General features: G+C 43.1%; 4 protein-coding genes and 1 long non-coding RNA gene across 14 annotated transcripts; 1 reads left to right on the top strand and 4 right to left on the bottom strand.

Annotated features, from left to right (window-relative positions):
* Nucleotides 1-17,999: 17,999 nt before the first annotated feature.
* On the bottom strand, nucleotides 18,000-27,383 carry LOC115198547 (uncharacterized). Its single transcript, XR_003879249.1, has 2 exons — nucleotides 26,885-27,383; nucleotides 18,000-18,197 (listed from the first exon to the last, which is right to left on the bottom strand). It is a non-coding gene; the product is annotated as an uncharacterized LOC115198547 (long non-coding RNA).
* LOC115198545 (dynactin subunit 1) lies at nucleotides 24,174-57,666 on the top strand. Of its 6 annotated transcripts, none has more exons than XM_029760549.1 (32): nucleotides 24,174-24,339; nucleotides 28,355-28,609; nucleotides 30,452-30,536; nucleotides 30,864-30,895; nucleotides 31,077-31,094; nucleotides 31,771-31,794; nucleotides 32,229-32,282; nucleotides 32,974-33,144; nucleotides 33,458-33,481; nucleotides 33,887-34,084; nucleotides 34,312-34,516; nucleotides 37,461-37,539; nucleotides 37,677-37,836; nucleotides 42,344-42,448; nucleotides 42,790-42,981; nucleotides 43,229-43,345; nucleotides 43,551-43,703; nucleotides 43,804-43,970; nucleotides 45,149-45,317; nucleotides 45,652-45,720; nucleotides 45,913-46,034; nucleotides 46,114-46,204; nucleotides 46,401-46,562; nucleotides 47,262-47,393; nucleotides 47,577-47,702; nucleotides 47,858-48,000; nucleotides 48,369-48,535; nucleotides 55,309-55,439; nucleotides 55,772-55,973; nucleotides 56,134-56,207; nucleotides 56,330-56,419; nucleotides 56,539-57,666. In XM_029760549.1, the coding sequence occupies exons 2-32, from the start codon at nucleotides 28,382-28,384 to the stop codon at nucleotides 56,674-56,676; spliced, it is 3,828 nt and encodes a 1,275-aa protein (XP_029616409.1). In that variant the 5' UTR covers nucleotides 24,174-24,339; nucleotides 28,355-28,381; the 3' UTR covers nucleotides 56,677-57,666. The 6 variants fall into 6 exon arrangements, with proteins under 6 accessions (XP_029616409.1, XP_029616406.1, XP_029616407.1 ...); XM_029760546.1 differs by lacking the exon at nucleotides 24,174-24,339 and adding an exon at nucleotides 26,517-26,624 and having other exon boundaries at nucleotides 55,772-55,970; XM_029760547.1 differs by lacking the exons at nucleotides 24,174-24,339; nucleotides 31,771-31,794; nucleotides 32,229-32,282 and adding an exon at nucleotides 26,517-26,624.
* A 71-nt stretch (nucleotides 57,667-57,737) lies between these two features.
* On the bottom strand, nucleotides 57,738-75,455 carry fam113 (family with sequence similarity 113). Of its 4 annotated transcripts, none has more exons than XM_029760552.1 (13): nucleotides 74,825-75,455; nucleotides 74,322-74,403; nucleotides 73,883-73,962; nucleotides 73,225-73,305; nucleotides 72,912-73,063; nucleotides 61,341-61,491; nucleotides 60,871-61,117; nucleotides 60,563-60,628; nucleotides 59,990-60,088; nucleotides 59,570-59,647; nucleotides 59,207-59,322; nucleotides 58,636-58,861; nucleotides 57,738-58,346 (listed from the first exon to the last, which is right to left on the bottom strand). In XM_029760552.1, the coding sequence occupies exons 1-13, from the start codon at nucleotides 74,825-74,827 to the stop codon at nucleotides 58,207-58,209; spliced, it is 1,521 nt and encodes a 506-aa protein (XP_029616412.1). In that variant the 5' UTR covers nucleotides 74,828-75,455; the 3' UTR covers nucleotides 57,738-58,206. The 4 variants fall into 4 exon arrangements, with proteins under 4 accessions (XP_029616412.1, XP_029616414.1, XP_029616415.1 ...); XM_029760554.1 differs by having other exon boundaries at nucleotides 60,002-60,088; XM_029760555.1 differs by having other exon boundaries at nucleotides 59,990-60,064.
* A 385-nt stretch (nucleotides 75,456-75,840) lies between these two features.
* Nucleotides 75,841-88,430, bottom strand: rpgrip1 (RPGR interacting protein 1). The gene is made up of 28 exons (XM_029760541.1): nucleotides 87,614-88,430; nucleotides 87,089-87,321; nucleotides 86,803-86,856; nucleotides 86,338-86,455; nucleotides 85,996-86,207; nucleotides 85,395-85,497; nucleotides 84,741-84,887; nucleotides 84,410-84,515; nucleotides 84,265-84,288; nucleotides 84,023-84,169; nucleotides 83,841-83,914; nucleotides 83,459-83,679; nucleotides 83,046-83,152; nucleotides 82,845-82,895; nucleotides 82,548-82,727; nucleotides 82,167-82,284; nucleotides 80,734-81,246; nucleotides 80,200-80,471; nucleotides 79,592-79,943; nucleotides 78,611-78,807; nucleotides 78,446-78,505; nucleotides 77,980-78,321; nucleotides 77,584-77,653; nucleotides 77,365-77,462; nucleotides 77,042-77,231; nucleotides 76,820-76,904; nucleotides 76,422-76,555; nucleotides 75,841-76,240 (listed from the first exon to the last, which is right to left on the bottom strand). The coding sequence occupies exons 2-28, from the start codon at nucleotides 87,174-87,176 to the stop codon at nucleotides 75,990-75,992; spliced, it is 4,314 nt and encodes a 1,437-aa protein (XP_029616401.1). The 5' UTR covers nucleotides 87,177-87,321; nucleotides 87,614-88,430; the 3' UTR covers nucleotides 75,841-75,989.
* A 3,781-nt stretch (nucleotides 88,431-92,211) lies between these two features.
* LOC115198543 (E3 ubiquitin-protein ligase TRIM39) lies at nucleotides 92,212-96,603 on the bottom strand. Of its 2 annotated transcripts, none has more exons than XM_029760544.1 (8): nucleotides 96,531-96,603; nucleotides 95,343-95,920; nucleotides 95,090-95,185; nucleotides 94,633-94,866; nucleotides 94,294-94,441; nucleotides 94,172-94,198; nucleotides 93,720-93,901; nucleotides 92,212-93,179 (listed from the first exon to the last, which is right to left on the bottom strand). In XM_029760544.1, the coding sequence occupies exons 2-8, from the start codon at nucleotides 95,916-95,918 to the stop codon at nucleotides 92,781-92,783; spliced, it is 1,662 nt and encodes a 553-aa protein (XP_029616404.1). In that variant the 5' UTR covers nucleotides 95,919-95,920; nucleotides 96,531-96,603; the 3' UTR covers nucleotides 92,212-92,780. The 2 variants fall into 2 exon arrangements, with proteins under 2 accessions (XP_029616404.1, XP_029616402.1); XM_029760542.1 differs by having other exon boundaries at nucleotides 95,343-95,990; nucleotides 96,531-96,585.
* Between the last annotated feature and the right edge of the window lie 24,388 nt (nucleotides 96,604-120,991).

Here is a 120,991-nt window from a genome sequence, read left to right as displayed (position 1 = left end):
ATACCTAGTAGCCGTAGGCTACCTAGTATTCTTGTTAGTTTACTAGCGCCCGCATGAGGGCGAAGCTAGCGTGGACCTCCCTAAAAATATGCCACTTCAATACAGCTACAACTGGAAGTGACTTTTCATAGCAGGTTAGGAGAGCATTTTCACTAACCTTAACTCTAACCCTTTTCCTAACCTTAACCTAATTCTCCTAACCTGCTACGTTAATTATCCTAACCTGCTACCTTAATTTACCTAACCTGCTCCGTAAATGACTCTAACCTGCCACGAAAAAGACACTTCTGGTCATAGCTGTATTCAAGTGGCGTTTTTTGGGGGGGAATCTCAAGCTAGCGTAGAGGCGAAGCGAGAGGGTCGAAAATAAGTGTTAACAAGTTGTAACTGACAGTTAATCTGTAAGTCTATGTCGTTGTTTTTTTGTTTGAATTGTTTACGTGTTCGCTATGCGGAGGAAATTATAAGTTAGGTGGAACTACGTGGCTAATAACTGTTGTAACGGGGATCATTATCGTAGCAACACATCTTTGGGGGTGAAGGCATTCCCGCGCGGTGTTAGCTAAGTTTTCATGTTACCGGGTGTAGTTCGTAAAGGTTGATATGTGTATGTTAGGATGAAGCGTGAATTCATGCCAGGAATAATAAGTGTGAAGATTGATTTCCTCCCTTCTGTAATAAGCAGCCAATGAGGTGTTTTTTCCTTTATTCGTGTGTTCAATCTGATAGTGTTATAGCTCCGGCTAAACTGTTTATGTATGTAATTACTTCAGAGTTATACCAAGCTAATAAGTCACTCATAAGACAAGAAGGTGTAAGAGTGTGCTTAAACTGTATTTTCATTTACTTTATAGTTCTCACGGAAGGTGATAATTCTGACTAAACTACAGAATAAAGCCGCCAGTTAAAATCAAGGAACGGTTGTGCTCGTGGTTACTGGAGGGAGTTACAGTGAGAACTCAATGCTCTTCACGAGCAAGAGAGAAAGAAGAATCTCATCGAGCTGTAAACGTCTACAAGATACCCATATCCTGGTAGGCCCTGTCATCTGCCAGATAAGAGTTTTGCACCTACCTGCAACCTAAGAAGAAAATCTCCACATAAGGAAGCATCGTGAGGCAACATAAGGTCATGGCTACAGGAAAGTCAGACACGTATGTACAAGTCAAGGTGTTTGAAGGTGTCCCTAAGCCTTGTGAACTGCTAATAAGAGACTTTAAGATTACAATTCGTGAGGACTGGAGATAGTTGTGTATTTCATCAAGACGCTGGTATTATGCATTTGCTCTTTCTATCTTAATGTATCGCTGTTATGTGTATTACTGGAAAAAATATTATTTGATACTTACTAAAACAATATATATATTGCGACAAAACATTAAGGGTCAGCGTACACCTATTCATTATATTTTCACCTGTAAGTTAATAGTGTAATTGTTTGGTAAGGTGTTTGTTCAAGCCTTTGTTACAAGCATTATACATGTTTATACCTCGTACTAAGGTTTAAATTACCTACTCACTTATCCAAACCTTACCTAGAATTGATTTGATTTGATTTAGAATGTCAGTAAAGGGTAGTTTCACTAAAGGTGATAGAGATGGGGTGGGTCAAGTTGAGCAGCTGCAGCAACACCTCACAAACTTCAATCCTTCATCAGAACAAACAGAGCAGCAGGAAGAGACCCAGACTGGTGTGGAGTCACGGCTGCCAGCGAATGATGATACAGAAGCTGCTAATGAGACATCACAACAAGAGCCACGAAAAGGTGAGAGGGTCCGCAGGTTAACTGAAAAGGGCAGAGAACTGCATGACGAAAGGTGGAGACAGCTCGAACATCGTTTCAGGGTCAGCTATGAGAAGTGGAAGGCTCTGGTAAAGGAAGCAAAACTGTCACTGACAGGCTGTTGCTCTGAAGACCTACTAGAAGACCTCTTAAACAACAGCCATACCTCTACAGAGCTAAACCTTGTTTATGTAAATTTGCGTCAAATTGGCATTCCCGACAACGATATACGCCGCAGAGTTGATACGTGTGAAGCAGTTACAATGTCTATTATCAAGACTGTAAGGTGTCATCTAAAGGCCAGGGTAGAAGGTCAAAGTAACCAGATAGAGCTGCACTGGAAGGACAGCAATTCCTTGTGCATGTCTGAACTCTCACATAAGTCAAGTCTCAACTATCAGCCCTCAAGCATTTCCTCCCAGTCTCAAAGCAACTCAAAGGTCAACTCCAGACACTCAAGCGTGTCATCTGTCAAGAGACAAGAGGGTGCGGCGGAAGTTGCTGCTAACCAAGCAGCTTTAGAAGTAATGGTTGAGCAAGAACGCCAACTAGAAGAGCTTCAGAGACTCGAAGATGAAGATAAGAAGAGGACAGCGGAGCAAGAAGCTGAGGCTGTGATACGCAGCTTAGAAGAAGCTAGGCTGCGAGTCAAGTTAGAGGTAGAAAATGCTGCCAGACGAAGGACGCTAGAAGACAAGCGTAGAGAGTTAGAGCGCCTAGAAGTGCTCAAGAAACTAAATTCTGCCAAGGCGAGGATGCAAGTGTATGAGCAAGATGAAAACTCAGAGAGTAGTTCTCTCTTCTCGTTCTCTAACTGCAAATCTGTGAAAGAAGTCATGCACAGAAGTGGCTCATCTCACAGTCTCTCACCACAACATGTTGTGATAAGCACACAACATGAAGATAGCACCAAGACCATGTTCAGGTTACTAGCGGAATCAATCAGTGAAAGCCGCCTCCCCATACCAGAACCAGTAGCATTCAATGGAGAACCACTCTCGTTCACTGACTGGAAGGTCTCTTTTCAGACTCTGATAGACAGGAAGAACATACCAGCAACTGAGAAGATATATTATTTAAGAAAATATGTCGGTGGGCCTGCCAAGAAAGCCATCGAAAGTTACTTTATGTTAGGAACAGAGCCAGCCTACCATGCTGCGTGGACCATTCTTGAAGAAAGGTACGGAAACAAATTCCTCATCGCCAAGTCCTTCAGAGATAAGCTCAATGCATGGCCTAAGATAGGATCCAAGGACAGTCTTGAACTTAGAGACCTTGTAGATTTTCTTCGCAGCTGTGAGGCTGCTATGTCTCAGAATAAGGGCCTGGAGGTGCTTAATGACTGTAATGAAAACCAAAAGATCCTCGCTAAACTTCCAGATTGGCTAACTTCAAGATGGAATAGAAAGGTCATAGACATCTTAGAAGAAACTGAGACCTTTCCCAGCTTCAGTCAGTTTGTGAAGTTTCTCACGAGAGAAGCCAAGATCGCTTGCAATCCTGTAACATCCCTTCACGCTTTGAAACCAAGCGACGATGGAAAACCTAAGACGCCAAAGATTCAAAGCCCTGGAGCAAGGGTATTAGCAACTAACTCTGATGAGAAAGATACTGTCACTAGTTGTGTCTTCTGTGAGAAGTCAGGTCATAGTCTCCACAAATGTTGTAAGTTCATGGATAAGCCCACCGCAGAGCGACAGAAGTTTGTTCAAGAGAATAAATTGTGCTTCGGCTGTTTAAGGCCTGGGCATCGTTCGAAAGATTGTGATAACAGGAACACCTGTGACACGTGTCAGAGGAGGCATCCATCCTGCCTGCACGAAGATCGTACTAAAGAAAGGTCAAGGGATAGGAAGACAGAGCCCCCACAAGATAAGGGGACAAGTGCGTCAAGTGAGGCCATATCTAACAGAGTCGCAAGGGACATTAACAACACTCACACCTCCACAATCATTCCAGTACGGGTGTCAACCACAAGCGAGCCCGATCGTGAAGTTCTCGTGTATGCACTTCTTGACACCCAGAGCGACACCACCTTTATCCTTGAAGAGACAACAAAAGCTCTCAATACAAGGAAGGAGCCAGTACATCTGAAACTCTCTACAATGGCTTCAAGGAATACCATCGTGCCCAGCCAGAAGCTGTCTGGTTTGCAGGTTAGAGGGTTTTACTTGGAGAAGAAAATCCCTCTGCCAACGACCTACTCGAGAGAGTTTATTCCTGCAAACAGAGATCATATTCCTACTCCAGAAACGGAAAGAGCATGGTCTCATCTTGAACACATTGCAGAGGAGATTGCTCCTCAACAGAGATGTGATGTCGGTCTCTTAATTGGCTACAACTGCTCCCAGGCTCTCCTTCCAAGAGAAATTGTGTCTGGTAAGGGAAATCAGCCTTTTGCTCAGAGAACAGACCTTGGCTGGAGCAAAGTCGGCTATGGAAACCCATGTATCGACTATGGCGACGCTATTGGAGTGAGTCATCAGGTGATCGTTAGACAGGTGATGCCAAGTCTTCAATCTTCTTCCAACCTCACAAATCAAGTACACTATGTTTGTAGAACACGCGTAAGAGAGGTAATCACAGCACAGACCTCATATCTCAAGAGGATATCCGGTTCCTGACAAAAATGAAAGCGGGCATCAAACGCAAGGACAATGGACATTACGAGATGCCGCTGCCGTTTAAGGAAGAAAGACCCAACCTGCCGAACAATAAAACATGTGCAGTTCACCGCCTCAAGTGCCTGGAAAGGAGGCTAAGGAGAGACAAGCAGTACTACAAGGACTACACAGCATTTATGGAAGAGACCATAGCTTGTGGAGATGCTGAGAAGGTCTCCAAGGAAGAAATTAACAAACATCCAGCATGGTACATACCACATCATGGGGTTTATCACCCACAAAAGCCTGGGAAGATACAAGTCGTCTTTGACTGCTCAGCTAAGTTTCGAGAGACGTCCTTGAATGACCATCTCCTCACCGGTCCAGAGTTGACAAACACATTGCTGGGTATCCTTTGTTGTTTTCGTAAGGGTCCAGTTGCAATCATGTGTGATGTAGAGCGCATGTTCCACCAGTTTCATGTGAAAGCAGAAGACCAAGATTATCTGCGGTTCCTTTGGTGGGAGAACGGAGATCTAGAGTCTCAACCCTCAGTGTATCGTATGAAGGTCCACTTGTTCGGCGCAGCTTTATCTCCTGGTTGCGCCAAATATGGTCTCAAACATCTCGCTGCCGAAGGACGAGGAAGCTTCAGCGAGAAGTCTATCCAGTTCATAGAAAGGAACTTTTATGTTGATGATGGGTTGACGAGCGTATCGTCTGAAGCTGAAGCGGCCCAGCTGGTGAAAGAAGCAAGAGAGCTTTGCAGCATCGGCAAACTTCGGTTGCACAAGTTTATCTCTAACAGCAAGGAAGTTATAGCCACAATTCCCAAGGAAGAATGTGCTGAGGGTGCCAAAGACCTGGATATGGCTCTGGGTGAACCACACATAGAGAGGGCGCTTGGTGTACTGTGGTGTGTCGCATCAGACGAGTTCCAGTTTAGGGTAGTTGTCAAGGAATGCCCACTCACAAGAAGAGGAGTGTTGTCTACAGTAGCCTCTGTATATAATCCGCTTGGGTTTGTGGCACCCTTTGTCCTGGCAGGGAAGCAGATCTTGCAGCAGATGTGTCGTGACAAGATCGACTGGGATGACCCCATTCCAGATGACCTACGTTTCCAGTGGGAATTCTGGCTCCAAGGTCTACAAAACTTTTCGGAAGTAAGGATCCAATGAGGCTACTTGCCATCAAGTTTCAAGGAAGTGCAGAGTTATGAGCTCCATCACTTCTCTGACGCTAGTACCTCAGGTTATGGAGAGTGCTCATATCGCAGAACAATCAGCACAGCAGGAGAAGTTCATTGCTCCCTAGTTATGGGAAAGTCGAGAGTCGCCCCTTCCAAGATTACGACCATACCACGACTGGAACTTTCAGCAGCGGTGGTAGCTGTTCGAACAAGTGACATGCTCAAAAGGAAGCTAGAGATACAAGGTCTACAGGAATACTTCTGGACAGACTCGAAGGTAGTTCTTGGCTACATCAACAATGAAGCCAGAAGATTCCATGTCTTTGTAGCTAACCGTATCCAACGCATTAAGCAAAGCACAGATCCCGAACAATGGAGATATATGACCTCTGAAGAGAATCCTGCGGATCATGCTTCCAGAGGTCTCACATCAGAACAGCTCATGGCTTCCAACTGGTTCACAGGTCCAGACTTTCTTTGGCAAGAAGAACTTCCCAAAGGACAAGTCAAGGGGGGAGAGTTCTCACACAATGACCCAGAGCTGGGTCATTGTACCCAGGCAAAGGAAGAAAGATCGTTACTAGATCACCTTCACAAGTTCTCAGACTGGGCAAGAGTGATAAAAGCTATTGCCAGGCTCAAACGACGTGTCAAGGAAGCCATAGGCTTAAAATTGAGGTCCAGTGAAGCTACAAGCATAGAAGAAAGGAGAGAGGCAGAGCTCACCATTATAAGGATGGTTCAAGAAGCAGCCTTCTCCCATGAGATACACAACCTTAGGCACCAGAAAGAAATCAAGACCAAAGATAAAGCAAGCAAGTTGCATAAATTGAGTCCATTCCTGGATGAGAGAGGTAAACGCATCACCAAACCCACCTATCTGGAGAGGCCCACCCATAAGACAGTCACCCTCCTGGAAGCCGATCAAAAAACCCTGCAGACCCCTTTCACAGAAATCACAGGTGATTGGTGGGAGTGTAACTGACAGTTAATCTGTAAGTCTATGTCGTAGTTTTTTTGTTTGAATTGTTTACGTGTTCGCTATGCGGAGGAAATGATAAGACAGGTGGAACTACGTGGCTAATAACTGTTGTAACGGGGATCATTATCGTAGCAACACATCTTTGGGGGTGAAGGCATTCCCACGCGGTGTTAGCCAAGTTTTCATGTTACCGGGTGTAGTTCGTAAAGGTTGATATGTGTATGTTAGGATGAAGTGTGAATTCATGCCAGGAATAATAAGTGTGAAGATTGATTTCCTCCCTTCTGTAATAAGCAGCCAATGAGGTGTTTTTTCCTTTATTCGTGTGTTCAATCTGATAGTGTTATAGCTCCGGCTAAACTGTTTATGTATGTAATTACTTCAGAGTTATACCAAGCTAATAAGTCACTCATAAGACAAGAAGGTGTAAGAGTGTGCTTAAACTGTATTTTCATTTACTTTATAGTTCTCACGGAAGGTGATAATTCTGACTAAACTACAGAATAAAGCCGCCAGTTAAAATCAAGGAATGGTTGTGCTCGTGGTTACTGGAGGGAGTTACACAAGTGAGGAGTTTTTGTATGGGGGGCAATGAGAGAGTTTAGAATTTGCTCAAGATAAAAGTGAATTGCTATGTTGATAGGTGAGGCTTATTTGATCTAGAAGTTTCATAATGCTTAGGTTATGAGTGTACTGATATGAAACTTTGAGAAAAAATATTTTATATCGGAGTTGTGCCTGTTGTTCACACACGTCCTCTCATTGGCTAAAATATTCCCACCTGATCGCCTCCTCCTGTGTGCCTTTTGCGGACATGTATTTCCATTGTTAGAGCGGTCAGTCAACCATCTTGTCAATATAATAGATCATCTTTGTTATTGTCCATTTTACACTGAAGAAAAATATAAACGCAACATGCCACAATTTCATAGATTTTATTGAGTTACTGTTCATATAAAGAAATCAGTCAATTGAAATGAATTCATTAGGCCCTAATCCATGGATTTCACATGACTGGGAATACAGATATGCATCTGTTTGTCACAGATCCCTTAAAAAAAGGAAGGGGTGTGGATAAAAAAAACCAGACACTATCTCATGTGACCACCATTTGCCTCATATAGTGCGACACATCTCCATCTCATAGAGTTGATCAGGCTGTCGATTGTGGCCTGTGAAATGTTGTCTCACTCCTCTTAAATGGCTGTGAAAAGTTGCTGGATATCAGTGGGAACTGGAACGTGCTGTCGTACACGTCGATCCAGAGCATCCCTAACATGCTCAATGGGTGCCATGTGAGTATGCAGGCCATTGAAGAACTGGGACATTTTCAGCTTCCAGGAATTGTGTTCAGATCTTCAACGACATAGTGCCGTGCATTATCATGCTGAAACATGAGGTGATGGCGGCGGATGAATGGCACAACAATGGGCCTCAGGATCTCGTCACTGTATCTCTGTGCTTTCAAATTGCTACCAATAAAATGCTATTGTGTTCATTGTCTATAGCTTATGCCTGGCCATACCATAACCATACACACTGTCTGCCATCTGCCCGGTACAGTTGAAACTTGGATTCAACCATGAAGAGCACACTTCTCCAGTGTGCCAGTGGCCACCGAAGGTGAGAATTTTCCCACTGAAGTTGGTTACGACGCTGAACTGCAGTCAGGTCAAAACCCTGGTGAGGATGACGGGCAAGCACATGAGCTTCCATGAGATGGTTTCTGACAGTTTGTGCAGAAATTCTTTGGTTGTGCAAACCCACAGTTTCAACAGCTGTCCAAGTGACTGGTCTCAGGTGATTCTGCTGATGAAGAAGCCACATGTGGAGGTCCTGGGCTAGAGTGGTTACATGTGGTCTGGAGTTGTGAGGCAGGTAGTACGTACTGCCAAATTCTCTAAAACAACTTATTGTAGAGAAATGAACAGTACATTCTCTGAGAACAGCTCTGGTGGACATTCCTGCAGTCAGCATGCCAATTGCACGCTCCCTTAAAACTTGTTGTGTAACAAAACTGCACATTTTAGAGTGTCGTTTTATTGTCCTCTGCACAAGGTGCACTTGTGTAATGATCATGCATCAGCTTTTTGATATGCCACACCTGTCAGGTGGATGGATTATCTTGGCAAAGGAGAAATACTCACTAGCAAGGATTTAAACAAATTTGCGCACAACATCTGAGAGAAATAAAGCTTTTTGTGGGTATGGAAAATGTCTGGGATCTTTTATTTCAGCTCATGAAACATGGGACCGACACTTTACATGTTACATTTATATTTTTGTTCACGTTAACATGCGGATAATATTCAGGATATCAGTACAGATAGATAGCAATAAAAACTGTAACATAGAGGCACAGAATAAGTTAGAGGAAAAACAAAAACAAATGGAAGAACTTATTCAAGGAAGATCAAGTGTAATATATTATTAAAAATTAAGCGAACTGGATGGGATATGAGTAAAAATGCACCAAATTATTGTTTTATCTTCAACATAGAAATGCTACTAAACAATATTTTGAAAAAGGAGGCAAAGTATTTTAAGCATATGTTTTAATTTCAGTCTTCTACATTTTACATTTACGTCATTTAGCAGACTCTGTTGTCCAGAGCGACTTACAAATTGGTGCATTCACCTTAAGATATCCAGTGGAACAACCACTTTACAATAGTACATCTATATCTTTTTTTGGAGGGGGGGCGGGGGGGTTAGAAGGATTACTATATCCTATCCCAGGTATTCCTTAAAGAGGTGGGGTTTCAGGTGTCTACGGAAGGTGGTGATTGACTCCGCTGTCCTGGCGTCGTGAGGGAGCTTGTTCCACCATTGGGGTGCCAGAGCAGCGAACAGTTTTGACTGGGCTGAGCGGGAACTGTGCTTCCGCAGAGGTAGGGGGGCCAGCAGGCCAGAGGTGGATGAACGCAGTGCCCTTGTTTGGGTGTTGGGCCTGATCAGAGCCTGAAGGTACGGAGGTGCCGCTCCCCTCACAGCTCCGTAGGCAAGCACCATGGTCTTGTAGCAGATGCGAGCTTCAACTGGAAGCCAGTGGAGTGTGCGGAGGAAGTTAATTGTAAGGATTTTATTTATTAATAGTGTAAAATTAACAGCTGTACAGAAAGACATACAGAGGAGGAACTTCTAGATGCAATTAAAGCCTTCAAGTCCGGAAAAACGCCAGGGCTTAATGGCATATCAGTTGAGGTATATCAAATATTGTTTGATGTACTCAAAGGACCATTATTAGCATGTTTTAACCACTTCTATAAAAATGGTAGAATATCATATACTCAGCAAGAAGGTCCGTTTTCACTATTGCTGAAACAGGACAAAGGTGGGAAATATAAAGATCCAGTCCACCTAAAAAATTGGACGCCACTTACACTTCAGTGTTGTGATGCCAAAATTCTAGCAAATTGCATAGTGAATAGAATTAAAAAGGTAATGTCAGATATTATTCATCCTAATCATGTCACATGGAATGATGCTGAAGAGACTAAGCAGATACGGGGAGTAAAACATTTCATAAATAACGGACATGGAACGAGGCAGGAACAGCATCAGCAAACAGCTAACACAAACAAAAGACAATCATTGCAGAAGCAGGGAACAGAGCTGGGGAACTGACAAATATAGGGGAGGTAATTATAAGTAATGAGTGAGTCCAGGTGAGTCCAATATTGCTGATGCGCGTGATGAGGGAAGGCAGGTGTGCGTAATGGATGGAAGGAGTACGTGATGCAGGGCAGCCTGGCAGCCTCAAGCGCCGGGGGGGGAGAGCGGGAGCAGACGTGACAGTACCCCCCCCCTCTTGGGGCACCACCCGGCGTCCCACCTGGGCGAACCGGCCGAGACATGGGCACTGGGCAAGCCGGTTGGGGTGTGAGAGCCCAATGAACCGGCAGGAAAGTGAGAGCCTGGCGAGCCGGCTGAGGCATGGAAGCCAGACGATCCGGCTGAGGCAAGACACCTGTCGATCCCGCTGCAGAGAGGGAGACGAAGATCCAGTGGAGTGTGACGTGGGATGGGAAGCCGCCGAGCCAACGAGGCAAGGAAACCTCTTGAGCCAGCCAGGGCGTGAAAGCCCGATGGGCTAGCTTAGGCACCCCCAGTTCCATCGGCGGCGGAATCCACCTCGACGTCATGAAACAAAACAAGAAATAAAAAAAAAAAATCCTGGACTGTATTATTATTATTATGTATTATTTTATAATTTTGATGTCTTCACTATTATTCTAAAATGTAGAAAATAGCAAAATTAAAGAAAACCCTTGAATGAGTAGGTGTGTCCAAACTTTTGACTGGTACTGTATACATGAGGGATACAACCATCCCATCTCTGCAGATTTTGCTGCGAACATACAGAATCAATAGATAACTTGTTTTGCTACAGCCTACAGTATATGTAGCTTGTTTTTGTTCACAGGTTCAGGAATGGCTGAAGAATTGAAATATTTACTTGAAGCTAACTCTGCAAATTGCACTTCTGGGTGATTTGAAATTCATAGTCAATCGATCAATAATATAATAATACTCTTAGCAAAAATGTTTAATTTACAATCTGTAGAATCTAAGACAATAGAAAATATAACTAATGTAAAATATACTGTGTCCGTTAAATGTATATAGTATGTATAAACTGAAAGTAGAAGCCTAAGTATTGTTGTCCATGAATTTACTCCAATTACTGGAGGGGTGGTAGGGTTAGGGGAAAATAATATAGAAGGAATATATACAGTATATACCCCAAAAAATATGGGGGATTGGAAAGGATGCAAACAATTACATTGATAAAAGCCACAATCTATCAGCAATATTAAAATAATATGGAATATTCCTAATTTGATTTTATATTAAAAACTATTTAAATAGGGTAAAAAATGAAAAACATTTTTTTAAATTATATTTTTCTGCATATAATTACCAACATTTGGTAGGAAATTTGTTAGTCAATTTGTTTATAATTAGATACATGCAGCTTTTCTTCTGTCATTCCTTGATGCTCTAGAAAACTAAATATAGCCTTGGTCACCAGAATAATGTAATAAATTGAAAGAATGAATGCATCATCAACAATATAGTTGACATCAATACATTTTGGGACCAGGGAGATTTTCCGTGCCAAATGTTCATATGACATCAGTTTGTTGACCAGTTTTAAGGAAATGAAAAGCTGTGAAAACTATCCAACATGTTTCTGATAGTTTTTTTATTTAGTTTTTTTTGGGGGGGGGAGAAATTTGTATGAAATGCTACGAATTCAATCCGAATTAGACTTTCTTGTGCTTAAGATCCTGGACTGCATCTTTAATTTTATAATAGGCTTCAGTTACTATTCCAACTATCAGGGATAAGCAACATAAGTGGTTGCTTAGGGCCCCCGGCCGCTAGGGGCCCCCCAACCTAGACATTTGTTTTTACTGTTGAGAGTTAGAATAGAATAGAAGAATACAGGTGCAAGTTTGACATCTGGTTGTGCATCAGCAGTTTTTCTCTTTGTTTTGTCAGTCACTGACTACATTTTTAGATTGGTAAGTTAGGCTAGCCAGTTATCTAGAATTGCAGGAAATTAGCTTTAAAACTGCTAAAATGTCTCTCCACCCCATTGCAAAATAGGTAGAATTGCATGAAATTAGCTTTAAAATGGCAAAAATGGCTCTCTGCCACATGGTAAAATTAGTATAATTGTATGAAATGTGTTATACAATTGCTAGATTCTCTCTCCACCCATGGCAAAATGTATAGAATTGCAGGAAATTAACTTTAAAACATACATTTATCTCTCTGTCACCAAGAGGGGGGCCCTCAACCAAATCTTGCTTAGGGCCCCCAAAAGTCTGCCAGTTTTTACTGTTCCCATCTGAACTTTAAAGGTAATAGCCTTATTATGCAAAACTGAGCCTGCAAAGTCTTCGCGAAAAAACAACAGTAAATGGGATAAGATGTTGACATGCCACAGTATCCAGTCTAAGGCGTCTTATTCGGGTTTCTCAAAACTGGGATAGGAGCTTATTCGGGTTATTGTAAACGGGATATGATGATTATGCATCAACTTAAAAACCGAATACTTGAGTATCCCACATAATAACAGGATATCGGTGTGCATGTAAATGTGGTGAAGGATTTATTATAGGTGATTTATTCCATGTAGGTCTACTTTGGTTTTCTTCATCGGTACGCCTATGCTACAATTGTTTTTGAGTGAGAAAAAAAAACACTAGGCAAAACATTACTCTCTGTCACTGTGTGCGACATTGTAGGCTATTTCTCGCAGTTTCTGTCTCTCTCTATTTCTTATAGAGAGCTGAGAGCTCAACATTGAATATCTTCAGTGGAATGTTTCAGTTGGTACTTCAGATGGAAGGATTGGGCTACACTGCATACGGTCCAGTTGCACTACAGCTGAGCTACAGACACTCAGTCTTTCTCTTTTTTCTCCCTCACATTTCTCACATAGTTCTGTGCTGCTGCGCTCTGCTCCTTCCTGACTGGAATCTCTCCAGAACCAGATGGTTAGATAATTATTGGACTGGAATGCATGTTAAAGTTAAAGTCTTCTCATGCCAAGTGGGTTGGGAGGTTATAAGAGAGCTCAAATTAAATTTCTATTTGTCATTTTGATTTTATTCACTAAATGTTATCTAATATTATCTCCAGAGTGTTATCCTGAGGTTGAAGCCCTATGAAAGTGTAATAACATACTGGATGCCATTTAAATAGGCTAGTCACCTCTAACTCCAAAGAGCTTGTCAGACCTTTACAAATTACAGTCACGCTAACATTCAAGGTTCATCATAGAGGGCCTTTTAACAGCCAACAGTCAATTGCAACCCATCAATCAAATGTATTTATAAAGCCCTTTTTACATCAGCAGTTGTCACAAAGTTCTTATACAGAAACCCAGCTTAAAACCCCAAAGAGCAAGCAATGCAGATGTAGAAGCATGGTGGCTAGGAAAAACCCCCTTAGAAAGTCAGGAACCTAGGAAGAAACCTAGAGAGGAAACAGGGTCTGAGGAGTGGCCGTCTGTGCCGGGTCTATGCCGGGTGTCAATCTGAGATAGCCTACCAATTCATTTAATAAAATGCTCTGAATATCTTTTGCATCTGAGTAATTAATGGTGACCCACACAACTACCTGTTAGCCAACATATGCAATTTAATCAAAATGGGCAAAAGTCAATCGCATTTTTTTATAGACATTTACCTTATCTATTATAATGTATTGATCATCTGTGTGGCAAACCACTACAAATATTTGAATCAGTTTTGTTTCTGAAATTAGGTTTTAATTATTAATGACCACCTTCTGAAGTAGACAAACTTGTTTTGAAAGAAATGTATAAAAAGTTAGGCTATTATTTTGTTGTGCTCTGTGCTATGTGCTCTGTGCCCATGAGCACAAGTTGAGTGTGTCACGTTAGCTACTCTCCCCTTATTTCACGCCAAAAACAGTTTGAAAATGTTTGCTGATGTTTGTTTATGTTGCTAGCAATTTCAGGCACATTTTTCTCACATTTGTATATACAATATCACACGCGAGAAGAACGTTTAACAACATTTATTTATACTTTCTATTGCCAACCTGTGTACTCACCAAAAATGTTGGAAAATGTCCCCTGCCATCTTACCATTGAAAAAAAGGAACATAAGTGTCTGTCCTATATGTAGGCGATATAAGAAAGCTCAGGAAATATTAGAGTTTTTTCTGACACATATATAACCCCTTATTTTTGTTGGCACAAAACTACCTCCATACTTCCATTCGTTTTGTATGGATTAAGCTCAAACGAGTACCTTGACACTTGAGGGGGTCCTAGAGCAAAATGGAGAACGCTAGGGGGGCATTAATCAGAGAGGCAACAAAGATACCAAAGATAACCCTGAAGGAGCTGCAAAGCTCCACAGTGGAGATTGGAGTATCTGCGCTATGTCTGGCGCAAACCCAACACCTCTCATCACCCCGAGAAAACCCAATGATTTTTTTCATCCGCAGGTACTGGGAAACTGGTCAGAATCGAAGGAATGATGGATGGCGCTAGATAGAGGGAAATTCTTGAGGGAAACCTGTTTCAGTCTTCCAGAGAGACTGGGATGGAAGTTCACCTTCCAGCAGGACAATGACCCTAAGCATACTGCTAAAGCAACACTCAAGTGGTTTAAGGGGAAACATTTAAATGTCTTGGAATGGCCTAGTCAAAGCCCAGACCTCAATCCAATTGAGAATCTGTGGTATGACTAAAAGATTGCTGTACACCCTCAGAAGCCATCCAACTTGAAGGAGCTGGAGCAGTTTTGCCTTGAAGAATGAGCAAAAATCCCAGTGGCTAAATGTGCCAAGCTTATAAAGACATACCCCAAGAGACTTGCAGCTGTAATTGCTGCAAAAGGTGGCTCTACAAAGTATTGACTTTGGGGGGGGTGAATAGTTATGCACGCTCAAGTTTTCAGTTTTGTCTTATTTCTTGTTTGTTTCACAATAAAAAATATTTTGCATCTTCAAAGTGGTAGGCATGTTGTGTAAATAAAATGATTACAACCCCCCCCCAAAAAAATCAATATTAATTCCAGGTTGTAAGGCAACAAAATAGGAAAAATGCCAAGGGGGTGAATACTTTCGCAAGCCACTGTATCAAGAGAACGCCGCTGGTCATCCCTACTGCCTCTGATCTGGCGGACTCACTAAACACATGCTTCATTTGTAAATGATGTCTGAGTGTTGAAGCGTGCCCCTGGCTATCCGTAATATTTAAATGGTGCCGTCTGGTTTGCTTAATAGAAGGAATTTAAAATGATTTATACTTTTATTTTTGATACTTAAGTATATTTAAAACCACATACTTTTAGACTTTTACTCAAGTAGTATTTTACTGGGTGACTTTCACTTTTACTTGAGTAATTTTCTATTAAGTTATCTTTACTTTTACTCAAGTATGAAAATTGGGTACTTTTCCACCACTGCATAGGCGGATGTGGTGGATTGAGATGCAGCCCATACAAAAAACCTGATGCTCAAAGGGATATTCAATGTCTGCTTTTTTATTGTTACCCATCTACCTATTGGTTCCCTTCTTTGTGAGGCATTGGAAAACCTCCCTGGTCTTTGTGGTTGAATCTGTGTTTGAAATTCACTGCTCGACTGAGGGACCTTACAGATAAGTGTATGTGTGGGGTACAGAGTCAATAAAAAATTGTGTTAAACCCTATTATTGTACAGAGTGAGTCCATGCAACTTATCATATGACTTGTTAAGCACATTTTTACTCCTGAACTTATTTAGGCTTTCCATAATAAAGGGATTGAATACTAATTGACTCAAGACATTTCAGCTTTTCATTTTTTATTAATTTGTAAAGAAAATTATAAAAAATAATTCCACTTTGACATTATGGGGTATTGTATGTAGGTCAGTGACAAGTCAAGAGGTGGGAATACTTTCTGAAGGCGCTGCATATGGTCCTTTGTACCTCTGTTGGTAGATCATGGCACTTGTATTATACTCTGTATATGAACCAGAAAAAAGGAGCGAGTGAGATGTCTCACTTCCTCTTCTGTCTCTGGTACTCCACTGTGGATTTGTCACGTGCAGAATGTAGGTCTACTTGTTTTTTATGTTTACATTATGTGATATCATGTCCATAGTGGTATTCTACAAAGCAAGCTAGATCTACTCAGGCTTTTATAAAGCAAGCTAGCTTCACATTGCAGGCATCTTGGGTACTACAATGGTGGAAATTGCACGTGCATGTCGCATATGGCTAGTTGAACGCTGAATTCTTCATTGAGACAATGTTGAAACATCAATCCATGTGCGAGTCAGTGCCACATTTTAATTTGTGCCGAAATCAAAATGAAAGAAAGGCTGTCTTGCAAATTCAGCAGGCTGGTGTGAAATAGGCTTTTAGAAGTGCCATCTTTATTTTAATTTGTCTGGGGTGTCATTCACCCCAAATGTTTGAGGGGGCACAAAGTACGTGAGGATGGCTGGGGGGTTGGATAATTTTGCACTGGTTGTTCTTTTTTTAAAGAAACTAAATATGCTTCTCTGCATTGCTGCTAAAAACAGTGTAAAAGATTGAAAGGAATGTGAGTCTTATCCAGTGCATTTAGTTATTGCTTGCTTTTCTAGTCTACCAACCTTGCCACAGGCATGCCAGCTAAAATAGTTTGACAATCTAGCTACTCTGACTTGATTGATAGCCTGAAATGGCTAACTTCATTAAATGTCTAGGTGGCTAGTAGTATTACAGAGAAACATCAACCAAAAATATGATTACTATTTATTAAATATTTTTAACAGGATCAATCTGAGGGGGCACGTGCCCCTGTGCCCCCAATGGGGATGACGCCTCTGCAATTGTTAATGCAGTCTTTGATGTGCTTTGGTGTGCTTATCAAATCATGACCACTTTTTCCCACTCCTTTCACTCTTTCTTGTTGCGTTGTGGCTATATACATAGAATCCGTAGAAAGGGTTTGGAACCTCTAACCCTGGCAATTTGACTGAAGAATGGCTACCAGTCTTGACTTGATTGCAAACTGCAATCTATGGATTAGGCCCATATGTCTATGGTTGGTTGCGGCTGTCAGTTTGCCTTTTGCAAATTTCAAAATACAATCACGTGAAAAATGTACAGTTTGGAAAGCAAATGCTGTCATTACTAAATTTGTAATGTGATAGATATTTTAAAGGGATACTTCAGGATTTTGGCAATGAAGCCCTTTATGTACTTCCCCAGAGTCAGATGAACTTGTGAATACCATTTTTATGTCTCTGCGCAATGTCATTAGTGCAATGACTGGAAGTCTATGGTAACTGCTAGCATGCTAGTTGATACCATAGACTTCCAGTCATTGTGCTATAACTTTCTTCATACTGGATGCAGAGACATAAAAATGGTATCCATGAGTTCATCTGACTCTCGGGAAGTAGATAAAGGATTTTAGCATGGTTTGGTGTTAAAGTTAGAACATTCCCTTAATGTCTAACAGAACTTATCTAGAACCTGTTTACAATGTTCTCAGAATATAGAACGTTAATGTTCTAGACGCATTTAATGGGACCTTGCAAGAACATTAATGTGTCCAATTTTCTGAGGGTTAGGAGAATATTCCATCAATGTCCCACCAAACATACACACAACATGGTTACCATGTTCTCAGAATAAAATATATGAATGTGCTAGACGCGTATCATGGGACGTTGCAAGAACATTCGTGTCCGGTTTTCTGAGGGTCCCACCAAACATACACAGAATATGGTTGCCATGTTCTCAGAATATACAATATTAATGTTCTAAACACGTTCCATGAGAACGTTGAAATAACATTCCTGTGTCCAGTTTTCTGAGGGTTAGGAGAATATTCCATCAACGTCCCACCAAACATACAGTACATAGTTCAATCGAGTACAGGCTTAACTGAATGACAACAGAGACAGAATGCAACATGGAATTTTATTGAATAGTTTGGGGTAGGCCTCGTCTCAGAGGAATGCTCCTCAGAGCCAGATGCTGATGACATGTTGCACTCTGCTGGGCAGCTGGAATCAAAACCCTCCCCCGCTGGGAGAACGGGGATCTGAAGATGGTCCTTTAGTTGGTGGTGGTGGGGAGGTGGAAGATCATTCGAAGACTGTTGCTGCAAAACAGCAAGTGAGAGACAGAAGGGGTGAGTTGGCATATAAATACTCCCTTAGACAGGGCTGTAAAGTACTTCATTAAAAATACTTGAAAGTACTACTTAAGTAGTTTTTTTTCAGTATCTGCACTTTACTGTTTTTTGACAACTTTTACTTTTTACTCCATAACTTTTCCCTGACACCCAAAAGTACTCGTTACATTTTGTATGCTTAGCAGGACAAGAAAATGGCCAAATTCACACACCTATCAAGAGAACATCCCTGGTCATCCCTACTGCCTGATCTGATGGACTCACTAAACACATGCTTTGTTAGTAAATTATGTCTGAGTGTTGGAGCGCGCACCTGGCTATCCATAAAAGAGGTGACACTCTTACGAACATGTACATGTTGGTTGTTTTGCTCTAGGCCTCACACAGGCCTTACGAGATTCGTCTGAAGGTCCCCGATATCAGTTGAAAAAATAAATGGTAGTACACTATCTATTGAGACTGTTTAGTGCCAAAAACAAGGGGTTAAATACATGTAAAAATATATAGATATATTTTCTGATCTTTCTTATAGCTCTCAGATATAGGACAGACACTTTAGAACAAACTTCCTTTAGATTTTTGAGACTATTTTTCCATGTAGTGAATCTGTTATATATTCAATATGTTTTTCAATATGGGCTAAATAGCAGTAAGGGCTAGATACTAGGCAGTAAGGCCTAGTAAGGGAAGACCCCCAGCCTTCCCTGTAGCTCAGTTGGTAAGAGCATGGTGTTTGCAACACCAGGGTTGTGGGTTTGATTCCCACGGGGGGCCAGCACAGAAAGAAAAAAAAACATGTATGAAATTGTATGAAATGTATGCATTCACTACTGTAAGTCGCTCTGGATAAGAGCGTCTGCTAAATGACTAAAATGTAAAAAAAAAAAATGTAAATGGACACAAATGAATGGCAACTTATTGGCATTGGTCGAACCATATACACAATCGCAAATACCACTCAAATGGGCGGCAGTTCATCAAAACCATATTGCAACCAGAACATTACAAATGCCAAGTGTAACAGCGCGCTCCACCGTAGATTTTCAAATTGTAAATGGTCACAGAGTCGGGTCCCAAGGGGGAATTTTTGGACAATGTTTTGCCGATTATACATATGTAGTAACTGTATGGACATACATTTGTCTTATTTTATTGAGTTTGTCCATAAGGCCTATGTTTTGTCCATTTGCCATATATGATCATAGGCAGTCAGCTTCCGGACCCAAATGTCCTGTGAACCATGTCCAAATGGCATAAGAAATGTCCAAATGGCATATATAAGTATTGAAAGTAGCAGATCAGGATGTTATGTCCATCTGCCATATATGATCATAGGAAGTCGGCCTCCAAACCCAAATGTCAGTGAACCATGTCCAAATGGCATAAGAAATGTCCAAATGGCATATATACTGACCAAATTATATATATTAATATGTTAAGCCCTGAATCAACCTAGAATGTCTATTTGTCATGTTTGATCATAGGAAGTCATAGGAAGTAAGAATTTCTCATTGATGTTGATTCAGCATGTCCATTTCGTGATGGGGAGTCCTTATGGATATACATTGGCAATGGAAACTGTCAATTTGGAGAAGAGCATATTCACACTGACAATATAGCATATGTGTGATGGACACTGTCCAATCGTTCGTTGGTGTTGATTTCAGCCTGTCCATTTGGTGATGGAAAATCCCTCATTAAATACATTGGAAATGTACAATTGTACACTGTCCATTTGCAATGTCTTACAATGGGAATTTACCATCCTGAATTGGACATACTCTAATATACTGCAGAAATGCCCAATTGACTGGCTCGTTGAACTCAGGATGGACGAGCAGTGATAGTGGTTCCTCTCCATCGCTCGGTGGTGCAATGAAAGAAATTGAAAAACGTCCAAAATGACCAGGAATGCCCCCCATTGGCAGGACCCGGGTAGGGGTGCGCCCTACCCGGCCATGGACCCCCTAGTACCCCCCTGAAGCCATTTAGAGCCATATTAAAAATCGCTCTTGGTAACCCATTCAATTACCAGGTGCACGGCTGTCCATTTGCAATGTATTACAATGGGCATTTAATTTCACAAATTGGACATGCTCTAACATACTGCAGAAATGCCCAATTGACTGGCTCGTTGAATTCGGGATGGCCAAGCAGTGATTGTGGTTCCTCTCCATCGCTCGTTGGTGTTGATTTCAGCCTGTCCATTTGGTGATGGAAAATCCCTCATTAAATACACTGGAAATGGATAAATGTAAACTGTCCATTTGCAATGTCTTACAATGGGCATTTACCATCACAAATTGAACATGGTCTAATATAGTGCAGAAATGCCCAATTGACTGGCTCGCTGAACTCGGGATGGACGAGCAGTTAATGTGGTTCCTCTCCATCGCTCGTTGTTGCAATGAGATGCAATGTCCCGTTGGTGCAATGTCCTGCTCGTTGGTGTTGATTTCAGCCTGTCCATTTGGTGATGGCAAATCCCTCATTAAATACATTGGAAATGTACACTGTCCAAATGTACACTGTCCAAATGTACAGTCATTGCAGGCAATGTCAAGGCTGTGCATTACAGGGAAGACATCCTCCTCCCTCATGTGGTACCCTTCCCCCAGGCTCATCCTGACATGACCCTCCAGCATGACAATGCCACCAGCCATACTGCTCGTTCTGTGCGTGATTTCCTGCAAGACAGGAATGTCAGTGTTCTGCCATGGCCAGCGAAGAGCCCGGATGTCAATCCCATTGAGCACGTCTGGGATCTGTTGGATCGGAGGGTGAGGGCTAAGGCCATTCCCCCCAGAAATGTTTGGGAACTTGCAGGTGCCTTGGTGGAAGAGTGGGGTAACATCTCACAGCAAGAACTGGCAAATCTGGTGCAGTCCATGAGGAGGAGATGCACTGCAGTACTTAATGCAGCTGGTGGCCACACCAGATACTGACTGTTACTTTTGTTCAGGGACACATTATTCAATTTCTGTTAGTCACATGTCTGTGGAACTTGTTCAGTTTATGTCTCAGTTGTTGAATCTTGTTATGTTCATACAAATATTTACATGTTAAGTTTGCTGAAAATAAATGCAGTTGACAGTGAGAGGACATTTCTTTTTTTGATGAGTTTACATACTGACACCAAACCCACTTTGTCCAACTCGTTAGAAGCCAATTATCACATATTTCAGAGCCGGCCCAAAATTCACAGCGCCTTCTGTTAAAACCATTAAAAAAACGCAAAACACGTAGTTACGTTCTATCTGCAGGCCCAGTTCTGACATTATGTCTAGGCCTAGCTGAGGTGACCCTGAATCCCAAGTTTTGGCTTGATAGGTCATTCGGTGACCAAGCAGCGACCTTAATGAGTGATGAAAATGCACCTTTTTCCGGGCGGGTCCCTGGAAGAGCTATCAGACAGGAACTTTAGGGTCCGTCTCTATGGCCCGAGGCGGTTTCAATGCACCTAGTCTTGTGATTCTGGGACTTTTTGAATTGTCGCCATTTCCGCAACATATAAAATGAATTGAAGTTATTGCAAATGGACGAGGCTGTTTCTCGGCCTGAGAACCTTCTAGAGTGACATAACACACAGTGTACTACCGATTTAAGCTCTAGAACAGGTTTATAAAGTTTCAGAACTCTAAGTCTGACGGTTCTTTGATGGTTCGAATGCAGGAAACTATTGCAGGCTCTGTGCGTCTGTAAGCCCTCACAGAAAATCACAGAAATCACATAAAGCTCTGAAACCCGCCTTAACGGATTCGCCATAACACGCCACAACTGGATCTATAACTTTTGGGGGGAAAAAAACATTTGTTTTACCATCACAAATGGACGTTGTACAATTTCTCGTAAATTACGATAGATAAATGGCTGGTTCTATTTTTCCTTACACCGTAGATTTATGTACTTTGACGCAAAGTGGTCAAATTAGCGCTGTATTACCGATTTCAACCTTTAATCCCAGAAAATGGGCATTAACTCAAAGAGCGTTGAGGCCTCGATGCCATCTTGTTTCTGGGCTCAAAGTACATTTGGCCAAACCTGTGCTCACTGAGTTTCATCTTCAAAGTCTTTTCCATTTACGAGAAACGGCCATGTCCATTTGGTGATGTTTTGTCCATTTGCCATAAGCAGCCAGTCGCAATCTGGTGGAATATTCTGGTAAAAATGTCAAAAAATGTACCATTTTATAACGCAGAAACCAAATGTCCGAGAGACTTTATTTGATGACTTCCCGGAAGACCGGGCCCTGGGGGACGACCCGAGGTCGTTGGCCTATTTTAATAACACTTGCTGACGTCTAGTAAGGAACCGTACATTTCCAACATGGAGATCCTCATCGATCATACGGGAAATGCTGAAGAGTGCCCTTAAACTTCTTCGGGATCGGTGTCCCTTCAACGGGACGGTTGAGCTAACGTAGGCTAATGCGATTAGCATGAGGTTGTAAGTAACAAGAACATTTCCCAGGACATAGACATATCTGATATTGGCAGAAAGCTTAGATTAACAAGAATTTAACTGCACTGTCTGATTTACAGTAGCTATTACACTGAAAGAACACCATGCTATTGTTTGAGGAGAGTGCACAATGAACATGACAAGTTATTAATAAACAAATTAGGCACATTTGGGCAGTCTTGATACACATTTTCAACAGCAATACAATGGTTCATTGGATCAGTCTTAAACTTTGCACACACCTTGATGCCATCTAGTGGCCGAAATCTAAATTACACCTGGGCTGGAATAATACTTTATGGCCTTTCTCTTGCATTTCAAAGATGGTACAAACAAATACAAAATAACAGTTGTTTTTTTCTTTGAATTATCTTTTACCAGATCTATTGTGTTATATTCTACTACATTCCTTTCACATTTCCATAAACTTCTAAGTGTTTCCTTTCACATGGTACAAATAATATGCATATCCTTGCTTCAGGGCCTGAGCTACAGGCAGTTAGATTTGGTTATGTCATTTTAGGCGAAAATGGAAAAAAAGGGGCTAATCCTTAAGAGGTTTTAATGTTCTAGACATGTTAAATGAGAACTTTGCAAGAACATTCATGTCCATTTTTCTGTGGGTTAGGAGAATAGTCCATCAACGTCCCACCAAACATATACAAAACATGGATGCCTTGTTCTCAGAACATAAGATATTAATGTTCTAGACGCATTTTACAGGAATGTTTCAAAAAACATTTGTGTCCCAGAAAAAAATAAGCTATATGGAATTGTTTTAAGAAGGTCTTATCGAGGATCCTTTTGCTATTTGATTATGAATTTTAAGACCCCTTAGAGCTTCAAAAAATGTATTTACATTTTTGTACAATCTGGGCCTTACATACCTTAAAATCTTATATTCTGAGAACATGACAACCACATTCTGGGTAAGTTCTTTATTTTTTATACGTTTTTTATTTTACCTTAATTTGACTAGGCAAGTCAGTTAAGAACAAATTCTTATTTTTAATGATGGCCTAGGAACAGTGGGTTAACTGCCTTGTTCAGGGGCAGAACGACAAGCTTTCGGTTACTAGTCCAATGCTCTAACCACTAGGCTACCCGCCGCCCCAAAAGTTGTGGGAACATTTGTTGTTAGCTGGGTTGTGGCTCAGACACTTAATTCAGGATAAATGGAGTTAGTCCTGAGTTAACCTGCCCCAGAGCAGGTTAGTTCTGAACGATTCATTGCCATAGAAATGTATCTAGCTAAAAGGTGAGCCACTTTCGTGGTAAAGGTTAACCCGAGTTGAACTCATTTGACCTTGCTGACTTAAACCTGATTCGTAGTATAGGGCTCAGATGTTTTGAAATGTGTTATGTATTGGGCCTTGTTATTGAAACTACTGTAATGAAATTCCAATGAACACATTTCAAATGTCACTTTTGTCAGACTTTTATACTGAATTCCAAAGAAGCGGAAGTAGACGACTTTTATTCTGACAAAAATGTGCAACGAACACTGTAAATTGGTGTAACGTTAGCTAGGTGGACATTGCATTTTGCTAACTAACCCTACCTGTAGATCTTTTTCTAGTGTTATACCAACAAGTTCGTTGGGAATTCTGTTTACTTTTTCAACGAACATAACTTTGTCTATTTGCAAGTAAGTGGCTTAGCTAGCTATCTTCTCAAGATGACTGACGTTTAGACTACCATTTAACGTTAGCATTTAGCTAACGTTCACTAGATAGCTAACGAAATTGCATTTATTGTTGATTTAGCAACTGTAGCTAGCAGCAAATGAATTTAGTTGATAACGCACTAACGTTAGTGCTACTTTTTGTTGGAAAACTGAAGCTATTTAGAGATATTTAGTAGAGTAGTCAGGGTAGCTAACAGTACTGACAGACTAACTAGCTAACGTTAGCTGATGTGTTTGCTCGAGCTAACGTTACAATCATATTTTCACTGACTAACGTTAACTAGCTGGTTAGCAAACGTTACCATAATCTTTGGTGTAACGTTAACTCCCTAGTCCTCCGCGAAACACACCCTAACTATCTAGCTAATCGCGCATGCGCCGGTTATGTTCATCTAACTGACGTTCCCTTAACTTGAACCACTGAACCTAGCTGGCTAACTAGCTATCTTAGCTTGCCAACTGTCATAATGTTTGTGCTTGATGACGCTTTAACCTAGCTTGGTCCCGCAACTAGCAATTACATCTCGATTGTTACTTTTAATGTGACAATAGTATCATGTATCTGTAACATTAAAAGTGTTTTTTTTTTAAATTGAAATGACAAAGATACTTTCACCTGACCTTACAGGGCAGGATGAACTAACAACCTCTGAAATAGATACTACTGAGGATGAGCATTTCCATTGGTGACAATGACAGTGCTGGCGTGAGCATAATCAGGAACGCATTCTTTCACACTGACTGAGTGATGTTATTTTTTTAGTAGCTACAGAGATCCTTATCAGTCTACTACAGGGAGACTACAATGTTATTGTTTACTTACTGGGATTGGGCAGAAGTACACCGGCTCACTTCAAAGAATTGTGACGTTTGTTGAATGATGAAGCATCAATAATAGTGGTGAGGAGGAGCTTTGCAGACTCTTTGTGTCCGGAAGTAATTTAGGAATTCATTGTACTCCTTTGCGCTCTGTAGAGTTGCTATTTTCTCTAGTTTTGTCGGGTGTCAATTAGCTTGTGACATTCTTGGATTACTCATTATATTAATAAAGTCTGATTTAATCAAGAAATACGATAGTCAGTTTAAAAAACGTTAAAGGTACCAGACTGTGTTCTGTCTGTGTTGAAAAAAATCACTACATGTCCCATTGAGCCAAGCAGGGAGAGGCTGCCAGTTGTCACAGTTCCAAGACCAGTCAGAAACGTCCAGCTAACCTTAAGCCTTGGGGGCTCCCGGGTGGTGCAGCGGTCTAAGGCACTGCATCTCAGTGCTTGATGCATCACTACAGACCCTGGTTCGATTCCAGGCTGCATCACAACTGGCCGTGATTGGGAGTCCCATAGGGCGGTGCAGAATTGGCCCACCGTCGTCCGGGTTAGGGTTTGGCCGGGGTAGGCCGTCATTGTAAATAAGATTTTGTTTTTAACTGACTTGCCTAGTTAAATAAAGCCAATGACTCCGGGGATCTCAAAATTGAACATGGATCTGCGTTAAGTAGCAATGATATCCTTCGCCAGTGTTGTCTTACAGATGGTTTGAACCAGTCATGACTATTCTACAAACAATAAATACTTAAAGTTTCTTTCCAGCGGATTTCTTAGTGACATGATTGTATAACTAGCAAAGGAGTTTTGAAGTTGAGGGTCCAGTATTTATGAAGTTGGGCAATGATGATGGAAACTGGAATAGTTTAGCAAGGGAAAACTGGGAAAAACAAGCTTGGGACAGGATTTAGCTGGGCGCACATTCACACTAGTCTAATTCAGGAGACAGATTGTTGTTTTTTTAGGCCCTAATATCAGGAGCTGGCAGCGAAAGTTCGATGAAACAATTCAGAGACTGAAACAATAGGCTACATCAGATGACAAATATTTAAAGAGAGCGAATTGATTTACAGTCCCAAAATCAGTTTTAACTGTTAATGCTAAAGGAAAGATTTAAATAATGTTTGAGTGAACCCTGAATCCAGAAAATTAATGGTGAAGTCTCTTCTGGACACAGTCGACGACTCCTCCTCACCACTCTATAGCATCCGGTTAGGCCCTCCTCTTTTGCACTCCTCTCCTGTCTCCTCTTGCAAGGACATATATAGAGAAGTTAAGAGGAGAGAGAGAGAGAAGCTTTCACTCTTTGTTTTATACAATTGTTTTTGGTGATAAATAAGACAAGTCAAAATGGCTGGAATGCGCAGGCGGCATTCTGTGGCCGTCCCGGCGATGGGCCTGGGTATTGGCCGGGGCAGCTTGGTGAGTCCTATCTGATATTCTGCCTAAGACTAGGCTAGTGCTTGTCTTTAGGCTATAGCTACATTTATTTGATTGAACAAACAGCAACAGTCAGCTATTTTGCCTATGACTAGTAATTGGCTATTTACATTTGATTTGATTTACATTTCAAATTTTTTGTTGTTATTGTGCCACCTTTTGAAAACAGAACTGTATCAAGAGGAGTTTTCCTGTTGATACTGCTGGCAAAGAAATTAAGAATAAATAATGGTTTTACTCACAGTGCAGGCGATACAGCAAGGTCCTGTAGATGATGATGATGATGATGTTGGTGATGATGATCTAACATGTTGTGGCTCCATGATCTGTTCACCTCTTCATCTGAAGAAGTCATGGTTAGGATGGGTGGACTATTCCAGTTTTGAAGGGTATTTCCTGGTGGTTCATTTTATTCCAATGTTATTACCAATGGCATACATGGGAGCTCAGTTTCTCCCTTCTTTTGTTTCTAACACCATTCCTGCCATGGTTGGATCCTGGCAAGTCCTCCCAGTTGTCTGCCCTTCGGACGATATCCATAAGGCTAGCTACCGTGAATCTGGTCTCATCTCACATGGCATTGCCTCGCCGAAGACCGAAATATGTTCCAAGATCCTCCACTGCCCCCATTTGACCATTTTTATGAATGAGTTCCTCTGTGTCTAGACAGTGAGTGGTGCTGTCTCTGTGTCTGCTGGCTGTAATGGTTACAGGGTGCTGAACCATATGACTGGGTGTGTGACTGTGTCCTCAGGCTGTCTGTGTCCTAGCAGTCAGCTGTCTGTGGCCTAGCTATCGACGAGTCAGCTGGTTGACATTCAGACAAAGGCCTAATGATATGTCATCAACAATGTTTTTTGAATCTAGTTCTTGTTGTGGAATAGGCCTTTTATCATATATTTTCACTCTCAGCTTCTTCCTAGCTGTCTATATGGCCTAGCTAGTAGACAGGAGTCAGCTGTCTGATATTCACAGGGAACTATGCCTAATGGGGTAGCCTGACGACTCACTCTAAAAAAATGTTTTTTTTAACTAGGCAAGTCAGTTAAGAACAAATTCTTATTTACAATGACGGCCTACACCGGCCAAACCCAGATGACGCTGGGCCAATTGTGTGCTGCCCTATGGGACTCCCAATCACGGCCACTCGGGAGCCCACTTCTTCACTTGAGTCTGAGACTGCCAACATTGAAGTTGTTTGTGGTGACGAGAGGCATTGTGCAAAACAAAGTCATCAGCGATTGGATTGGCTCTAACCATTCAGAGTATCAAAGCCAATGACGAATTTACAAACCGCCGCTTTACCCACGTGTTCCGGCCCAACCCATTAGTTTCTGGACCAATCAGATGGGCCCAAATGTGTTCACATTCGGTAAAGGGTCGGGGAGGTAATCTGATCCAGACTCCTTGCAGAGAAGAAACTAACGTCTGTGGGCGTGGTGCAGTGAGTCTGGGTAGCCAGGCAACTAATGGGGCATCGAGTTGATGGCATATCCATTCCCCCTCAACAACTATTATTCACTTAAATGGCACATTTAATTTCATGGTTTAAAGTCTTAATGATAACAAAATCAAAGTGTCCTTACTGACCACTTACAGTGGCTCAGTGTACAACAACAGTCCTTGCTCTCTGTCCCTCCAGCAACCATTAGTGGACTCTGCTCCACCCTCTTATGACCCGCTGTGTCCCCCTCTTTCTCCCCCCTCCCCAGCTCTTCAGCAGCCCCCTCCTGAGCAAGATGAGTGCGGACGGGGGCGGCAAGCCTGCCAAGGTGGGCTCGGTGGTGGAGGTGATTGGTAAGGGTCAGCGTGGCACGGTGGCTTACGTGGGCGCCACGCTCTTTGCCACTGGCAAGTGGGTGGGCGTGATCCTGGACGAGCCCAAAGGCAAGAACGACGGCACGGTCCAGGGGAAGAGATACTTTCAGTGTGATGAGAACTGTGGTATCTTCGTGCGCCAGTCCCAGGTAAGGCAAGCTTACACGTCACACGATATAGACACTTCATACAGTGCATCCGGAAAGTATTCAGTCCCCTTGACTTTTTCCACATTTTGTTACGTTACGGTCTTATTCTAAAATTGATTTAGATTGTTTGTCCTTATCAATCTACACATAATACCCAATAATGACAAAGCGAAAAAATTGTTTAGAACTGTCAGCAAATTTATAAAAAATGAAAAACAGAAATCCCTTATTTACATAAGTATTCAGACCCTTTGCTATGAGACTCGAAATTGAGCTCAGGTGCATCCTGTTTCCATTGGCCATCCTTGATATGTTTCTACAACTTGATAGAGTCCAGCTGTAGTATATTCAATTGATTGGACATTGAGGCACACACCTGTCAATATGGTCCCACCCTTGACAGTGCATTTCATAGCAAAAACCAAGCCATGAGGTAGAAGTAATTGTCTGTAGAGCTCCGAGACAGGATTGTGTCGAGGCACAGATCTGGGGAAGGGTACCAAAACATTTCTGCAGCGTTGAAGGTCCCCAAGAAAACAGTGGCCTCCATCATTCTTAAATGGAAGAAGTTTGGAACCACCAAGACTCTTCCTAGAGCTGGCCTCCCGGCCAAACTGAGCAATCGAGGGAGAAGGGCCTTCGTCAGGGAGGTGACCAAGATCCCCATGGTCACTCTGAGAGAGCTCCAGAGTTCCTCTGTGGAGATGGGAGAACCTTTCAGAAAGACACCATCTCTACAGCACTCCACTAATCAGGCCTTTATGGTAACGTGGCCAGACGGAAGCCACTCCTCAGTAAAAGGCACTTTACAGCCTGCTTGGAGTTTGCCAAAAGGCACCTAAAGGACTCTCAGACCATGAGTAACAAGATTCTCTGCTGATGAAACCAAGATTGAACTTTTTGGCCTGAATGCCAAGTGTCACGTCTGGAGGAAACCTGGCACCACCCCTAAGTGAAACATGGTGGTGGCAGCATCATGCTGTGGGTATGTTTTTTAGCGGCAGGGACTGGGAGACTAGTCAGAGATCCAGTACAGATGAAAACCTTCTCCAGAGTGCTCAGGACCTCCAACTGGGGCAAAGGTTCACAGCCAAGATGATGCAGGAGTTGCTTCGGGACAAGTCTCTAAATGTCCTTGAGTGGCCCAGCCAGAGCCCGGACTTGAACCCGATCAAACATCTCTGGAGAGACCTGAAAATAGCTGTGCTGCTACGCTCCCCATCCAACCTGACAGGGCTTGAGAGAATTTGCAGAGAAGAATGGGAGAAACTGCCCAAATATAGGTGTGCCAAGCTTGTAGCATCATTCCCAAGAATACTTGTGGCTGTAATTGCCGCTAAAGGTGCTTCATCAAAGTACTGAGTAAAGTCTGAATACTTATGTAAATGTGACATTTCAGTTATTTAAAAAAAACTGTTTTTGCTTTGGTATTGTGTGTAGATGGGGGAGGGAGTTTATTTTATCCACTTTAGAATAAGGTTGCAAAGTTAACAAAATGTGGGAAAAAATCCAATTTTATTTGTCACATTTGTCACAGGTGTAAGTGAAATGCTTACTTACAAGCCCTTTACCAACGATTCTTTAAGAAGTTAAGTTAAAAAATAGAAAAATAAAAGTAACAAATAATTAAACAGCAGGGTTCTGAATACTTTCCAAATGCACTGTATGCACTCCAATGCAGATGCACGCACTCACGCATAAAGGGGAAGAGAAGATATTTGATGATGAGACATTAATTTTAGTGGGCATAAACTACATGCATAGGAACAATAGTATTCACAAACACACACTCTGTGGTGGACTGATGTATTGAGCATCTATCTCCCTCTTTATCTTTGTCAGATCCAGCTAGTGGAAGATGGATCCAGTGCCACCTCTCCAGACACCCCAGAGGCGGTCACTGCCAAGTTCCTGCCCAAGCAGAAAGGTGAGCTGGATAACAAAGCTTTTATACCGTAATTTAGGCCTCCTACAGGGTCTGGACCCATGCTCATAAAGCGTCTCAGAGCAGGAGTGTGATCTAGGATCAGTTTTGCCTTTCAAATCATTATTAATTAGATTACATGGACAGAGGGGACCTGATCCTAGATCAGCACTCATACATAGACTGTGAATACTGACCCTGGTGCTCATCGTATGCTCCACTCATAAGACTACACTGTAAAACTTTACATTGATGATACCAACATTTTTTTTATAAGTAGTTTATAAACTATAATGAGTTTGAGATAACAATCTTTTTTCCACCCCCCAGACATTCCTGAGACTCCGAAATCAGTCAAACAGGTGCAGTAACAATACAGACAATATATGGTTTGTTTTAGAATGATTTGTGCCCTTGTGCTGATTTATACCCCGTCCCTCTCTTCTTCCCCCTCCCTCCCATTTCTCCTTTTTCAAGTGATTGTCCTCCCTTTCCCCTACTTCTCTCTCTCCCTCTCTCCTTTCCCCCCAAATACCGTTACAGATGCCCATTCCCAAGAAGGTATAGATATTTAAACTGTGCTCATCTGCCTTGCCATGGTGCTTGCTTGTCACGTTTTCTTTTCCAACACATCAGCATTTTTTTATTTAGAATTTGGCTATTCTGGGTTATATTTTTTTGCTCAACAGTAATATGTTTTCTGTAGTTTGCCTTTCGCAGTTTATACCTCAACTGTTTTACATGGACATTTTGTGTGCTCATTTTTTTCTTCTTTGATTTCATGAGACATATGGGAGCATGATTTCACATTTTTGGGCTGTTACGCACATTGTTTTAGATATGTATTTTTTGGTTAACCTTTCTGAGACAAGTGTATGCTTGCTTGCATTGTGATGCGCCGTGTTTGTGCCTGCACATCACTTGGGTTTTTGAATTTGAACTAATTTGATATACTTTTTAAAAATCAACTTCACACACTAATCTATTACAGTATGTCTTCAGATTTTGAACACAATAGTTATGGTCAGTACATGCTTGCATAAGGACTTAAGTGGTTAATCGAGTAACACACAGTAGTAATCCTGCCTGTAGTGTGATATCTATGTGTGTAGACTAATCTTAACCCTGTGTATTTCTGCTCCTCTCGTACTGCTAATTGCTGCCCTCGCGTTCTCTGCCGGGCCTATGTATGTCTATCTGTGTATGTGTCCTCTATCCTCTACCCACCCTCCTCCAGTTCGTAACCCGCCGTAGTACCAAGGTGAGCCTTTGAACATCAGACAGAGGCATTCAGTGAGGTAACAGGGGTACTAACAGGGAAGAGTTCACCTGTCTGTCATTTTGTATATCATATGAAATGAAACATGAGTTGTAGCTCTTAGATATGGATGTTGTAGGAATGGAACAGATTAGGAATGCAGAAGGTTATCTACAGTCTAGAAATTATGTTTAGAGTACGATATTCCTGCTACAGTGTACATCATATAGGTCTACTCCGATAATAGCCAATATTTAACATGCAGTATTTCACACACACTACATGGAGTGTAGTGTATCTGCATCGGCCTAACTATAGAATGTGGGTGTAGTAGAGTGTATAAAGTTGATATAGAGAATGCCCACAGGAAGAGAGATCGCAGCAGCAGACAGTTCTTTGAGCCCTAACAGAGTCTACTTTATCACACACAACAACAGTTGAACACTCCTGGTCGCCTCTCCTTCTCCAGCTCCCTCCCCTCCCTCCTCATGGTACGTTCCAGGCCTCAAAACACCCCCTCCCCCCAGGGAGAGACCAACTCACGTCCTGGAGGGGTGAACTCTGGTCCTTCTGGTCATTGGTCAAAGGTCAAAATCCTTACAATAACTGGAATGACTACAGCGTATAGAGTTTGTTTTTCAACCAAGTCCCCACAAAAGGGAAACAGTAACTTGCTGCTGTAGTTTAGCAACCATCTACGACCAGAATTCACCTTTTTCCATATAGTTCAGTTAACCTGTGCCAGTTCCTTCAAGGACAGTTGATACTTTTTTGTGTAGGCCAGCACAGTAAGGGGAGACTTATATGGCACTGGGTGTGGCGTTTTATCACCTGTGCGCCAGGTGTGTTGACTCACTATGACAGGTTCACTTTACCATGGGTTGACCTGGGTTTGTTCGTCTGTTCTTAGCCTGAGTGCCAGTCTGTTTCTGCTCGCTTGCCAACTCCTTATGGGTAAATGACAGCAAATGGATCTAGGACCAGGCTATGTACCTGTGTTCTGGGTGGCAGTCTGTTTCACTATGATCACTGGGATTAACAGGTAATGGTACTGTCTCACGGATGTAGTTCTCTCTTTTACATGCGTTTTACTTTTATTTCTCGATTCCTTCCTGTTCTCTCCCCTTTCTCTTTCTATCTTTTCTCCATCTCTCCCTGCCCCCCTTCTCTTCCCCTCCCCAGACCCCCCGAGTCTTAGCCACCCCGGCCTCTGGTCTGTCCAGCTCTCTGTCCAGGGAGGATGTCAGTGAGGGCAGCCTGTCTTCCAAGGGTGCACTGGGGGCTCCCGTCGTCCCCCTGCCCAGCGGCACCCCCGCCACGCCCGGAGCTCCTCCCCCTGCCACCCCTAGCAAGGTCAGTCCACAACACACCCTGCCCAATCAGATCATTAGCTAAGGTAGTCTACACCAATTCTGGTTGTTGAGAGTTACAGTGTGTGTACTGTGTGTAGGCTTTTGTTCTAGCACAGCAAGAAAACACCATAGTCAAATAGTCATTATGACTTTGATAAGTTGATGGATGTTTTTAGTGCTGGGCTGGAACAAAAGCCTGCCTAACCTGAACCAGAGTTGGGGACCACTAATCTAAGCCCAAGGTATCACCTCAAACCAATGTTTCCTCATTTGTCATCTGTTGACTGTTCTATTCATGTTGTCATTGTAAACAGGCTGAGCCTCCCGTATCGAAGCAGGTAGGGTAACATTATCTGGACGCATGCGTAGATCTGGCCTGGGCATGTTGTTTGACTAACTGAGCTCACAGGGTGTTCAGAGGAGTGCTTCTCCTCAACCTCACTACTACTGCACTTCCCCAATGTGCCCACAGACGGCAGAGTTTCCATCTTTGGTTTCATGTCAGTGGAACTGTGTCACTGTAACAATGGTCCTTGTTGGTGGAGGCATGTATTTGAGCTGTGTGCGGGTTTTATATGCGGGTGCTTTAGACTCCAGTCACTCTCTGAGATGTCAACTATCCCCTCTCTCGTGCTTAAAAATGCCTTTCCCAATTGACCACACATCAACATGAGGTGATTCTCTGTGTGCACCTCCCTCTTGTCGCTCTCTCTTTCCACTTCTTTATTCCGTTCTTCCCCCAGGAGGAGGAGTCTCTGCGAGGTCAGGTGAAGGATCTAGAGGAGAAGCTGGAGACCCTGAAGATGAAGCGGGCAGAGGACAAGGTCAAGCTGAAGGAGCTGGAGAAATACAAGATCCAGCTGGAGCAGCTGCAGGAATGGAAGACCAAGATGCAGGAGCAGCAGGCAGACCTGCAGAAACAACTTAAAGAGGCCAAGAAGGTAACAAGTACTAGTACCCACCATAGAAATGAATAAATCACGTTGATGTCTCTTTATGGGTACCTGTCCACTTTCCCTATTAGATAAGAAACATTTTCAATGAACGGTAAAACATGATATTCTATTTGGCAAGTTCTTATTTTTCTTACAGGGTAACTGATGAGGGTAACTGCTGTAATTGCCTTGTATGTGAAGTGAGATTACTGATGTCAACTCTCGTCATTCAGGATGCTCGGGAGGCCCTGGAGTCGAAGGACCGCTACATGGAGGAGATGTCAGACACGGCGGACGCCATCGAGATGGCCACACTGGACAAGGAGATGGCTGAGGAGCGGTCGGAGAGCTTGCAGGTGGAGGTGGAGTCACTGAAGGAGAAGGTGGAGGAGCTCACCATGGACCTGGAGATCATCAAACACGAGGTTGAGGAGAAAGGTCAGAGTTCACTCTACAGGGTGGTAGTGTTAATTGATTGGTAGCGTGTTGACCTACTCTTAAGGGAGGAAAATAATGTTGTTTGGATTGAATTGACCTTGAATTGACCTGTTACCAAATTTGGAAGTAACACAATTTTGTTTGTGAGGTTGAGGAGAAAGGTCAGAGTTCACTAGTAGTGTGTTGGTGTAAAAAATGGCTAAATTTATGGCGGCTCGTCCTTCCCTTTTTACTACAGGGATTATTGAGTAACTACTCAAATGTATTTTTATTTTTTTCCTAAGAATTTGTCACATGCACTGAATACAACAGCTGTGGCCCTTAACCAACAATGCAGTTTTAAGAAAATACCCCCCCCCCCCAAAAAGTAAGAGATAAGAATAACAAATAATTAAAGAGCAGCAGTAAATAACAATGGTGGGGATATATACAGGGGGGTACCGGTACAGAGTCAATGTGCTGGGGCATAGATAATAACAGAGTAGCAGCAGTGTAGGGGGGGGGGGGGGGGGGGGGGGGCAGTGCAAATAGTCTGCGTAGCCATTTGATTTAGCTGTTCAGGAGTCTTATGGCTTGGGGGTAGAAGCTGTTTAGAAGCTTCTTGGACCTAGACTTGGCGATTCGGTACCGCTTGCCGTGTGGTAGCAGAGAGAACAGTCTATGACTAGGGTGGCTGGACTCTTTTTGACAATTTTTAGGGCCTTCCTCTGACACCGCCTGGTATAGAGGTCCTGGATGGCAGGAAGCTTGGCCCAGTGATGTACTGGGCCGTTCGAACTACCCTCTGTAGTGCCTTGCGGTTGGAGGCCGAGCAGTTGCCATACCAGGGAGTGATGCAACCCGTCCGGATGCTCTCGATGGTGCAGCTGTAAAACCTTTTGAGGACCCATGCCAAATCTTTTCAGTCTCCTGAGGGGAAATAGGTTTTGTTGTGCCCTCTTCACGACTGTCTTGGTGTGCTTGGACCATGTTATTTTGTTGGTGACGTGGACGGCAAGGAGCTTGAAGCTCTCAACCTACTCCACTACAGCCCTGTCGTTGAGAATGGGAGGTGCTCGGTCCTCCTTTTCCTGTAGTCCACAATCATCTCCTTTGTCTTGGTCACATTGAGGGAGAGGTTGTTGTCCTTGCACCACATGGTCAGGTCTCTGACCTCCTCCCTATAGGCTTTCTCATCATTGTCGGTGATCAGGCCTACCACTGTTGTCATCAGCAAACTTAATGATGGTGTTGGATTCGTGCCTGGCCGTGCAGTCATGAGTGAACAGGGAGTACAGGAGGGGACTGAGCTCGCACCCCTGAGGGGCCCCCGTGTTGAGGATCAGTGTGGCGGATGTGTTGTTACCTACCCTTACCACCTGGGGGCGGCCCGTCAGGAAGTCCAGGATCCAATTGCAGAGGGAGGTGTTTAGTCCCAGGGTCCTTAGCATAGTGATGAGCTTTGAGGGCACTATGGTGTTGAACGCTGAGCTGTCAATGAATAGTATTCTCACATAGGTGTTCCTTTTTTCCAGGTGTGAAAGGGCAGTGTGGAGTACAATAGAGATTGCTTCATCTGTGGATCTGTTGGTGCGGTATGCAAATTGTAGTGGGTCTAGGATTTCTGGGATAATGGTGTTGATGTGAGCCATGACCAGCCTTTCAAAGCGTTTCATGGCTACAGACGTGAGTGCTACTGGTCGGTACTCATTTAGGCAGGTTACCTTAGTGTTCTTGGGCACAGGGACTATGGTGGTCTGCTTGAAACATGTTGGTATTACAGACTCAGACAAGTAGAGGTTGAAAATGTCAGTGAAGACACTTGCCAGTTGGTCAGCGCATGCTCGGAGTACACGTCCTGGTAATCCGTCTGGCCCTGCGGCCTTGTGGATGTTGACCTGTTTAAAGGTCTTACTCACATCGGCTGCGGAGAGTGATCACACAGTCGTCCGGAACAGCTGATGCTCTCATGCATGTTTCAGTGTTACTTGCCTCGAAGCGAGCATAGAAGTTATTTAGCTTGTCTGGTCAGCTGGTGTCACTGGGCAGCTCTCGGCTGTGCCTCCCTTTTGTAGTCTGTAATGGTTTGCAAGCCTTGCCACATCCAACGAGCGTCGGACCCAGTGTAGTACGATTCGATCTTAGTCCTGTATTGATGATTTGCCTGTTTGATGTTTCGTCTGAGGGCATAGTGGGATTTCTTATAAGTCCCACTCCTGAAAGTGGTAGCTCTACCCTTTAGCTCAGTGCGAATGTTGCCTGTAATCCATAGCTTCTGGTTGGGGTATGTATTTAGAGTCACTGTGGGGACGACGTCCTCGATGCACTTATTGATAAAGCCAGTGACTGATGTTGTGTACTCCTCAATGCCATCGGAAGAATCCCGGAACAAATTCCAGTCTGTGCTAGCAAAACAGTCCTGTAGTTTAGCATCTGCTTCATCTGACCACTTTTTTATTGACCAAGTCACTGGTGTTTCCTGATTGAATTTTTGCTTGTAAGCAGGAATCGGGAGTATAGAATTATGGTCAGATTTACCAAATGGAGGACAGGGAGAGCTTTGTACGCGTCTCTGTGTGTGGAGTAAAGGTGGTCTTGAATATTTTTCCCTCTGGTTGCACATTTAACATGCTGATAGAAATTAGGTAAAAGGGATTTAAGTTTCCCTGCATTAAAGTCCCCGGCCACTAGGAGTGCCGCCTCTGGATAAGCGTTTTCCTGTTTGCTTATGGCGGTATACAGTTGATTGAGTGCGGTTTTAGTGCCAGCATTGGTCTGTGGTGGTATGTAGACAGCTACGAATACAGATAGTGTGGTCTACAGCTTATCATGAGACTCTACCTCAGGTGAGCAAAACCTTGAGACTTCCTTAGACAGGCAAACAAACATAGTAGCTATAATTTAAGAGGATTTATCAGTATTGCTTGGCAAGTTGAGATGTAACCTAATTGCATTTCTTCACCAGGTTCTGATGGAGCTGCCTCCAGTTACCATGTCAAGCAGCTGGAGGAGCAGAACAGCAGACTGAAAGAGGCTCTGGTCAGGTGAGTGTGTTTTTTAAAACACCCAACTCCGATGAACATGCATTTTACTCAAGGATTCGTTTTAATCTGTGTCCAGAAAACCAACCCATAATGTTTCCCTTTGGTTTGAGCTTTAACGTAACTATCTCTCCTCCCAGGATGCGTGACCTGTCTTCCTCTGAGAAGCAGGAGCATGTGAAGCTCCAGAAGCAAATGGAGAAGAAGAATGGAGAGCTGGAGACTCTGAGGACCCAGAAGGAGAAGCTACAGGAGGAGATGAAGCAGGCTGAGGCCACCGTTGATGAGCTGAAGGAGCAGGTTAGTCAGCCAGTTTAATTTGTTCATGTATTAGTACCAGTCAAACAGTTGGACACCTACTCATTCAAGGGTTTTTCTTTTATTTTTTTACTATTGTCTACATTGTAGAATAATAGTGAAGACATCAAAACTATGAAATAGCACATGGAATCATGTAGTAACCAAAAAAGTGATAAACAAATCAAAATGTATTTTATATTTGAGATTCTTCAAAGTAGCCACCGTTTGCCTTGATGACAGCTTTGCACACTCTTGGTATTCTCTCAACCAGCTTCATGAGGTAGTCTCCTGGAATGCATTTCAATTAACAGGTGTGCCTTGTAAAAGGTTCATTTGTGGAATTTCTTTCCTCCTTAATGCGTTTGAGCCAATCAGTTGTGTTGTGACAAGGTAGAGGTGGTATACAGAATATAGCCCTATTTGGTAAAAGACCAAGTCCATATTATGGCAGGAACAGCTGAAATAAGCAAAGAGAAAGGACAGTTCATCATTACTTTAAGACAGGAAGGTCAGTCGATCCGTAAAATTTCAAGAACTTTGAAAGTTTCTTCAAGTGCAGTTGCAAAAACCATCAAGCGCTATGACGAAACTGGCTCTCATGAGGATCGCCACAGGAATGGAAGACCCAGAGCTGTTTTGCGGGGGCTATTTAATGAAGCTGCCAGTTGAGGACTTGTGAGGCGTCTGTTTCTCAAACTAGACACTGATGCACTTGTTCTCTTGCTCAGTTGTGCACCGGGGCCTCCCACTCTTTCTATTCATGTTAGAGCCCGTTTGCGCTGTTCTGTTAAGGGAGTAGTACACAGCGTTGTACGAGATCTTCAGTTTCTTGGCAATTTCTTGAATGGAATAGCCTTCTTTTCTCAGAACAAGAATAGACTGACGAGTTTCAAAAGAAAAGTAATTTGTTTCTGGCCATTTTGAGCCTGTAATCGAACCCACAAATGTTGATGCTCCAGATACTCAACTAGTCTAAAGAAGGCCAGTTTTATTGCTTCTTTAATCAAAACAACAGTTTTCAGCTGTGCTAACATAATTGCAAAAGGTTTTCTAATGATCAATTAGCCTTTTAAAATGATCAACTTGGATTAGCTACACAACGTGCCATTCGAATACAGGAGTGATGGTTGCTGGTAATGGGCCTCTTTACGCCTATGTAGATATTCCATAAAAAATCTGCCGTTTCCAGCTGCAGTAGTAATTTACAACATTAACATTGTCTTCACTATATTTCTGATCAATTTGATGTTATTTTAATAGACAAAAAATGTGCTTTTCTTTCAAAAACAAGGGAATTTCTAAGTGACCCAAACTTTTGAATGGTTGTGTTTGTGTGTGTGTGTGTGTGCGCACGCGCGGGCATTCGGAAAGTATTCAGACCCCTATACTTTTTCCCCATTGTATTATGTTACAGCCTTAAAATTGATTAAATCGTTTTTTCCCTCAATCTACACACAATACCCCATAATGACAAAGCAAAAACAGGTTTTTAGACATTTTGCAAATGTATAAAAAATTAACAGAAATATCACATTTAAATAAGTATCCTTTACTCAGTGCTTTGTTGAAGCATTTTTGGCAGCGATTACAGCCTTGAGTCTTCTCAGGTATGACGCTACAAGCTTGACACACCTGTATTTGGGGAGTTTCTCCCATTCTTCTCTGCAGATCCTCTCAAGCTCTGTTGCTGACCAGCTATTTTCAGGTCTCTCGAGATTTTTCATAGGGTTCAAGTCCGGGCTCTGGCTGGGCCACTCAAGGACATTCAGAGACTTGTCCCGAAGACCCTCCTGCGTTGTCTTGACTGTGTGCTTAGGGTTGTTGTCCGGTTGGAAGGTGAACCTTCGCCCCAGTCTGAGGTCCTGAATGCTCTGGAGCAAGTTTTCATCAAGGATCTTTCTGTACTTTGCTCCGTTCATCTTTCCCTCGATCCAGACAATTCTCCCAGTCCTTGCCGCTGAAAAACATCCACACAGCATGATGTTGCCACCACTATGCTTCACCGTACAGATGGTGCCAGGTTTCCTCCGGACATGACGCTTGGTATTCAGGCCAAAGTGTTCAATCTTGGTTTCATCCGACCAGAGAATCTTGTTTCTCATGGTCTGAGTCCTTTGGGTTCCTTTTGGCAAACTCCAACCGGGCTGTCATGTGCCTTTTACCGAGGAGTGGATTCCTTCTGGCCACTCTACCATGAAGGTCTGATTTGCGAAGTGCTGCAGAGATGGTTGTCCTTCTGGAAGGTTCTCCCATCTCCACAGAGGAATTTTAGAGCTCTGTCAGAGTGACCATTGGGTTCTTGGTCACCTCCCTGACGAAGGCCCTTCTCCCCTGATTGCTCAGTTTGGCCTGGTGGCCAGCTCTAGGAAGAGTTTGGTGTTTTCAAAAATCTTCCATTTTAGAATGTTGGCGGCCACTGTGTTCTTGGGGACCTTCAATGCTGCAGAATTGTTTTGGTACCCTTCCCCAGATCTGTGCCTCGACACAATCCTGTCTCAGAGCTCTATGGACAATTCCTTTGACCTCATGGCTTGGTTTTTTCTCTGACATGCACTGTCAACTGTAGGACCTTATATAGACAGGTGTGTGCTTTTCCAAATCATGTCCAATCAATTGAATTTGCCAATCAAGTTGTAGAAACATTTCAAGGATGATCAATGGAAACAGGATGCACCTGAGCTACATTTCTAGTCTCATAGCAAAGGGTCTGAATACTTATGTAAATAAGGTATTTCTCATATTTTTTAATTTATTTTTTAAATACATTTGCCAAAATAAAAATAAAAATAACTATTTTCACCTTGTGATTATGTGGTGTTGTGTGTCGATTGAGGAACATTTTTGTTATTTAATCAATTTTAGAATAAGGCTATAACAGGGTCTGAATACTTTCCGAATGCACTGTATACTACATGAGGTGATGTTGCAATTTGAGGTTACCTAATGATCTCCAACAACAACCTAGGAAGTTTTTCTAAGCTAGTGTCACTACGGATTACTCTTATCTGTATGTGTATTTTTTGTTGTTGTATATGCCTAGTTTGCTTTTAACCTGTCTGGGCCAGTGGGACGTGAAATACAAATACCTCAAATGCTATAACTTCAATTTCTCAAACATATGACTATTTTACACCATTTGAAAGACAAGACTCTCGTTAATCTAACCACACTGTCCGATTTCAAAAAGGCTTTACAGCGAAAGCAAAACATTAGCTTATGTCAGGAGAGTACCCTGCCAAAAATAATCACACAGCCATTTTCAAAGCAAGCATATATGTCACAAAAACCAAAACCACAGCTAAATGCAGCACTAACCTTTGATGATCATCAGATGACACTCCTAGGACATTATGTTATACAATGCATGCATGTCTTGTTCAATCAAGTTCATATTTATATCAAAAAACAGCTTTTTACATTAGCATGTGATGTTCAGAACTAGCATACACACCGAAAACTTCCGGTGAATTTACTAAATTACTCATGATAAACGTTGACAAAATACATAACAATTATTTTAAGAATTATAGATACAGAACTCCTTTATGCAATCGCGGTGTCAGATTTTAAAATAGCTTTTCGGCGAAAGCACATTTTGCAATATTCTGAGTACATAGCTCGGCCATCAAGGCTAGCTATTCAGACACCCGCCAACGTCGAGGCTCAGTAAACTCAGAATTACTATTACAAAAATTGGATTACCTTTGCTGTTCTTCGTCAAAATGCACTCCCAGGACTTCTACTTCAACAACAAATGTTGTTTTGGTCCCAAATAATCCATAGTTATATTCAAATAGCTCCGTTTTGTTCGTGCTTTCAGGTAAGTATCCGAAGGGTGACGCGCGGGCGCATTTCGTGACAAAAAAATTCAAAATGTTCCATTACCGTACTTAGAAGCATGTCAAACGCTGTTTAAAATCAATTTTTATGCGATTATATTCCAACCGATAATATTCCAACCGGACATCCTTGTATTCAATCAAACAGGTGAAGAAAAGAATGGAGTAGTCTTGTGCCCGCGCATCTCCTGTCTCTGAGCCACTAGGCTGACCACTCACAAACAGAGTTCCTATACTTTGCCCAGAGACAGCAGACACCCCAATCCACTTTCTGGCGCCTTCAGAGAGCCAATGGAAGCCTTAGAAATTGTCACGTAACAGCAGAGATACTGTATTTTTGATAGAGAGGCAACAGAAGGACCAGAAATTGTCAGACAGGCCACTTCCTGTATGGAATCTTCTCAGGTTTTGGCCTGCCATATGAGTTCTGTTATATTCACAGACACCATTCAAACAGTTTTAGAAACTTTAGAGTGTTTTCTATCCAAATATACTAATTAGATGCATATTCTCGTTTCTGGAAAAGAGTAGTAACCAGTTTAAATCGGGTACGTTTTTTTATCCGGCCGTGAAAATACTGCCCCCTAGCCCCAACAGGTTTTAAGAGCTTTGCAACATACGTATTTGGAAAAAGTTCTATATAATTGAGATGTTGTTGTGTGTCCTAGGTTGATGCTGCTCTCGGAGCAGAGGAGATGGTGGAGACTCTGACTGAGAGGAATCTGGACCTGGAGGAGAAAGTCCGAGAGCTCAGAGAGACTGTCACAGACCTGGTGAGTTCAAATCAGTACTCCTGTCAACCCTGTTACCTTCATGTCAACGCTGTTACCTTAATATCAATGTAACCCCGTTACCTTAATATCAATGTCAACCCTGTTACTTTGTATGGTTTGAGTAGTCAGTGATTTGTTGAGTTCACACACCCATACCAACTCTGTTGGCATGTTTTAAATAACCAACTCTGTGTCAACGCTATGCCCCTGATGTGCGCACACTATATTGGTAAGGACACTGTTTTAGAGACGGAGATACACCCCTTTGTGTTTGAACCCTGTCCACTCAATACTCACCACACCACCACGTAAGACACCCTACCACCTCTGACCTATTCCAGGAAGCGATCAACGAGATGAATGACGAGCTGCAGGAGAACAGCAGGGAGACGGAGATGGAGCTGAGGGAGCAGCTGGACCTGAACGGGGCCAGGGTGAGAGAGGCCCAGAAGAGGGTGGAGGCCGCTCAGGAGACCGTGGCTGACTATCAGCAGACCATTAACAAGTATCGCGAGCTCACCACCAGCCTACAGGTATAGAGTTTGAATTCATTGTTTCAGTGTAGTGTCATACAACGTGCAATCGGAAGAAGGACACTTAAAAACACTATCGTTGTTAATAGTTTAAAAAAAATTACAAATAAAAAGATTCTGTGTACTTTGTTTGTCTCAGTCAGGGTTTTACTGACGTCCTGAATACATCAGCCTTTAGGCAAAATGGGAAAGGTCTTGTTAGCTGACTGGTTTATTTTGGTTATTTGTATATGAATTGTGTGTTTAGGATACCAACAGGGAGCTGACCATTGCTCAGAATGCCAATGCAGAGCAGGTCCAACAGCCTCCTGCTGAGCTGTTTGACTTCAAGATCAAGTTTGCTGAGACCAAGGCCTACGCCAAGGTAAGAAAGTGTCCCACATACATACAGTTTAGTGCAGTGGTTCCTTTACAGGGACCACCAGATCACCGTTTTTTATGTATTTTTTTTACATCAAATATTTATCAGTGAATGTAGTAGTTTAAAGGCCTGTTATTGCAGGATGTGTGAGATTATACCATTACAACAACAAATAACATGTTTATCCTATTAACGTGTGTCTCCCCAGGCCATCGAGATGGAGCTGAGGAAGATGGAGGTGGGCCAGGCCAACAGACATGTGTCTCTCCTCACCTCCTTCATGCCCGACTCCTTCCTGCGTCATGGAGGAGACCACGACTGTATTCTGGTGCTCTTGCTCATACCAAGACTCATTTGCAAGGTATTGTGTGTGTATTCCAGTTGATTAGTATTACAAGCTCAGAATTTGACGAGGAATGTGTGTGAGTGTGCATAATGTGTGTGTTCCTCCCTCTCTGTAGGCTGAGTTGATCAGCAAGCAGGCCCAAGAGAAGTTTGATCTGAATGGTAACCCAGTGGAGAGGACTGGGATGAAGATGAGAGGACCACTTGGAGAACAGCTCAGCTTTGCCTCTGGACTGGTGTATTCTCTAACCCTGCTACAGGCCATGCTGCACAAATATGAACAGTAAGGAGGATAGAATTTAAGCAATATGGTCAATATACCACGGCTAAGGGCAAAACGGAGTTCCTGGATACAGCCCTTAGCCGTGGTATATTGGTCACATACCACAAACCCCAGAGGTGCCTTATTGCTATTATAAACTGGTTACCAACGCAATTAGAGCAGTACAAATATTTTCTTTGTCATACCTGTGGTATACGGTCTGATATACCATGGTTGTCAGCCAATCAGCATTCAGCACTCGAACCACCCAGTTTATAATCTCACTTATACTTCTAAGATAGTAACAGCATATTGAAGTGGCTGCTTTCTCTCGCCTGCCTGATCACACTTGTTTTCCTATAGAGTACATCTAATGATTATCGAGCAAGGGGAAATCAAGCAGTGCCATGTTCTTTAAAGAGGGAATGCCCCTAAAAAGCAACTTCTCGTTTTTAAAATGGCCTATGTAGCATCGATATGAGTCAGAAACATTTATTCTAGTGTAAAAATGGACTACAACGTGTAAATAGGATCGTTTTGGTCATGAAGTCGGTCTCGTCCAAAACAGATTTGCAAGGTGATAGGAAAAAATGGCATGTCACAGAATGAAGGGTAACAGTTTTTCTTGGGTTGGGTTTATTTCAATCCTGCACACAGCTGGCAGCACACAAGTAAGCATCAATTTGGAGTGCAGCTGCACACGGCCCGATCTTAATGTTCATGGTCAATATGGTTTGACATTCGATATCCCTATGGGGGTAGTTGGGGACCATCAGTAAATTACACAATATTGGACAATATATTAAAAGGTTAATAGCTCCAAATTTCAATGACTTAAAAACCTCAAACCAACTATAAATTGTAGAAATGCATATACAAATATTAATAGCATTTAATGAGAACTAAAAGATGTGCAACATTTACATTGTGTTAATTTATTTCCGATCCATAACTAGCCCCAGAGATAGGCTGTCCAATGTCAAACCAACTTTACCACGGTTACACACCAGCCAGCTGAAACTAATTGGTGAGAAAAGTTGACCAGCACTAGCTAGCCTAGGCGACTTCAAGACCTGGTAAGTTATCTATATGGGTGAGTGACTAACTTTGTACTGTTTTGGCAGAGTGGATGGACAAACGCTTGCCACGTGCGAACACACGAGAGACCCACATTTCCTTCTTTCTCCCCTCTCCCTCAGATCTCTGAACAGCTGCAGTGTGGAGGTGTATAAGCGGATGGGGACTCTCTACTCAGAGATGAGTGTCCATGAGCGTTCCCTAGACTTCTTTATAGACCTGCTGCACAAAGACCAGCTGGATGAGACTGTACACGTGGAGCCTCTCACCAAGGCCATCAAGTACTACCAGGTAGGCAATACACACTTCATACACACCCTGAACACTCGCGACAGAGAACACACACAAACTCTTGTTGACACTCAATATACAACACACAATTGACTGCACATGCTGTACACTCTTGAGAAAGAACTAGGACCAAGACGTACTATTGCTTCACCATACCATTATTTGGCTAGTTACTTGACCACTTTTGACAGAACACTCCACACGCTCTGTCCACTGAATTGTGCTCATTCTCTCAACTCTACACACACCTCAGCACTGACATACTATTAAGTTAATCAATGCTATGAGTAAGGCCTTGTAAGCCACTCATTGACTAATCTCTTTTATTTTGCAGCAACTGTACAGCATTCACCTGGCTGAGCAGACTGAAGATTGCACCGTGCAGCTGGCTGATCACATCAAGGTACAACCATCCTTCATCAACAAAAGCACTATTACATTTTATTAAGAAAAACGTTATTTTCTTATACAATTACTAGAAAGACTATATTTGAAAAAAGAAAATACCCTTGTAGCCTATTACAAACATATCTTCCCTGAATTCAGTTAACACAGAACCGAATTTGACCTCTGACCTTTGAACTCTGACCTCCAGTTCATCCAGAGTGCGTTGGACTGTATGGGGGCTGAGGTGGTGCGTCTCAGGGCCTTCCTGCAGCCGGGGCAGGAGGGGGCTGACCTGAACATCCTGCTGAAGGACCTAGACACATCCTGCAGGTCTAATACAATACTAATATATAATTTCTATGTAGATCAATTTATCTCAATTTATATTTTTGTTATTTACCTCCTGCAGCGACATCAAACAGTTCTGCAAGAAGATCAGACGCAGGATGCCAGGGACCGACGTACCAGGGGTGCCCGCCGCTTTGGCCTTTGGCGCACCGGTATGTGCCTAGTGCAGCGACATCAAACATTTCTTAGGTCTTGCAGCTAACCCAAACCCACTGTGCTGGCGTTTGGAGCGCAGAGCCAAGTGTTTACAGTAGCTCATAAAGTACAGTAATGCAACTCAACTTTGCATTTGTGGAACCGGGACTACTACATGAGAATTTGACTGACAGTTCTGTGGACCAATGGCAGGTGTCAGAGACTCTAACGGAGAGCAGGCGTCAGCTGACGCGGGTGGTTGCCGTGCTACAGGAGGTAGCTGCGGCGGGGGCGCAGATGGTCGCCCCTCTAGGGGAACAGGAGGGGCTCAACTCCCTCCAACTGGAGGACGTGGCCTTCAAGGCTGTTGAACAGGTACTGTGACCATATACTGAATATAAATTGAACATAGACTGATCATTGCATTTTTGCTATTGACTAAATTGCAGTTGGATTGCACGGAATCATTGATCTAATATTAAAAATCCCCTTGAGGGACTCCTGAGTGGCGCAGCGGTCTAAGGCAATGCATTGCAGATCTGAGGCGCCACTACAGTCTGGGGTTTGATCCGTGACCTGGAGCCCCATAGGGCGGCGCACAATTGGCCCAGCACCGTCCAGATTAGGAGAGAGTTTGGCCGTGGGACTTTCCTTGTCTCATTGCGCTCTAGTGACTCCTTGTGGCGGTCTGGGCTCCTGCACAATCTGACTTCAGTCGTCAGTCGAAAGGTGTTTCCTCTGACACATTGGTGCGGCTGGCTTCCTGGTTAAGGGAGCATTGTGTGAAGAAGCAGCGTGGCTCGGCGGGTCATGTTTTGGAGGACGCATGTCTCGACCTTCGCCTTTCCCGAGCTGGTTGGCGAGTTGCAGCGATGAGACAAGATCGTAACTACCAATTTGGTATCACGAAATTGAGGAGAAAAATGGGGGGAAATTACAATAAAAAGAATAACAATAATAAACTATCACCTTACGTCCCAAATAACTACTTTGTGATCAAGAGTAGTGATTCTGTCTTGATCAAACTGACCCCTTCAAACACTCTGACAGTCTCTGTCTCTCCCTCCTCTCCAGGTGTATGGGTCCCATGGCCTGAACCCCCATGAGTGTCTACGTCAGTCCTGCAGCTCTGTCATCTCCACCATGAACAAGATGGCTACCGCCATGCAGGAGGGAGAGTATGACGCCGAGCGACCACAGGGAAAGGTATGTACGGGAGTATGACTCTAGGTGGGAGGTATGGCTGGAGACTGAATTTCTTCAAATTTTCTAACCTTTTCAAAACTAAGAATGTTACGTCTGTAGCACTTTTGCCCCATTTAATTGACATTCACAGTTCATCCCCTTCCTGTTTCTTCCCGTCACTCTCTCCCCCCCCTCCCTGCATAGACTCCCCCGGTAGAGGCTCGTGCAGTGGCCCTCAGGGCAGAGATCACTGACGCAGAGGGTCTGGGAGTCAAACTGGAGGACAGAGACACCGTCATCAAGGAGCTCAAGAAGTCCCTCAAGATCAAGGTACGGACATGTCTCTCCTTTCTCTCTCGCACACACAAAGTTGCACACGGTTATTCTCACCCTTGCACTTTTTCTTATACACACACACACTCGCACACTCGCACACTCTCACTCACTCTCCGTCTCTCTCCCACCTTCCTGTCTCTCTAACCCAGGGAGAGGAGTTGAGTGAGGCCCACGTCCGTCTCAGCCTGCTAGAGAAGAAGCTGGATACGTCCACTAAAGATGCAGACGAACGCGTGGAGAAGATCCAGACCAAACTGGATGAGACCCTCGCCCTGCTCAAGAAGAAAGAGAAGTAGGACTGGGGAACACGGTGGCTGCGGGACTAATTAAGGAAGGAATGAGGATGTTGTAGAATCAGGACACTTCCGTCTGTGTATAGTTGTGTGCAATGAATTTTGCATTCTCCTATCCCAGTGCCTTTCAGATCAACATATGGGAGACGTAAGAGAGGATTATGGGTGAAGATGGTAGATGGCATATTTTCACCTAATATAAGTGTTTTTGCATTGTTGCCTGCTGTAGAGCCAGGAGAGGCCATTATTTTAATTCACATAGTAAATGTATTACATTGATCAAGTATTTGTGTATAACCTATGTTTTTTTTTTTTTTTCACTCCCCCCCTCTACATCCCTCCATCCATATCTCCCTCCCCAACCCAGGGAGTTTGAGGAGACCATGGACGCCCTGCAGGCAGACATCGACCAGCTGGAGGCAGAGAAAGCGGAGCTGAAGCAGCGTCTCTCCAACCAGTCAAAGGTGACCATCGAGGGCCTCAGGGCCCCGCCTGCCTCTGGCATCGCATCCATCATCTCAGGAACCGCCGGAGGTGAATCTCATGAGTCTTTTGATACCTCGCACGCCTTTTATACCTATATAACGCACCTTATACCTCACGTTATACCATCACTCATATTCTGATGAAGCTGGTTCAGAAGATTGACATGTAAAAAGCCATGTAGGGTTTGGCCGAAATCAACTTTAGTCGTGAATTTGTACTTAGAAAATCGCCCGATAGACAGTGTTATCGCCTCCTAGCGGCTATCCCAAAAATGTCAAATACTAATGTAAAATGTTTAAAAAAAGACTGCGAGCTCGCATGCTACAGGAGGGACAGGGTTATCATGACATTGACAAAAGCAAATTATTGGAGCTAAATCTTTTCCAGCAGCCTGCCCTATTCCATTCTGGTGGCACGAAAGAGGTGTGTAGGCCTGTCTGTAGGGATGTGCGTCTTTCCATTTTCAAGACGTTTCGATACCTACCTAGATACATTGGCTCCGATACGATACATGAGCGATATATGTTTTAGTTTGAAGCGATTGGTTTGATTAGAGGAACGGTTCGATGCGGTACCATTCGGTGCACTGACATTTGTTGCGTACACCCAAGCTTTCCATTCTAAATGAAAATCTGCTGCTGATGGGGAACATGAGCTGGATCTGTCTGAGGTGATATGTGTGTGTATGATGTACAGTGGGGGAAAAAAGTATTTGATCCCCTGCTGATTTTGTACGTTTGCCCACTGACAAAGAAAGGATCACTCTACAATTTTAATGGTAGGTTTATTTGAACAGTGAGAGACAGAATATCAACAAAAATATCGAGAAAAACGCATGTAAAAAATGTTATAAATTGATTTGCATTTTAATGAGGGAAATAAGTATTTGACCCCCTCTCAATCAGAAAGATTTCTGGCTCCCAGGTGTCTTTTTATACAGGTACCGAGCTGAGATTAGGAGCACACTCTTAAAGGGAGTGCTCTTAACCGCAGCTTGTTACCTGTATAAAAGACACCTGTCCACAGAAGCAATCAATCAATCAGATTCCAAACTCTCCACCATGGCCAAGACCAAAGAGCTCTCCAAGGATGTCAGGGACAAGATTGTAGACCTACACAAGGCTGGAATGGGCTACAAGACCATCGCCAAGCAGCTTGGTGAGAAGGTGACAACATTTGGTGCGATTATTCGCAAATGGAAGAAACACAAAAGAACTGTCTATCTCACTCAGCCTGGGGCTCCATGCAAGATCTCACCTCTTGGAGTTGCAATAATCATGAGAACGGTGAGGAATCAGCCCAGAACTACACGGGAGGATCTTGTCAATGATCTCAAGGCAGCTGGGACCATAGTCACCAAGAAAACAATTGGTAACACACTACGCCGTGAAGGACTGAAATCCTGCAGCACCCGCAAGGTCCCCCTGCTCAAGAATACATATACATGCCCGTCTGAAGTTTGCCAATGAACATCTGAATGATTCAGAGGACAACTGGTGAAAATGTTGTGGTCAGATGAGACCAAAATGGAGCTCTTTGGCATCAACTCAACTCGTCGTGTTTGGAGGAGGAGGAATGCTGCCTATGACCCCAAGAACACCATCTCCACCGTCAAACATGGAGGTGGAAACATTATGCTTTGGGGGTGTTTTTCTGCTAAGGGGACAGCACAACTTCACCGCATCATTTGACGGGGCCATGTACTGTCAAATCTTGGGTGAGAACCTCCTTCCCTCAGCCAGGGCATTGAAAATGGGTCGTGGATGGGTATTCCAGCATGACAATGACCCAAAACACACAGCCAAGGCAACAAAGGAGTGGATCAAGAAGAAGCACGTTAAGGTTCTGGAGTGGCCTAGCCAGTCTCCAGACCTTAATCCCAAAGAAAATCTGTGGAGGGAGCTGAAGGTTTGAGTTGCCAAACGTCAGCCTCAAAACCTTAATGACTTGGAGAAGATCTGCAAAGAGGAGTGGGACAAAATCCCTCCTGAGATGTGTGCAAACCTGGTGGCCAACTACAAGAAACGTCTGACCTCTGTGATTGGTTTTGCCACCAATTACTAAGTCATGTTTTGCAGAGGGGTCAAATACTTATTTCCCTCATTAAAATGCAAATCAATTTATAACATTTTTGACATGCATTTTTCAGGATTTTTGTTGTTGTTATTCTGTCTCTCACTGTTCATATAAACCTACCATTAAAATTGTAGACTGATCATTTCTTTGTAAGTGGGCAAACGTACAAAATCAGCAGGGGATCAAATACTTTTTTCCCCCACTGTATGTAGGGCACCTGAGCTAAGCCATAAGGGAAACTTACCACCCCACTATCACACGGAACCCAAACCGGCTGCGCGCGTGCGCCATCGTGCATACATTTATTTTGTCCCCCCACACCAAACGCGATCACAAAAATCGTTTCTAGTCATCTCTCTTCTTTCCAGGCTTTTTCTTCTCTTGACTTTATATTGCGATTGGCAACTTTCATAAATTAGGTGCATTACCGCCACCGACCTCGTTCGTCTTTCAGTCACCCACGTGGGTATAACCAATGAGGAGATGGCACGTGGGTACCTGCTTCTATAAACCAATGAGGAGATGGGAGAGGCAGGACTTGCACCGTGATCTGCGTCACAAATAGAACTGACTTCTATTTTAGCCATTGGCAACGCAGACGCTCATTGGCGTGCGCGAGCACTGTGGGTGCAATAATTGAATAATATTGATTTCAAAATGTATTTTTCAACGCTCGCTTTTTGTCATCCAACCCCCCCCCCCCCCGACCCCACACGTTTGATCTGAAATCACCATCACCCACTAATTAATTTGACATTTTAGCAGATAAAAAGTGTTGGAGCTAGATTGAATTGAAACATTTGGTATAACATAGCCAATGAATATAGAGCACAACTTTGGATTTCACCCCGTCTCATAATTGAATGGTTTAGACAGTTTACATTTGGACAAGACTTGGTGATTGCTGTCCTCGTTGTGAAATCAACTTTACCATGTATATCTAAAATATACAGATTTTTGTTTCAAGCAAAACTACCAAAACTAATTGTTCAGGTTCACCCTCAGCAATAAAATGAAATTGAATGTAAGCGCCCCTGATCAGCATGTGAGCCAGATGAGATATCTCTGGCGGTAGTTTATGCTACTTTTATTCCGGTAAAACACCATTTTCAAAAGCACATTTGATAAAAATAACCTACGATATTACATTGGTTGTCGCTCAACTAATAAAGCGTAATTTTGCGCAAGCTATTTTACAAACATTTGAATGCTGAAGGTGATGTTCACTTGTGCAAGATCAGGAATAGGCCTACCTTTTTGTTGGTCAGCGTGAAAAGCTGCACACATCGCAGAGTTTGACTAGGCTACTGATATTGCCTGCCTGGGGTTGATGCAAAATGACTTTTAAATCAATGACTGTCAACACAATTAACATGCTTAGTTTGACACTGAAGGTATAAGATGAGAGGTACACTATATATACAAAAGTATGAGGACACCCCTTCAAATTAGTGGATTCGGCTCTTTTAGCCACACTCGTTGCTGACAGGTGTGTAAAATCGAGCACACAGCCATGCAATCTCCATAGACAAACCAATGGCAGAAGAATGGCCCGTACTGAAGAGCTCAGTAACTTTCAACGTGGCACCGTCATAGGATGCCACCTTTCCAACATGTCAGTTCGTCAAATTTCTGCCCTGCTAGAGCTGCCCCAGTCAACTATAAGTGCTGTTATTGTGAAGTGGAAACGTCTAGGAACAACAACGGCTCAGCCGCTAAGTGGTAGGCTACACAAGCTCACAGAACAAGACCGTCGAGTGCTGGAGCGCATAGTGTGTAAAAATTGTCTGTCCTTCACGCTTCACCATCTGGCAGTCCGACGGACGAATCTGGGTTTGGCGGATGCCAGGAGAACACTACCTGCCCGAATACATAGTGCCAACTGTAAAGTTTGTTGGAAGAATAATAGTTTGGTATGGTACGGGCTAAGCCTGTTTTTCATGGTACGGGCTAAGCCTCTTAGTTTCAACGAAGGGAAATCTTAACGCCACAACATACAATGACATTCTAGACGATTCTGTGCTTCCAACTTTGTGGCAACAGTTTGGGGAAGGCCCTTTACTGTTTCAGCATGACAATGCCCCTGTGCACAAAGCGAGGTCCATACAGAAATGGTTTGTTGAGATCGGTGTGGAAGAACTTGACTGGCCTGCACAGAGCCGTGACCTCAACCCCATCGAACACCTTTGGGATGAATTGGAATGATGACTGCGAGCCAGGTCTAATCACCCAACATCAGGGTCCGACCTCACTAATGCTCTTGTGGCTGAATGGAAGCAAGTCCCTTCAGCAATGTTCCAACATCTAGTGGAAATCCTTCCTAGAACAGTGGAGGCTGTTATAGCAGCAAAGAGGGGGGACCATCTCCATATTAATGGCCATGATTTTGGAATGAGGAGTTCGATGAACACGTGTCCACATTCATTTGGTCATGTAGTGTATTTTTTTTTAAAGACATTTTAGCGGAAAACATTTTGTGAACCGCCGATTTTCATAACGTTTGAATACATTTCTGACCAAATGGGTCCTGTGGAACGACTGGTCCACTCATACCGATGTGTATCAATTAATCATTACATCCCTGCCGGTCTGTGTGTGCCGAAGCATGCAAATGGAGCGAGTGACACACAGTCAACAGTCGGGTAATGGGTTGTAAAATCATCATGGGCTGCAGAGCAAGCAACTCTGAAATACACTTCATAACTGGAATTTATCCATATGGATAGGGCCACATTTTTTACATATTCCTAATATAAATAGCATATGCACGATCATGGTAGCAATTGACAGGGAACACTGGAGATGAGGAAATGATCAGACCAAAGGTGAGGACGCAATAGTTCAACCTGATACAAGACTTGTTGATTTTATGTGCATTTTACATTTACTGTACTTTCCACAACATTTTGTAAATGACGAAATCTGAAAATACTCGTGTTACATCCAGTAACAATACGAATATTCATTGACATTTTTGAAGTAGGTGCAAGATAAGAAAGCGGTCTAATTGGTGTCTTCCAGTGGCCATACACCTCTCCCAGACTGCACAGTTACTAAGTAATTTCCATGCACTTTTATGACTCCAGGAAAGAGCCTTCAACTATCAGGTGCTTTTTTTTGAGCTCGTAGCTTTGCCATTTAGGAACTGAAGCAAGCACACTTGTCTGGAGCACAGCCCTGCGTCCCCACCATCATCACACATTACTGTTGTTGGTTACGCTATCCAAAAAAATGGTCCATTTATAAATTGCAATCTGGGTCAGGTGGGCATCATTTGAAAGCTGGTTCTATTGCCAACATGGCTAGCTAAGTTCTAAAATATTGTGACGACCCTGGGTTTATAACCGCGGAAATCGACTCTGCCGCTTGAGCATGCTTTTGCGGCACAGTCGATAGCGCGCCGGACCTCGGGCTTGAAGGTCGACGGTTCGAGGCCTGCTCCCTGCTGTTTCATTACAATATGATCTTAGTGTTAGCTTTTCAAAACACTTCAGACAAACGGATTGTAATTTTGGTTTGCATAGAATGGAGTCACGAGTGCATTCAAATGTCGATCAATCGTTGATAGTGTAAATGACATGAGTTTTCAAATATGGGAATGTAAAAGTGCACATTTGGACTCATGGGTGTGTGGTTTGCTTGTGTGACATCAAAGCGGTATTTATTGTCATTGTTAACGTCTCATCTTTCAGAACACATCAACTCTTCTCGATTTACAGCATTTCCCTCAAATGTGCAAAAGTAGCCCAATTAGCGGGAGGGAGGGGGGGTGTCTAATCACGCGCGGTGCTCAAGTTTATAACGGCTGTCTGTCAAAATCCACAGCGCTGTGAAGCGGAGAACCTGAGCTCTGACGTCATGTATGCGTGTTACTGTACAGCCACTGCATTCCAATTTAGGCGAATGACAATCTGCCATTTCAACCCGTATAACGCATGACGGGCTGTGAGTGGAAAGGGATACTGCTTTTATGATATTTCAATTAGTAGGATAAGGGTCTCATGCATAATGTCTGTCTTATAGTGCTTTGCTCAACTGTAGCCTAAGGTTTTTTTCAAATTTGTTCTCTCATTATTACCTCAGGCCTACCATGTTTTTAGGAAATTCAGGCTACTCAAATAAAACGTTACTTTCTGCGCGGTGGGAGAAATCCAGTATGCATTAAACTGAAAGAGTGCCTTAATAGTCCAAGTCATATTCATATCAAATGGAGAGAAATGTGTCTTTTTAAATCAATAAGATACCAGTGTGTCCACTATAAAAATGTACTTTGTTTATTGGCCCAGATCATCTGACATTCGAGAGAGAGAAAAAACCAAAACATTTTCTGAACGACATTTTGCGCTGCTTTGGTGAAACTCTTGGCTCTGCCTAAGTTGTACTCTTGCATTCTGCAAATATAACACATATTTTTTAAATTGACTATAGCCAATAGAAATATATAGGCCATGTTCTCAATGTCACCCATGAAATTCTCTGCTGGCTTTGCCTGACTCTGCTTTTTACTGTGTGGCCACAGTCAAGCTGAAATAGGCTTGGTATTGTCTGTCACATCACCATCGATTATGGCTGTCAATCATCCTCGATAGACGATACTAACATAATATCATCCAATCCTAAAGCCATGTTGTGATTAGGGTTTATAATCTGCTAAATATGTTCTGACTGTTTTAATTTACAAATGTCTTACCCCTCCCTATCCCCCCTTCTCTCCTCCTCCAACCCCCTCCCTACCTCCTCTCCAGCGGGTGTTGCCTCAGGAGCAGGGGGCCTGTCTGGGCCGATGCAGGTGGTGGACTCCCCTCTCCTCCGTCAGCAGGTGGAGACCCAGAGACTGGGCATCAAACACCTGAAGAACGAGAACAACAGACTGAAGGTCAGAACACTGCAGGGAACTGACTTGTGTGTGTCACTTTTAGTGCCATCTCTCTTCTGTCCTAATCAAAATATGGATTCATTCTTTCTCTTGTTACCAGTAACGAGAACTGTATTTTTGAAGATCATTGAAGTCTGTCTGTGTTGTATGCTTTTCTTGATGTAGTTCATTGAACAGTCTATTTATCATGGAACGTATGTTCACTAGTAGTTCATTGAAAGTAGTCCATTCCTTTTAATGTATACATGTATGTTTCTGACTGTAGTTAGCTCTGTGTTGATGACTGTGTCTCTGTCTCTATTGATAACTCTCTGTATATCGCTCTCCTCCAGGCAGAGAAGATGAGAGCCCAGTTAGCCTCCCTCCCTCCCCTCCACGTCCCCAAGCTTCCTCTGAGAGAGGCCTCCACCTCTCCCCCTGCTGAGGGGCCTCTCCACGGGGCTCTCTACAGGAAGACAGACCAGCTCCTGGGGACCCTGCTCAAGATGAGCGCTGCCGTTAAGGTGGTCGACATCACCGGGAAGACTCCAGGTGGGAGTGTTTGTTTTTGTGTGACAGGAAGACACCAGGTCTGTGTGTATGTGTGTGTCTAAAGGGTTTTGTGAGTGTGTAGCAAAGTTTATATTGTTTTTCAGTACGTGTGTATTTGAGTTAGATAATAAAATCTAATATGTACCGTCTCTTTCTCCTACAGTGAGTGCGAGTGCTCAGCTCCTGGACCAGACAGCTCGTCTGCAGTCTCTGAGTGACGCTCTGGACAAACTGAAGGTGACCTGAATTTATATGATCACCCCTAGTAATAATCATAGTATTTCTCTACACCACAGACAGATTTTGTCCACTAATCTCTCTATCATGGAAATGGACACAACAACATCTCTCTCTCTCAGGGTGAAGTGTCAGAGCATGTGGTTTCTCAGCAGCCTGGGGCAAAGGTCTCCTCTGACTTTGCCACCTTCCCCATTTCCTCCTTCGTCAAGGTAACACACACACACATCAGACACTTTGTAGGCACTCAAATAAATACAATATATATCTGGTTTAGGCATAAGACTGTATTTGTTGTCCTTTGACCTGTTCTTCTCTCTTGTCCTTTCAGGCCAAGGAGGAGAAGCAGGGGGGTACGGTGTTCATAGGGCGCGTGGCCATCCCATGTGCCAAGGGACAGGAGCAGGTGCACCGTCTCGTCCTATCACAGCAGCACCTGCAGCAAGTGCACCGCCTCCTCATGACCTAAGATGCCATCCTATTGGCCTGCGTCCACAAGTGATAGCAAGCTCCTCCAATCAGAGCACAGCAGATGCAAAAAATATTTTTCTTTTCATTTCCAATTGTTCATCAGATTCTCTCAGGACACGTTGTTACACTACACCACCTGGTCAAAGGTATTACACATCTATGCCAAAGAGACAAGTGTTCTCGTCTAGTTCTAATACTTCATACAGTAATTGTTATTCTTTACCAACACGTTCTACATGATTGTCAGTCTTTTTAAAGCAGCTTTTGTGGCTTAACTCGTAAATGTTGCATCTCTAGAATTGATTTAACCAATTTCTGCTCCATCGTCAACTCGCTTGGTGTGTGTACATTTTGTCGTTTGTTTCTCCATACTTTTAACCATAGGGAAATGGCACAATTATTCATGCATTGCACTTTTTTTGTACTGTGTTGATTATTTAAATCTACACCTACCTGTGTAAACCAGCAGTCAGGACCAAGCAAATTCACCACTGAAATAAATGCCATTTAGCCACGTTGTGAGATATTGACTAATGTATTCTGTCAAAAGGCACCCTATAACGTTACAATTCATACACCTTTAACTTCTGTTCATTTGGTTGAGATGGGAAGCTAATTTGATAAATGTAGGGTGTTTGACATGCCTACAGCAACCAGGTTTCACTGATTTATAAATCAAGTTATTATTCACAAGTTCAGTTAGACCATATGTGTCGAGACCTTAGTCATTATGGTAGATGAATGCAAGTATGTCTGGGTGGTAAATGCTGAATAGTCTAGGATGTGGCTAGTGCTGAAAGTTAACCTCAAGCCATTATACTGTTTAACATGTTCCTACTCCAGTGCAGAATATTTCAACCATACATACAGCAAGAGGTACCTACTCTCCAACAGTGTTTGTTGAAGACCATGTAAGACAACACAGTGGACTGACGGGAGGCTGTATGACTATCCAAAAACGGACCAATAAAGTTCTTACCTAACAAAATTGATTGCTTGGTAACATAATTCTTTCCATGCCTAGACCTGGACTAAAACACAAGGAGAGGATGAGGAGACTCAATGGGAACTAAATCAGTGCAATTTTATTGTAAAATGTTTCCAGTATGCCTAAACATACAACCAACCCCCACCATGGCAAGAAAATACTAAGATATAGACTGACAGAATATAATGCCACAGCTTTTCAACTTAAAAAGCCTCAAAACAGTAAAAATAAACAATTTAAAAAGAAAAGTGATTTCTTGAGCAGAAGACAATACACAGCCCTCTAGAACTGTAGTTTTTGTGAGGCACCACCCATGTTTGGGATACACAAGCAAGTTACAGAATTATGAAATACCTTTAAGCGCTGCCCATACATAATCACGTGATGAGATGAGCAAGTACCATTAGTTTGAACACTATATACAGGGCCCGGAGTTTCTCCTGGTCACATGGTCCAGGAAAAGCTCTGTCCTAGTTTGCACAGTCCACAGCAAAGAGCTGCATAAGGGCTACCCCGAACTAAAGTACAAGAGCTTTCCAGTCAGTATCTCTGGCATGTGTACGGGGCGTAGTGCTTCTTCGGTTGTTTCTTCCTCATCACATACTGGTTCTCAGGACGGAGAGGGACGGAGGGTCTGGGGTGGTAGGCCTTATTATGCTGCACCGGCCTGTAGTGTCCAGCTGGAAGAGATTAAAGGGAGAGTTCTAAACAGTCATTTAAAGCCCAATCACCCCAGGATTGATACAATTCTTTACTACAGAGCAGAGGCTCTACTTGTAAATCCCTTTTGCATCAAGCAAGGGAGGAGAGACTTCAATGGCTAAATGTTCTGCTTCACACAATGGCATCTGGAGGGATAAGTATACAGAACTACACTTAATGGCCGTGTCCAAAATCTGTCTTGCCTGCTACGGCCAGTGTCAGAGGTCCCATGATTAGGCTACTGTGCGCACGCGTTTGTCAACTTACTAGTGTTCCGGACCATCCCGTTATTTTCACTACATCCGTTGTCCAGTGAGTGTCTGTTGACTGGGGGATGTCTGTAGACCGCCGTCTGTCTGTGCTTGACCACTTGGGTGTGTCTGTGATGCACCGGGGCAGTCGGCTGTCTGTTGACCAGGCTTGGTCTGTTGGCTTGGTTCTCCTCGAAGCTGAAGTAGCCAGGGCCGAACTTGGGGTGGACGGGGAGGTCGTCCTCATAGAATCAAATCAAATTGTATCTATTCATTTTCAAATGTGTTGGACATCGTTCAATTGTGACATGACAATTTAAAAGTGCATTTAGAAATCGCAAAACCTCACAATAAAAAAATGAAAGAAATAAAAGCAAACAAAAAGGCAATAAATAGAGAAACAAAGGATGTCTAAAACAGTCAAATCACAGATTAAAGGCCAAGCTAAAACGGTGGAGTTAAGTGCAATTTCAACCTCACCACTTTTAAACCGGTCATAATTTCAAGCAACATACCAGTATCTACATGAGAAAACGGGAAATAGTGGTGGTGTCCCTTTAAAACCCTCAATGGTGTTTGCCCCTTACCCCGTAGAACTGTTCTCTGCAGCTGCTGTATTTCCCTTCCAGAGGCCTGTATGGTTCATCCGAAGCTGGCCTGTAGGGCTCAAGGCCTGAGTCCTTAGCAGGATGCCATCCAAGAGCTAAAAAAATAAAAAATAAAAAGAGAAATGTTGTTCAGTTTAATGTACGTAAGCTATCCTTCCATAGATCTGTAGGGCTGAAGGACGGAGTCCAATGCAGGCTGCCACCTTAGAGATACAGGACACGAGGAGAGACGGATGTTGCAGTTGAGTGAGTTGAATTAATGAATACAGAATTGTTCTTCCCAAAAAGGTTTCTCAAGAGCTGTATTAGGAAGTTGTCATTATACAAATATCTGATTCATACCTGCTGAATTGGGAGTGAAATAGTTTGCCTGAGGCTCGTATCCGTCATAGTGTCCAAACCCCCCTGTTGCCCAGGCAACTGGTGAATTACATGGCAGGGTCAGTACACATTATACATACATTTATCTCCACTCACTGAAAGATTCCTTAGGATTCAAACCTCCCATTACCTGTGGTCATGAATCATTACACAGTTGTGGGACTTGTGAATTAATTGGTTACTCAGGTGCTGTGCACAGAGGGACAGGTGTGAAGGAGGCAAGTCAAGTGGGTGTGAATGACAGCAGCATTTTTAAAGTGGCATTAGGTGAAGATGCAGGTTAAACTCCACAGTAGTCAAGTGAACCAGGCAGTCAAGTGAACCAGGCAGTCAAGTGAACCAGGCAGTCAAGTGAACAAGGCAGTCAGTCAATCATTTTACCACTGCAGTGACCTGGGTTCATCATCCTGGGGTCTGGTCTCCTGAAATGAGGCTCTGGTGGATAGTGCCAGGTGTCTAGCAATGAGGGAATAACACAAACTCCAAAGCAAATCAGGGGGAGGAAAAACAGGTTTATTTGAGAAGGACAAATCATATATGTTATGCTGGGAGGTAGATGTTCAGTCTCCCCTGTCCTCAGTTTTTCTCCACAGAACAAAGGAACAGGATGCCATTTATAACCCCACCCTAGCCTGGAGTTGACCAATCAGAAGTCCTTGCAGTACAACTGGGCCAATGGCCAAATAAGTATCCTGCTCCCGACTCAATGTACAGACCGAAGCACAAGTAGCTCTGAGTTCAGGAGTGACATTCAACAGATTCTAAACAGATGTTGAATAGAAACCCAACTCCTATTTACAATTCCCTATTGACCATTAGTACTCTAGTCTTTACTCTTCTCATCCGCTGTGTTGTGTATTTACATTCAAAATATTCTTATAACCTCAACGTCACGATAACCCGGCATGGTACTACTGTACTGACCAATACAGTGAGGAGGAAGCCACCACTTACCTGTGTTCTTGGTCATGGTTTTTGTGTAGGCTTTGAGCTGCTGCTGCTCTGAATGATCAATGTGCCCTACAGGGAGAAGAATACCAGTCTTTCAACTGACAGTCAAATTCAAAACCAGACAGGTGATGTGTGTATGTATATTTATTATACTGTATGTGTGTGGTGTTCTACTAACTAACGGTGGTGAGAGGACAGTGTAGCACAAACCCCCAGACATGTGCAGCAGCAGTAAGGATGTGATGCATCAGTGAGCTAGAGAGTACCAGTGTGTATGTATTTACAGTGTGTGTGTGTGTGTGTGTACTAACCAACAGTAGTGGCAGGACAGTGCAGCACCACTCCCCAGGCCTCTGCAGCATGTTGCAGCAGTAAGGTGGTGATACGTCGGTGGGCCACAGAGTTCCAGTGGACCCCATCCTTCATGCGGTGCCCAAGCGAGAAGCGGAACTGGAAGTGGAGGTCCAGGACGTCAAGGCCGTAGGCGACGGCCATCTTGCTGCTGTAGAAGTTGGCCTGGATCACGTCGTAGCACAGCGTTGGGCCCCTGTGCTCTATCTGGTTGGGAGAAATGAAAGGGTAAGCTATAATAGTTCTTTAGCCATTATTGTTGTGCATTGTACATAATTTACTATAATTGAGCAATTACTGGGTCACATTAAATAGGAGCAAACATTCTTAAAGCGGAAAGCCAAAAATAAGCATTCAAGTTCGGGTAGTAAATGAAGATGGTTCCAAATCCATGCCTATTGAACACGACCCTGCCTCGTCATCTACCTACCTCAGGAACGAAGAAGCCCCCTACGATCCTCTTCCCCAGGGGCATGGTCATGTTCCACATGACCAGACATTCAGGAGGCAGGATGGAGTTCATCTTGTCAAAGAGCTTATGAAGGTTCTCCTGGTACTCAACATGCCATTTAGGGTTATACCTGGGTGACAAGACAAGACCAGGGACAAACTCGTGAGGGCCCCAAAAAAGAAAAACTTTTTATTTATTTTTATTTTTAAACTTGCACACAAAAAAATGGTTGTATAATGCAAGAAAATGTGCTTATTTTTGGGACGAAGTTCTCACAATACCATCATTTTGCTCAAGATTGTGATACCAGGCCAAGTATCGCAATACAGAGTAGTATCGGGATACCCAAGGGGTTAGCCCTGCCCCCCAGAATGCATGTTCCCGTTTTGGATACGTTCTGAACAAAAACTTGTCCCCGATAGTCACACCTCTACACAATACAACAAATTGAATTTAACTTCACAGTTCAGTGTTCCCCTAGGTTATTTTTAATCAGCGGCACAGTTGGCATGGGGGAGTGGCGGGGCGTAGTAGTGGCTGTGGACAATGGAGCAGATTTTATAGGCCCTTTTGCTGTTTTAAAGCTAATTTCCTGCAATTCTACACATTTTGCCACGTTGTTATGCCATCAGAGTGACTCGTAAATATAAATAAAGATAGACACACACATATAAACTAAAAAAAAAAAAACCTCCTCACTGTCAACTGCGTTTATTTTCAGCAAACTTAACATGTGTAAATATTTGTATGAACATAAGATTCAATAACTTAGTCAAACTGAACAAGTTCCACAGACATGTCACTAACAGAAATGGAATAATGTGTCCCTGAACAGGGGGGGGGGGGCAAAATCAAAAGTAACAGTCAATGCAGCTGGTGGCCACACCAGATACTAAGTACTGCAGTGCATCTCATCCTCATGGACTGCACCAGATTTGCCAGTTCTTACTGTGAGATGTTACTCCACTCTTCCATCAAGGCACCTGCAAGTTCTCTGACATTTCTGTGGGGAATGGCCCTATCCCTCCCCCTCTGATCCAACAGGTCCCAGACGTGCTCAATGATTGAGATCCGGGCTCTTAGCTGGCCATGGCAGAACACTGACATTCCTGCCTTGCAGGAAATCACACATGGAACGAGCAGTATGGCTGGTGGCATTGTCATGCTGGAGGGTCATGTCAGGACGAGCCTGCAGGAAGTGTACCACATGAGGGAGGAGGATGCCTTCCCTGTAGCACACAGCGTTGACATTGCCTGCAATGACAAGCTCAGTCCGATGATGCTGTGACACACCACCCCAGACCATGACGGACCCTCCACCTCCAAATCGATCCCGCTCCAGAGTACAGGCCTCGGTGTAACGCTCATTCCTTCGACGATAAACGCGAATCCAACCATCACCCCTGGTGAGACAAAACCGCGACTCGTCAGCGATGAGCACTTTTTGCCAGTCCTGTCTGGTCCAGCGACGGTGGGTTTGTGCCCATAGGCAACGTTGTTGCCAGTGAAGTCTAGTGAGAACCTACCTTACAACAGGCCTACAAGCCCTCAGTTCAGCCTGTTGTGGACAGTCAGCACTGATGGAGGGATTGTGCGTTCCAACTCGGGCAGTTGCTGTTGCCATCCTGTACCTGTCCCGCAGGTGTGATGTTCAGATGTACCCATCCTGTGCAGGTGTTACACGTGATCTGCCACTGCCAGGACGATCAGCTGTCCGTTCTGTCTCCCTGTAGCGCTGTCTTAGGCATCTCACAGTACAGACATTGCAATTTATTGCCCTGTCCTCATGCCTCCTTGCAGCATGCCTAAGGCACGTTCATGCAGATGGGCAGGGACCCTGGGTATCTTTCTTTTGGTGTTTTTAAGAGTCAGTAGAAAGGCCTCTTTAGTGTCCTAAGTTTTCATAACTGTGACCTTATTAATTGCCTACCGTCTGTAAGCTGTTAGGGTCTTAACGACCGTTCCACAGGTGCATGTTCATTAATTGTTTATGGTTCATTGAAGAAGCATGGGAAACAGTGTTAAAACCCTTTACAGTTAAGTTATTTGGATTTTTACGAATTATCTTTGAAAGACAGGGTCCTGAAAAAAGGACGTAGGAATGTAGTAAGGAATATAAACACATAATGATCTTCCTTTTCATTAAGGAAGGGGGGGACCCCACATCTTTAGCCTACTCTTCAGACAACTTTACACACAGCCTACACACTCTCCCTCTCTCACACACACACACACACACACAGCTCCCAAAAGTTAGGCACCAAACAGAATAAGGAACGCCAGAAAAATATGGATTTTGGATTCAGATTTAGCTTAGAAATACATTGATTAGGCATACGCTTCCTACTTTTGAAGTACTACTATGAGTAGGCTAACTATCCCTTTGCCATCCAAATGTGTGCATCGCCAAGGGGTACCATATTAGCTAGCAAGCCAGGCAACATGACCAAACATGGTCGTGTGTAATCAAACCTCACAGACCATGAGTAATTTAAAACGGCCCGCGACATGGTTTATAAAATTATATAACGTATGCGCAAATTCGCAGTAGAATGGGGTTTGGGCTAGAAACTTGCAGTTTTCAGTGATATTAAGGCGCAAGCATGACTGACAGCGAAGATTGTCAGACGCTAAATGCTTTTCCACATAATTCCAAATTTGATTATATTTTCATGTCTTTAAATCCACAATATCAAAAAACACGTTGTTTTTAGTTGGAACTAGCCTAAAAACTGCCAAAAATTAAAAAGCACTGTTTTTCAAAATAATATAATGAGAAAATAAGGAATTGGTTATTTTTCTCATCACTTGTTATGTGGGTGGGGCTATATCTGTAGTCCCATCATTTGCCATATGCATATCCTGTCCAACCTAGCTTTCAAAATAAGAGTTGAGCGTTTGTTGTGAAAGCAAAGGATCATGATTTGGCAAGCTTAGGCTACAGTGTATGACCCTAAAGGCAGTTATGTGTTTTAAGCCATAGATATAATACCAAGGTTTTAAGCATTCTATTCCATTTCGGTTAGTGGGCCAAATACTTTCCCCTTGCAGCCACTCAATTGCGTCACCTTTTGGGTCAGAAAAAGTTCACGTTAATCCACTGAGGCAAAAGGGACAATGCCTATAACCTGTCAAAAAATTCCACTAAAGGGGAAATACAGTATCTATTGCCAACTGAACAGAGGAGCTGTCCATTTCAGCACCACAGAGCTCCGCTATAGGCGTACCAGTGACAAAGAGTGGAGATGCAGGAGAAGCGCTGTCCATTAAGCTGTCCTGAATAAGGCCAGGCGTGGCCTCGGCTCCCTTTAAAAACGTGGGGTTTTCCTTTGTAGTCTAGGCCTACTTCCTGATTTCGCCATTTGTTCAGTCGAGTTTCTTCGCTTGATTAGTGTAACCAATCCTTTGATTTATGCCTTTTATTTCAATGCATTATGTAGTTTTGACCACTTTTGTCCTGCATTTGCTTTCGCTGAGTAGCCGTTATGGCGTTTGATGTCGGTCTTATTGTGCTTTGTAGCCACTATTCAGTGGCATTAACATGTGCAATTCAATAAGAGAAAAGCTGCGAATGGGGAGTTGAAAATGGGAAGGGATGGCCAGAAAAGCAATTTTGGGGAAAGATTTGGTCTCATGGTCCAAGTGGCTCTATGCCCGTTTTCAAATGTGCCCATTTATTTATGGTTTGCTTATAGGCCCTACAGAAACAGTAATTTAATGTGTCAATGTTTTAATTGTGTTTGTACTCTAGAAAATGAATAGGCCTCCATTAGAATAGGCTACTTCTTGGCCGTTTTAACTGTTACAAATTATATATACCACCTCAGTCACCGGCTTCATCAATAAGTGCATCGACGTTGTCGTCCCCACAGTGACCGTACGTACATAGTGAGGGAAAAAAGTATTTGCCCACTGACAAAGCAATTATCAGTCTATAATTTTAATGGTAGGTTTATTTGAACAGTGAGACAGAATAACAACAAAAAAATCCAGAACAAAGCATGTCAAAAATGTTATAAATTGATTTGCATTTTAATGAAGGAAATAAATATTTGACCCCCTCTCAATCAGAAAGATTTCTGGCTCCCAGGTGTCTTTTATACAGGTAACGAGCTGAGATTAGGAGCACACTCTTAAAGGTTGTGCTCCTAACCGCAGCTTGTTACCTGTATAAAAGACACCTGTCCACAGAAGCAATCAATCAGATTCCAAACTCTCCACCATGGCCAAGACCAAAGAGCTCTCCAAGGATGTCAGGGACAAGATTGTAGACCTACACAAGGCTGGAATGGGTTACAAGACCATCGCCAAGCAGCTTAGTGAGAAGGTGACAACATTTAGTACGATTATTCGCAAATGGAAGAAACACAAAAGAACTGTCAATCTCCCTCGGCCTGGGGCTCCATGCAAGGTCTCACCTCGTGGAGTTGCAATGATCATGAGAACGGTGAGGAATCAGCCCAGAACTACACGGGAGGATCTTGTCAATGATCTCAAGGCAGCTGGGACCATAGTCACCAAGAAAACAATTGGTAACACACCACACCGTGAAGGACTGAAATCCTGCAGCGCCCGCAAGGTCCCCCTGCTCAAGAAAGCACATATACATGCCCGTCTGAAGGTTGCCAAATTAACATCTGAATGATTCAGAGGACAACTGGGTGAAAGTGTTGTGGTCAGATGAGACCAAAATGGAGCTCTTTGGCATCAACTTAACTCGCCGTGTTTGGAGGAGGAGGAATTCTGCCTATGACCCCAAGAACACCATCCCCACCGTCAAACATGGAGGTGGAAACATTATGCTTTGGGGGTGTTTTTCTGCTAAGAGACAGGACAACTTCACCGCATCAAAGGGACGATGGACGGGGCCATGTACCGTCAAATCTTGGGTGAGAACCTCCTTCCCTCAGCCAGGGCATTGAAAATGGGTCGTGGATGGGTATTCCAGCATGACAATGACCCAAAACACACAGCCAAGGCAAAAAAGGAGTGGCTCAAGAAGAAGCACATTAAGGTCCTGGACTGGCCTAGCCTGTCTCCAGACCTTAATCCCATAGAAAATCTGTGGAGGGAGCTGAAGGTTCGAGTTGCCAAACGTCAGCCTCAAAACCTTAATGACTTGGAGAAGATCTGCAAAGAGGAGTGGGACAAAATCCCTCCTGAGATGTGTGCAAACCTGGTGGCCAACTACAAGAAACATCTGACCTCTGATTGCCAACAAGGGTTTTGCCACCAAGTACTAAGTCATGTTTTGCAGAGGGGTCAAATACTTATTTCCCTCATTAAAATGCAAATCATTTTCTAACATTTTTGACATGCGTTTTTCTGTATTTTTTTTGTTGTTATTCTGTCTCTCACTGTTCAAATAAACCTACCATTAAAATTATAGACTGATCATTTCTTTGTCAGTGGACAAACGTACAAAATCAGCAGGGGATCAAATACTTTTTCCCCTCACTGTATCCCAACCAGAAGCCATGGATTACAGGCAACATCTGCATCGAGCTGATGGGTTTGAATTTCTGAGCTTTAACCATTAGTTGTAATAGAGACATGAGGGGTGCCATAGCCGAGGGTCTACACCAGGAGTTAATGGTTATCTGTAGGAGGAAGGGTTATGGTGGGAGCAATTAAGCTTGGAATTGGCTGAGTGCAGGGAAAAAGGTCACATGTGGCAGTACTGGTAAGGGGAGAGAGCCGTAGATAAGGGGGTCAAGGTCAGGTCACGTCACGGGAACCGTTTATTGCCCGTATCACTTAGTTTCCTGCCAAGCAATAAAGATGCAATGTTTAGCGATAAGGAGGAGACTCCACCCAAATTGGGGTATGTATACTACCACGGGTGGAACCATGTCTGTCTGATGCAGCTGTATTGACCCTCTGGGAAGAATAAACTTGGTTTAAGCTAGGGATGCACGATATAGGGGTGAACATATCGGAATTGGACGATACTAGCTAAAAATGCCAACATCGGTATTGGCCGATGTCTAGTTTAACGCCTATGTTAAAAACCGATGTCAACGCTACCGTGCATACCCATATAACGTAGGTACATGGCGTAATGACGCATGTGTAGCGCAAAATTCTACGTGGCAACACAGCATTCCTAACCTAGCCCACACAATGACTGCTGTGTGGATCGAGCGGTCAACAAGTCGAGCAGTCATTTTAAAGAGTAAGAAAATTTCAGTGAGACAACTCAAAGGTGAAATTCATTAAAGCCAAGATAATGGAATTTATTGCCCTTGACAATCAACCGTTCTCTGTCGTGGATGTTGGCTTTTGCCGACTGGTCAAGCACCGGTACACACTAAGTGTGCTATTTTTCAGATGTTGTCTACCAGAGTTACACAGCAATAGCGTCACTGCTATTAGCTTCACAACATACATACATACTATGTAATGCCGTTTGGGTCTTTGCGTGTCAAAAAAGATAGTAGCACTGTCAAAGCTGTACAAAAAAGTCTGCAAACAAGCAAACACAGACCACGAATGATGTGTTTAAAATACCGCAACCTCTGGGATAGCTAGCTTTAGCTTGGTACCTAGCAAGCACCAATACAACCAGCCTGAAAACAATGACCAATTGAGACTGCAGTCATTTTCATTATTCTTAGCAATGATTTAGGAATCCTTGTGAGTAAGTATTAGCTAGGTTGCCACTTGTTGTTCGCCTATTGAAATTGAACTCATCTGGCTAGTGAGCTCGACCTGACCGGATAATGTGTTGTGAAGCTAGCCACAACAAGGATTAGGCACAAAAGTGGAATTTGAAATGTGCCTTCAAAATAAAAGTATGTAATTGACAGTGATGCAAATGAATACAAATAGAATTATGCCAAACTTTGATTTTGAAGGCTAACCGCAAAGTCCACTATTGTGGCTAATCCTTATTGTGGCTAGCTTCACATAGATGGGCCAGACCACCATTAATCAAATAACTGTCTTATAAATTAGGGTTATTTTAGATGACACCTAGCTATATAGTTAGCTAACTGTAGTTACCACTCTTGCACCGAGATGCAGTGCCTTAGACCGCTGCGTCCGTAGTTAGCTAACTATATAGCTACTGAAACAGATGTCATTCTGCTATGTTTTTGGGGAAGAACATTGTTTGCATCCATAAGCTAGCTAGCTTTTCTTTATGACCAGCACTGCAGGTGCCCGAGACAACTTTACCAGCTTCATAGCATATGTATCGATGAATCGTTGTGACATATGAAATACGAGGGAATGTGTAATAACTACGTAAAAAATGAACAAACGTGTTAAATTATTGTGACGTGCAGTCATATTCAGGTCCTAATTGGTCAAATAATGGTATTTGACGTGTATCTTTTTTGACACGCAAAAACAAACGGCATTCAATAGAAATCCTGGTTGAGAATGAAACGACTGAACAACGAAACAGCACAGCAATTAAGTGAAAGAAACAGGTTTTGATTATGTTTTACTGGTAATGGGGACAAAAAGTAAATGCCAACAAAATAACTTTTTGGTTAATGTGGTGTGTGTGTGTAACCTTCATTTATCTAGGCAAGTCAGTTTTACAATGACTGCCCGGACAACGCTGGGCCAATTGTGCGCCCTATGGGACTCCCAATCATGGCCGGATGTGATACAGCCTTGATTCGAACCCGGGACTGTAGTTACCACTCTTGCACCGAGATGCAGTGCTTTAGACCGCTGGGTCCGTGTGTGTGTTAAATAGTTAACTGTACTAGAATGCTTAAAAGGCCACTAAAATGTGTAATAATCGGTTATCAGTATCGTTTTTTTGGGCAAGGAAAATATTGGATTTCGGTATCGGACATAAAATGTCATATCGGTGCATCACTAGTTTAAGCTTTCAAGGTGTCCGTCAAGTTCTTACTCTGATAATTAGAAACTAACAGAGCTAAAGGCTAGAGCTGCCGCTTTCAAGGAGCGGGACACTAATCCGGACACTTACAAGAAATCCCACTATGCCCTCAGACGAACAAGCAAAGCGTCAATAGAGGATTAAGATTGAATCCTACTACACTGACTCTGATGCTCGTCGAATGTGGCAGGGCTTGAAAACTATTACGGGCTACAAAGGGAAACCCAGACGCGAGCTCCTCAGTGACACGAGTCTACCAGATGAGCTGAATGCCTTTTACACTCGCTTCGAGGTAAGCAACACTGAAACATGCATGAGAGCACCAGCTGTTCTGGACGACTGTGTGATAACGCTCTCGGTAGCAAATGTGAGCAAGACCTTTAACAGGTCACCATTCACAAAGCCGCGGGGCCAGATGGATTACTAGGATGTGTACTCAAAGCATGCACGGACCAACTGGCAAGTGTCTTCACTGACATTTACAACCTCTCCCTGACCGAGTCTGTAATTCCTACGTTTCAAGCAGACCACCATTGTCCCTGTGCCCAAGGAAGTGAAGGTATCCTGCCTAAACGATTACCGCCACATAGCACTCACATCGGTAGCCATGAAGTGCTTTGAAAGGCTGGTCATGGCTCATATCAACAGCATCCTCCCGGATACCCAGACCCAATCCAATTTGCATACCGCCCCAACAGATCCACAATCTCTATTGCACTCCACACTGCCCTTTCCCATCTGGACAAAAGGGACACCTATGTGAATGTTGTTCACTGACTACAGCTCAGCGTGCCCACAAAGCTCATCACGAAGCTAAGGACCCTGGGACTAAACACCTCCCTCTGCAACTGGATCCTGGCCTTCCTGACGGGCCACCCCCAGGTGGTAAGGGTAGGCAACAACACGTCTGCCACGCTGATCCTCAACACTGGGGCCCCTCAGGGGTGTGTACTTAGTCCCCTCCTGTACTCCCTGTTAACCCACAACTGCGTGGCCAAACAAGACTCCAACACCATCATTAAGTTTGCTGATGACAACAATGGTAGGCCTGATCACCGAAAACGATGAGACAGCCTATAGGGAGGTCAGAGACCTGGCAGTGTGGTGCCAGGACAACAACCTCTCCCTCAATGTGAGCAAGACAAAGGAGTTGATCATGGACTACAGGAAAAGGTGAGCTGAACACGTTCCCATTCACATCGACGGAGCTGTAGTGGAGCGGGTCGAGAGTTAAGTTCCTTAGTGTCCACATCACCAACGAACTATCATGGTCCAAACACACAAAGACAGTAGTTAAGAGGGCACGACAACACCTTTTCCCCCTCAGGAGACTGAAAAGACTTGTCATGGGTCCCCAGATCCTCAAAAAGTTGTACAGCTGCACCATCGAGTGCATCCTGAACGGTTGCATCACCGCCTGGTATGGCAACTGCTCAGCATCTGACCATAAGGCGCTAGTGGACAGTGCGTTCGGCCCAGTACATCACTAGTGCCAAGCTTCATGCCATCCAGGACCTATATACTAGGTGGTGTCCAATCACCCAAGTTATAGACTGTTTTCTCTGCTACCACACGGCAAGCAGTACCGGAGCGCCAAGTCTAGGACCAAAAGGCTCTTTAACAGCTTTTACCCCCAAGCCATAAGACTATTTACATTGACGACACCCCCCCCCCGCAACCTATTTGCTTTGTACACCGCTACTACTCACTGTTCATCATTTCTGCATAGTCACTTCACCCTACCGCCATGTACAAATTACCTCGACTAACCTGTACCCCCTCGCATTGACTCGGTACCGGTACCCCTGTATATAGCCTCGTTATTGTTACTCATTTTTTACTTAGCTTATTTGGTAAACATTTTCTTAACTCTTCCTTGAACCGCACTGTTGGTTAAGGGCTTGAAAGTAAGCATTTCACGGTAAGGTCTACACTTGCTGTATTCGGCGCATGTGACAAATAAAGTTCGATTTGATAATGATGATTTACCTCTACAATGGTTCATGAACTCAGGCCTACATTATAAACTTTTGATATTTTTACTACTTAAAAACAAACATAAACCATCTAACAATAAAAAGGTCAACGTCACAATAGCATTAATTAAAAGCCCATATTTTATTTAAGCAGACTAACTACTCTAGGGGTCGGTTTGGGAGGGAAACCTGTGAGGGGACGGTTAGAGCACGTAGGTTACCCGGACTGTCTAACGCCTCCCGCGACCTTCGCTCCTGCAATGCCTGGACTGGACACCCTGGGACGGCAGCGCCTGCGGACAGGGCAGCTGGTGGTTTGTCTGTCATTTCTGGACATTGTAATCGATAGGCTAGGTAAGACTATGAATGACTTTGAGACTGGCTTTGGCTCCGTTATATAGTGCGGCTCTACCGTGCCGTTCCAAAGCACAAAAACCAGGCAGATACAACAAAATACAAAACACAGCGAAATATAAAAGTGCCCTACTGGATGTAAGAGGGGGACACTTCTTTTGAGCCTAAAATGAAAAAAACAAAAACAATAATAATAAATCGGCATAGGTTTTCCGCATGTGATGTAGATCACATGTAGCCCAGCAGCTAAGAATCCTTAGCGTAATATATACAGGGCTCAGGACCTCAGACGCAGGTGAAGGGTCACCTTCCAACAGGACAACGACCCTAAGCACACAGCCCAGACAACGCAGGAGTGGCTTCGGGACAAGTCTCTAAATGTCCTTGAGCAGCCCAGCCAGAGCCCGGACTTGAGCCCGATTGAACATCTCTGGAGAGACCTGAAAATAGCTGTGCAGCGACACTCCCCATCCAACCTGACAGAGTTTGAGGATCTGCAGAGAAAAATGGGAGAACCTCCCCAAATACAGGTATGCCAAGCTTGTAGCGTCATACCCAAGAAGACTTGAGGCTGTAATTGCTGCCAAAGGTGCTTACATTTACATGCTTCAACAAAGTACTGAGTAAAGGGTCTGAATACTTATGTAAATGTGATATTAACAAAAAATGTTTTAAAAAAAAATGTTTGTCATTATGGGGTAGATTGGGGGGGGACTATTAAATCAATTTTAAAAGAAGGCTGTAACGTCACAAAATGTGAAAAAATTCAAGGGTCTGAATACCTTCCAAATGCAATAGCCTAAAGCTATGACTGCAGCAGCCAGCCTTCAAGGAGACAATGCAAAGTCAACCGCCACAAAATAAAAATGTATAAAACACTTTACCATAAGAAGAAAACTAGAGTCCATTACACATCCCTACAGAACCAATAAAACCATTCAGTCTCTAATGGCTTATTGGTTTATTCAGCATTGGCATCTGCAACTAAAACAAAGATTTGTCGCACAACACACCAAACTCGTATTTTGAAGGCTTCGTTTGGAAAGGATATGCGTTTGACCAATGATACAGGACTAGAGATTTAGCCCACCCGCATCACCAGTAATGAGAAATGGAACCGATAATGAGTGCTTTTTTGTTTTCAACAATATGACAACTTAAACTTATTTCGGATTTGAAGACATGAAAGGAAAACAGGAATTATCCATATGCAGACCGTCCTCGTCTTGTCTTTTAGTTGATTGCTGCCTTTTCAGATTGTTAATCTTCTCAATGTCAACACTATAAAAACAGACCTAGTAGGTATCATGAATGCTTGAAAAAAAAAAAAAATGCAGACATCCTTAACAGACTGGTCACCTGGAGACGTCCCAGAGACAGGAGTTAACGATGACGACGTCTGGTTTGAGACCGTCTTCGAAGTCCCTCAGGATACTCTGCATGTAGCGCGAGTAGATCCTCGTCAGGAAGTAGAACCGCACCAGGTGGTGGTCTGAGCGGAACTGACGCACCTTAGGATGAGATAAAGGAGAAGACCGATGTCATAAGAGATCAGGAAGTGCACATGGAAGCCAAGAGTTATAATTGTGTCAAATAGGACCATTCATTCCCAGTGCAGGTATACTTCCTAAAGAATCACTGTCTTCTCCTTTTTCTCATCCCAGTGACGCACCTCACGGTATTCCGTCCCATTGGTCATTTGACCCAGCCGTCCGCCCTCCACCAGGATGTCCTGCTCGAAGCTCATCTCTCCCTGGTGAGGAGGGGGAGAGGGGGTAGATTGGGAGGGGAAAGAAGCTAGAAGCCACTTTAGTCCTGGTATTATTAAATCAATCATGGATGTTTTTTTGTTTTTTTTGACACATTGAAAGCAAAGCTGCAAAAATATTACAATAGAGAGATAGAATGTATCTATAGTAGGGTTGGACAACATGGTCAAAATATCATATCACGTTTTTCTTATTATTATTTTTTTTACAGTATGGTGTTATGATAGTATTTTATGTTTCTGAATAATACAAGTTATCTATTTTATGAGTAGTGCATGACCCTAGGATGGCAACTAATGAATTCTAAGTGGTTTTAATGTGCTTTCTCCAATCATTTTTTTTATATATATACTAAACCAAACTATGACAAAACTGACAGTGAAGTTTTCATTTATTTAGCACTGTATGATTATACCTTTATAGACAGTATTGTAAAAATCCATACCGGTATGTGGATCCATACCATTATACCTTAAAAGACATATCACCCAGACTGTCTTTCTAGAAATGTTGCATGGGATATCTCACTTTCACCTTCCAAATCTGTGAGTCAAGGTTTACCTTAGTCTTGAGCTGAGCCAAGCTGAGATATTTGTCCTTTTGCAGCAGAAGCACAATGTCCTTATACACTGAGCGCTGAACTGTGGAGAACACAAATTATGGACATTGACTGACAACATAAGTTCAGTTGGCAATTTGTCATCCAAAAGGGTGCAATGCACATTCAATTTGATAACCACAGGCTAGCACTCAAATTCAAATCTGGACCCCGGAAGCCAGTTCTACTGCTTTGTTTGTTAATTATTTATTTGTTTCCCTCTAAATCAGGCAATGATTTAGGGCTGGGACACTAGGTGGGTGCAATTCATTAACAGGTTGAACAGAAAACCAGCCGTATCCAGACCTCATTGGGTAAGATTTGATACCCCTGGGCTAGGGCTTCTTGGGCCTGGAGACATGAAAGACTGAACCACTGACCTACATTGGTTTGTACACTTACTCGAGTCCCCCAGGACGACAACAAACTTGTTGTGTAAGAGCTGCCTGGTTTGCTGCTGGCTCACAGCCTTCATGTTCTCCCTCTGTTCATTAAAGTAGAGATTAGGTTCCCAATATTTATAGGAGTGCCTATCAGACGTTGATTTAAAATTGTGTGAGCACTGATTGGATAACAGAGTTTCAGAGGACAGAGTAGCAATTATATAGTTAGTGGTGTGTTCACAGACATTGCTGGGAAGTAGCCCACTCACTTCAATAGTCACAAATGCATGGGGTCCAATTGTTGCAGATTCCACATAAAGCTAACACACATTGCTAGGCAGGCCAAAAGGCTATCTGGCAACTCATTGCAACTCTTTCAGACTGTTATTAACAAGGATGTTAACTACTTGATAATGTCTCAGGTTAGCTCTGGTTCAAGGCGTTAGTGCCCGTTCCTCCGACAGTGAAGGAACGGACACTAAAGCACTGGACCAGAGCTATCAACCAGGTCACCATACTTACCATGGTTGGTTGAACTTGAATTATCTTGATTTAGCTATTACTATTAATATATGTAAGCAGGTGGTTGATGTCAAACCTGTCTTAACCAGGACGCCTCTGGTCTGAATAATCGAGTTATTGTCCAAATGATCCAATTATTAGTTGGCTGCTACTAGAGTTAGCTAGTAACGTTAGCAAACCCGTTTTTCATTTTTTGGAGAGAAAAAAATAATGCAAATTGCTGGCAACTTGATTTTCCAGAGCGGTTTGGTTAAATATGCAGTTTTTGTACGTGATTCTTTCGCCACAACAATCCTCGTCTTTGATTTTATTGAAAATATGACTAGTCATTCGCATGCTAATTAATTGCAACACCAATTTGCACCTGTATTGTTAGCCAGTAGTAGCTAGTTAGCAAGACAGGGAATGAGAAGTTCAATTCCACCTGCATTGCGAGAAATCCACCAACATAAATGTATTTTCAATTAGCATTAGACGAACGTTAGACAATAAGTTCTCTATGGTTTGATAAAATACTGTAATAATTTTAAAATCGAAATGTGGCTAATCTTTGGGTCTGATGACTTCCATCTGCAAACCATGCACCGCGTGAAATTTGATGTGTGAATTTGAACTTGGCGGAGCGCGCGTCGAGTTTATTATGACAGGTCGTAATGACCAAATTTGTCCAGCAGATGGTAGTAAATTAAAGCCACTGTGATCATAACGAGATGATAAACAGTATCATTGCCATAGGACTCATTGATCAAACAAACAAGCAGCTATTTTTATAGATGCAGTTTGATCTCCATTTCTACAAGGTTCTACTAGGTTCTATAGAGCATGGTGTGTGCAACGCCAGGGTTGTGGGTTCGATTCCCATGGGGGACCAGTACGGAGAAAAAAATTATGAAATGTATGCATTCACTACTGTAAGTCGCTCTGGATAAGAGCGTCTGCTAAATGACTAAAATGTAAATGGTAGTATTTATACAGTATTTGGTTAGTTTACAGACCGAAAAATTATAACTTGATCAGACAGTAATATGTTTTATTATACAAGGTCAGACGTTTACTGTTATTCAATATTATTTATTTAAGAGTGGTCAGTTTGTCAGTCACACAATCTATTCACAGGGACCACAATTCCTATCTGTTTCATGATATCCTTTTCATATTTCCACTTTTAGTAAAAGTCACTGTCATCATCATCAATGTCATAATCTATCACTTGTATTGCATCTTCTTTCTTCAATGTTTCCTTCTCTTCCTCCTCTTGCTCCTTATCTTCCTCCTTCTCGTCATTCTCTTCATCACTCTTGGTCTCTTGATCTCTCTTCTGGCGATAGTCCCAGTATATCCCAGTCAAAGTCTTTGCTGCTTCCAGAGAGACTTTGAGTTTTCCCATCACCTCTTTCTCTACATCCACACTGACAACTATTTAGGGAGAGAGAGAGAGAGCGAGAGAGAGGGGGAGATGGAGAGAAGGAGAGAGGAAGAGAAAGAGGAGTGGTAGAGAAAGATGGGTGAGTAGAGTAAGAAATGCAGTGCATAAGGGAGGAGAAATTATAGAATATGTCACAGAAATATTTAAAATGATAGAAATATAGAATCTCACTGTCGATCTGCCGCTCAGTGATGTCATTTCCTGTCAGCAGCAGTTCCTGTAAGTCCAGGAAAGCGTGGCCAACGTCGGTACACTCCTCGTCATCATCATCATCCATTGGCTCGTTGACCACTGTGAACTTCAACCTGGGTAGACACACATTATAGCATGTTTTGACTCTATTGAAAATGGCACATACACATTCATGGGTATCATCCAGTGATGGCTGGTGGCACTTTAAATTGGGGACGGGGTCATAGTAATGGCTGTAAAGGAATGAATGGAACGGTATCAAACACACATGTGTATGATAGCATTACATTCATTACATTTCAGCCATTACTGTTTTCTCACTCACTCACTCACTCACTCACTCACTCACTCACTCACTCACTCACTCACTCACTCACCTGCCCTGGTTTGGGTCAGTTCCCTCCAGCATGGTGTACAGGTACTGTCTTAGTGGGGCTGCCTCAGAGCTGTCCACATAGATGACTGGGAGAATGAGGGAAATAAAGAATATATGGTGAGACAGGGAATTTGAGTATCAACACCTACACCCGTCCGAACACACACACACACACACACACACACACACACACACACACACACACACACACACACACACACACCTCGTGTGAAGTTGTAATGGATCTCCTCCCCGTCCGATGGTTTACGGAGGGACATGGGTGTCTCTGTGGTTTCCATGGGAACTCCCAGGAGGCGGTACTCCACATAGACGCGCTGCACTGACTCATCGAGAGCCACTCGGGAGGTGGGCTCAAAAGAGAGAGAGAGAATCTCCACTCTCAACTTGTCTCCCTGAAACGCAGAAATAAAGATTTCACTGAAGATTTGATAAAAATGTAAGGTGTCTATTTTTCTCATTCTTACCTCAATCAATCAGTCGGTCACCAGACCCAATTGATTGACACATTGATTGATTGATTCTTACCTTTCTGATTCTCCTTGAAGATGGAGGAATAATGATGACGTCACTACGGTTAGAGGTCCTTGATTCTCTGGATTCCATGACCTCACTATCCACTTGGGCTACAGAGGGAAGCAGAACCAATGACTGTTCATGACATCAGGATACTCTTATTCAACTCCAGGACAAGAGTACTTTATTGGTCGTAAATAGGATATAGATAGCGCTGTAATGAATGATCACCTTTGTCACTTTTCTCCTCCTGCTCCTCCTCCTCCTCTTCCATGGACACCTGTTCCAGTGAGGGGATGTCCTGAGAGGGAGGAAGAGATAAAGGTGTCAAAAGTTCCCTCTTAACGTAAGATGATCAAATCATTATACTGTGTCTCTATTCCTTGCAGTCCTTTTAGTCTTATACACACCTTTTAAATGTGATCCTGCTTTTGCAATTATTCCCTATAATTCGTTATTATTATTTTTGAAAGTAAAAAAATAAAATAATTATATATATATTTTTTTACCTTTATTTAACTAGACAAGTCAGTTAAGAACAAATTCTTATTTACAACGACGGCCAAAACCGGACAACGCTAGGCTAATTGCGCGCCGCTTTATGCTATACTATCTATATCCACTCACCTTAAAATAACTCTTATCATCGCTGGCGGAACTCCTGGTGGAACGAGCTGAGTCAGGTCGAGATGGGGTCAACTCTGACACAGGCGAACTCTGACCTCTGGCCTCAGGTAGCCTCAGAGGGGTCGCCTGCTTCCTGGTGGGTGACTGGGAGGGCGTGGCTTGACTCGTCCCAGGTGTCAGAAGGAGTGTGGCAGGTGATCTAAGAGGCGTGGCCCGTTTTCTCGCTGGAGACTGGAGGGGTGTGGCGACACTGGGTTCCGGGGATGTCACTGGTGTGGCTCGCTCTGAATGGGCGTCGGGTTGGGGTAATCGCAGCTTGATTGGTGGAGGACGGGGCTTGGGCTAACAGGTACAGAGAGTGATAACTCAGTATCTCTGAGTTTTTCAAATCTCATAATAGAGCAAATACTTTGTTGCATATTCAGGTGATAATGGTTGGTTGTTTGTGTGCAAGTGTGTTCCATACCTGAATGCTGGTCTCTTTTTGTGCAGCAGGTCTGTCCACTCTGGGCTCAACAGCCTTTGACTGAAATAAGGAGAATATAAAGAGAGGTAGGAAAAGGTTGCAAGAGAAAGGAGATGCTAACAATTAATGTGACCAGTCTATGTAAAAATGAAATGTGAACCATACCTTCACCCTAGGCTTGGCAATAGGCCTCGGCAGTTCCTCTGCTCTCTCGCTCCTCCTCTCCATTGCTCTCTCCATCCTGTCCATCTCCTTGTGTCTTTGGGTGCTGCCCTCTGGTGGTTGGAAGGGGTAAATCCATCGTATGAACACGCGGACCATCCCCCGCGGACCGCCACCCGTGTCCCTTAGAACATAGTCACCTGAGAGTAAGGAAGGAATTAAAGAAGGGAGGAAGGAAGGAAGCAAGCAAGGTACAGATGGAAGCGAGGTATAGCAGGAAGCATGGCTTCGGGGTGCGACCAAAGTTTCCCCTAGGTACAGATCTAGGATCAGCTTCATGACACAAACTGTTCACACCCCTCTTGTTGACGGAGAGAACATTTTGCAGATTTAAAGCTAATTTCCTGCAGTTCTACACATTTTGCCATCTCTTATGTGTGTTCATGTGATATTTGAGTCACTCAAACATTACAGCACAATCATTTGGCAAAAAAAACTAGCTAAAAATGTTAGCTGACATGGGCTAGTTGATCTGGACATTTCTGACAAGTTATAGATAGCTCTCTAAGGTCTGCAATGACTGACATGACAAGAGGAAAACTGCTGATTCACTACCCAGTTTTAAAATTGCACCTTGTGCATTCAACTATTACAATTTTCAGGAGTAAGTTGAAAGCCAGACTGAGTTCCATAGGGGGGGTGGCACAGTTTGGGAACTAGGGGGGGCACAGTTTGGGAACCACAGACCTTTAGGATGAGTCACCTGAGAGGTCAGAGCATGAAGGTGAGACATACTTTTTATTTCTATGAATCAATATGATCTATTTTGTCTTTAACAATGTGAAGAGTTTAAGGGTTTGCAGGGTTTTACTCCAACTCAGCACTAAGACACCTGACGGATCTAGTCAAGGGCACCCTGTAGCTCTACAAAATTGGTGATAGATAGGGTAGGATTAGGGTTGATGACAACTGTCATTTTCTCACCTCTGATAGGTCGTCCTGCTGCCAGCGGGCGGAGTGGTATGGGTGTCTTGGCCAGGTAAGCAGGTGGAGTCTGATCATCATTGTCATCGAACACATAGACCCAGAGACTGCCCCCTCTTAGGTACTCCAGAACGTCAGTGGTCACGGCCAGAGGGTAGCTGACCGTGTCGTTGAACAGTGGGTCGGCGCTGCACGGTATTGTGGGGGAAGAGTGAGGCGGCAGGTCGTAGAGACGGTACACGAGGTAGGAGTCCGGAAGTAGTCCCGGCCAGCGGGCGCTTAGACCCACGCAATGCTCTAGCCCCACCTCCAGCTCGTTGGGTATACCTCCGCCGTAGTCAAATGGTTCCTGCTGTAGTGGAAAATAACATTGTGCTCTGCATGAATTCAACCACCCAGTGAATCTTTGGTCTTTTAAGAGCAGAGCTAGGCTTGCAATATTCCGGTAACTTTCCCCAAATTACCAGGATTTACAGAAATCCCAGTTGGAAGATTCCTGGAATCAGGAGGGAATAAGCTAGATATCAGGAAATCTTCCAAGTAGGATTTCTATAAAACCTGGGGATTTTAAATGACAGACCTGTTGAAAAATTGTCTCAGTAGCCTACCTCACACACACTGTCCTCCAAGCCTAGACCTCTCTGGGCCCAGATGGGGCTCCACTGTCTCTGTGGACTGATGGTCCTTCTGTCCATCAGTCTGTCTGTCATTCTGTCTGCTCCTCTCTCTATCCGTCTGTCTGCTCCTCTCTCTATCCGTCTGTCTGCTCCTCTCTCTGTCACTCTGTCCGTTCCTCTCTCCATCAGTGTGTCCATGGGCTCCGCAGGAGGGAAGAGACGCATCCAGAAGTCCAGGATCCCTATGACATCTCCCTCAGAGCCTTCAAGGGATAATAGGTGAGTCTCAGTGATGGGCGCAATCATACTGGTTTACACAGTATTTTCATATTACTGGTATACTGTATATCTAATGTTTCAGTTCTACTGGCCCACATTTGCATGGCCTCGCATAGTGTCTGCTAACAATGATGCACATTAGAACACATAATAAAGCCACAATTGTGGCTATAACAGTGGTTGATCCATGATAGCTGAAACCGTTGTTGCTGCAATATAATGACACCAGGTGATGCTAAGACTTACCTGCGATGTTGACTCGTCCGCTCACCCGCTCCCCTCTCCTCTCTACCGCTCCAACCAGTGGCACCTGCGCCCCCCCTCGGGTCACGAAACGCACCCCTCCCAATGCCTGGTGCAGCTCCACCAGCACCCCTCCCCCCTGACCCCCCAGCCTCCCCAAATCACGGGCAGAGAGGGGGTACTTCGATGTGAATCCGTAGTTGGGTTGCCCTCCCGAAACCAGGGGTGTGGAGTGCATTTCAAAGTCCAGGAGGGCGTAGGTGCAAAAGGTCACAACCGCTTCACCTTTTGACCCCGCCCCTTTCCGGGCGTCCCCCATGGTCCGTAGCCCCCCAGGGGTGAAAGCTGCCCCCTTGAGGTGGATCTCCAAAAGGGACTCCCCCGCTCGTAGTTGAGAGAAAGTGGTGTCGTCTTCAATGGGCTGTACCACTTCCTGGTCCCCCCCCGGCCAGGTGTACTGTAGTGGTATGTTCCGTTTGTAGTTCCTAGGGCTGTAGGCTAACTCCTTCAGCTGGGCTTTAAAGAAGAAGAAGAAAAAAGTGATTTTAAACTCACTGAGCTGAGCTTTAGTAGATAACGCTCAATTTAATTTTTGACATTAAAGGAATAATTCACTCAAAACTATATTTATGTATTTTTTTCATTTCTGCCCAAAATGTTTTGCATGTCAGCAGTCAAGTTTTCAAGATATTGGACTTTTAAAAAGAAAACTGTATAACTTGCCACATCATGAAAATGAATCATATAATGCAAAATGCATCATCATGATGATGTGGCAAGTAATGCCGCGTTCACGTGCTAGTCAGAACGAGGAAACTCTGACATTTCCAACTTGCTAACTATTGTAGTTATACACTTGCCGCGTTCAATGAATCAGCAAGTCGGAAATTTCAGAGTTTCCTCATTCTGACTGGCATGTGAACGCGACATTACACTTTGCTTCTTGTAAATCATATATCTTTAAAACGACTGCTGACATGCAAAACACTTAGGGACTGTATCAACAGTAGACTAATGAAAGAAATACGAAAGATCATTTTTGAGTGGATTATTATTATTATTCCTTTAAAGAATAATTATTTAGATACCATTTGAATGAATTAGTAATATCTTATTCAAACATTGTAAGTCGTCACACTTTATTATAGGGATCACATATTGAGGTACTATGCCCTTATGAGTCCCACATTGAGACCGCTTACTAAGAGTCTGTTTCTTGTGTAACTTGCTCTTATGGCTTACAATGAGGTTATTAAGGATTGGCCGGTAAAACATGACTTATAAAGTTTGAATTAGAAAACACTTAATTAAGACCTAATATATGGCTAATAACACATTATAAAGGCCTTATAAGCTACTAATTTACACACTTATAAACTACAAATTTGTGGCTAATATGTGTACCTTCAAATAAAGTGTTACCACATTCTTCTTACCTTGTAAAGTGTTGATTTGCAAGGCTCTTCTTCCAAGTAGTTTATCTTTCTCCGCTACCCTCCTCTTGGTCTCCTCCCTCTCTCTTTCTGCTCTCTCTATCATTGTGTTCAACTCAGCCTGTGACAGGACAGGAACAGGAAGGAGAACAGAGGAGAGGGGGTTAACATTAATTACATGGAAGGAAGGAAAGAGGAGAGTATGTAAGATAACCGTCATAATTACCTTTGTGTGTATGCAAGCGTCCATGTGTGCCTGTGTGTGTGTGTGTGTTAATAATAATAATAATAATACATGGGATTTATATATCTCTTTTCAAGGACCCAAAATTGCTTTACAATTATAGAAATTAAAAAGGTAAACCAGTAGGCTTATCTGCCTACCTGCAAATCATTATTGATGCGGTGCTGCAGTAACAGTAAGTCTCTGGTCTTCTGTAATTCTAACACAGTCTCTGCTTGGGATGCCTGTAGGTCCCTTAGCTCTCTGGATGAGTCCTCCACCTTCCCATCAATCCCTAGGAACCGCAGACCCTCACGGCCCTCCTGCTGTAGCCTAAATGTCTACGAAAGGCATTACAAAATGCACAGTAAGAGAGAAAGTTAATAAGGTTTAAAGGACCTCTTATATTGTTACCTCGTTATATTGTCGTTATTTAACTAATCTGAGAAGGGACCAACCTTAATCTGTATCAGGGTTTCACTGAGGTCCTCAACACTCATGTCAAACTCCTGAGAGAAACGGAGGGAGAAAGAAGAAAAAGAAGAGAGAATGGGGAGACATGACAAACGGAGCAAAACTGTTTTATAACATACAGTATATTATTAAGTTGATATTAACATATTCTTAACATGTTATTCATGTCAATAATAACCTCCCACCTTTGTGACTGAGTCCAGTCTCTCCTGCAGTGATGTCACTTCCTGTCTGTACTGTAGAACTTCCTGTTCCATTCGATCATGTTTTCCTCTAATCGAATCAATGGACTCTATGAAAATTCATATAAAAATAATTCTCAAACAATAGAATAGACTGCCTATGATATTTATAACACAATTGATACCCAATAAGTAATGAGTTTTCCTAGACCACGTGACCTGACCAGGAAAAATCCTAGGTCCTAGTTATATGCCAGGGCTTTGTCCAAACGGCACCCTATTCCCCATGTAGTGCACTAAAATTGGGAATAGCCAGTGTACCATTTGAGACACAGCCTAGGTCAGGTCACATGGCCAAGAAGAAACTCTTGGCTTTACCAATAAGTAGTATTGAACTTAATCTCTCTCTCCTTCACCTCTCTCTCTCTCCTGTTGTTCCTCTATCCTCTCTTTGTCCCGTTGCAACCTTTCTTTCTCCTCTTCCAGCCTCCCTCGTTCCTCCCTCTCCACTCGCAGAATCTCCTCAAGCCGTTTTATGTCCATCCTCCAGAGCTCCTCTTTCTCTCTCTCCCTATCTTTTTCCAGCTCTCTCTCTCTGTCCACCTTCTCCTCCATATGACTGTGGGCAGATAAAGTGCTGAGAAGGAGAGAGATAAAGAGAGAGAGAGAGAGAGACAGAGAGAGAGAGAGAGAGAGAGAGAGAGAGAGAGAGAGAGAGAGAGAGAGAGATGGGCAGGTGAAGAAAGAGAAAGACAGAAAGAGTGTCAGTCCATTTACTATAGTTAATTAATTCCTCACCTCTCCAGGAGTGTATCATAGCTGTCCTTCAGTAGATTCTTCTCTCCTTCCAGGTCTGACACTCTCTCTTGGAACTGAATAGAATAGTATAAAGTTAGAAGTATTTGGCCTTGTATCAATGGGTAGGGAGGGACAACTTCTACCTACTTCCTCCACCCCTACTTGCAGACTCGTTGCAATACCTCCTCGAGGGCTTGCATAGAAAGAGTGGCAGCGGTGAGCTGTCCCTCCAGTGTCAACGCTCTCTGTCTCTCTTGTTTCAGCTGTTCACTCAGCTCCTCTACCTTCTCCAGCAATGCCCCCTGGCTCTCCTTCAGTGACCTCTGACCCTTTAGCGGACATATGAAATATTAGACGGTCAATACAAGTTCTTTCATGTTATTGACTGATTGTTCATAGTTATACTGAAGGTTTCTCTTCCTACCTCTTCCAATTGAGCTTCATAAGCCTAGAAATGGGGGGGGGGGCGGAGAGAGAGGGAGAGAAAAAGAAAGAACAGGGTAGAGGTTGTCAGTTTCTCATCATGATGAAGTGAAAGAAGGATGAACGAGGTAGAGAGAGCCTCCCACCTCTTGCAACACGTTGAACTTCTCCTGGCTGACACGCAGGGCAGCGCTCTTGTCTGACAGATGCTTCTGCAGGCGGATCACGTCCACATTGTCCTTTATAGTGATCCTGGAGAAGGAAAAGGTCCTCGTTTAGATTCACAACATACTACAGCGCAGAGGTGTGCTAAGAAGTAGGAATGGGTAAGTGTGTGTGTGTGTGTGTGTGTGTATGTGTGTGTGTGTGTGTGTGTGTGTGTGTGTGTGTGTGCATGCGTGAGAGCTTGTGTGTGTGAGAGCTTGTGTGTCTGTGTGTGTGTGTGTGTGTGTGTGTGTGTGTGTGAGCTGCCCCCACCTGTGTCCGCCGGCCTGTTGTCTCCTCATCTCTTTCATACTGTCCTCTATCTCTCTCTCCTTCTCCCCAAGTGTGTCTCTCAGGGACTGGGCAGCCTGCTCCAGCTCTGTCACCCTCACCTTCTGGGTCTCGATCACACTGGACCTGCTGGATCAAAGAGGAAAGAAGACGGAGAAATATAGGAGGGAGAGGAAAGAGGAGTAGTTATGGGTCTGGTAAGGTAAGATCACACAGGCCACAGAGCAAAGCATTGTCATCTATGGGTCTGTTAGTGTACTGTTAGGAAATTGATGTGGTTTCATAATAATACCACTTAGAATGAAGCAATGTATTAAATGACGCATGTATTCTAAGTGGTTTGCCTGTGTGGATATTGGAACATAGCCTATGATCTGCCTCATGGGTTGCATCAGAGTGATTTGCAATTATAATGGTCTGTTTTTATGCAGACATGCATTCACTCACGGACCTGAGGAGCGTATGTCTGTTTAGTAGTGGTACAGTAGTGGAGGGGTGGGGTGGGAGGGAAGAACGTTGAACAAATGTTGGACACTTGCTTCTCTACTCAACAGTTTTTTTGCTCATGGTCTCTTGCGTGCATACACGCACCCACTCTCTCCCTCTCTCTCTCTCTCTCTCTCTCTCTTTCCTTACAATTTCTCAATCTCTCCTCTGGTGTCCTCCAGGCTGAGTCCGTAGTGGGCCGGAGCTGTCTGTGCTGCTCGTCTGACTCCTCCCTGCCCATCCATTCCCCGCCCTGAAAGGGGAAAGGTGTCCTGTGTTGAAATGCATATTTCCTTAATTCCTCCATTATCCAATATGATTGGATCAGTGAAAGCCTACAGAGGATCCACTGGATAGCTTTCACTAATTTAGTCAATCAATCAAATGTATTTTATAAAGCCCTTTTTACATCAGCAGTTGTCACAAAGTGATATACAGAAACCCAGTCTAAAACCTCAAAGACCAAGCAATGCAGATGTAGAAGCATCTGCATTGCTTCTACAGGAAAAACTCCCTAGAAGGCTGGAATCTAGGAAGAAACCTAGAGAGGAACAAAGCTCTGAGGGGTGGCCACTCCTCTTTTGGCTGTACCAGGTAGAGATTTAGTCATGTCACATCAGTGATGACGTACAGGGAGGGAGGACAATAAATAGAATTTCATAAACAATATTGTGTAGAATTATTTTCAGATAGATGACTCAAAATACATGACTCAAAATATCGCCCTATAGTTACACAGACAGCTAGGTACCTCTGAGTCTGTGGTAACTCCGTCCAGGCCCCAGGTCCATGATGTGCTGCCTGGCCATGCTGAGTTTGCTCTGCAGTGCCCCCTTCTGGCTCTCCAGGGTGGCCACACGCGCCTCCAGCTCCTGGATCATCTCCTCCATGTCCCCCTCCCTGACCCTGGTACCGGCCTCACCCGGACGCCCCTCCCTTAGACGCATCAGCTTGGTGGACATCCTGAGGAGAGAGGACATGGAGGATATACATTGGGTGGTCTGGTTCAGCAGGGTTGTGTTCATTAGGGCACACCGTAGCAAAATGTTATGTAATGCAGGACAAAAAGAAGCGTGTCTCATTGGACAAGTACCTGCGTAGCCTCTGTTCCTGTGTGCGTGTGTGCTGTCTCAGTAGGTTGTTCTCCTCTTGCAGACGGAAACACTGGTCCTCCAGCTGCTCCCTGGGAACCTGGAACACCCTCTGACGGTCTGATGGAGAGGAGGAAGAAAAAGAGGGAAGAAGGAAAGGGAAAATAAGGGAATGGAACAGAGGTGCGGAAAAATGTGGGGGGAGCGAAAGAGAAAGGGGAGAAAGAGGGGAAAGAGAGAGGGAGAGGTGGAAGAAACTGACAGTAAAGAAGAGGAGAAAGAAATGTAATTAAGAGGGATGAAAGAGAGAGGGAAGAATTAAGAGAGGAAGAGACTAGAGAAGAAAGACAAGAGAAGGAATAAAGATAGAGAAGGGATTAGAGGTGAAAACTCCCAGAAATAGACACATTGTCATTTTGATCTGTGAGTTCCTGGTTTTGATCTGTGAGTTCCTGGTTTTGTTTGACCTTTTAACTTGAGCACCTGTGGTTTCTTCCATGACCTTCCGTCTCTCACAGAGTCTGGCAAAGGAGAGACAGACAGAAAGCGAAGGAGACAGGGTGTTAAACCACATTGCTTCAATCAAATCTATTTATTTCCTGATACTAACATTTGATACGACATGAATGTAAAATGTAAATGCACTGTTTTGTTCAGTTACTAATTTCTTCTGCATTATTTTATTCTCTTGTCCCCTCACTCTTCTCCCCCCACCCCCTCCCATCTCAATCTTCCCCACTCCATCCTTCTTACCTGGTACGGTGGGCATCAGCCCTCCTCTCATCAGCCCTACGTCCCTCACTGGTAGATCCCCAGCTGTCTCGTCCACTGTCAGAGACATGATTGGTCCTAATGAAGGTTCAGCCAATCACAATGCTTTTTCTATGGCGATGGGGCTCTGGTGGTGATGTCATCACAGAGGATGGGACTGACATCACACGTAGTGGGTCGGTATGCTCACAGAATCCATTTTCTTTTGGTGCTTCCTGATAAACGACAGAATACGATGCAGTAGAAATATTATGTTTGTTGTTCCTTATAATGTTTTCTTAGCTAGGAGAAAACACACAGATGACTCATACATGACAGACAATAGATCTTAAGAAATATGCCTATTTACTCTGTGCTTTTAACATAAACGATAGTAAGGGCCTTACCTTTGAGCATATTACCTCTACTTCACTGACATTTCAAGCCCAGACATTAAGCTGAATTCATTGTACAGCTCATTGAGCACAGCACAGTGTCAGTATGGTAGCTAGCAGTGTTGTCACCTACTTGTTTCGTCACAGTAGCATCCAGGTAATCCGAAAGGAAATGGGAAGTTACAGAAGAATTGTTGATGATGATAAAGTCGATGCTGTTAAATGTTATGATGACGATATCAATTATGAAAATGAAGTAGTTGAGGGTTACATTTTGTCCCGTCACAATCTTCCAGGCACTATAAGTGTCTCTAACTCAGCTACTATGATAGAGCCCAATAGAACTAATCCTTAGGATCCCTCCCCCCTCTCTCTCTCTCCCTATTCCTTGGTGTACAGCCTCCAGCCTGTCTCAGTTTTTGTCCCAAATGGCACCCTATTTAGTGCACTACTTTTGACCAGAGCCCGATGGACCCTATGTAGAATAGGGTGCCATTTTGGACACAGTCTTAGTGTCCCACCTGCTCCTATACTAATCCTATCTCAGTCGTAATCTGATTAGCTAGGCTGGAGGAATGGTCTAGGATGAAGTTAGGGTGGTCAGTTTTTAGGTTTTGGCTTAACTGGCTGTAGGTTAGGATTAGGAGAGGATAAACTGATCCTAGATATGTACAGACAACCGGGCAAGGAGGAGAGGGGGAGAGGAAGAGAAGTGGACAGGGGCACTTGTGGTTATTAGGTGAAGGAGGAGGAGAGAAGGACGGGAAGAAGGAGGGATAGATGACATTAGCAACATGTATGCCCCTTCCCACCTGAGGATCTTTCCTTTTCAGCAATCCATTTCCTGTGTTTGAGGGGTGCAAAATCCACTTGTCACCTAAACAGTGGCAACCCGTCATTAACGGCAGGTGGGGCGGAACCTGTTTTGAGCCCCACATTTTTAGCAAAAAAAAGTTTTAATATTAATACGTGTCACATATCAGTTCGCAAAAAAAAAGAAAGAAAAATATATATAATTGAGTTAATAAAGCCGCATACAAAACATGGTCTCTTTTTTGTTTTCTTGAGTAAGGCAGCTCCAAAATGCAGGTGTTTCAGCCTAGCTCAGTGCTTTCTGTGGTGGTGGGGCAAGCCAGCATAAAATACGGAGAGTTGCACCGTGATTGGCTCAGTGTTCTGTCACTGGGGACACTACGTCAATGCAAAGTCTAAGGCTAGATATTGAAAATTCTAGCTCTTTGGGAGCTGCCATAGAGTTACATTAGAAGGTCCTTGGCCACAGTTAAAATGATGTCAAATCACGTTATATGTACAGTAGCTTTGAATGGACTGATCATCTCAACATCATACTTTCAAAATCTTAGCTAGCAGTCATCATCATGAATAAAGTCAACAATCTACTGGCAAATCCTTTTCAATCCTTGTCATATGAGGATAAATAATGAAGAGAAATTATAGATAAAACGTATCCTGGCCATAAACATTACACAACAAGTTGGAAATCGCAAATTCAACAATGAGTGGTTTGGAAGGAAGTGAACACAGCTCCAAAAATGTATTGTATGCTGCTGCATAAATTATGTAATATGTCAGGGAGATATGTATACCGTAGCAAAGATAATAATACTAAGTGTACGTTGTGTAGTAACCTGTTGTGTAGTAACCATGTGCCTCTCGCTAATAATTTGGTCCCTTTTCTGGTCTTGATTTCGCCTACTGTTCTGACTTGGTTGTGCACATATAGCCTGTTTTAGAGAAATGTAACCATTGAATAGTGTAAGAGCTTTCATTGTCTGCTTCCGTTATTTATCCTACGGTTCTGATTTGGTGTACATGGAGAATAAGGTAAGAACGGGCCATGTTCTGAATTCTGTCGCTGTACATTTCAAAAGTGCTGAACAAATAGTTATATTGACAACGTCCGTCCTAGCTCGCTCATCGTTCCCTTATGCCATAGTTTGTACATCTCAATTGTCAGTAGAAACCACATTTGTTTAAACAAGTCAGCCATATCACCTATGTTTTTTAAAAAGGCAGTAAATGAGGCTGAATTAACTGTTTCGCTGCCAGACAAGGCTCCGCTGATAGACAGGTGTAGCAGTGGTAAGGTGTTGGGACTGCTGTTGGGACAGCTTTATGTAGGCCCTAACAGTTTGTGGGCACCGTTTGTCACCATTATAGTGCAATTAATGTATTGTTTAGTGTTGTGTTGTGTAGTGGCTTTGCTGGCATGCATATTTTGTTGTTTGCTTTGCCACACCAAGATATACATGCTAAAATTGCTACTGCACCTAAATCTCACTGGATTGATTGCTTTCAAAATCCATGTGTCACATAAATCTTTCCCACTCTTGCTTGTAACATTAGTGTTTTCCCGTTAACATAACGACCGCGGAAACATTTGTAATGACCTGTCAAACACACTCCGGTAATGGCTAAAATGGCCTCAATGGAATACATTGTCTTTCTGCTGCATCGATAAGAGCGATATGTCACGTCCTGACCAGTAAAGAGGTTATTTTGTTATTATAGTATGGTCAGGGTGTGGCAGGGGGGTGTTTGTTTTGTGTGTTTTGGGATTTTGGGTTCGATCTATGTTATCCATTTGTATGTTTACCTTTCTAGTTCTTCTATTTCTATGTTGTGTATGTTTGGGTTGATCTCTAATTGGAGGCAGCTGATCCTCGTTGCCTCTGATTAGAGATCATATTTAAGTAGGGGTTTTTCTTCATGGGTTTCCGTGTATAGTCTGAGCACCTTACAGGACTGCTTTCATCGTTTGTTTTGTGTAAGTGTTTTGTTTAGTTTTTCTTCAATAAAAGGAAGATGAGCATTCACATACCCGCTGCGTTTTGGTCTACATACAACGACGCGTATGACACGCTAACGCTTTGCTCAACAGTTACATCACAAGAAAGAGAAGAAAGATAACTTTATTTTGGTGGGTGTTCATTTTTTGTGCAATTGAAAAAGTACGATTTAAGATTTAATACAGTTGAAATGTTTACAAATGAAAGCAACTTCCAAAAATGAGCACTCGAATTATAGTGATATTATGTCTGATCTCGCAAACGTACACTACCAGTAAAAAGTTTGGACACACCTACTCATTCAAGGGTATTTCTTTATTTTTATTATTTTATACATTGTAGAATAATAGTGAAGACATCAAAACTATGAAATAACACATATGGAATCATGTAGTAACCAAAAAAGTGTTAAACAAATCCAAATCGATTTTATATTTGTAGCGAGTGCGTAACTGGCTGCAGGAAAGTCAGGCGCAGGAGAGCAGAATTGGGTAGCAAACGGAGCCCTTTATTACGGTGAACAAACACACAGCACTAAGAAAACATGGGGGGAACAGAGGGTAATATACATTCAGTCTGATGAGGGAATGTGAACCAGGTGTGCGGGAAAACAAGACAAAACAAATGGAAAAATGAAAGGTGGAGCGGCGATGGCTAGAAGACCGGTGACCTTGACCGCCGAATGCCGCCCGAACAAGGAGAGGAACCGACCTCGGTGGAGTCGTGACAATATTTGAGATTCTTCAAAGTAGCCACCCTTTGCCTTGATGACAGCTTTGCACAATCTTGGCATTCTCTCAACCAGCTTCACCTGGAATGCTTTTCCAACAGTCTTGAAGGAGTTTCCACATAAGCTGAGCACTTGTTGGCTGCTTTTCCTTCACTCTGCGGTCCAACTCATTCCAAACCATCTCAATTGGTTTGAGGTCGGGTGATTGTGGAGGCCAGGTCTTCTGATGCACTACTCCACCTTCTTGGTCAAATAGCCCTTACACAGCCTGGAGGTGTGTTGGGTCATTGTCCTGTTGAAAAACAAATGATAGTCCCACTAAGCGCAAACCAGATGGGATGGCTTTTCCCTGCAAAATGCTGTGGTAGCCATGCTGGTTAAGTGTGCCTTGAATTTTAAATAAATCACTGACAGTGTCACCAGCAAAGCACTCCCACACCATCACACCTCCTCCTCCATTCTTCACGGTAGTGTACCACACATAAGGAGAACATCATTTCACAAAGACACAGCGGTTGGAACCAAAAATCTCAAATTTGGACTCATCAGACCAAAGGACAGATTTACACAGGTCTGATGTCCATTGCTCGTGTTTCTTGGCCCAAGCAAGTCTCTTCTTATAATTGGTGTCCTTTAGTAGTGGTTTCTTTGCAGCAATTTGACCATGAAGGCCTGATTCACGCAGTCTCCTCTGAACAGTTGATGTTGTAATGTGTCTGTTACTTGAACTCTGTGAAGCATTTATTTGGGATGCAATTTCTGAGGCTGGTAACTCTAATGAACTTATCCTCTGCAGCGGAGGTAACTGGGTCATCCTTTCCTTTGTCGGTCCACACGAGAGCCAGTTTCATCATAGCGCTTGATGGTTTTTGAAAATGCAGTTGAAGAAACTTTCAAAGTTCTTGAAAATTTCCGGATTGACTGACCTTCATGTCTTGAAGAAATGATGGACTGTCGTTTGTCTTTGCTTATTTGAGCTGCTCTCGCCGTAATATGGACTTGGCCTTTTACCAATTTTGATTTGTTTAACACTTTTTTGGTTACTACATCATCCTTCTCTTGACACACTTGTTGAACTATGTAATAAAATGTGACAACAGTATTAATGAGGCAGTCTAGACAGCTCAGGTAGTCCGAGACAGATACATTTTTGGTGGTTGTAGCCCTGTTCCACCCCTTTATATTATTTTATTCATGTATGCAAATACATCTAGTGTATATACTGTATGCAAATGAGGCACATATAGATTTATTTTTCACAACACAACGCATATTTTTTGGGGACATTTTACAGTGCATTGAATACCTGAATTCTAACCTAAATACCACAAATCTAGAAATGATTTGTCCGTGCCAGAACAATGTTTTATTCAGTCAGTATATGATGGATTTGAAAAGTTTGTAATATCTTCATCTGTTGTACAACTGTTGCATTCATTAAAATTGTTTTTTTTTTTAAACCTTTTAACAATTTTGATGACATGAGCTAATAAAGATTGGTTTGGATAGTTGCATTAACTTCTGTCTTCTTCTCAGACAATTACATAAAATATAAATAAATAAAACACAACATATCTGCATTTAAAAGAGCATTCATAATTTCATTTAATTCAACCAAATTAATTGGAGTGAATCTTACTGAATCTTTCTATAACCCATTTATCAATTTAAGTCCATGGCAATTTAAGTCCATTTTGTTTTCTGTTTTCCTCTTTAGGACACTTTCAAAATGAAATGTATTGTCCATGGCAAAGTACATTTCATATTGTTATGTCATCATCCAAACTACCGCCTCTGGTGAAAACACCAACAGGACATATAATGAGCGGTGATATGTTGTTCCCGCTGTCACGCATATCTGGGTTGAGCAAAGGTAACACCCTCTCAGTGAACTGGTAGCCCGTGAACGAATAAATATGAGACCTGTCCGTTACATTATAAAACGACACCTTCCCCTCCTCGTAATCCACAAACACCCCAACCTTCCATGGTTTCTCTCTGAAGTGGAGCAACACCGACTGTCCCTCACATGCTCTGTACTCACTTCCTCTCCTCAAACATATCGTCCAATAGCCGTCCTCGGGGCTCAGTGTGACCATGCCCTTCCTGTTGATGGACTCCTTGGCCACACCCAGGTCCCAAGCCGTCTTGTCTCCGACCTTAATCAATTGAAGAAAGTATAACTCACATCCCTATAGTCCAGTAGCTTTACCAATACTTAAAGGTAAGGTGCCTATAGGCTTACCTATACCTACAGTATTACCAGGGGCATGGTGTTCTTGTCTCCGACCTTAACCAATTGAAAAAAGTATAACTCACATCCCTATAGTCCAGTAGCTTTACCAATACTTAAAGGTAAGGTGCCTATAGGCTTACCTATACCTACAGTATTACCAGGGGCATGGTGGTCTTGTCTCCGACCTTAACCAATTGAAAAAAGTATAACTCACATCCCTATAGTCCAGTAGCTTTACCAATACTTAAAGGTAAGGTGTCTATAGGCTTACCTATACCTACAGTATTACCAGGGGCATGGCGAAAAACTGTACACTGAAAAATAAAAGGATCTCCAGCACTTTGGTGATCATGATGCTCGACAGATTTCATGTATTTTAACCAATGTTTTAGTCTGATAAACCTACATCAATTAAACAACGTATATAACGTGTTTTTTCCTTTTAATTTCAGTACAAACCCACCTCGACCTCCCAGTAGTGCCTCCCGGTGGCAAAGCCGTCCTTGGCAAGGACACAGGGTGCCGTGTCGAATCGTTGAGGACCGTTAAGGAGGCTCGGCTCGGTGTCCCCGTCCCAGACCTGCTTACCATCCTCAGACACGACCAGCCAGGGGTTGGCAGTGCTCGGGTCCAGGGATACGTCAACTTTGAGGAGACGTAAAATAGATAAGAAAATAAAATGTTATTGTCCATTGTTTTCTTTGGTGCTCTAATTTACAGGGTCAAAAGGTAACAAAAGGCATATAACATTAAACACATTGAACATTTACATGTGTCAACATTCAAATGATTATGTTACATTTGTACTGCATGGCCATTCTTCTAGGGAGTCACCATCATAGAAGCAACAGCTGAACAATGAAGAGAAAAAGGATTCATTCAAATGATTTGAATCAACACCAAAGAAAACTTTACCTGCACACAGCTGTATTTTTTCTAGCTCTGCAAGATAAGGAACCACAGAAAACACAACATAAAAATGGATGTCTTACAATGGATTTTATAACTGTAGTGAGAAGACAGAAGATGACAACGACCTTTAATTGACAGTTTGTTCTTTGCTGTCTCCACTACCTCCTCCAGAAGAGATACAGCTCTCCTCACATCCCCCAAATACAGGTCAGAGTGAACACTGATCTCAGACCAGTCCTTGGTGGGTGGAGGGGTGCACAGGGATGGAAAAATCTACCATGGGAAACAGGAGAAACACTTCAGATGACATCCTCTGATGTTGACGGTGAGGTAATCCTAACTTCCACTTAAGTCTGATTTTCATTTAGTTATTAATTGATGGAAATGAGGGAGTAGGTGAAAATTCAACTTAAGTGGAAGTTAGAATTTGCCTATTGTGACCATATTGGTAGAAGGACACTGACCTTTAGGAGGTGGAGGTGGTCCTCAGTGAGTGAGAGCTGCTCCAGCTCAGTGCTTCTCCTCTGTAGCTCAGTGATTTCCTGCTCCAGCTCTTTGATGAGCCCTTCAGCTCGCCTCTCTGCTGCTTTCTGTTTCTCCTCGATCAACTCGATGAGCTCAGCCTGGCTTCTCTCGATGGAGCGCACCAGAGCAGTGAAGACCTGCACTCCATCCTCTATCTCTTTCTTTGAATTGATCTGACCAAATGACATACATTTGAAAACAGTTAGGCCGAGAGTTGTACCCTATGGTACCCAACATGGAAAATAACATTGACGTCATGCACATTGCCCTCTATTTCTTTCGTGGAACTTGCCTGATGACAACAAGGAAATACTGTAGAAAACAGTCACGTTCTGTTGTGCCAATGGAACTGAATCAGCGACAGTAGATAACAAGATGCTGATCATAAGGACTCACTCTGCTAAGTTTGACTGAGTGTTTGATTTCATCCAACTTCTTCAATCTGGCCTGGATCATCTGCTGCACCTCTGCTTCAGTCTTCTTCATCTGAACCTATCAATCAGAATCAGAAGAAGAACCAGAATTGGAACCAGAAATGGAACCAGAATTGGAATCAGATTCCGAATGAAAATCAGGAACGTAGGAATTTGTCTTGGCTAAAAATAAATTTGAGATTTAGTCAAAATGAAAGAATAAATCAGAGCATTACCTTCTTGGCCATACTCTCTCTCTCTGCTGGAACGATGTTGTGAGCCCTGTGGTCCGTCTCCGTGCAGAGCACACACACATATCTCTGGTCACTCCTACAGAACAGCTCCAGGAGTCTCTCGTGCTTCTTACACATCCTGTCCTCCAGGTTTTCCACAGGGTCCACCAGCTTGTGTCTCTTCAGAGTTGCCACTCTCTGATGAGGCTCCAGGTGAGTCTCGCAGTAAGAAGTCAGGCACACCAGGCATGACTTCAGGGCCTTGAGCTTTCTCCCCACGCAGACATCACAGTGCACGCCTCCAGATTTGCCATCAGATTGCTTGATTCCGTTCCGTCTGTTCGCCCTGATCTTTTCTGAAATGTCTTTAGCGAATGAGTTCTCGAGGAGATCAGGGCATCCTGCAAACACCCTCTTACATTTGGGACAATGGCAGACATCACTGCTATCCCAGTGTCTCTTTATACAGGCTATGCAGAAACTGTGGCCACATGGGATGGAGACTGGCTCAGTGAAGACATCCAGACAGATAGAACACTGGAACTGCTCTTCAGATAATATATCGCCGGAAGAAGCCATGTCTTCAGAAAGGATCGAACACCGTTTCAGAAAGGCAGCCCAAAATAAAGCAGTCTTTCAAATGTATTTCAGCTGTAAATGGAATCAAATACTCCCTAATTTGACCATAAAAAAAGATCTCAAAAGTATTATAATCCTATGTAAAGCACTATGCTTCAGAGAAAGTAAATCAAACAGTTAACTCAAACTTATACTGTAGCTCCCTGCATGCAGTTGCTTTTACGACAAACCATGACCTTAAAACTCAGCCCTGGGGTGTATTCATTAGTGCACACCATAACAGAACATTTTTCTATGAAATCTAGCGTTTCTTATTGGAAAAGTTCAGGTTAGTCCCTCCCCGTTTCGACCTGTTTGATTCTTAGTGAATACAGCCCTAGTGCCTTATCAGCTGTCTGTGAAAAACATCAGCGGTCAAAGTACAAAGAGTCATCATGGCCCATACTCAGAGCAGTAAACCAGTGTACTGTGACAGCCAACCCAGCGTTTTAGGTTAGAGTCAACAGGAAATAACTGTATTGAAGAGTTTCTCTCTCCTTAATTCTTTCCTCGGTGTGAAGTCATAACCTCTTCCTTGAAACTATACTTATCCTCATAAAAGTTGTCACTTACCTTGGCAGGCAAGGGTTTGACCTCAGGTGGCAGAGTAGAGTTATCTAGGTTCTGCTGTGTTCCAATCAATTGCTCAAGTCCCTCCCCTTTATACAGTGGGATACTGTATGTATGGGAACTTCCTGATGTATTAACTCTTTCCACTCCATTTCACCACTGAGCTACATTGACACACATTATAACATTGCATCACAATACTTGAAGAAACACAAACAATAGTAAAGATGTCTTCCTGGTGCTACTCCAATGTAAAAAGTAACTGTCAAACAGGAAGGTATTGGTGTTCCCTTTCATTTTATTCTGAAGGACAAGAAACAGACAGGTATTCAGAAGGACAAGAAACAGACAGGTATTCAGAAGGACAAGAAACAGACAGATATTCAGAAGGACAAAAAACAGACAGGTATTCAGAAGGACAAAAAACAGACAGGTATTCAGAAGGACAAAAAACAGGCAGGTATTCAGAAGGACAAAAAAATACATTTCCATGATTTCTCAAAATCAAATATCAATATGTCAAACCAAATATATTCCATTCATATCCATAATAAACACACAAATACTGTATATCCCATTCCTATCCATAACAAAAACACTAGCAAAATATCTCACTGGGAACACCATGTCATTTCAACGTGGAAATCTGAGTAATATTTGGTTGAGATGTTGATCAGTGAGATGTCAACCTTTATTCACACACTCAAAACGTTTGTTGAATTCCCAATGTATTATCACCTATGCTTTCAACCAGCTAAAAGCACAACCAAATTATATAGCAAAACAATATCAGATTTTTTGGTTTAGTTGTCATCTAAATGTGTTATCACTGCACTTTCAACCATTTAACAGCTCAAATGGGAATACAATATCATGATATTTTGTATTTATAAAATAACTTAATGTGTTACATCTAATAGCACAGCCCAAATGACCTAGATTGCAGTTGAGATTACAGTGCATTCGGAGGGTATTCAGACCCCTTGACTTTTTCCACATTTTGTTACGTTACAGCCTTATTCTAAAATGGATTAAATCAAATAAAAATATCATAAATCTACACACAATACCCCATAATGACAATGCGAGAACATGTTTTTAGAATTGTTTGCAAATGTATTAAAAATAAAAAAACAGATACGTTATTTACATAAGTATTCAAACCCTTTGCTATGAGACTCGAAATTGAGCTCAGGTGCATCCTGTTACAATTGATCATCCTTGAGATGTTTCTACAACTTGATTGGACTCCACCTGTGGTAAATTCAATTGATTGGACATGACTTGGAAAGGCACGCACCTATCTATATAAGGTCCCACAGTTGACAGTGCATGTCAGAGCAAAAACCAAGCCATGAGGTCGAAGGAATTGTCCGTAGAGCTCCGAGACAGGATTGTGTCGAGGCAGAGAGTGGAGAAGGGCCTTGGTCAGGGAGCTGACCAAGAACCCGATGATCACTCTGACAGAGCTCTAGAGTTCCTCTGTGGAGAACCTTCCAGAAGGACAACTATATCTGCAGCACTCCATCAATCAGGCCTTTATGTTAGAGTGGCCAGACGGAAGCCACTCCTCAGTAAAAAGAACATGCCAGCCCGCATGGAGTTTTACAAAAGGCACGTAAAGGACTCTCAGACCATGAGAATCAAGATTCTCTGGTCTGATGAAACCAAGATTGAACTCTTTGGCCTAAATGCCAAGCGTCACATCTGGAGGAAACCTGGCACTATCCCTACGGTGAAGCATGGTGGTGGCAGTATGCTGTAGGGATGTTTTTCAGCGTCAGGGACAAGGAGACTAGTAAGGATCGAGGGAAAGATGAACGGCGCTAAGTACAGAGAGATCCTTGATGAAAACCTGCTCCAGAGTGCACAGGACCTCAGACTGGGACGAAGGTTCACCTTCCAACAGGACAACAACACTAAGCACATAGCCAAGGCAACACAGGATTGGCTTCGGGACAAGTCTCTGAATGTCCTTGAGTGGCCCAGCCAGAGCCCGGACTTGAACCCGATCGAACATCTCTGGAGAGACCTGAAAATAGCTGTGCAGCGACGTTCCCCATCAGACGTGACAGAGCTTGAGAGGATCTGCAGAGAAGAATGGGAGAAACTCCCCAAATACAGGTGTGCCAAGCTTGTCATGTTATACCCAAGAAGACTCAAGTCTGTAATTGCTGCCAAAGGTTCTTCAAAAAAAGAATTGAGTAAAGGGTCTGAATACTTATGAAAGACTGCCCTACTAGCCACTTACAAACTAACCACAGCACTTAAGTGGCAGACTTTCTCCAATGTATTTATAAGGACATATTCCACAGACTTTTTGTACATTAGGAGAGGAGTTGGAGCTTAAAACTTCTTTGGGATAGGGGGCAGTATTTTCACGGCTGGATAAAAAACGTACCCGATTTAATCTGGTTACTACTCCTGCCCAGAAACTACAATATGCATATAATTATTGGCTTTGGATAGAAAACACTCTAAAGTTTCTAAAACTGTTTGAATGGTGTCTGTGAGTATAACAGAACTCATATGGCAGGCCAAAACCTGAGAAGATTCCATACAGGAAGTGCCCTGTCTGACAATTTGTTGTCCTTCTGTTGCATCTCTATTGACATTACAGCATCTGTGCTGTAACATGACACTTTCTAAGGCTTCCATTGGCTCTCTAAAGCTGCCAGAAAGTGGAATGGGGTGTCTGCTGTCTCTGGGCAAAGTACAGCAGCTCTGTTTGTGAGTGGTCAGCCTGGGGACAGTGAGACTGGAGATGTGCGGTCACGAGACTTCTCAATTTTTTTCTTTCAGCCTTTGAATGAATACAACATTGCCCGGTTGGAATATTATCGCTATTTTACGAGAAAAATAGCATAAAAATTGATTTTAAACAGCGTTTGACATGATTCTAAGTACGGTAATGGAATATTTTGAATTCTTTTGTCACAAAATGCGCTCGCGCGTCACCCTTCTTATAGTGACCTGAACGCACGAACAAAACGGAGGTATTTGGATATAACTATGGATTATTTGGAACCAAAACAACATTTGTTGTTGAAGTAGAAGTCCTGGGAGTGCATTCTGACGAAGAACAGCAAAGGTAATCCAATTTTTCGAATAGTAATTCTGAGTTTAGGTGACCCCGAAGTTGGCGGATGTCAAAATAGCTAGCCGTGATGGCCGAGCTATGTACTCAGAATATTGCAAAATGTGCTTTCGCCGAAAAGCAATTTGAAAATCGGACATAGCGATTGCATAAAGGAGTTCTGTATCTATAATTCTTAAAATTATTGTTATGTATTTTGTGAACGTTTATCATGAGTAATTTAGTAAATTCACCGGAAGTTTTCGGTGGGTATGCTAGTTCGGAACATCACATGCTAATGTAAAAAGCTGGTTTTTGATATAAATATGAACTTGATTGAACAAAACATGCAAGTATTGTATAACATAATGTCCTAGGAGTGTCATCTGATGAAGATCATCAAAGGTTAGTGCTGCATTTAGCTGAGGTTTGGGTTTATGTGACATATATGTTTGCTTGGAAAATGGCTGTGTGATTATTTGTGTCTATGTACTCTCCTAACATAATCTGTTTTGCTTTCGCTGTAAAGCCTTTTTGAAATCGGACAATGTGGTTAGATTAACGAGAGTCTTATCTTTAAAATGGTGTAAAATAGTTGTTTGTTTGAGAAAATTGAATTGTGGTATTTTAGTTGATTTTGTATTTCGCGCCGTGCGATGCCATTGGCTGTTGGCTAGGGGTTCCGCTAGCGGAACGTCTGTCCTCAACAGGTTAAAAGCCCTAAAAAGGCACAGCGCCTCAATGTACAAAGAAGTACTTTGCTTTATGTTTGTGTGTTCTGAAATGTTTGTTCAACCTACACATAATGTATACACTAACTATGACTCTCCCATATCCATGGGATGTCCACCACCCTCATATGATTCATTTAGCAGACACTCTTATACAGAGCAACTATGGTTAAGTGCTTTGTTCAAGATCACATCAACAGATTTTGCCCCTATCTGGCTCATGGATTCAAACCAGCAACCTTTCGGTTACTGGCCCAAAGCTCTTAACAGCTAGGCTACCTGCCGCCCAGGTAGCCATGTCTGCTAAAATGTTTAATCTGGTTCTTCAATGTTAGATGGAACAGACAAGGTTAACTTTGATTCTATACAAGTACTGGCCAACAAAATCCAATTTATTACATGGAATCTACACAGGCAAGAAAAAGCATAAGGTTCTTGAACATTTAATATTGAAAGAGGAGCTGGATTGGAAAGGCCTATGCTGATACCTACTGTAGTAAGATCAGAGGTGTACCTAATAAACAAGAATACACCCTTTTCCCTTATATCCCAGCACATGATCCAAGAAGGCCGTTTTCTCATTTTGAATTGTACCTTACATGGTGGTAAATACACATTGATTCATTGTATATCTCCCCAGGGGCAAATCTTAGGTTTTTAGATAGAATTCAAGCTATATTAGATCAAATCCAGATATTAACCATTATCTTAGCAGGTAACCTAAATCACACATTCGGCAAGATAGACAGACACAGCACTAAAAAGGGCAAATTCAAGGAACTGCCAAAGAGGCATAAAAATTTAATCTCTTCTCACGGTCGTCGTAGTGAATGGACCAAGGCGCTGCGGGTCGAGTGCTCATCTTAACTTTATTAGTGAACACTTAAAGAAACAAAACAGGAAAGGAAGGAAAGGAAAGGAAAGGAAAGGAAAGGAAAGGAAAGGAAAGGAAAGGAAAGGAAAGGAAAGGAAAGGAAAGGAAAGGAAAGGAAAGGAAAGGAAAGGAAAGGAAAGGAAAGGAAAGGAAAGGAAAGGAAAGGAAAGGAAAAACAGTCTTGAATGCTAAATACAGCAGTGCTAAGAACAACCCCCCACAATTCCCAAAACAAACATACTCCTAATTATAGGACCTTCAATCACAGGCAACGATAAACAGCTGCCTCCAATTGAAGGCCCCAATCCCTAAACAAAGATCTAAACACCCTAGAATAGACATAGAAATATACAAACATAGAACAAAACCAAAAACCCTGGAATACATAAATCAAACGCCCCTCTACATAAACACACTCAAAACCATATAAAACAAATACCCCCTGCCACGTCCTGACCAAACTATAATAACAAATGACCCCTTTACTGGTCAGGACGTGACATCTCTACATATATTCTACAGGACACCTGAAGATTACTATTCCCAACCACAAAAGATTACTCCTATTTTTCTCAAGGTAAGAAAAGTTATTCAAGAATTGACTACATTTATATTTCCAAACATGCACTCAACAATTTATTATTATCCTGTATCATGCTTAATTACACCAACAGAAAATACACTTAGTGACAGAATATGAAGAATGAACAGAGCACATCTTCAAGACCTTGAAATGTATTAAATATGTAAAGGAAAAAATGTAAACCTTTACCATTAGAAATGTGGACATAGAAGACAGAGAAAAGATGACCCATGACATCATTTGGGATGCTTTCAAGGCCTACATTAGGGAACGATAATATCATACTCTGCAAAAGTTAAATCTGAGTTAGAAATTTAAATTCACCAAAAATAAAAATAAATCTCAATCTTTGAAAAATCTTTACAAGGTAAAGAATACAACATTTCTGAACTTAAACAGGAATATGATATTTTACTTTTGAAGAGATCCAACAAGTACAGGTTAAACACAAATAAAATATAAAACATTTTGGCAAATAAACCCGGTAAACACCCTGCAGCCCTCACAAAATGAATAAATCAAATCATATTTTATTTGTCACATGCGCCAAATACAACGTCTAGACCTTACAGTGAAATGCTTATGTCATGGATCCCTCCGGAACTGTCATTGCGCACACCTGGTCCCCATTCCCACTGATTGTATTTGTATAAATGTGCCCTTTGTGTCACCATTGGGCTGTCGATTATTGTTACTATGTCCGTTGGTATGTGTGAGTACCTGTGCTGTGTGTTTTGGCTTTCGTGCCATTGTGGATTGCGCAGATGATTACGGGTCTCGTCCCGTGTGCGCGTGTGTTATTTATTCGAGGTACTCCTCGCTCTTTTGTTTCGGTTTCAACCCTGTGTTTTTGTTACGTGTTTGTTTGTTCTTAGTCCCGGTGACTTTACACGGCACACCGTTATGTGGGCTTAATAAAAAAAAACTATTACGCATTCCTGCGCATGTATCCCGATCCTTCATGCCGACGTGACAGCTTACTTACACGCCAAACCCGTTAGTTTGAAGATAAGGATACAAATGCTTTCATTGGAAACAGCAATACTATTAATAAACATTTTAAAACTTCTGACTTTTTCCAAATGTTGTTGTGTTACAGCCTGAAATTAAAATCATGTCAATAATAGTGTTTAACATGATTTTTGACTACCTCATCTCTGTAACCCACACATACAATTATCAGTTATTATTAAGGTCCCTCAGTCTAGCAGTGAATTTCAAACACAGACTCAACCACAAAGACAAGGGAGGTTTTCCAACGCCTTGCAAAAAATGGCACCTATTGGTAGATTGGTTAAAAAATAACAGACATTGAATATCCCTTTGAGCACGGTGAAGTTATGAATTACACTTTGGATGGTGTATCAATACACCCAGTCACTACAAAGATACAGGCGTCCTTCTTAAATCAGTTGCTGGAGAGGAAGGAAACCGCTCAGGGATTTCACCGTGAGGCCAATGGTGTCTTTAATACAGTTACAGAATTTAATGTCTGTGACTGTTTTAACAAACTGAGGATGGATCAACAATATTGTAGTTACTCCACAATACTAACCTAATTGACGGAATGAAAAGAAGGAAGCTTGTACAGAATAAAAGTCTAAAAAACATGCATTCTGTTTGCAACAAGGCACTAAAATAGAACTGCAATAAATGTCCTGAATAGCCTACAAAGGTTTATGTTTGGTACAAATCCAACACAACACATTACTGAGTACCCCTCTCCATATTTTCAAGCATAGGGGTGGCTGTATTATGTTATGTGTATGCATGTAATCATTATGGACTGGGGAGATTTACAGGATAAAAATAAACAGAATGGAGCTAAGCACAGGCAAAATCCTGCTTTCCACCAGACACTGGGAGATGAATTGACCTTTCAACAAGTAGTGTGTATTCATGGATGCCAAGGGAAGCCAGGCTTCCCCAAATAATTGATCAATAAATAAATAAAAATGATAAAATAATGTATCTTTCGTCTCTCTCTGTGTTTTCATAAATGTCTGTGAATTCACAAGTGGCTGAATCTCACTGGATAAATCATGAGAGGGAAACAGTGCCCCTCTGTCTTAGTATGTGTAGCCCATGTATCTGATGCTGTCTGGACCAAAAGAGTATAACGTGTTGCCGACGTAGCATTTGATTGATTGATGCCAGCAAGCATTTGGCCTCCCTTGATAAAACAATTATAAAAATGTTTGCCAATCAGCATTGAACTGAGCGCAACTGTGGATTGTCCCGGTGCAGCAAAACGTCCCCCAAGGGAGGCCAGGTTAGATTTGCCATCAGACCAACCAAATCACTTCCTTTGCAAAACGTCATTTTCAGAAAAACTTGTCTTTTTCTGGTCGGCTTGTGTTGATGTCCTGCAGTAGCTCGCTTGCTAAATTGGCCCTTTCCTAAGCCATGGATGGACATGGGGATTTGGACTTGTGGTTTTGACTTAATTCTCTGACCAGGCCAATGATTATGACGTCAATTCTGATATAACCATGCATTAATATGTTGTGCCACTGGCCTGAGATGATTGAAGTTCGAAGTGTAGCCTAGATGTAGATTAGTAGGCTTACATTAACTAATGTTAGCTAGCTTAGCTAACTTAGCTGGTTCATTGTTGCCCATGTGAGGAAGTCAGGCTAGCAAGCATTTTAGCTACGTAGCCTTGGGTGTAATGGTAGAGGAGAGGATGGCTGGCATTTTATTGGCTCTTAACCAACCGTGCTATTTTGTTTGTTTTGTTGCATTGTTTGTAACCCTTTTTGTACATAATGTTGCTGCTATGACTGAAAAGAGCTTCTGGACATCAGAACAGCGATTACTCACCTTGAATTGGATGAATAATTTTTCTTTAATAAGTCGGACGAGAGGGATTTACTCCAGACACCCGAACAGGCATACATCCTCGTCATTTGCAGGAGAAAAAGACCGAAGAGGTATCGCGGAAGGAGATCGGGTGCCTTGTGAGGATCTGCCGACGAGTAACTAATCTGCCTTTGCCATCGGTCCTATTGGCCAACGTACAATCGCTGGATAATAAATTGGACAAACTAAAAGCAAGTATATCCTACCAACAGGACATTAAAAACTGTAATATCTTATGTTTTACCGAGTCGTGGCTGAACAACGACATGAATAACATACAGCTGGCGGATTACACACTGTATTGGCACGAAAGAACAGCAGCCTCTGGTAAGACAAGGGGTGACGGTCTATGTATATTTGTAAACAACTGCTGGTGCACGATATCTAAGGAAGTCTCAAGGTTTTGCTCGCCTGAGGTAGAGTATCTCATGATATGCTATGGACCACACTATCTACCTAGAGAGTTTTCATCTGTATTTTCGTAGCTGTCTACATACCACCACTGACCGATGCTGGCACTAAGACCGCACTAAATGAGCTGTATACCGCCATAAGCAAACAGGAAAATGCTCATCCAGAGGCGGTGCTCCTAGTGGCCCGGGACTTTAATGCAGGGAAACTTGCAACCAGAAGGAACCAGAAGGAAAAAAACTCAAGACCACCTTTACTCCACACACAGAGATGCGTACAAATCTTTCCCTCACCCTCCATTTGGCAAATCTGACCGTAATTATATCCTCCTGATTCCTGCTTACAAGCAAAAATGAAAGCAGGAAGCACCAGTGACTCGGTCAATAAAAAAGTGGTCAGATGAAGCAGATGCTAAGCTACAGGACTGTTTTGCTAGCACAGACTGGAATATATTCCAGGATTCTTCCGATGGCATTAAGGAGTACATCACATCAGTCACTGGCTTCATCAATAAGTGCATCGATGACGTTGTCCCCACAGTGACTGTACGTACATACCCCAACCAGAAGCCAAGGATTACAGGCAACATCCGCACTGAGCTAAAGGGTAAACCTGTCGCTTTCGAGGAACAGGACTACATTTTATAAATGTTTTATTTAGCCTTTATTTAACTAGGCAAGTCAGTTAAGAACAAATTCTTATTTACAATGACGGCCTACCAAAAGGCAAAAGGCCTCCTGCGGGGATGGGGGCCTGGGATTAAAAAAATTAAATAAATACAATATAAATATAGGACAAAACACACATCACAACAAGAGAGACAACACAACACTACATAAAGAGAGACCTAAGACAACATAGCAAGGCAGCAACACATGACAACACAGAATGGTAGCAACACAACAACAACAAATCAAATCACATTTTATTGGTCATATACACATGGTTAGCAGATGCTAATGCGAGTGTAGTGAAATGCTTGTGCTTCTAGTTCCGACAGTGCAGTAATATTTAACAAGTAATCTAACAATTTCACAACAACTACCTTATACACACAAGTGTAAAGGGATGAATAAGAATATGTACATATAAATATATGGATGAGCGATGGCCGTGCGGCATAGGCAAGATCAGGTAGATGGTATAGAGTACAGTATATACATATGAGATGAGTAATGTAGGGTATATAAACATTATATAAAGTGGCATTGTTAAAAGTGACTAGTGATAGATTTCTTACATCCAATTATTAATTATTAAAGTGGCTAGAGATTTGAGTCTGTATGTTGGCAGCAGCCACTCAATGTTAGTGATGGCTGTTTACCAGTCTGATAGCCTTGAGATAGAAGCTGTTTTCAGTCTCTCAGCCCCAGCTTTGATGCACCTGTACTAACCTCGCCTTCTGGATGATAGCGGGGTGAACAGGCAGTGGCTCGGGTAGTTGTTGTCCTTGATGATCTTTTTGGCCTTCCTGTGACATCGGGTGATATAGGTGTCCTGGAGGGCAGGTAGTTTGTCCCCGGTGATGTGTTGTGCAGACCGCACTACCCTCTGGAGAGCCTTACGGTTGTGGGTGGAACAGTTGGCGTACCAGGCCTTGATACAGCCCAACAGGATGCTCTTGATTGTGCATCTGTAAAGGTTTGTGAGTGTTTTTGGTGACAAGACAAATTTCTTCAGCCTTCCTGAGGTTGAAGGGCCGCTGTTGCGCCTTCTTCACCATGCTGTCTGTGTGGGTGGACCATTTCAGTTGGCCTCACAAGTCCTCAACTGGCAGCTTCATTAAAGAGTACCCGCAAAACATCAGTCTCAACATCAACAGTGAAGAGGCGACTCTGGGATGCTGGCCTTCAAGGCAGAGTTCCTCTGTCCAGTGTCTGTGTTCTTTTGCCCATCTTAATCTTTTCTTTTTATTAGCCAGTCTGAGTTATGGCTTTTTCTTTGCAACTCTGCTTAGAAGTACGCCTATGTAGATATTCCATAAAAAATCAGCCATTTCCAGCTACAATAGTCATTTACAACATTAGCAATGTCTACACTGTATTTCTGATCAATTTGATGTTATTTTAATGGACAAAAAATGTAGCTTTTCTTTCAAAAACAAGGACATTTGTAAGTGATCCCATGGTAAAGGTAGGGGAAAACACCTGGAATTATCTTAGCCTGAATTATCTTCAGGTGAGTTGTTTGGTGCCAAATTATTTATGATTCATTATCTACAGTATCTTCAAAATAATGTCTTAAACCCTACCTTACTGAAGACAATGATTTGTTAGTCCTGTGAAATATTTAGTGAAAGGTAAAAAGTAAACCATGGCTTAACTGGGTTGATTTCACTTTAGCTAGACAAGAATTGAATTGAACTGTTTCAAGGATGTGATATTCCACATATTCCACATGTGGCAGTACCACACCATGGAATAACAATATGTACCTGTCTACTAATTAAGCACTCGACTTCCTTGTGACGTGATGTCCAAAAACCTGTCTACACACACACACACACACACACACACACACACACACACACACACACACACACACACACACACACACACACACACACACACACACACACACACACACACACACACACACACACACACGCACGCACACACATTTCTCTGTCGCCAAGTGATTTCCCGCTCCAGCTCTTTGACGAGCCCTTCAGCCTGTCTCTCTGCTGCTTTAATAACTTCTTTGGCATACTGGTTATTGTTCGGAATGACGTGCTCAAAGTAAACTGCCTGTTACTCAGGCCCTCCACTAAATGCAAGTAAACGCAGTTTACCCACTTTTTTCCGAACAAAATGCATTGAAAGTATAGGGAGCGTACTTTTTTCACTGTGACCGGCAATCAGAGTTTACCCACGTATTTCTTTACCACCCCGTCACTGTTACCGGTAGGCCTATTTGATGTTCATGGCAATACACATTGTAGTCTAGTCTAGTAAACTGGCCATGTGTGTTAGGGTGACCATCCCATTTTTCCCTGGACAGTTTCAGCCCCATTTATCGTTCCACATCTTTATTACTATGTGAAACTATGCAAGACAGACAATAAACAAAAACCGTGACGAAGAGGTGCTACATGCTTAAACTCAAAATAATCTCCCACAAACACTAGTGGGAAAAACAACAACTTAAATATGATCCCCAATTGGAGACAACGATGACCAGCTGCCTCTAATTGGGAATCATATGAAAACCCCAACCTAGAAAAAAGAACCTAGAACACAACATAGAAAATGTAAACTAGACAAAAACCCCAACATAGAAAAAAGAACCTAGAACACAAACATAGAAATAAATAAACTAGACAAAACCCCCCAGTCACGCCCTGACCTACTCTACCATAGAAAATACGAGCTCTCTATGGTCAGGACGTGACACACACTTCTTGGTGTTTTGTAAACAGATGTCTATTTCCATTCATCAAATGGCGCGAGTGTACATGCAGCGCACTGTTTGGATGCTGGTATTTTGGAGTGGACAAACATGCACAGGTATCTTTTTTAAGTGATTTGTTTAACAATCAGGTAATTGTCAAGGATCCCCCGGTACTGCTGCTCATTCTGTTCACCAGCTCCAGAGGTCTATGTCACCGGCCTTCTAGGCGTCACTGAACTGGATTCATTACCAGCAACCCCGGACTGTCTTGTCTCATTACACACACCTGGTTCCCATTCCCCCTGATTAGTATGTGTATATGTGTGTTCCCCATTGTCCTTGTCGGTTATTGTTACCATGTACGTTGGTCTTGTGAGCACCTGTGCTGTTGTATCGGCATCCATGCTACGTGTTATTGTGCACTTGTTTTACGGGTTTCGTCCTGTGTATTATTTAGAGGGTTACACCACGCTCTTTGTTTGGGTGGAGAAAATAAAAAACCCTATAACTTATTCCTGCGCTTGTCTCCTATCATTATACAACGTGGCAGTAATACATTGTTACTGTTAAATTACGTCTATTACTAGGCCTAATGGAGAATCTCAATTGAAAATACTTTTTATTCCATGATTAGGTTTACTCTGTGGCCAGGAAAGCACCCCTACCAATGTTCACTCAAAGAATGTTCAGCAATGATTTCAGGCCTGCTGAGCCCCAACTAAAAATGATGTGCAACTTCCGGTGCACGTTTACTGTGAACACTGAGGCTGTACCTGCTCAAAGTTAGTTTTAACAGTGGCAAAGTAAGTTACTGTGGCTATTTGATCATAATGTAGGCCTACCAGAGTGACCTACCATCAAAAATGTGGAGAAAATGTATCCCATAACCTTTTAACTTGGAAATAGCTGTTCTATCGTTCAGCCTACAGTAGCAGCCAATGTGTGGTGTTCAATGTAGGCCTATATTCCATGAGACTTTTGGAGAAAAAAAACATGCAGTGCTTGACATTAACCTGTTTATCCACCTGTCTTTCAGACAAGGAGGTGTTTGATGCAAGAAATCACTTTACAAAATAAAATGCATTATTATTCACATACCATTATTACAGACAATCAGACAAATTATGCTAAGCTCTGCCTAGTGGCTACTTAGCTTTTTCAAGATGTCTCAAAATACAACACTGCCCCTTTAAGACAAAAAAAAACGCTCTCTACCTGAATGCTTTTCAAAGATGGCTAGAAATGCACACATTTTGTGCTCTTTTTAAAAGCAACCACTGTTGACTAGAAATTAGCTATAACTGGGCTAATAACTCACTTACTAGCAAAGAATATAAACAGATGTGCACATGTGGCTACTTGGAGCCTTTGCTTTGATCTCAAAACAACCGCATTCCGACCGCTCATACTGTAACCTAAGCATGTCCAGTTCAAAGTGAATGGCACAGATCCATATATGGCAATGGTTATTTGCATTTCCTCAGTGTTCAGGGTTCTGCGAGCTCCTCATCAAAATCTGTCTCTTTTCTAAATATCTTTTTCTCTGTCAGGTTGTGCCTCAAATGGAAGCCTATTTTATTATTGCACAAATTTTGACCAGGACCCATAGGGAATAGAGTGACATTTGGGACACAGTCTTAGTCTCTGGCAGCTACAGTAACTACGTATTTCCACAAGGATGAAGGAACGACATTACAACATTATCATCAGACAGACCACAGACATTCTGTCACATGTTTATGAGTGCCATGTTTCACCATGCCAGTAAGCCAATTATGGTAACACTTGGAGAAAATCTACATAGCAAAAAGGGCACTGTAATGTGAAGTGTTACTGTTTTTTCCATTTACAGTCACAGGTCGTAATGTGACACATACTGTACATTAAGGGAGCATGAATTCTGGAGCTGACTCGAGACTCCTTTCCGTGTAAATGCAGTACACTCCTTGTTGGTCGTCTTTAGTACTGTAGGTGTAGTGTGTGTCTTAGTTTCATGATCACAAATGTCAGGGATTTGATAATGGCTCAGTTAGTATGGTCTTTTCAACAGCAATGAAGCGGGTTTCATTCCTACCTACTTATAAGTAGGAACCATTCCAATACAGTAGGTGAAAATTGTAAGTCACTTTGAATAAAAGTGTATGCTAAACAACCATATAGAGAAAAACCTGTACTGTGAGTTCAAGACTAAGGTTTTTGCATGTCATTCTCTGAGCCACAGTCATAAAAACATTACATAATGGAATGATACTATCCAGGATGTCATTCTATCTCAGAAAACCTTTGGGGCTTCCCCTCACTTAGGGCTTCCCCTTTCTGTTTCTTACCAAATGTTTCCTTGTAGTTGTTGGGACCAAGAATGTGTAGGAGAGTTATAATGGTTATTCCATCAAATTTGAAATTATTAGAATAGTACACAACGCAGAACAGAATATCCAGGTTAAGGATCAGTGGCCAAAGCCCTCGAAAGGGAATATTCCAAGTTCAGACAGAAGGGGGGAGTCAGACCGCTATGATCGCCAGGAACTTTACTTTTGGTTTCTATTTTCAATTGTTGCACTACTAGTACTGCCTGTTGATATTACGTAGGCAGCTACAGTAGCTGGATGATATTAACATCTTCGTCACCTACAAACAACCTGGTACTACCCGTTGCTCCCGTTCTATCATTCCTATCATATCCCGGCCAGGTTGATTAGAAAGGCCTAGAAATGCGATTTCACGTTGTAGCTTGTTTGTATTACGGTGTTTTTGTACATGAGTTGTTGTATTTTAATACAGTCAACACTGAAAGCACCTAGTAATGTATTGGAGATGTGAGACAGGATATGTGTTTTACCTTTCTTCATGCTCCTCTGTAGAACAACTTGTCAGATGGTGCATTGGAGACTGATGTATTCCTGTCCTGTCTTTTCATAATATTATTTCAGATATGGTTCTATTGTCAAAGAATTACTATTATATAGTCATTGTATTAAATATTTTATACATTATGGCTATATGTATGAATGTAATTGTGGGAGCCAGAGAAAACACTGAGAGAAAGAACAACTTGTCTTATGGTGCATTGGAGACTGATGTATTCCTGTCCTGTCTTTTCATAATATTATTGCAGATCTACATAAAAGCCCAAAAAGACAGCCGTGGTGTCGCTTTTCATTTCTTGGTTCTTATATGGTACATATAAAGACCGCTACAGATGCATCCCAAATGTCACCCTATTCCCTATATAGTGCACTACTTTTGTATAAGTAATGCACTATATAGGCCGGAACTAGGATGCCATTTGGGACGCACACCAAGCATAACACAGTAAATGGTTTTCAGGTGTCCAATGGGGGTAGAATATGCTATGACAACAGTGTTCTATTTTATTCCCCTCCCCCATGCAGTAGAAAAACAGTGTTCCTATAGTAAAACTTATCTAAGAATAAACACACATTACAGTATGGTAGATATACTAAAACCTTTATTTCAAACACTACATTGGGTCCTCATTTAAAAGTTGCATCATAATAGCACAGGGTCACGTCCTGACCTGTAAACGGGTCATTTGCCATGGTAGTATGGTCAGGGCGTGGCAGGGGGGTTGTTTTGTGTGTTTTGGGGTTTTTTGGTTCTAGGGGAATTTGTTCTAGTTTTCTATTTCTATGTTTCGTTTTCCATGTTTGGCCGAGTATGGTTTCCAATCAGAGGCAGGTGTCTTTCGTTGTCTCTGATTGGAAGCCATACTTAGGCAGCCTGTTTTCCTTTGGGTTTTGTGGGTGGTTATTTTCCGTTTAGTTGTTTTACCTGACGGAACTGTTGGTCGTTGGTTATTTTGTTTAAAGTGTTCTCATAAAATAAATCAAGAATGAGCACTATACACGCTGCGCCTTGGTCTAATCCTTTCGACGCCTGTGACAGAACCACCCACCATAAGAAGACCAAGCAGCGTGGGAGGAGGTACGTCGAGTCATCAACCTGGGAGGAAATCCTGGATGGGGCAGGACCGTGGACAAGGCCGGGAGAGTATCGCCGCCCGCCGGAGGAGATAGAGGCAGCGAAGGCGGAACGGCGTTACTGGGAGGAACGGCTGGAACGGCAAGAGGAGGCTGAGAGGCAGCCCCCCCAAAAATTTTGGGGGGGCATACAGGTAGTTTGGCTAGGTCAGGGGGGAGCCCTGACCTAACTTCCCGGGCGTACAGGAGAGAGCCTTGGAGCAAACCGGAGCCAAGAAAGGAGTCAAGCGCTGAGTTCGACGTGAGATTCCGGGAAATGGTACTGGTGGAGAGGGCACTGCGGAGCGGGCGTGCAGAGGGGCGAGAAATGCATTACGGGGTGATGCTCACTATCTCGCCCATCCACACGCACAGTCCGGTGCGGTCGGTACGGGCTCCGCAGCGTTGCCAGGCGAGAGTTGGCCGGCACGCAGGAAGAAGTGTGCCGGCTCAACGCATCTGGCCGCCAGTGCGTCTCCTCGGCCCAGTTTATCCTGCGCCTGCTCTACGCACGGCAGCCCTCCTTCCCCAGCACGGCCCAGTTCGCCCTGTGCCAGCGCTCCGCCCGTGCCGGGCTACAGTGCCCATCCAGCCAGGACGGGGTGTGCCAGCCCTGAGCTCCAGACCTCCGGTGCGCCTCCACAGCCCAGTGTGCCTTGTGCCTGTTCTGCGCACCCAGTCTCCTGTGCGTCTCCCCAGTCTGGTGAGACCGGTTCCAGCTCCCAGTAGGAAGCCTCCAGTAATGATCAACGGTCCGAAGCCTCCAGCAATAATCCATGGCATGAAGCCTCCAGTGATGATCCATGGCCCGGAGCCTGTAGGGTTAATCCATGGCACGAAGCCTCCAATGATGATCCATGGCCCGGAGCCTGTAGGGATGATCCATGGCACGAAGCCTCCAGTGATGATCCATGGCCCGGAGACTGTAGGGATGATCCATGGCACGAAGCCTCCAGCGACGCCCCTCAGCCCAGAGCCTCCAGCGACGCCCTTCAGCCCGGGGCCTCCGGCGATGCCCCTCAGCCCGGGGCCTCCGGCGACACCCCTCAGCCCGGGGCCTCCGGCGACGGTCTGCAGCCCTGGGCCTCCGGCGACGGTCTGCAGCCCAGAGTCTTCGGCGACGGTCTGCAGCCCGGAGTCTTCGGCGACGGTTTGCAGCCCGGAGTCTTCGGCGACGGTCTGCAGCCCTGAGTCTTCGGCAACGGTCGGCAATGCAGAGCCTCCGGCGATGATCCACGGTCTGGTTCCTACGGCAACACAGAAGCGGGAGGATCAGCGGGCGGAGTGGGGGGCTATGCCCCGAACCAGAGCCGCTGCCAAGAATAGATGGCCACACGGACCCTCCCCTATAGGTTCAGGTTTGCGGCCGGGAGTCCGCACCTTTGGGGGGGGGGGGTACTGTCACGCCCTGACCTGAGAGAGACGGTTTATTTCTCTATTTTGTTAGGTCAGGGTGTGGGGTGGGCATTCTATGTTTTATATTTCTATGTTTTGGCCATGTATGGTTTCCAATCAGAGGCAGCTGCCTATCGTTGTCTCTGATTGGGAACCATACTTAGGCAGCCCTTTTTCCCTCCTTGAGTTGTGGGATCTTATTTTTGTACCGCTCGGTAAAGCCTGCAAGACATGACGGTCGTTTACCATTGTTTATTATATTGTTTAAGTGTTCTGAGTAAAAATAAATATCAAGATGAACACTTACCACGCTGCACCTTGGTCTACTCCTTTGGACAACCGTTACAGAAATACTGATCTGTCATTAGCATGCCACTCGCGACATTGTAAGACAGGGACAAACGGGGGCCGTGCTGAGAAAAATTTATGCTGGAAATATAAGATGAATATACTGTATGTCAACGTTAGTAGTACATACTGTATATTTATTTCTTCTGTCTGTAAATGTACATTCTGCCAATATCGGTGTGTGCTAAGTTGAGGTTCTTAAATTTGAGTAATTTAACGTGAAGCACTAGGAACTGTCATTCTAAATTTGGGTTGGATAATTTATCAATAGTTCTAACTATGATTCTGAAAGGTGAGAAGGAGAGAGAGAGCTGCACCTAAACTGTGAGGAGAGCACAAAGTGAGGGGAGGTTGCACTGCTGATCCTGCAAGTGGTTTCTGAAACTAATTCAATATTTGTAAGAATCCATTGAGTTTAGAGAGGGTTCGTCCCAGGAAACCTTATCTTTTTGTGTCATCTGAGAGGGAGGTTGTCAGAAAATCCATTAGATTGTTGCTTGGGCTAACCATAATTGGGACATTGATAGTAGGGGTATTGTCTTACCATGCCATCAGAATCCTATTGTTAAAGCGCATTAAAATAATGTCTTTTTGGACGATACAGTCAAATGAATTACTTACAGGGCTTGTAGTCTGCGTCTTGCATTGATACCCGAGGATGAAAAGGAAGTAGAGGATGTGAGTCAGCTGTCCCTGATGATCTGAAGCCGATGGGGGTGACTGGGTAAAAGTGAGGGGCATATCCAACAGGGAACACATTTTTATGGAGCCCAGTGAAGATCTAGCATCCCATTGGCACATAACAGATCGGCTGGACGGTCCTTGCCCCAATCTCAGTCTCATCAAGGGTGGTGTGAAATTAATAAACATGTATTCTCTCTCTTCCCTGTTCAAGTCAATATGTATTCTAGGTGGCGTGGAACATGTGAGTGATCACTGTTCCAGATGAGGGACTGTTGGAAACTGACTAATTGACTTGAGCACATTTTAGTATGTCTATAACTATATACAGTGGCGTGCGAAAGTATTCACTCCTTGGCATTTTTCCTATTTGGTTACCTTACAACCTGGAATTAATATGGATTTTTTGGGGAGTTTGTTTCATTTGATTTACACAACATGACTACCACTTTGAAGATGCAAAATATTTTTTATTGTGAAACAAACAAGAAATAAGACAAAAAACTGAAAACTGGAGCGTGCATAACTATTCACCCCTCAAACTCAATACTTTGTAGAGCCACCTTTTGCAGCAATTACAGCTGCAAGTCTCTTGGGGTATGTCTCTATAAGCTTGGCACATCTAGCCACTGGGATTTTTGCCCATTCTTCAAGGCAAAATTGCTCCAGCTCCTTCAAGTTGTATGCTTAGGGTCATTGTCCTGCCGGAAGGTGAACCTCCGTCCCAGTCTCAAATCTCTGGAAGACTGAAACAGGTTTCCCACAAGAATTTCCATGTATTTAGCGCCATCCATCATTTCTTCAATTCTGACCAATTTCCCAGTCCCTGCCGATGAAAAATATCCCCACAGCATGATGCTGTCCCCACCATGCTTCACTGTGGGGATGGTATTCTCGGGGTGATGAGAGGTGTTGGGTTTGCGCCAGATATAGCGTTTTCCTTGATGGCCAAAAAGCTCAATTTTAGTCTCATCTGACCAGAGTACCTTCTTCCATATGTTTGGGGAGTCTCCCACATGCCTTTGGCGAACACCAAACGTGTATGCTTATACACTGCTCAAAGAAATAAAGGGAACGCTTATTAAACAACACAATGTAACTCCAAGTCAATCACACTTCTGTGAAATCAAACTGTCCACTTATGAAGCAACACTGATTGACAATAAATTTCACATGCTGTTGTGCAAATGGAATAGACAACAGGTTGAAATTATAGGCAATTAGCAAGACACCCCCAATAAAGGAGTGGTTCTGCAGGTGGGGACCACAGACCACTTCTCAGTTCCTATGCTTCCTGGCTGATGCTTTGGTCACTTTTGAATGCTGGTGGTGCTTTCACTCTAGTGGTAGCATGAGACGGAGTCTACAACCCACACAAGTGGCTCAGGTAGTGCAGCTCATCCAGGATGGCACATCAATGCGAGCTGTGGCAAGAAGGTTTGCTGTGTCTGTCAGCGTAGTGTCCAGAGCATGGAGGCGCTACCAGGAGACAGGCCAGTACATCAGGAGACATGGAGGAGGCCGTAGGAGGGCAACAACCCAGCAGCAGGACCGCTACCTCCGCCTTTGTGCAAGGAGGAGCAGGAGAAGCACTGCCAGAGCCCTGCAAAATGACCTCCAGCAGGCCACAAATGCGCATGTGTCTGCTCAAAAGGTCAGAAACAGACTCCATGAGGGTGGTATGAGGGCCCGACTTCCACAGGTGGGGGTTGTGCTTACAGCCCAACACCGTGCAGGACGTTTGGCATTTGCCAGAGAACACCAAGATTGGCAAATTCGCCACTGGCGCCCTGTGCTCTTCACAGATGAAAGCAAGTTCACACTGAGCACTTGACAGACGTGACAGTCTGGAGACGCCGTGGAGAACGTTCTGCTGCCTGCAACATCCTCCAGCATGACCGGTTTGGCGGTGGGTCAGTCATGGTGTGGGGTGGCATTTCTTTGGGGGGCCGCACAGCCCTCCATGTGCTCGCCAGAGGTAGCCTGACTGCCATTAGGTACCGAGATGAGATCCTCAGACCCCTTGTGAGACCATATGCTGGTGCGGTTGGCCCTGGGTTCTTCCTAATGCAAGACAATGCTAGACCTCATGTGGCTGGAGTGTGTCAGCAGTTCCTGCAAGAGGAAGGCATTGATGCTATGGACTGGCCCGCCCGTTCCCCAGACCTGAATCCAATTGAGCACATCTGGGACGTCATGTCTCGCTCTATCCACCAACGCCACGTTGCACCACAGACTGTCCAGGAGTTGACGGATGCTTTAGTCCAGGTCTGGAAGGAGATCCCTCAGGAGACCATCCGCCACCTCATCAGGAGCATGCCCAGGCGTTGTAGGGAGGTCATACAGGCACGTGGAGGCCACACACACTACTGAGCCTCATTTTGACTTGTTTTAAGGACATTACATCAAAGTTGGATCAGCCTGTAGTGTGGTTTTCCACTTTAATTTTGAGTGTGACTCCAAATCTAGACCTCCATGGGTTGATAAATTGGATTTCCATTGATTATTTTTGTGTGATTTTGTTGTCAGCACATTCAACTATTTAAAGAAAAAAGTATTTAATAAGATTATTTATTTCATTCAGATCTAGGATGTGTTGTTTAAGTGTTCCCTTTATTTTTTTGAGCAGAATATTTTTCTTTAATAAGCAATGGCTTTTTTTCTGGCCACTCTTCCGTAAAGCCCAGCTTTGTGGAGTGTACGGCTTAATGTGGTCTTATGGACTGATCCATTCTCCGCTGTAGAGCTTTGCAGCTCCTTCAGGGTTACCTTTGGTCTCTTTGTTGCCTTTCTTGCCTGGTCCGTGAGTTTTGGTGGGCGACCCTCTCTTGGCAGGTTTGTTGTGGTGCCATATTCTTTCCATTTTTTAATAATCGATTTAATGGTGCTCCATGGGATGTTCAAAGTTTCTGATATTTTTTTATAACCCAACCTTGATCTGTACTTCTCCACAACTTTGTCCCTGACCTGTTTGGAGAGCTCCTTGGTCTTCATGGTACCGCTTGCTTGGTGGTGCCCCTTGCTTAGTGGTGTGCAGACTCTGGGGCCTTTCAGAACAGGTGTATACAGTTGAAGTCGGAAGTTTACATACACTTATGTTGGAGTCATTAAAACTAATTTTTTCTACCACTCCACAAATTTCAGGTTAATTAACAAACTATAGTTTTGGCAAGTCAGTTAGGACATCTACTTTGTGCATGACACAAGTCATTTTTCCAACAATTGTTTACAGACAGATTTCACTTATTTCACTGCATCACAATTCCAGTGGGTCAGAAGTTTACATACAATACACTAAGTTGACTGTGCCTTTAAACAGCTTGGAAAATTCCAGAAAATGATGTCATGGCTTTAGAAGCTTCTGATATGCTAATAGACATCATTTTAGTCAATTGGAGGAGTACCTGTGGATGTATTTCAAGGCCTACCTTCAAACTCAGTGCCTCTTTGCTTGACATCATGGGAAAATCAAAAGAAATCAGCCTAGACTTCAGAAAAAAATTGTTGACCTCCACAAGTCTGGTTCATCCTTGGGATCAATTTCCAAACTCCTGAAGGTACCACGTTCATCTGTACAAACAATAGTACGTAAGTATAAACACCATGGGACCACGAAGCCGTCATACCGCTCACGAAGGACACGCATTCTGTCTTCCAGAGATGAACGTACTTTGGTGCGAAAAGTGCAAATCAATCCCAGAACAACAGCAAAGGACCTTTTGAAGATGCTGGAGGAAACAGGTACAAAAGTATCTATATCCACAGTAAAACGAGTCCTATATCGACAACCTGAAAGGCCGCTCAGCAAGGAAGAAGCGACCGCTCAAAAACCGACATAAAAAAGCCAGGCTACGGTTTGCAACTGCACATGGGGACAAATATCGTACTTTTTGGAGAAATGTCCTCTGGTCTCATGAAACAAAAATAGAACTGTTTGGCCATAATGACCATCGTTATCTTTGGAGGAAAAGGGGGGAGGCTTGCAAGCCGAATAACACCATCCCAACCGTGAAGCACGAGGTAGGCAGCATCATCTTGTGGGGATGCTTTGCTGCAGGATGATCTTTTTTAGGGGCTTCATAGCAAAAGGGGTGAATACATATGCACACACCACTTTTCCGTTTCTTAAAATAAAATAAAAAATTTAAACTAGTTATTTTTTTCATTTCACTTTACCAATTTGGACTATTTTGTGTATGTCCATTACATGAAATCCAAATAAAAATCTATTTATATTATAGGTTGTTATTCAACAAAATAGGAAAAAAGCCAATGGTGTTGAATACTTTTGCAAGGCACTGTAAGTGGCCTAGCAGTAGTGATTAACGTGTTATGGGTTAGATGGAATGTTCTATGTGCAAATGTATTTGTGGCCGGAGGCAAAGTACAAAGGGGGCCTGTCTCTGAGACAGAATGTTTCCGTAAGGGTGAGATAGGAGTCATATGATAGAGCAAATACTATAGATAGTGAACTATAGCCCTATAACACTCTTATAGCTTCACTGTTTTATGTTATTGTATTCTCTCTATGTTTAGTATCATGATATTCACTTGAGTTTGAATGGGTTGCTTATTCCCAAATGTCTCTTTGTGGTTAGGTCTGGATAATTAACAATGGACTGGGGCACGGTGCAAGAATGTGTATTCCCTACTGATAAGAAGACTGATAGATGGAGTATTACCAAAGGTTCTGGACTCGGGATGGGACGAAAACACCACCTGTCTAGCCACAGAGATTCATTGTACATCCTAGACTCAGGAGGGGGGAGGGCTTATTTGGGAATAGATGGCGAAGTGAGGATGACATCGCGTGGGAACACCTCTTGTAAACCTGCAGCTTCAGGGGGACGTCTGGGTATAAGCATGAGGAGGTATATAGAGCCTTACTTTTTTGTGGACCCCAGTAGAATACTATCCCTAAGGTATATAGTCAGTAAGGGAGAGGGAGAATCAACATATTATCAAACCTATGCATAGGTTAACGCATTACTAATACTTGTCATATTTGGTGTTTTTCTTCTTCTTTTCAAGTCTTTTGCTATCACTCTCTTAGGAGCCCGAAGAGGGATGAGAAAGTCATAAGCTCCAGCTGAAATGTCATTATCAGTTCTACAATAGGAGGAGTAATTGCAGATAGGGGGGAGTATGAGTGTGCTTAGTGTGATAAGAAGTTGAGACCAGGGCCTTATGCCATGGAAGCAGATTACATAGTCAGAAGTCTCGGAGGTGTGAACCAACAAATTCATTGTGAGAATGTTATTCATGTTTTCTTTTCTGTTCATTTATAAGTAATTTCAAGTTTGTATAATGTTGAAAAGTATGGAGTTACTATTCAAAAAGGAGGGACTGTTGGATTCTAGCTTGAAATATACTTATTCATGTTACCATACCAGAAATGATTAATTACTTCACATGTATAAGGAATGTATATGTTGAGGGTCAAGGAAGGGTAAATAAGAACTTTGCGTGTGGAAAGTTACTGAGTGATATGGAAGGTTACTGAGTGATATGGAAGGTTACTGAGTGATATGGAAGGTTACTGAGTGATATGGAAGGTTACTGAGTGATATGGAAGGTTACTGAGTGATATGGAAGGTTACTGAGTGAGAAAAGGGGAAGTGCAGAAAGGTCATATTCTGTTCGAATATGTTGCTGTTGAAAATGAACGTTCCTATGGAGGAATGCAAAGCGCCACAGTCTAGTTTCAGTTCCTGATAAGGCAGACCAGTTTGTGCGGAACCAGGACCATGAGGGATGTGGAACTCAACTCCAGATAAGGTCAACAGTTGAAGAGAGAAGACTGCTGGGAGGAGAGTCACAGGGGCCCACCTCAAAGACCATCTGATTACAGTCCTATCCAACACACACAATTCCACGCCCATGAGGGTCCGAGACTTAGGAAGGGCAATGAAAATACCAGTAAGAGGAACCTATTGTGTTCCTGCCTAACAGCAGAGAAGGAGTGTCTATCTTAGACATGAGAGATGACTCCACCTAGTTGGAAGGTATAAAGAAGTGATTGTGTGACTTGTATGTTGTCTTTGCAGCTGTATAACCCAGAGGGGTGAATAAACTTGGTTGGATCTTTTTCCTACTCGTTCGTTTGAGTTTTTACTCTATTTGTTCAGAACCT

This window comes from Salmo trutta, chromosome 8, assembly GCF_901001165.1.
Source record: "Salmo trutta chromosome 8, fSalTru1.1, whole genome shotgun sequence".
Lineage (NCBI taxonomy): Eukaryota > Metazoa > Chordata > Actinopteri > Salmoniformes > Salmonidae > Salmo > Salmo trutta.
Note: the sequence above shows the minus strand (reverse complement) of the source record. Positions and strands in the feature narration are given on the sequence as shown.

Bases quoted from the DNA above. Each gene is read 5' to 3' on its own strand.
- LOC115198543 (XM_029760544.1), bottom strand. From the start codon at position 95,918: ATGGCTTCTTCCGGCGATATATTATCTGAAGAGCAGTTCCAGTGTTCT. The intron at 94,442-94,632 runs GTCAGTGTCCTT...TTCCCATGGTAG, and splicing joins ACCACCTCCACCTCCTAAAG to ATTTTTCCATCCCTGTGCAC. The intron at 94,199-94,293 runs GTCGTTGTCATC...CTTATCTTGCAG, and splicing joins GAACAAACTGTCAATTAAAG to AGCTAGAAAAAATACAGCTG.
- LOC115198545 (XM_029760546.1), top strand. From the start codon at position 26,553: ATGGCTGGAATGCGCAGGCGGCATTCTGTGGCCGTCCCGGCGATGGGC. The intron at 31,795-32,228 runs GTGAGCCTTTGA...ACACAACAACAG, and splicing joins TAACCCGCCGTAGTACCAAG to TTGAACACTCCTGGTCGCCT. The intron at 34,517-37,460 runs GTCAGAGTTCAC...TTTCTTCACCAG, and splicing joins ACACGAGGTTGAGGAGAAAG to GTTCTGATGGAGCTGCCTCC.
- fam113 (XM_029760552.1), bottom strand. The intron at 73,963-74,321 runs GTAAGTGTACAA...TGTTCTCCACAG, and splicing joins TGTCGTCCTGGGGGACTCGA to TTCAGCGCTCAGTGTATAAG. The intron at 58,347-58,635 runs GTAAGTTGACAA...AATCTCTTCCAG, and splicing joins CGGGATGGTCCGGAACACTA to CTGGACACTACAGGCCGGTG.
- rpgrip1 (XM_029760541.1), bottom strand. From the start codon at position 87,176: ATGTCTCTGACAGTGGACGAGACAGCTGGGGATCTACCAGTGAGGGAC. The intron at 83,680-83,840 runs GTGAGGAATTAA...TCTCCTTCTCAG, and splicing joins TATGATACACTCCTGGAGAG to CACTTTATCTGCCCACAGTC. The intron at 79,944-80,199 runs GTAGGCTACTGA...TTTCCACTACAG, and splicing joins TGGAGGACAGTGTGTGTGAG to CAGGAACCATTTGACTACGG.